The sequence below is a fragment of the Nuphar pumila genome, chromosome 8, assembly GCF_984573655.1.
Source record: "Nuphar pumila chromosome 8, dmNupPumi1.hap1.1, whole genome shotgun sequence".
NCBI classification, from domain to species: Eukaryota; Viridiplantae; Streptophyta; class Magnoliopsida; order Nymphaeales; family Nymphaeaceae; genus Nuphar; species Nuphar pumila.
In genome coordinates, this window is record NC_143256.1 from 45102859 (window position 1) to 45247037 (window position 144179).

Below are 144179 nucleotides of genomic sequence, written 5' to 3' on the forward strand. Positions count from 1 at the left end.
AGAAGGCTGCAGATGAACAGAGGAGTAATGCCGGATCTGCCGGACCCTCTCGACCAGCGCCACAACGTTCTCAGTTTCAACGACCTCCACCTAGAGTAGAACAAAGGCCTGCTGCAGGTCATGTATATGCTGTAACGACTGAACAAGTCGAAAATGGTGACCTGATTGAAGGCACCGTACCTGTTAATGGACATGCAGCTTACGTCTTGTTTGATTGTGGTGCTACTCATACGTTTATCTCTGACGATTTCACCGAACAACTCCACGCTTCGGTGCAACCGATTGATAAAATGATCGAAGTGTATAACCCGTTGGGTTCACGCACCAAATGTATCCGGTGTGTGAAAAAATTGGATATTGAGATAGCAGGGCAACACTTGCCTACTGACCCCATCCTGATCGATATGATACAGTACGATGTCATTCTGGGAATAAATTGGTTGGCTCAGAATAATGCCAAGATTCTGTGCCGCGAGGGCAGAGTAATTCTATCTCGACCCGGATTGCCTAAGATGGAATATCGGTTATCCAAACCTGTTCCACAGAAAAGGCTCATATCAGCACTTAAGGTACAAAAATAACTTAGGAAGGGTTGTGTGGCCTTCCTGTTGAGTCTCTCGGTGGAAAAATCCAACGACCAACCCCTTGAGAGTTTGGAAGTGGTACGGGAGTTTCCCAATGTATTTCTTGAGGAATTGCCAGGACTTCCGCCACTTCGTGAGGTTGAATTTGGAATTCAATCCTTACCTGGAACAGCGCCGATATCCAAAGCCCCGTATCGAATGGCGCCAGCTGAACTCAGTGAGTTGAAGTGTCAGTTGGAAGAACTGATAGAACAAGGGTTCATCCGTCCTAGTGTGTCACCGTGGGGAGCCCCAGTGCTGTTTGTAAAGAAGAAGGATGGATCCCTTCGGTTATGCATCGATTATCGGATGCTTAACCAGGCAACTGTTAAAAATAAGTACCCGTTGCCTCGGATTGAGGACTTATTCGATCAACTCAGAACAGCGAGGGTGTTCTCCAAGATCGACCTCAGGTCAGGATACCATCAACTCAGAGTAAAGGAAGAGGATATACCTAAGACCGCCTTCAGAACGAGATATGGCCATTATGAGTTCGTAGTAATGCCCTTCGGACTCACTAATGCGCCTGCTGCCTTTATGGATCTAATGAACCGGATATTCAGACCATATTTGGATAGATTTGTCATCGTCTTTATTGATGACATTCTCGTATATTCTGAGAACAAGGAACAGCACGTAGAGCACTTGAAAATCGTCTTGAAAACCCTTCAAGATAACCAACTTTATGCTAAGTTTTCAAAATGTGAATTCTGGCTAGACAAAGTGATGTTCCTTGGTCATGTGATCTCAAAAGATGGAATCGCAGTGGATCCTGCAAAGGTGGAAGCTGTGATGGACTGGAAGCAGCCAAAAAATATTACTGAGGTCCGTAGCTTCCTTGGACTTGCCGGATATTATCGGAAGTTCATACAAGACTTCTCCCGAATCGCCGTACCGATGACGAAATTACTTAAAAAGGGAGTCAAGTTTGAATGGACTGACCAGTGTAAGGAGTGCTTTGAGGTTCTCAAACAGAGGCTTACCACTGCCCCTGTCCTTACCTTACCTTCTGGTCAAGGAGGCTTCGTGGCATATACCGATGCCTCAGGAACAGGTCTGGGTTGTGTGTTGATGCAGCATGGCAAAGTAATCGCCTATGCGTCACGACAGTTGAGAGTCCATGAGAAAAATTATCCAACCCATGATCTTGAGCTTGCCGCGGTAGTGTTCGCACTTAAAATTTGGCGACACTACCTTTATGGAGAGAAATTTGAGGTCATGTCGGACCATAAAAGCCTAAAATACCTCTTTTCTCAAAAAGAACTCAATATGCGGCAACGGCGATGGCTGGAATTCCTCAAAGACTATGAATTCACGCTTTCCTATCACCCTGGAAAGGCGAATGTTGTAGCAGATGCCCTTAGTCGCAAGACTGTTGGCACTCTGGCCAGCCTAACCGGACAATGGAAGTTGATGGAGGATTTCGTCAACTGGAAGCCATTTTTGGCTGAATCTGGCAGAATCCAAATGTCATGTTTGACGATCCACATTGAGTTCCTCGATCGCATCGTAGCCGAACAGTTCAAGGATCCCCAGTACTTGGAATTGAAAGCTCGTGCTGAAAAAGATGACATTTTCTTCCATTTGAAAGAAGATGGAGGAATATGGATGGAAGAAAGGATTTGGGTTCCAAATAACCCTGAGCTAAGACAGGAAGTACTCCAGGAGGCTCATAATAGCAAGTACACCATTCACCCTGGAGGTACGAAGATGTTCCGAGATTTGCAGAGAAAGTACTGGTGGAAGGGTATGAAGCGTGATGTGGCTACGTTTGTCTCGAAGTGTTTGATCTGCCAGCAAGTTAAGATCGAACATCAGCGTCCTGGTGGAAAGATGCAACGGATCGAGATTCCAGAATGGAAATGGGAAGGCATTACGATGGATTTCATCGTTGGATTGCCTCGATCCAAGAGACAACATGACTCAATATGGGTGATCGTGGACAAACTCACCAAGTCTGCTCACTTTCTGTCAATCAACACTCGATACTCAACTGAACGATTGGCGGAGATCTACATTCGGGAAATCGTTAGACTCCATGGAGTGCCGATTTCGATCATATCCGATCGTGACCCGAAGTTCACCTCTCACTTTTGGGAGCAGCTTCAGAAAGCCCTGGGGACGAAACTCAAGTTCAGTACAGCATTCCATCCCCAAACAGATGGGCAATCAGAACGAACCATACAGACTCTTGAAGATATGCTAAGAGCCTGTATGCTGGAATGGAAAGGTGATTGGGATTCCCACCTAGCGTTGGCTGAATTTGCTTATAATAATAGCCACCACGCTAGCATTGGGATGGCGCCGTATGAAGCCTTGTACGGGCGACCCTGTCGATCACCAATCCATTCGGGTGAAGTGGGTGAGCGAACCTTGGACTCGCCCATTGTGTTGCAGCATTATACTGAGCAGGCCCACATGATCAGAAAGAAGCTACTGACTGCATAGAGTCGACAGAAGAGCTACGCCGATCAGCGGCGTAGGGAACTCACTTTTGCGGTTGGAGATAAGGTTTTTATCAAGGTCTCTCCAACCAAAAGTGTGTTTCATTTTGGAAAGAAGGGGAAGCTCAGCCCCAGATTCGTTGGTCCCTTCGCAGTTTTGAGCCGAATCGGAGAGACTGCCTACCGAGTAGCATTGCCACCACAATACGCGCAAATACATGATGTATTTCACGTATCAATGCTTCGTAAATACGTTCATGATCCTTCTCACGTCATTCAACATGAAGACATTGACATCCGAGAAGATTTGACGGTAGAAGAAAGGCCAGTGGAGATCATGGACCGACGGGAGCAAGTGCTAAGAACGAAGGTCATTCCACTTGTTAAAGTGAGGTGGCAGCACCATGGAATCAATGATTGCACTTGGGAGCCTGAATCGGATATGCGGGATAAATATCCTGAACTCTTCACCTTGTACTCTTAGCTGAATTTCGCGGACGAAATTCCTTTAAGGGGGTAATGATGTAAGACCCGCAATTCTTAGTTACGTCAATACGAAGGGAATGGCGTACTCAGAATTTTTCGGAAAAAAATCGCTGGAAACCCGAAATTCTTGCGGGACCCACGAAAATATTGGTGGGACCCACAGAAATATTCCTCAAAAAATATCTGGTGGGACCCACAAAATATCCCATGGAAATATCTAGGTGGGCCCCATACCAAGGAACCTCTTGGAATTAAAAAGAAGCCAAGGGGGTAGAAGGGGCATGGAAAAACCCAAGAGGAGGTGGGCTTGGGCTATAAATAGCCCTCCCCACTCTCTCTCTTCTCATAAAAATCGACCCCCCCTCTCTCTCTTGCCTTCTCTCTCTCTCCTAAACCTCCCCTACCTAGCCTAGCCCACCTGAGCCCACCTGACCTGGTCTGAGCCTGCCTGACTTAGCCTGAGCCTGCCTGACCTGGTCCTAACCCACCTGACCTGGGTCTGAACCCACTTGACCTGGTCCAAACCCAGTTGACTTGACTTGAAACTAGTTGGGTTTAAAGTCAAAGTCAAAGTCCTTTTTAGTCCTGATTCTGGTTTGGATTTCTGAACCCAGACTTAGCCTACTTGAGCTGAGTTCGAACCTGCTGAACCCAGTTGACTTGGATCGAACCCTGTTTGGTTCAAACCACTTAGGTTGAGTAGCTTGACCTGCTCTACCTCTTTCTCAACTAAGTCAGCTTCATCTGACTTAGCCTGGCCTCTCGAAGGAAGGCTCGAAGCCAAAGAAGCAACCCGGAGCCGTTTCTTCCACGATTTGAAGTAAGTTCGCTTCGTTGATCCATCTCTCTCAAGTATTTGATTGTTTGTATATAGAATATACTTTCTGAAGTAGTATCTTGCTTTAGTTCTTGATTGAGCCCTTTTTGGACACTTCGGTGTTCACCCGCTCGTCTCGTAACTATCGTCGGATATATCTATGTTCAAACATGCAGTATATGCGTTTTTAAAATGGTATCTCGCCCTAGTTCTTGGTTGAGCCCTTCAGAACACTTCGGTGTTCACCCGCTTGCCTCGTAACTATCGTTGGATACGGATCTAGGTGTATATCTGTTGATTCTGTCGACGCGTCTTATATCGCACAGGCTATGTAATTTACCTTTGCTGTCGCGTCGTATGATGCCAAGGCTCCCTGTTTTCTGCACTTCCGATTACTGCACTTCCGATTATGCATTTACTTACGCCGTCGCGTCGAACGATGCCAAGGCTCCTGCTTTCTGCAATGTATTTACTTACGCCATCGTGTCGAACGATGCCAAGGCTTCTGCTTTGTTATATATGTAGAATATTTAGTTCAGTTACACACCCTGAATAATAGTATATGCATTTCTTTACGCCGCCGCTGTATAAAGCACAGGCTTCTGCTTATACTACATATATAGCGCATAAATGAGCGTTCAAAAGGAGATCAACTCCAAATCGCCCATGCGATTCCTTGACCGCTCCTCGTTCAAGATTCTGCTTGACGAATGAAGCCCCTATTGGAAAGGCTTCACTTTTTGGCAAAATGCTCTTTACGTAAAAACTAAGTCAATTACGTATGGCCTGGCTATGGCCCAGGGTTCCTGCAACCTTGATGGATGCAAAGTACGCACAACGGTGCGCATCCATTTCCCGGATTAAGCGTGGCGATTTCCTACCAAAGAGGGGAGATGCCGCTGAAATGGATAAAAGAAACACACGCTTTCTCCGTAAAAGAGAGGAAGTGCTGCTGAAATTTCTGAAGAAGCTAAGAATAGCTCAGAAAGAACGTAGCAGGATACTCTGACATATAGCAGAGTGCTACCCAGTTCATGGATTGCCTTCTACAAACGTAGAAGGGTTCGTCGCACCACTGCCAGTAGAGCAGGGGAGGTGCTGACGAAATGGTTGGCAGAAGAGCTGCCAGAACCAATGGAACGGCATAATGATGTCCATTGATGGAACGATGCCAGATCGGCTCGTATCCTTGTGCCTGCAAGGGCACCTTGCTCGTAAGGGCCGCTGAGCCGGAGTAGAGGTTGCGCCTTGGCTAGGTTTGGACTCGTTGCGTAAAAATACGCCGAGTAGCCGATCTATTTAGATCGAGTCATATGCATGCTCATTGAGAACGGTTATACAACCAGACTCGTAAGGGCCGAAGAGCCAGAGTGTGTTGTTTCCACCCAAAGAGGTGTGATGCTCGTGGTGGCCGAAGTGCCAAAGAGCGGTGTTCTGCATGCATATGAATAAGACTTAAGGTCGCACATACCCCGCAGTTGAAAATCGTGTTAGGGGTACCCCCTCAGTAATGACTGTGTTGGGGCAGACTGAATGGGGTCGGGTACATACTCCCGTAGTGCTGAAAGCACGGGCTGCCTAAATGGCATGCAGATTCTGTCCAAGTAATTGTAAGACTGGCAGACCCCTTCAGGAATTATGCTCACTGTGGAATGACAGTGATGGTACAGCCTTGAGTGACATGTATTTTACTTTGGACCTGATAGAGTCCACGATGGCCTCAGTCACTCATGGGTTTTGGGGTCGTGGTTATCCTTAAGATCTAAGGATTGAACCCAACTACTGCAAGTAGAGGATGCATCCAAATATGGGCCTAGTAGGATTCTCCCAGTTGAAACACACTGCCCTACTATGGATAGGGTCAACAGGCCTCTGGGGTATCTAAAATACATAGAATAATCAACCCCCAGAACGTCGCGTTGATGCCCGGACAATAGCTCTACCTGCGTACCAAAGGCGGGAGCGGTTAATTATCAAACAATGCATTAGTTCTAGGTACAGCGATGCTTTGAATGTATGAGTGGATGACATGTTGAGTCAGTCCCGCATAACCTTTGTGAAGGTGTCATGTTCGGTATACTACTGGACCGACTGGGCAAAGACCCGTGTTGTATCCGCACAACTAAGCGAAGCTCGAGGAGTTGTCCTTAGATGTGTGGGATACAGATGTGCCAAGTATGAAGACTTGAGCTAGACATCACTTTGAGACCCGAAAGAGGTCATGGCTAAGTCGTGGAGACTTAAGCGGTTATTCAAATCACAGCCCTGAAAAGGCTTGCTCTAAGTCATAAAGACTTGAGCGGATGTTCAACTCATAGCCCTGAGGAGGCTCCTGCGATATACGCTAAGACTTGGAGGCTTGAGCGTCGTTATTGCGCATTGCGACCCTGAGTGGTCATTATTGTATTTGAGTTGAATGGATGTATGACTGCATGCTTACCAGACCATCAGTGGTTCTGACCCCGTTTTATGGGGATTTCAGGTGTTGAACCTGCGTGGCGATATGCGGAGCAAGGCGGCATCGAGTTCCAGGGTTTCTCTAGACAGAGTTGTACTGCTTCATTTTTATTGAACCTTCACTGCTTTTCTAAGCAGTAGTGTTGTAATAAACATATGTTTTCGATAAAATGGAACACTTTGGTGGTCAATGAGTTGCTTGGCCACATACCTGCAACGTGCTCAGAGTTTTCTAAAACCGACGACTCATTATCGTCTTATTCCGCTGCTAAAAGCTTTTCTAAGTTCCGCTGCAAAGAAAAAAAAAAGAAATTCATGAAAATTTTAACTTAGCTTTGTTTTGGAAATCCGGGGCGTTACATAATCAGCTGACTTATTGTAGTTGCTACTTCACTTACTCTGTGCTTCAGTTGCCTTTCTTGTTCAGTGGTTACTTTGGTTGCCTTGTTGTTCAACACTTGGTATAGTGTGTTGCTGCTTTGAGTGCCTGCCTTACAGTTGTTTCAGTTGTTACTATAGTTGCTTGCTGATTAGTGCCTGTTACCGTTCAGTTTGTTGTTTTAGTTACTTGTTGCGCGGTTGCTCTAGCTGCTTGTTCGTTTCCAGCACTTGTTATAGTTCAGTTGTTGTTTTAGTTACTTGTGTTTCTGTTACTTTGGTCACTTGACTGTTTTTAGCACTTGTGATAGTTACTGTACTTACCGGTCCTACATGGTATTGGTTATTTATGCTACTTGACGAATGCTATGTGGAGGGATATGAATAGTCATAGTTAATTGCACATGCTTTGCCTGATTCATTGACCCATGTTAGTTACATGCTCTTATAGATCCATATACAGCTTGTACACTCATTTTGGTGTTCCTATTCACTTACTACTATTAAGCATGCTATGTACTGTCATGAATAGCTCGGCTTCATTTTCCACACTTTGGTATTTTGAGTTGGTTTGTCTCACCAGCTCGAAAGAGTACTGACCCCGTTTTATGGGGATACAGGTTGCTTAGGCGTGCGATGGAGCTCGTTGTGCTGCAGCAGACTCTAAACCCACACTTCTGACACTTGTTGGACCTTGGCAGTTTTGGTTTTGTATAGGGGAAATGATTTGTACTATTTGTAAATGTATTTAATAAAAAGTTGTTTCCTTTTCTGTTGTTCTTTGTAGCCCGCCCAGAGTTTCCACTTGTTTTCCCTTTCAAGTTTTTCTTCACTTGTGCTCTCTGGTTTTCAAAAAAAAAAATCCCTAAAAATCCAAATGATTTTTCAAGTAGACATATTTTCAAAATTTCCCCTTTAAAATTCCAAGTGATTCTTTCTCTTCATTTCTCAGATCAAATCTTTATAAATTCAAATTCAATTCTATCTCATTTCAAGATTCAAAAATTCAATTTCAAAGTCCAATTTGACCTTGAAATTTCGAAATCATCTTATCCAAAACTCCAAAATTCCAATGCAATTTCAAAGTTCAATTTAACTTTAAAGTTTCTAATTCATTCTCAAAATCAAAATCAAGTTCTATCTTCTTACCTTCAAATTCAAAATCAAAGTTTGAGATTGACTCTGAATCTCAAAACTTGACCCTTCTTAAATTCTAAATTCAATTTGGGTTTTCAAAAACCCAGATCCATCTTCAAAAGTCCCATTTGGACTTTCATAATCCAAATCCAAAGTTAGATCTTAAACTCAACTTGGATCCAGATTTCCAAGTACAATCTCCACTTTGGATCACAGACTTCAGATCCAATTCCATTTTAGGATCCATAATTCAACTTCTACTTTGGATCTCAGACTCTAGATCCAAATTACATGTTGGATTCCAGACCTTGGACCCAATTCCATTTAGGATTCAGAATCCATCTCCACTTTTTGGATCTCAGACTTCATATCCAATTTCATTTTAGGATCCAGAATCCAACTTCCACTTTGGATCTCAGACTTCAGATCCAAATCCATTTTAGGATCCAGAACCCAGTTCCACTTTGGACCTCAGACTTTAGATCCAAAATCCATCTTAGGATCCAGAGTCCAACTCTATCTTGGATCTCAGATTTCAGATCCTAAACCCATTTTAAGATCCAAAATCCATTTTAGGATTCAGAATCCAATTTCATCTTGGATTCCAGATATTGGATCCAATTCTATTTAGGATCTAGAATCCAATTCCATTCCCAATTCTAGATTTCAAATCCAAATTCCACTTTCAGATCTCATCTGAACTTCCTAAATCCATTTCTATTTTTAATATCATTTGGACTTCTCAAGTGCATTCTGATTTCAAAATTAAAATTGAAATTCCATTTCAAATATTCATTTCCTTTCCTAAAATTCAAGTTTAAAATCCAAATTCAAAGTTCATTTCTAACTTTGAAACTTTATTTCCTTTCATTTCAAGCTTCAGATCATTCTTTCTCAAAATCAAGATTTATTCTTCCAATTCTGATTTACTTCAAGGACTTAAAACTTCTCTGATCTATCTTAAGTTCTAAGTTAAGATTTTACCATTCAGAAACCAACTCTTCACTCCATTATCAAGTCCGTCTCAGAATACTTGGAAATTTTCAAAACATCTTTCAAAAGAGCATACATCATTGCATTGCACAAGCATGATTCTTTGTGCATTTAGATTTAGGATAAAATTCTTAGATGATATTTAGGCAAAGCAAAAAGGCATAAATTTGATCCTTGGTTCGATTACCCCTGGTAAAGGCGCCAGGAACGGTCGAACCTCGTACCGACGAGCGAATCCCGTCTCTCCATTTTTTCCCGCAATATTTTCAAAACGGAGGCAAGTTATTTTCTAAATATTTTCAAATCAAGGTCAAGTGAGACCCCGCAAAAGAGTTCCTCTCTCTTTCTCTTCTTTTTCTGTCTTTTATTTTACTCCCTTCAAAAAGGAGGAAAATAGAGGTTAGAAAAGGAAAAGAGAAGGAAGAGAGAGAAACCACAAGAGAGGGAAAATTTTGCGATGATCACACCTATGAGCCTTTCTTTTGAATGCAAATGAGATGCAATTTGGCTTTTGAGGTTGTTGAAATACTCTACTCACGAATTCACTATATCTCAAAGGAATTTGAGTGAAAAACTGAAGTGAAAATATCACGTGAGTGAGAAAACAAATACTTGAATGAATAGGAGTGAAAAGCAAGAAGTAATTCAATTGGATTTGATATTTTTGAGTGTAGAATGCACTCATATTTATAATTGAAAGTTTCCATACGTTGAGGGTATTAAAGGGTGTCAAAACAGTCCATTTTGAACGATCAAAATGTTTGAAAAATGAAAAGACACGCCTTTTTGAAGTTTCAGGAAAAACGGCAAAATTAGTCGACTGGAACAGTAGTTAGTCGACTAATAGTTAGTTATTAGTAGACTGACAGTTATCGTCGGTCGACTATCTGTTTATCGAGCCATTTGAAAATCTGAACTTTTGAAACTTAGTCGACTAGTGATAAAATTAGTCGACTGATAATATCATCAGTAGACTGAAAAACCTTTCAGTCGACTGCTGCTAAAATCTTCTGAAAAACATACATTCTGTCCGGTCGACTGATAAAAGCATTAGTCAACTGCTGCTAAATTTTCAGAAAACACATGTTATGTCCAGTCGACTGATAAAACCATTAGTCGACTGCTGCGAATTTTCCAGAAAACAGACATTCTGTCTAGTTGACTGATAAAACTTTCGGTCGACTAATTTGACAAAAATGACTTTTTAGAAAATATGGCGCGAAAGGATTAGTCGACTGGTAAGTCTATTGGTCGACTAATAAACACAAAAATTTAAGAAAAGAGTTTTCTAAAAAGATTTTCATGAAAGGTTCTTTTAGAAAAGTTTTTCTAAAGACTTTTTACGTAAAATGCAACCTAAATATGCACTCTAAGTAAGGCTCTTACAAGAATCTAAGACTTTTAATGAATTTAACATTTGCACACTAGTCTTCAAAGATTCTTCATCGAATTCTTCAATGTCTTCATTGTCTTAGCTGAAATGTAGTTGATTTACTTGTTCGTCATCAAAACCTTGTACTTGAAGTATCATGTACGGCTTCAGTGTCGTAACATCATTATCTCTGCTTCATTTCTAACATTATGTTGATTTTGTTACCAACACTTTGAAACTTTGCTTCATCATTAGCAGGCGCACAGCATCACTTTACTATGTTTCAGTTGATACCCTCTGCATCATTGTTTTGTTTTGCTGACGATTTTCATGCATATGCTCGGTTATGGAGAATCATCCTTGTAATGTTTCTGAAATCACTTTTCATTAACATCCATCTTATTGCCTAAATTCATTATTTCTGCCTATATTATCAATACCATGGCTTCAATAGATATCCTGATGAATATACTATTGATTCAAAACCAGATGTACACTTGCTTTACCATGAAATTTTTTGGATTGATTGTGAAACGTATCATTTTTTTTTCTGTATCTGACCTGCCATGAGTTGGACCCGCTGTGAAATCTCTTTTGATTTCACCCTGAGTTAGTTGCTCCAAATTCCTTCTCGGCCCAAATTTTCTGTCAACAAAGTCTTTTGCTGTCAAAAACCTTCTCGTTGATAGGATGCCTCATTGTCTAAGCCCTTCATTAGTCGGTTGTCATCCTTTGAACCTTGTTACAACATAAGTTTATGTTTTACAATAGCATGAACACATGCCTCGATGTTGTGGGCCCTGTGTTTATACTTTATCTCTGCATTTATGCCCATCCACCATGTTTGGTCCAGTTCCCACAATCACTATTGTCCATCCCCTCACTTGATGTGTCCACTACACATCACGTGAGCCCTCATTGCGTATTGTTCATGCTTACAACATATCAACCGATATGCTTATAGCATATCAGTTGATATGTCCACAGTGTACCAATCGATAGGCTCACATTACAAAACCCCCTGCACTCACTCCACTGTGTATGCACTTATTCTATCATATTCCCTGTATTTTGATATACTGCAAAATGTTGTTGCTTATCTGATTCAAAATCAATTTCTGATTTAATGTGGAACATTCATTCTGCCACTAGGAGATTAAATTAGGCTGGAAAGCACATGATCCGCTGAGCTAAAACCAAGTGCCTTGATTGACTCAGACTTAGTTGTTGTAAAGCTCGGATTTTCTGAAATCAAGGTGCCTTACTGATTCGCCATCAAGTTGTGACTTGCTGCAAAATCAAGTTGAAATCGGATCTCGATTTGCAGTATTTCACTCTGCAGCACTCCACTATCACTTTGCACTTATATTCAGTACACCACAGCATTCGTCACTGCTGTAGGTCACCATACACTCAATTTCACCTTTTCACAGCACATTGCCTTTACACGGTCACTTTCTCTACCTCCCTTCATAGCAAGCACCAGCCATAACCTGCAGAGCACCTACCTTTTTCATTTTCTTGTGTTTACTATATGTTGTATAAAACTTTTTTTATTATACGTGTGTTTAGTCCAACCATATACTTTTCTATTACTGTAAAGTACCCATAATATCAAATTTGGTTTCAAATTCACCACAAAGACTTGTTGTTTCTCACTCACTGGAACACACACTACAGTATTTTGAGTCCATTTTTATGTTCATTTGAATTCATCCATGCCAGAAGTGGACAGTTCTATGTTGTTACTTGATTATGCCTGTTGTGAATTCTATACCAACCAGCTCGTCATCAGTAGGTGCATCAAGTCAAAACTTGTTGTTATGCAGCTTGTGTTGAACTTAGGTGTAACAATCGATCGATGTGTAGGTATTGGTGACCTGTCACAACATGTGACAAGTGATTTAGTTACCTGTTCTTCAGCAGATTTCCTCCGTGGCTGTGATCATCATGAAAATGCCTCATTTTTGCCCAGTGGGGTTTAATCACTTAATCTGGATGTATGCCCCAACTTGATTACACTGCAGCTCCAAGTATCATAAATGATGATGCTGGAGTTGAAAGGCTGTGATGTGCTGTCACAAACAGCGTTGAATAGTCTAAATTTGATATCCCTTGATACCTTTCTGTACAGTCAATTCCAAGATTGTTGCTCCTCAGCAACAATTGTTTCTTGTTCATGTATGGAGTCATTGATCTCGGTATCCCGCCATCCTGTTGATCATAAAGAGACTGTTATTTGTACATCAGCTCCCAAAGTTGACTTTGCTTAGTTTATTATAGACATTGCATTTGCATATGCAATTTTATCATGAGTAGTACAAATTCATCACACTCACAGCAGCACACCCCCTTTGCAATTCACACTTGCACTTCCAGCACCTATATTGCCCATATCTCTTCCAGCCACCAAATCCATTCAGCCACTGTGATTCCAGCCTTCATGACACCTTGCCCTGGGCATTCACAGTAGCTTGAAAAGCTACTGTGGCTCATGCCTCTATGGCACTTTATCTTGGGAATTCGCAGCAGCCAGCGGCTGCTGTGACTTCTTGCCTTCATAGCATCTTAGCATAAGCATTCACAGCAGCCACAGGCTGCTGTGACCTCATTCATAGCACTTTGTCATTTGCAGCTATCTACAAATTGTTGTGACTTCTGTATATTCCCATTAATCTAATGCATCTCACATGCATTCTCATATGCACATAGGCATAAGCATTTGCATATTGCATATGTATATGACATATGCAATGTTTGATCCTTATATGGGGTTTTGATTTCAGGAATATGTATGTATATACACCCCCACATCCACTTTTCTATACATGTTTCCACATGCACACACAAGTTTCCTCACATGTGTTTCCATTAAAAGCACGGGTATGTTAGCTCTAATCTCTTTTCATGTTTTGCAATTTTGCCTTATGCTAATTCATTTTCTTTGCAGGGAAATCATGAAAAGACTTAGCTTGTAGTTTAGGGGATTTGAATTTCAATTTCAATTAAAGGTTGTAATAATTAGATATTAATGAGAATTTTTATTTTCGTGTACTAGAATAGAAGATATGAGCATGTAAATCTCATAAATTACTTGTTTTATCGTATTTTTTTTTACTTTTATTTCAAAATTCACGAATGGCGAAACATGAATGGCATGTGCACCTTTCTAATAAGAGGTAAATAATTCTAAGTAAATGATTCACATTTATGGCCATAGTCAAAATGTGAACAATACTTAGGATTTTTATATTTTATGGAATAACATTTGACCTCCACTTAGGTCTCTTTTGGAAATCATCATATTTTTCCTCAAATATTCTTTTCTTCCTTTATCAGAATTTGATATGTGAATTAACTTACAATATATTTATGGTCATAGTCAGGATATATTGAAAGTTAATTTCATTTTAAATCTTATAAAGGCATAAAAATTTATTTTATTCTTTATTAGAATTTAAATATAGATTAGATTATAATATGTTTATGACCATAGTCATGAATGTATTATGATTTAATCTCATTTCAATTCTATTAAAGAATAAAATATGCTTTTAAATTCCAATCTTTAAATTCTTTCAAATCGTTCATCATTTAGGATAGAATTGCATTCTTTTTCATATTATTTCAAATCATCTTCCAAATTCCAAGTGATTTTTGAAATAAATTTTCAAAAATACAGTTTTCATTTCTAAATTCATTTTCAACTTCCATTTGTAAATTCAAATTCATCTTTTATTCTCAATTTTATCTTATTTCAAAATTCAACTTCAATTCCCAAATTCGATTCTAATTCTAGATTCAAAGTCTAAATTCAATTTCAATTTTCAAAATTCATTTCTAAGTTCAAGGTTAAAATTCAATTTCAAAATCAATTCAATATTCTAATTTTAAAGTTCAATTCAAACTTTGAAATTACATTCTGATTTTGAATTCTATCTCTAAATTCCAATTTCATTCCAAAGTTCAAATCTCAATTCCAGTATCAATTCTAAACTCAACTCTCATTTTCAAATTTCATTTCACTTCAAGTTCCAAATTTCATTTTCTTCAAATCTTCCTTCTTCAAATTCAAATTCTAATCTATTTCAAATCTTTGATTATTTCAACCTCAGAATTTCAAATCTCCTTTTTCAAATCTCAAATTCACTTCAACTTCAAGTTTGGATTCGAATTCTAGTTTTCCAAATCAAGTTCAACTTTTTGAATCATTTCTTCAAAGAAGTTTTCAAAACATATTTCAAATTCACTTGGAAAAGTCCCAAAATTTCTAAAGTATCTTCTCAAAAGCATACATCCTTACATTTTCATTACACAAGCATGATTCAATGTACATTTTAGGATTTCAAAATAAGTTTAGACAAATTTAGGCAAAGCAAAAGGCATTGATTCGATCCTAGGTTCAATTACCTCTGGTAAAGGCGCCAGGAACGGTTGAACCTCGTACCGATGAGCGAATCCCGTCTCTCCATCATTTTCCTACAAATATTTCAAAAATGAAGGCGAGTTAAATTTTCAAAATCTTTTTCAAATAAAGGTCAAGTGAGACCTTGCAAAAGAGTTTCTTTTCTTTCTTTCTTTTTCCCCTTCAAAAAAGAAAAAGGGGCAGAAAAAGAGAGAAAATAGAGAAAAAGAAAAAAGAAAAAAGTTTGCAACGATCACAGAAGTTGGCAACCGAGATGGGACTCGTCTTCGTCTGGTCGGATTTATGCCTTTGCTTTGCTTAAAATTGTCTAAGTCATTATTCTACAAATGTCAGTGTAACACACCAGATTTCCAAAATAAAGGTAAGTTAAAATTTTCATGAATTTCTTTTTTTTTCTTTGTAGCGGAACTTAGAAAAGCTTTTAGCAGCGGAATCAGACAATAATGAGTCGTCAGTTTTAGAAAACTCTGGGCATATTACAGGTATGTGGCCAAGCAACCCATTGACCACCAAAATGTTCAATTTTATGGAAAACCACATGTTTATTACAATATCACTGCTTGGAAAAGCAATGTAGGTTCAATAAAAGGAAGCAGTACAACTATTTCTAAAGAAACCTTGAAACTCGATGTCGCCTTACTCCGCATATCACAACGCAGATCCAACACCTAAAATCTCCATAAAATGGGGTCAGAACCACTGATGGTCTGGTAAGCAAGCAATCAGACATCCATTCAACTCAAGTAAATGTGTTGACCACTCAGGGTCGCAGTTCACAATAAGGACGCTCAAGTCTCCATGACTTAGCGTATATTGCAAGAACCTCTTCAGGGCTATGAGTGAACATCCGCTCAAGTCTTCATGACTTAGTGCAAGCCTCTTCAGAGCTGTAATTTAAATCTCTCACTCAAGTCTTCATGACTTAGCGCTAGCCTCTTCCAGGCTAAATGTCGTGCTCAAGTTTTATACTTGACACATCCGTATCTCATGCATCTAAGGACAGGTCCTCGAGCTTTGCTTAGTCGTACGGATACAACATGGGTCTTTGCCTAGTCGATCCAATCGTATACCCATCATGATACCTTCATAAAGGTTATGCCGGACTTGACTCAACAACGTTCATCCACTCATACATTCAAGTATCGATGAACCTAGAGCTAATGCATTGTTTCGATATTTAACCTCTTCTACCCTTGGTACGCAGGTGAAGCATTGTCTGGGCATCAACTCGATGTTCTGGAGGTTGATTATTTCATATATTTTAGATACCCCAAAGGCCTGTTGACCCTATCCATAGAAGAGTGGTGTATTTCAATTGAGAGAACCCTACTAGGCCCAATTCGGATGCATCCTCTACTTGCAGTAGTTGGGTTCAATCCTTAGATCTTAAAGATTACCACGACCTCAAAACCTATGAGTGACTGAGGTCATCGTGGACTTTATCAGATCCAAAGTCAATACGTGTCACTCAAGGTTGTACCATCACTGTCATTCCACAGTGAGCATAATTTCTGAAGGGGTCTGTCAGTCTTATGATTACTTGGTCAGATATTGCATGCCATTTTAGGCAGACCGTGCCTCAGCACTATGGAGATATGTACCCGACCCCATTCAGTATGCTCCAATCACGGTCATCAACCGAGGGGGATACCCCTAACACGATCATCAACTGCGGAGTATATGTGACCTTAAGTTTTATTCATATGCATGCTTAACTCTGCTCTCGATACTGCTGCCATCATGAGCATCTCACCTCTTCCGGGTGGAAACAATACACTCTGGCTCTGCGGCCCTGTCATCGTCGCAAAATTTTTCCCGTCTTCCCTTCCTTGTGGAAGAGAGGGGAAAATGCTTTCGCGATTCAAACTTGACCGGATTTTGAAAATTGCAGGAAAATCCATGGGATGGGGCTCGACCTGTCGGTACGAGGTTCGACCGTTCCTGCCGCCTTTAACAGGGGTAATCGAACCAAGGATCAAAATTGTGCTTGACTTAGTGAAATTATCGAAATTGTGTTCTATCCTAAATGCACAGAGAATTCAGGCATGTGCTATGAGATTTTTGGAAAATGGAAGTAGGAAAAACATGATGTATGCTTGGAAAATATTTGGAGTTGAAAGATATTTCTCAGGGAAAAGGATGGAAATCAATCTCTCAGGAAACCCAGATGAAAAAGATTGGAAATCTCGGAAAAGTTTATAAAGGTGTGGGAAAATCATGAATGTATGAAAATCCTGAGAAAATGGAAAGAATTCTTGAGAAAAGGGTAAACATTGGAAGGGAAAATGCTTGTCAAAAAAAGCTTCAAGTTTTGAAAAGCTTTCTTTGGAAAATGGTTGAGATTCATTGGAAAAATCTTTGGACAAGGAGAATTGAAACTCGGGAAACTGAAATCCTGAGAATCTTAGCCTTGAAACACTTGGAAATCGATTTTTGATTCTTGAGAAAGGTGAGAGACTTCTTTTGAAAATCTTGAGAAAATAACCTTTTCCATGGAAAACTGTGGAAAAACTTGACTTGGGAAAACCGATTTTGAAAAATTCTTAGAGTTTCTTGAGAATGAAATTTTCTTGAGAAAATCATGAGAAAACCAATGATTTCATGATGCAAATGAATGCACTTTGAAAAGATTTTCTGGGAAATTTGTTGGAAAAATGTGTATTAAGTCAAAATAAATCCTTCACATATCCTGACTGTGGCCATTAATATGTTCAGAGTTTAATTGATTTAATGCACAATACTTTGAAAATATTTGAAATATGATGTGCATTTTAAGATAGCCTAAGAGTGTAGGCTCAATGTGACTGGTAGAGAGATGATGGATCTGGGTCTCGTTCATATTCCGACTAGGGCCGTAAATATGGATTCCACCGAGTTCATCAACTCCCTAAGAGTTGGTGCACGTGCCATTCGTGTACATCCATAGTGCTTTTGAAATAAAATGCATGAATCACATAAACAGGATATTGTAGGAATTTAAACTATATGATATGCATCCTAGTCTAAGCAGAAAATTAAATCTCTTATTCCAAAATTTACATTATTACATCACTAAATAAATGAAATAAAAAGAAATTTCAGACTTCAACTCCTTCCTTTGAATGTCTCTGCGAAACTTGAAATGTGGTTAGCTCAAATATGTGGGTTTTTCCAATATTTTCCAATAATATTCTGAAATTATTGGACTTAATTGGATATAAACCCTATTTCCATGCTTTCTTGATATTTGAAATGATGTAAATGTAAGAAATTCAGTAGAAAATAGTTTGAAATTCGAAATTGTGGTCAAAATGACCAAAATACCCCTAATATTAAAGTTATACCTTTAAAATCAGGGTTTTTTAAGAAAATTTTGGTAAAAATTGAGATTTTAAAATTCGAATTGAAACAAATGATGCATGATGACATGTTGCTAAACACCTTAGGACTGTAAAATCAGAATTTGCCGTTTTGCAACTCATCCAAAATAACGAATTTCGCTTGATTTTCGCTTGGATCAGGGTCCCGCGAGGCCCTGTTTTGATGATATGGCTAAACCGAGCCTCAAATGAATTCCAAATCACACCAAATTCGGTATGAAGCATCTCTCTATCTTGATAAACAGCCTAGAATTCTAAAACTCACGAAATGACATGGTTTAGATACTAAAAGTTCAATAAAATCCTAAAAAGGGCGAATTTCGCCTACGGACCCGAACCAAATGCAACACTTAATGCAGTAATACAAGAATTCCACCATAGAAACATATGAGATTTTGCAGACTGCTAAATGACATGAAAATAATAAATTTTGTTTTTACAGCCCCGAAATTTGAACTACGGTGAGTTCGGTAACGAGAATTTGGTTCTGACGGAGGCAAAATCAACTCGATCCAATGTAAAATTGCATAAAAAATAATATTCTACCATAGAAATTTCTGATATTTAACAGAGGAACTAAAGACACACACAGAAACAACTTTCATTTTTATGATTTCGGTATTTGATCAACAGGAACAGAGATAAAAATGCGACATTACTTGCCTAAATCGACAGAACAGACAAATGTGACAAAACAGAAGACTGACAAGAAAAATCCGAAACTGATACCAAAACTGTTCTACAAATCATAAGCTTTCAGATGCAAACAAAGGACATCCCGAACATGACATTCACTTTTTACAGATTTGGATTTTGAGCAATACCCAAAAAGAACCCATCGCCTTAAGTCGATCCAAAATCTTAGAGACCCAAATCCGGCTCTGACACGTGTCCCGAACTCTCGGATTTTTTTTCAGACATCAAACAAATTCATAAAAAACTGAGAAAATCATATTAAATACTAGACATCATTACAAGTTCATGAATTTTTTCGGATCGAAAATTGGACCTCATATGAAAGAGATCTCGATTTTACAAATCGAAAGTAAATTTTCAAAATGTATCCCGGGTAACAAAACCCGACCTACCATTTCGAACATTTACTGCAGTAAATAAATTCAAATCATTCCAAATTTTTGGAAGATTTCTAGGGACACCTAGTGACGTGTACTGTGATTTTTGTGGCATTTTTAAAGAAAAATAAATGCATGAAATGATGAGTGGACTGACTGACAAAAACAGGAAATTACAGAAATGAAGCAGAATTGAAACAAAGGCTAAAAAAAATCTAATTAATTCCTAAAATATACTAAATCAACAAAATGAAATATGAATTAAATCTAATTAATGCATGAATGTTAAAATCATCAAGAAAGCATAATTTTACTTTTAATATATGTTGCTTTATGAGAATAGCTCGATCCATCATTCGGATGAGCTCTTTCTTCAAAACGAAAGTACAAATCAAGACAAAGGCATTATTTTGATAAAACCAATTAGAATAGAGGTGCACCTTGTGTTCTTTTGCAGCTTTGGAACTCCTAAAATGAACGGCTACCAACGGCTTCTTTCGTCCTTCGACCCGGGCTTCTGAAGGTTCACAAAAATCGATCCACGCGCCTAGATCGAGTTGGAATTGATGCGAGCAAGCTTGGTACTTCGATGCACCCTCTCAATTGAGCCCAAGGGGGGCGTGAATTCAGAACATCAAAATTGTGTAGTAGGGCACTCAGAGTGAAAATGCTAAATCCAAAAGGAGCTCCCCTAGGCTGGGCGTGGGCCTTGTATTTATAGAAATTTTTGGAAAAATTTGAAATTCAAAGAGGCTTAATCTGAGCCCTCCATGTGGCGCCATCTCAGGGCATGCCACTTGGATTTTTTTAGAATAAAAAAATGAGAATTTTGTGAGTGAGACACCTCAGCAGAGGAATTTGGAATTTTTCAAAAAGCTTGCTTGATTTTCTCTGCAGGAGGCTCCCAAATGACGCCACCTCAGAGGGTGTTGCTTGGGTTTGAAATTAGAAATTTGCCTTTTGCAGGGAGCCCTCATGTGGCGCCACCTCATGGGGCTATTTTTATTTTGAATAAAATAAAAAATGAAAATTGAAGCCAAGTGGGGCTCTGGAATGACGCCACCTCAAAAGGTGTTTGAGATTTGAATCTAGAAGCAGTAGGAGCATGCCATGTGGCGCCACATCAGAGTGGCTCTTGACACGTGTCAGAAGAACAGAGCAGTGGGCTTAGAAGGTGCCACCTTAGAGGAGTTTGAGTTCTACTTTTTCTGATGAAAGGAGATCTGGACATGTGGCAGTCCAGGATGGTTCCATACCTGACAAGTGTCAGCTTGCTGGAGGAGGTTCTTCAGATGGCGCCACCTCAAAGAAGAAATTTGAAATTCAAATGAGGTTGGCTCTGGAGGAATGGAGGGTGGACATGTGGCGCCTTCTCTGGGAGATCCTGCAGTGACATGTGGCAAGAGGGAGGAAAAGGAGGGAAAGGGACACGTGGCACCATCTCAAAAAATGAATTTAGGGAGGAGACTTCAGGATTTGCGTCACCTCAGCCTGGAGTTTGAATATTTGAATTGTTGCTTTTTCTGAAGGAGGCAGAGAGCGACACGTGTCTTCTACTTTTTCTGAAGGAGGCTAGAAATGACATGTGTCACCTACTTTTCTGAGAAAAGTAGGGGGAGACATGTGTCATCCTGCTTTTTCTGAAAGAAGCAGAGATTGACACATGGCAGAGGGAAGAGAAGGAGGGCCAAGTACATGTGGCGCCATCTCAGACAAAATAAAAAAGGTGAAGTTCAGGATTTGCGCCACCTCTGGAAGCATTTGAATGTTTGAATTCTAGCTTTTTCTGAAGAGAGCAGGAAATGACATGTGGCATTTGCTTTTTCTGAGAAGAGCAGAGAATGACACGTGTCACTTGCTTTTTCTGAGAAGAGTAGAGAATGACATGTGTTAGTCTGCTTTTTCTGAGGAAAGGAGAGAGTGACACGTGTCCTTTGCAGGAGACACACTTCCACTGGCGCCACCTCAGGGGAGACAAACCTTTACTTTTTCTGAACAGGACAACATATGACACTTGGCATCTCATGGTGACTTTGGAATGACACATGGCACAGGGTAAAGATGGTGGGCACTGACGCGTGGCATGAAATGAAGAGGATGTCTAATGACATGTGGCGGCTTCTTAAGGTGGCCCCACACTGACACGTGTCAAATGATGACAGAAGAGAGAAGGTGACATGTGGCGCCACCTCTAGGTGAACCCTATGCTGACACATGGCAGGTAAATGGGAGGAGAGAGAAAAGACAAGTGGCATCAATCCAGGGGACAAGGCTCCTATATTTTTGGGTTTTTCAAAGTTCAGGTTTTTTCAAAAGAAAAGCCTATGTGACACCACCTCAGTGTGGGTCCCACATTGCTTCTTTATTGAAATAAGGACAAGACAACAAAAACCTCTTTTTGAAATTTTCATAAAATCTGGACTAATTGGCAAAACAGAAATTTTTGAAAAGAGTTGGCCCCTGTAAGGCGATTTTGTAAAAGAATGATAGTTGAAATTGTTTGACAAAAGGGCAAAATCTGAGATGAAATTTATTGAAAATTATCCAGATTGTTTTCCTGATAAAATATTTTGAAATTCAAAGTCCTGGGGGTAAAATGGGAAGAATTGATAATTTTGAAGACCTAGGGTTTTGAAATTGATTTTAAAAAGAGTTGAAATTCGAATCTGGATTGAAGATTTTGAAATCGAGAGTTCTGGATCTCGAAATGACATGCTGTGCAGTGCAGTGATATGAAATGCTTATACAATGCCATGCAAAGACATGTTTCTTGAAATGCCCTTCTGAAGTAGGATTTTAAAATTTTGCAGTTTGAAGATGTTTCTGAACCTAAATATAGAAATTTTGAGGCTCAAAAATGAAATTTTAGACTTTCTGCAAGGTTCAATCTCAGAAAATAACCATTTTGCCCTTCGGCTGGTTGGTAGAGATATCAGAAAGGTGAATAAAAATTTGGGGTGTTTACAGGCCCTTACGAGTCTGGTTGTATAACAGTTCTCAATGAGCATGCATATGACTCTATTTCAATGGATCGGCCGCTCGACGTATTTTTATGCAACGAGCTTATAACCTAATCAAGGCGCAGCCACTACTCTGACGCAGCAGCCCTTACGAGTAAGGTGCCCTTACAGGTATCAGGAAGATGAGTCATTCTGGCATCGTTCCAACAACGGGCATTGGTGTGCCATTTAACCAGTTTTGGCAGCTCTTATGCCAACCATTTCGTCAGCACCTCCTCTGCTCCAACAGCAGGAGTGCGGCGATCCTTTCTACGTTATAGAAAGTGTTCAACGAACTGGGTAGCAACTCCTCTATATGATGGAGTAACCTGCTACGTTCTTTCTTGAGCTATTTCTAGCTTCTTCAAAAATTCCAGCAACACTTCCTCTCTTTAATAGAGAAAGCGTGTGTTTCTTTTAACCATTTCAGCGGCATCTCCCCTCTTTGGCGAGGAAATCACTACGCTTAACTCGGAGATGGATGCATACCGTCGTGCTTACCCCGCATCTATCAAGGTTGATTGAAACCTTGGGTCATAGTCAGGCCATACGCAAATGACTTGGTCTTTACAAAAAAACAATTTTGCGCAAAAGTGAAGTCTTTCCAATAGGGGCTTCATTCGTCAAGCAAAATCTTGATTGAGGAGCGGCAAATGAATCATATCAGCAATTTAGAGTTTATCTCCACTTGAACACTCACTTACGCGCCTATGTAGTATAAGCAGAAGCATGTGCTTTATATGGCGGCGGCATAAAGGAAATGCATATACTTATTGTTCAGGGTGTGTAACCGAATGAAATATTCTACATATATATTTGCAGAAAGCAGAAGTCTTGGCGTCATTCAATGCGACGACGTAATTTAAATGCATAATTGGAAGTACATAATCGAAAATTGCAGAAAGTAGGGAGCCTTGGCATCATACGACGCGACGGCAAATGGTAAATTACACGAGCCTGGGTGATATAAGATGTGACGGCCATTTCTAGATGATATACATCAAGTTTGATATCCAACAATAGTTATAAGGCGAGCGAATGAACACCGAAGTGTCTTGAATGGCTCATCAAAAACTAGAGCAAGATATCATTTTTAAGAACGCATATACTACGTATTCAACATATATATTTGATGACAGTTACGAGGAGAGCGGGTGAACACCGAAGTGTCCTAAAGGGCTCAACCAAGAACTAGGATCAGATACTACTTTAGAAATTATATGCTATATACAAATAAGCAAATACTTAAGAGAGAGAGATCAACGAAGCGAACTTCAAATCACGAAAGAGACAGCTCTGAGATGCTCTGTTTGCTTCGAAGGCTTTGATCCTCCTTTCGAATGGTCAAACTAGGTCAAATGAAGTCGACCTAGTTGAGAAAGAGGTAGAGCAGGTCAAGTTGCTCAACCCAAGTGGTTTGAACCAAACTGGGTTCAGTCCAAGTCAACTAGGTTCAGACTTAGCCCAAGTAGGCTGAATCTGGTTTCAGAAAATCAAACCAGAATCTAGGTTCAGACTTAGCCCAAGCAGGTTGAATCTGGTTTCAGAAAATCAAACCAGAATCTAGGACCAAAAAGGACCTTGACTTTGACTTCAAACCCAACTAGGTTTAATTCAAGTCAACTGGGTTTGGACCAGGTCAGGTGAGCTAGGACCAGGTCAGGCAGGTTCAGACCAAGTGGGCTAGGTAGGGGAGGTTTAGGAGAGAGAGGAGAGAGAGAGAGAAGACTAGAAAAGGGAGGGGGACAATTTTTCTAAAGGGGGGGCACCTTTATTTATAGAAAAGTTTACTTGGCCCCCAAGTAAACCATTTTACCCCAATGCCCTTGGCTTCTTTTTATTTTCAAGAGGTTCCTTTTGAGGTGGGGCCCACAAGATATTTCCATGGGATATTTTGTGGGTCCTACAAGATATTTTTTGAGGACTATTTTTGTAGATCCCACCAACATTTATGTGGGTCCCGCAAAAATTTTAAGTTTTCGATGATTTTTTTTCAAAAAATTCTAAGTGCGTCATTCTCTTCGTATTGACGTAGCTAAGAAAGTTGGCTCGTATAAATCTCTTGATTTTATTCAGAGAGAAAGTTATGATTCCCTGATGGTTTGAGCATATACTCAAGAAGATACGAATATCCTAAGCATAACTGGTTCGTACAAATCGATTTGATTCGTATTTCAGGTTCAGATGTTATTTTTACTTGGAAATGCCTCATGAATTTCTTCAGAAAGATACTGAAAAATTGTGGCTCTTACAATCAGCTTCATTTTCATGCCAACCTTAGGAGCCTAGACTATGTCTCAGCTGACATAATGCATATAGGATTTAAGTATGGTTTGGTAGGACCATATTGAGGAGATTTATGCATGCTCACTTAGACTTAGTTCTGAAATACAACATTCCTCAATCTAGGGATTGAATGCAAAAAATGTATGCAAGTGTATGCTTCTTCTGATTTTCAAAATTCTATCTCTTTAGAATTTGCATTAGAGTCATTTGATTTCTTGCATTTGGAGTATATTTTCAAAAACATCCCTACCTATATTGTTCTGGTCTTCACGTTGCTAGGTTGTCTCACTGAACCATAGTTCGGAAAGAGCCTCACAACTGGACCACTTATTTAGGTTAACACCCCCCTACCATGTACTAAGGGCCATAGTCCGAAGTATATCGGTAGGCGCTCAAGGATGTTGGGAAAACCTTGCTTTAGAACTAGAGAAATTTCTATGCCACGTACTTCAATCTTCGGCTTGAGTATATCAGCGTATCTCGATTGGAATCAGATGATTGAAACCCTAGAGTTAGGATTAAGGTCCTACAAGCCTTTTCAAATATTGCATTTAGGGTCAACTTTTAGGAAGTGTTGTTTGTGCATCCTTGTTTGTACAACTTTTGTGATGCTTGCTTATTTCTTATATTTCCTTATATTTTCCAGAAACCCTGAGTATCTTCTTTAAAATTTTCTCTCTATTTTCGAAACCCAGGTGTATATTTTCTTCTTTCTTCATCCTTCTCTTTCCAAAAACCCTGGAAAATCCTTTTTCTAAAAATTCCCTTGATCTTTCAAAAATTCCAAGTGTATATCTCCTCTTCTTTCTAGAATCTCAGAATTCTATCTTCTATTTCTCATCAAAGTCATGCATTTTTATCTAATCCTCTTCACACTTCTTTTGCCCCAGTATTCTTCCAATGGCATCCAGTTCACTTGATGTTATCTTTCCCAAGGATCATGTCTCCTATCAGATAAGGGAAGGATTCCCAGATCATCGAGACATTCAGACTCTTCCCTTCTTCCCTCGGTGGTATTATTCTTGGTTTGCCACCTTCTCGCGTATGTTCCCGGATCACTTGGATGACTGTGGATTGGAGATGGCATCGGCAGTAGGCAAGCAGACCATCAATGAAAATCTGATTCAAGCTATAGCAGAATGGTGGAATCCGCGTACCTGCACCTTTTGGTTTCCATGAGAAGAGGTGACTCTATTGATGGATGAATTCAATGACATCATGGGATTACCAGAGTCAGCTGGTCAGCCAGATGATCCCGTCGAGCAGCAATTTCTAATCAACATCAAAGGGGTAGATGTTTGAGATGCCTTAGCCAAAGCAATAGGGAGCAGATCTTGACCTCTCACTGAAATTGATGGAAATCAGTTCATAGATCTATTTGGACTCTATCGCAAGTATGGGGCATACGAGAAAGTCAATACCTTATCCCGAGCAGCCAAGGAAAGGATCCAACATGCTATGGTCCTATGCATCGTGGGACTAGCTTTCTTTCAAGAGGGTCAGAATTACACGGATATCAGAGTTGTCCAATTCCTTCGAAGATGGGGAAGTAAGCAGACTCGTCGTCTTTCAGTTTTCATGGCCGCCTTAGCTTTCCTCTACCAGGGATTAACTCGCTTTGCTTTCAAAGAGACCATCCTGGTAGAAGGATGCATCTATGCCCTTCAATCATGGTTTCTGCGACATGTGTCATCGAAGAACAGTTCATTCAGATTCAACAGCAAGAAGCCATAGTCCGCTCTTCAGTATCGAGCCTTGATCAAGAGTCTGCATCAGGAGGAGATCGTTTGGGATTACTTCAACTGACATGAAACAGTTTCTCGCTGCACTTATGCATGTGGCAAGCGCTACAGATTACTTGGTTCATTCTTTTGCGTAGACTACCAGCCAGAAAGATGTCTCAGGTAGTTTTCGCAGTGGCAGGTTCATGTCAACACCCATTTCTCGACGGGTATCATACCAGAATTTGATCTACAGTCAGATCAGTGGTCGGAGGCATACCATGCGGCCAAATACACTTGGGATTCTTTCATTCCTCTTTCCATATTTCCAGGACCCAATGTATCTTCTAAATATCAAGAGTGGTGGCAAACTATCTGCCCACCCTCTCTTTGTCTTTGATTTATTATCAATAAAGTTTACTTTGCGGTTCTCCCAAAAAGTTTCAGGCCAAATTTTATTGTTTCACTCATTAATAAATAATGCAATGGTCACAGTTCTTGTGACGACCTTATCCCTGGTAATGGGACATTTTCTCCAAATGTCAAGTACTTCTCTTGGTTTTTCTCCAATACCTTTTATCATGGCTGATGACCTCGCCTAGGTAACAAAGCACATTTTTCAGTTATCATGAAAATGATAACGCAATTGTTACAAGTTTTGTGATGACCCAATCCTTAGTAATGGGATAATCTCTCTGAATTGTCAACCAAAATCCTCAATTCCTCCTTTACTCAAAATTCATCATGAAAACTTCTTCCGTGTTCTGACCATTCTCTTTATTCTGTAGAAAACATTGGCATTTTAACATGGTTCAGATAAGGAGCATGAAGAAAATCATTTTGCCACAGCCAAGTGACAGTGAGATAGAAGAAATGAACTCTCCCAGGTCGTCCATGGAACAGAGTCAAGAAAAAGATGATGTGGATCCCGTCATATACAGCCTATTTCAGAAAATGATGGCAAAAATGGTATCAAAACAAGCCGAAGTCAGTTTAAAGAAAACCTCTTCCAAAAACAAACTCAAGAAAAAGTCTATGAAAAAGCAGGTCAGGATCAGTAGGAAGAAAATTCAACATAAAAGCACTTCTGAGGATACAGAGTCAGCGAAATAAGAATCTGAAGAAGAGCAACCCGTGTTCATCCAAAACTCTCTGCGACAGTCTATGAAAATAGCAGAAGAGCCAGAGTCAATGAACAGGCCCAAGTATGGGATCCCAGTAGAAGATCTGTTTCGCGAGCAATTGAGGAAAGCGACCCGCGTGGTCAAAGATATGCAAGCTAAGGGTAGGCAAGAAAACCTATTCCGGCAAGGACTTCTATGACGGCCTCGAAGGAGATGATAATCTGGAAAATCTTTCCCGAAAATTTATCAAGTTTGATGGAACTGGCAATCCTAAGGCTCATCTAGCCACATTCTACGCAGAATGCAGTCGTTTCAAAAGAGACAACAAAGCCCTATTCATTTGTTTTCTGCGCAGTCTAGAGGGTACAACGGCATGATGGTATGCTGAGCATATCAATCCTATCAAACTACGAGAGTTCGATAAAGTGGTCAATATGTTTATTGAGTGCTTCCTGTTCAATACTGAAGCATTGCTTACTCTCAATCATCTCTATAATTTAAGGCAGAAAGAAAGTGAAAAAGCTGGATAATTCATCTGAAGGTGGAGAAGCACCTGTAATAAGATGAAGACCCCCATTTCAGAAGAGCATGTGCTTTAGATAATTCTCAATAATTTCTCCCAACCCTTGAGGAGTCTCATATCCACCTCTCCCTCAAAATCTTTCATAAAACTGATTGAGCGAGCCGAATGGCTCGAGATGGGAATGGAGAATGGCATTTATGAGGGTATCACTCTTGTCAGAAATAACCCTGACTCGAAGAAGAAAGCACATTTCACCTTCTTCACAGACATCCCCAGTGGCAACGGTAGTACCAACAACAATGGTGGTAAGAAGAACCGCAGTAAACACTCGGGAGGTCCTAAGGCTGAAAGAAATAACTCTGTGACTCAAAAGGGAAAATTTGTCAAACAGCAGCCTTCCCAGTCAGTTTCACAACCAGAAGCAAGACCGCAAGGAAAACCAAAACATGAGGGCTAGAGTTATGAAAGAGAATTTACTCCTCTGGATCAATCCCGCGAGAATGTCCGCGAATATATGCTTGCAAAGGGTATGATCAAACTCCCAAAGGTTGGTGATTCACCTGTCATCATGGAAAAGATGAAAGAAAGATTCTGCAAATTCCATCAAATAGTGGGACATGATACAGAAAATTGTTTTGTCCTCAAAAATATTATCCAAGATTATATCGACAAAAACTTGCTGATAAAGCATGAAGAGGAGGAGCAACCAGATATCCTGTCAAAGCCTTTCCCAAATCACTCAGCCGCAGTCATTTTGGAGCAGTCGTTTTATCCCTAATGTCGTATTCGACCATGCTCCAACCAGAACATCCAGGATCAGCACCAAGTCCTAGTGTTGCATCAAACTCAGTCCTCCATCCAGAAAATGGATATCATATCAATTCTCAGCAAAATGAACTCAACTAGTGAACCGGCAAAGGCAGCAACAGAAGTTGCCAAATGGATTCCTGGGTTTCCTAAGCGCTTCATCAAATCTACTCTGAAGAAAGATGAGGCATCCAATGAAAATACCAATTTGGCTCAAAAGCCGATTACTGCTCTCTCAAACATTTTCATCCTTGAGTTAGCACATGCATCTCCCGAGCATCAACAGGTTCTGGATGATTTACTGAGGAAGATCAAGGTCAAACCAAGCACAGTTGAAAGCTATTTACATCCCGCAATAAAATATAAAAGTTATTTACATGTAGAAAGATAGGAAATTGAATCAGATTTTGATTCCTACTGGAATTACATCCAACCTAAAATATTGATATGAATCCACCTATATCTGAAAGTAACATGATTTAACAGATCAAGTCCAATTCCAATGTACATTTGGATCTTGATGATCCAAATCTGAAAATAATATGCCGGACTCCAAAAGGATATCGAACCATATTCAACCCATTTGCATACCTAAGACTATCAAAGATCGGATTGGCATCAATCGGTTTGGGTTGGGTGTGCCCAACCCAGTTACACCCTTAACCACAAGAATTACTTTAGAAGCCTAAGCGCCATTATCAATGGTAAAATTCTTCACAAGTAATAGATTACAAGTTGCAAACCTTGAAAATAACCACGTGCAAGGACTCCAAATGATTAAGACCATGTGCAAGGACTCCAAATAATCAACAGACCAAAAATTAATGACACCAGGGCAAACAAGTAAACATGGTAACTAATTTGTTCACATAATCCGATGCATTTCAAAATTATAATCATTTGTTACCTTACAAACTTAAAAAAAGAAAAATATATATAGAAGCAACACACTTTACAAAAGAGCAAGCGGGCAAACTGCATGGACATATAAGGAGGTACTGAGATTAGGCCTTTCTGCTTCGACTAGCACTCATGCCAACAGGACTCCTAACACTGGCAGCTGGGCCTGGTGAAGCACTCCTCTCCTGCACTGCTGAACTCCCCCGAATACCATAGCTTGTGAAATGTCCAGAAGGATTGAAACTAACACCACGATTAAGAGCTTCAATCTCCAATGCCTCAGCTTCCTCCTTGAGCAATGATAACTGTTTCACAGTGAACATCAGTTTCCCCTCACTATAACAAATCAATAACAAGGTTCAAACTGCAAATTACCCGAGTTTTGTTTCCTCTTAGCTGCTGTTGTAATGAAATAATAGCAGGGCTCAAACTGCAAACAGTTCAAATGCAGTCAGAACCTTGAGGAAACACTCAAGAACCATGTCATGCAACTAAAGGCAGTAACTAACCAGTACTCCATCAATTTGCACAATGAGGCATGGTAGGTTGAAGTATGGTGAATGAAGGCAAGGGGATGAATTTTCCCACCCCTAGATAGGAAGAAAGCTGCAATTAAAATGGAGGAACACAAAGATGCAAAACATGCATGAACAACCATGACAAACATTTAGGCGCATTTGATACTGATGAAATTTTTATCCAGTTGGGGATTTGTTCCCCCAAAATTGCCAAAAAAGACGGATAAAAAGTACAGCATTTGATATGCATGTGCAGGGCCCACTCAAGGAAGTAAAAGAAAAGTCTCCACAGATTTTTTTGCTTCCTTTCAAGCACACCCTAAAGGTCAGATTTTCTTCAGGTGTGCCAGCACTCATGTGCTTCAAGTCAAAATCAGACAAGGAAAAAAGAAAAGGGAAAGAAAGATAATGAAGAGCTGAACAAAATTCAAGTATGGACATCACCATTTGCACTGTGAAATTGCTTGATTATAAGCTGCCTCTTCTTCCTCAAACAACATAGTTTGCATGTCAATGAATGATGTCAAAGGAGAATCAAGCTTCAGAAGTGAAGTGCTTGGGACAACTTGAAGAGGAATTTCTTTCCTTACATACTCCGCCCAACTGACAGCAAAGGCATTCTTCATTTAGAAAGTACTTGAAGAGAACTTTCATTTCTATGGAAAAATAACAAGTAGCAAACTTATCTTCCCATTCCAATGTAAGATGCAGGAAACTCGAAGGAGTACTACCAACTTAAAAGAGACAATAGGTAACAGCACGCGAATACTGAATGGAAAATTGATAGATGGCACTGACATTCTTAATCCAGTGAAATGGAAAATTGATAGATGGCACTGACATTCTTAAGAGCACACATTATACATCTAACAAATAGATTATCGGGGCAAGTATGCTTCACATGTTGCAACCGTGTGCATAAAACTGAACTGTCTTCAACAGAAACAATGCAAACAAACTTAGGCTACAAAATACCAAAAGTGAATTACCTAAAAATGAAAAAGTGAGGAAAAGGAAACAAACCCAAACTTATAAAAGGGAAAAAGATATATTTATACCAGCTTTAATAGAGTCAAACAATATTAATATCTTAAATTGTTAGGTATTTAATTTTAACATATAAGGGTACCATTCCTGCAATTTGGACTGTGCATTTATGGCTACTAGTAGATAAAATGGGATCAACCATGGGGTTTAGTTATTTAGAGTGCACCGAAGAAATTTTCCAAGTTCAAATTCATCTAAGCCACTCCACTTTTATGTCACACAGACACTTCACTTAGCATGTGTATCCCGTATCAACACATGATACGACACTCGGACACTTCATGCACACGACACGACACTTCATGGGCACAATCAAACCAGTTTCACACAGTCAACATTGTGTCATTAACTTTATCTATTTTCTTTTATGATCGTATTTACTTATTTCATATTCACTTGAATTCTTTTTCTTTTAAAATTTATCATCAATTACATTACATTTTAATTTCAATTTACTATTATTGTTTGATGTACCTAATTATAGCAATTTAGAATTGTTGTTTCATACATACACACACATACATACATACATACATCTATGTATGTGTACATCTGTGTCTCCATGTCCTAATTATTGAAAATTATCAAATCGTACCAACTGAATCCTCATCATGTCCTACTCATGCATTCATATCCATGTGACATAGCTCCATTCAAATAGCAATTTCTGCCCAGCTTTCTAAACTTTGCTTGGTGATAAACTTGTAAGGGAAACCATGGTTGGATTTCTCAGAGAGTCAACTCAGAACTTGGCCGAGTCAACTTAGGATCGAAACACACCCGAGTCAAAAAACCGGCTGACTCGGCATACACCGAAACTCGCCCTATTCAACATCAAAACTTAGGTGACTCGGCCGAGTTGCGATTGTTTTGCATAATTGAGACTTGGCCGATTAGTGGGTTGAAACATCAGAAATCTCTGAGTCGCTATACCGATACGTATTGGCCGAGTCACTACGAAATGAAATAAAATAGACTTTTTTGTCAATGTTTTGTCTTTTGAATCATTTTTCATTTTTGAAACCCTAACTCCCTAAGCCCTCTTTCGATTTCGCTCTCGCAAATCAGAACCCCTTGCCCCCTTCATCCCATCCGGTCTCTCCTCCGATATTGGCGATCGAGATTCTGGCGACAAGGCTCGAGGTGATGGTGGCGATTCCGAACAATATGCTCGCCATAGTCACCGGAGACTACAATGCGGCAAAGCAATGGGTGAAGCAGAACGTTACGCGTTAAGACTTCAAGGGTGGGGCTACCATCAAGTGAGCATTCTTTTCTCTTCATATCCTTTTCTGAGTATTGCTTGATTTGGAGTGGTTTTGTGAGGTGGGTGCCGAGTTTTTGTGTATTAAAATGGGTCTCTTGCTGAAATCTTTTGTGGGTCAGTGAAAAAGTACACATAGCTCAGTTTAGCCGACATCAGCGGTTTAGTTTAGTTTGTCCTGTTTTCTGTGATGAAGTGGGTCTTGAGTTCTTATAAACATCATAGTCTTTTTCTCTTAATCATAGATTACAGAAGAAAAAAGAGAGTTCTGTTATTCTGCTGATTACTATTAGTACTTAATCATTTTCCACTTATAGTGATTTTAACTTTTTTTTAGCATTATCTTTCTTGGGGTGCTTTTGTTTTTGTGATTAACTGTTCTTTTCTTTTTTATAATTTTGAGTTTTTTATATTATGATTAATTTGGCCCTCATACTTTATAGGAACTTTAACTTTTGGATATTTAATGGAGTATTAGGGTCGTTCGATCAATTCCATAAATTTGTTTAGTTATTAGATTTTTTGTGTATGTTTTTCTTACCTTTTGAATCATTAGCATCTTTTTATTATGAATGCATATGCAATAAATATGTGATATTGCATTTTAGATGTTAAAATTAGTTAAGTATGAATCATATTTAGCAAAACTTGTTTTTTCTATCCTTTATGATTGATTTAGGAGCTTAGGTTATATGATTTTTTTTGGTATAAAATCATAATATATGATTTTGTTATATTTTTTTAATAAATTAAAAAAAAAACTTGACTTGTCCGGGTCACCAAATTGCAAACAGGCAATCCGATACCAAGTTCCGAGAAAGCCAACCATGAGGGGAACAAAAGATGGCCTTCACAAAATAGTATAGACCACATTTCCTCTAAAATGGAGGTACCATTTCCATATTCATTTATTATTAGCTTATTTTAATAGCCATGATTGGGGGATAGCCTTTACTAGGATTCAAACCTAAAACCCTGTCTGTGTAATCACATTTGAATCATCATCTACATTTGTTTTCCTTGAACTGTTAAAGGGTGCAAATATGTGAGGGATCACCCTACCCCCACAAAGTTAGGTCACTCGTAAAAATAATAGTTTCATGTGTGTATCACAGTTTACTCAGTAAAAAACATGTGTAGCTTAGGTATTTTTCATGTCTAAATGTGCTCTAGAGAGATAAAAGATCAATGGCTCATATTGCACTATAACTTGATAAGTAATTCAAGTCTTTTCATTAAACCAATTCCATCCAAACCATGTTTTTAGTAAATAAGCAATGATAAACACACCTATCAATGCAGATCAAGGAATTCTTTTTCTTTTAAAATTTGTCATCAATTACATTACATTTTAATTTCAATTTACTTTCATTATTTGATGAAACAAATTACAGCAATTTAGAATTGTTGTTTCATTAACGCACATGTTAAAATATGTGTATGTATATACTTGTATATATACGCACATTATATATATATATATGTTATGTTATATATATATATATATATATATATATATATAAATATATATTTCTTTTTAGAATGTACATTTTTTAGGTTTTTAGTCTTTTTACTTATTGTAAGGGGTATAATTGTCATTTTCCATTATAGCCGTTGGAGAGCTCCCAACGGCTATAATGGGACTCCTCCCTTGTTTTTTTGTATAAACAAGGGACCTCTAGTCCCTTATATCCTATGCATTTTATGTCCACTTGTTCATGAATAAAATAAGTATTTTTTAATACATACATATATATAATATATATATATAGCTATGTAAACCGATGGGTATTTCAGTCTTTTCACCAAATAGGCGGCAGTCCCTAATGGGCTGACATTTTATTTTGTCTTTTGTACTTTTACTTTTTTTGTTTTTTTCCTTTTGTCTTTTATGCAAAAAGAGCACTTTTTTTTGTGTTTTTTGTTTTGTCTTTTATGCAAAAGGATCAGCTCATATGACTGTTGGAGCTGCCCCAACGGTCACAAATGTGACCGTTGGGTGCAGCCCCAACAGTCACATGTTCAGCCCCTTATTCCCCCGTTGTATTATAAATAGCCCCAATGGGCCATGTATTCTCTACTACTCTTTTGAGTGTCTTTTATGCAATAACAATTTGTTATGACCCTTGTGTGGGTGATTTTGTTGATTCAATGAGTATTCTACTTGATTGAAAGTGTGTTCTTGCATGTGTATCGGATTCAATCCACTTCAATTCATGGTATTAGAGCTTTTGTGATCATCCAAAGGCATTTTTCTAAAAGAAAGATTGTGGGATTAGCGGATACAACAAATCAAGGATTGTTGCATCGAGAAACGTATCATTTCTCAAACAAGTCTTGTATCTCTATCTTTCTCTCTTCTTCTCGCTATCTTTTTCTCTACCTTTTCTCTTCGCATTGTAAAGTAATGGAGAATGAGAGAGAACTTATAATCTTCATTCCCGTACGCCTAAACGATACCAATTATGTGAAGTGGGCATCCATAGTAAAACACAAGATATGAAAAAAGGGGTTATGAGGTTTGGTGGATGGTACCGAAAAAGAGCCCAAGCTCATTCTTATGAAAATTGAGAATGGGAAGTAGGTTGCTCTTCAAGGTGAGAAAATGGGTAAAGTCGTTTCCGATTATGAGAAAAAATGAAAAGAATGGAGGATGGGTCATTCCAAAATTATTGGATGGCTCATCAATAGTGTAGATATTCATAAATGCTCTAGCTTAGCAAAATTTGATTTTGCTAGCGATGCTTGGAAATATCTTAAGGACATGTATAGTCTTAAAGATATTGCCCACATATGCAATGTCCAATATAAAGTAAGAACCATGACTCAAGGAGAGATGAATATTAGATAATATTACAATGGTCTCTCTCTCTCCTATGAGATGAATTGTCTCTTCTTGAGCCAAAATGGCATTGTCCTCAAGATGTAGAACTCCGTGAAATCCAAATTAAAAGAGAGCATTTCTACCAATTTGTGAATGGGTTAGGCCCGAATTTGAGAAAACAAAATCGGCTCTCATTCATAGAGGAGGTGTGTCATCCATAGTCGAAACTCTTGAAGAATTGACTATGAAAGAGAATAGATTAAAAGAACTATCTGCTTCAAAAGATGAAGAAACCGTTCTTGCTATGTCCAAGCCCGGTAATCACACTAGGAGTTACAAGCCTCCTCACTTTGAGAAGAACGAGAATGGGAAAAATCCCAATAATTATGAAAGAAACGATAAAAGAGGAGATCATGAGTACAAAAAAGGTTGCAAAATCATATGCTATCATTGCTATGAACCGGGACACATCAAGCATTTTTGTCCCAAAAGAAAAAAAGATCACTGTGATGATAAGAGAGTTGCGTCGATGGAAAGAAATGATGTAGACGACTTCAAATGCATTGGCTCATTGTCTTTAGCTCAATTAATGGAGGCGCTACAACTAATGTTCAAAGGTCAAGCTTCTTCCTTCTCGGGGGCGGCCGTATCTACAAGTGGTGACCCTGGTAAAACTTCTTGGATCTTAGATTTCGGTGCATCGTTTAATATGACTCCAAATGAGTCAATATTATTTGAATGTCATTCTAACCCAAATAATTCTTATGTTTCAACCGCCGATGGAACATCTTTAAATATCAAAAGTTTTAGAACCTTTCAAAAACAACCAAACTTTCACATACCAAATATTAGAGTTGTGCCAAAACTAAATTTAAACCGTTTATCAGTTTCACAAATTACGGATTATGGTTGCAAAGTTTTATTTTCTTCTAATAATTGTTCAATACAAGATTTCTAGTCCGGAAAACCGATTGGGCAAGGCCATAGAAGAGGAGATCTCTATGTAATGGACAGTCTTGAGTTATCAAAACAATCTTTTTGTAATTTTGTGGAAAAGAAAGATATAAAAAATTGGCACAAAAGACTAAGACATCCTACTCTGACTAAATTACATTTGTTTATATTTCTTAATAGTTATAAAGAAAAGAATTTGGTATGTGAAGATTGCATTCTTGGCAAAATGAAAGCTTTGCCTTTTGAACAAAGACATTTTATACCAAAAAATCCTTTTGAGTTAATACATTCAGATGTGTGGGGACCGGCTCCTATTATATCCAAAGGTGGGGTATCATACTATGTTGTGTTTATAGATGACTATAGTAGACATGCTTGAATCTTTTTTCTTAAGCAAAAATTAGAAGTATTTGAATGCTTTAAAAAAAATTATTTTTATGTAAAGACTCAATTCAAAACCAACATTCAAATTTTTAGATCCAATTCCGGGAGAGAATTTGTATCAAAAGAATTCAAAAAATTTCTTGACCTAAATAGGATTATACATAAAAAATCTTGCCCATACACTCTTCAACAAAATAGTCTAGCTAAAAGAAAGCATAGACATATTGTTGAAACCACTAGAATACTTCTTATATCAAGAAATGTTCCAAAAATGTTTTGGGCCAAAGTCGCTCTTACAAAAGTTTATTTGTAACACCCCAAAATTTCAAGCTTGCAAACCTTTCGAAAAAAAAACAGACAAGAGACTAAAAAGGAATCTCTTCATCTCAGAGATGGTTTACGAAATCAGCGGAAGACTATACTTTTATTAATTTCAAAAAGGCAAGCTGACAACTTTGAGCGCATTAGCTAAAAGAACCAAAACGCACAACACATGCTACTTGCAAACACTTGAAAAAGCCACTTTCATTTAAGAAGTTCTCCAAATAGTACAAAATTCGGATATCCCAAGGAAAATCCGTTACAAAACCCCAAACAACAGGACACGAGCTAAGAGCAGGAAGAAGAACGTCTTGGAGCCATCTTGCCATCGCGCCATCGCCTGTGGTGTACCTAATCATCACCTGTACCCATAGAATGGGTTAGTTTCGCGAAAAACTAGTAGGTGCACAAGAGAGACTACAAGGAACTGAATTATGTAATTTAATTCAGTAGGTTACGCAGTTTAAAGCAAATATGCAGTTAAACAGGTAAGCAATGCATGCAGATAGCTAGTGCAAGTGAATAAGTAGTGCAAGTGAATAAGTAGTGCAAGTGAATCAGTAGTGCAAGCGAGTCAGTAGTGCAGCGAATCAGTAGTGCAACGAATCAATAGTGCAGCGAATCAGTAGTGCAACGAATCAGTAGTGCAGCGAATCAGTAGTGCAGCGAATCAGTAGTGCAACGAATCAGTAGTGCAAGCGAGTCGGTGGTGCAAGCGAGTCTCACGGCCCAGCAACCAATGTGAACAGTCTTTATGTTCCGATATTACTGGCCTGCGGGTACGCGCAGGCAAAACATAGAAACAACTGAGACTAGTTTGGGCGTCTATTATTCTATGTATTTTCAATAACCCGAATAGCTAGTTGAGTCCGCTCCAAAGGGGACGGCTTTAGCCGAGAGAGGATTCCCCAGAGGCTGAAAAGCAGTGCCACGGATGCATCCAACTTCTGCAGAAGTGTTGAGCTAACTATTGTAGCCCCTTTCCCCTAACTCCAATGACTGGGGAGGCCAGATCTTTGCCTGAGGGGTGGTTGTTAACAACCTGTCCATTGGAGTTTTTGTACCGATCTGTCCTCTCCCTTGACAGACAACTAGAAGCGAACGGGTGCGTTAGGGGTTGCTTAACTAACGACTCATTCTATGTTGTGGTCTTTAAACCACTCGAGCATCTTGCCTGTGAAGGCGAATGTGAGGCCATTTATGTGATTACAACAGTTTGCATTTAGCGTTGTTCGAGGTCGCACGACCGTCTCATCCGATCATCGCAGTACTAGACGTGTCTTGCACGACTACAAGTACTCTAGGATAAAGGGGGTATAGCTCCTCAATAGAAGCCTCAACAGGAGTGTTTCACAAAGATGTAAAGTTTATCAACTTTACTCTATCTTTTGAAACAGCAGTACCTTGTGCCAACATGATGCATGTGATTATCTCGAATCACATCCGCTATTGGGGTATCTACATGTCTCGCGTGACTCGATACCGGCCTCGATAGACGGGATACGAGTTTCTCAACAGAACACCAGCTAAGAAGTTCGCTCGCTCCCGACTAAACTCTTGTCGCAAGAGGGAGAGTGGTAAATGCTCCTTGCATCCTCCACGAGGATGCCCTTAAGGCATCCGCAAAGAGCAAGAACCTGCACGTCATCTGCAATAACAAGGCAATACCAACACATATGCAAAAGCAAGAGCCTAGGCGCAGAGCGCGACGGCAAGGTAAAGGGCAAGGATTGCGAAACCGCATCCTTGAGTGAAGTGGATACTCGTATAAATATATATATATATATATATATATATATATATATATATATATATATATATATATATATATATATATATATATATATATTTGTATATATATATATATATATATATTCATTCAATGGTCGCTTTTAGTTTAATTGAACTTAATTCAATTATCCAAGTCTTCCGTGCAATCTTCCCCTACCTTGGAGGGTTACGAGCTTGCTGACGTCTGCAGACGTACACGATTGACGGCTCGGGTCGCGGAGCGCGAGTGGGATCCGTCGTAGCTGCAAATATGCGATATTAACAAGCAAACTCTGACAAAAGCAAAAGCAAGGCAAAGACTCGACTTTTCCGATACATAGGGTTGGGGCCAACCGTCCCAATTGACTCGAAAAGAAGATGGGGCAGGATCAAATGACTCTAGCTGCCAAAAGAGGGATGTAGCCCATGCGAGCAGATGACTCACGTTACTAGGAATTCCTCGTTGGAGACCAACAATTGTAATGATCTGTCCCCATCACGATGTAGCTTCCAAAGATTTCCCGGGCCTGTCGGCCAAGGGTATAGGCTCGCGCACAAAGGGCAGGGGGCCATCGGCCCCTGCTGGCAACAAAAAGAAAGGCAGGGGCGGATGGCCCCTGCTGGCAAAAAGAAAAATAGGGGCCCATCGGCCCCTGCTGGCAAGAAGGCAGGGGCCGATGGCCCCTGCTGGCTACAAGGCAGGGGCTGATGGCCCCTGCTGGCAAACAGAAAAGCAGGGGCCATAAGCCCCTGCTGGCTGGCAAAAAGAGAGGCAGGGGCCCATCGGCCCCTGCCGGCAACAAGGCAGGGGCCGATGGCCCCTGCTGGCAACAAGTAAGGCAGGGGCCATAAGCCCCTGCTGGCTCGCAAAAAGGAAGGCAGGGGCCCATCGGCCCCTGCTGGCACACGGAAAGGCAGGGGCCAATGGCCCCTGCTGGCGCAACTAAAAGGGGCAGGGAGGAGGGGCTCGGCCCCTCCCCTGCCATAGCAAAGAACAGGGAGGAGGGGCTCGGCCCCTCCCCTACCGTAACGGAAGCAAGGAGGGGGCTCAGCCCCTCCCCTGCCGTAACGGAAGAAGGGAGGAGGCTCAGCCCTCTCCCCCACCATAACGGAGAGCAGGGAGGGGTGTCGGGCCCCTCCCCTGCAAAAAAGGGGGCACAGGGAGGGGGTTTGACCCCTCCCATGGCCACACAGAGAAGTGAGGGAGAGAGAGAGAAGAGATGGCGCACCAGGGGGTTTTCGGAGGAAGCTCGCCGAAGAGGAACTCGCCGGAAGGAAAGGGGGGGTCGCCGATGTCAGTGGCGGCGGCTGTCGGGGGTCGCCGGCGTCGGTGACCGTGGACGAGCGAGAGAGAGAAACGGAGAGACAAAGAGCGAGTGGCGGTGAGGGGGGGTTTCGTAACCCTCCTCCCACCTGCCTCGCTGTCTTTTAATGACAGCGAGGGGCGGTGGCCCGGGTCGGATCCGGCCCAAACCAATTTTTTTTTTGTTTTTGATATTACATTATTTGATAGATAGAATGCCTTCAAAAACTATTGAAGATATATCTCCCATTGAAAAATTGTTTAAAATCTCCACCGATTATAAAATTGTTTAAAATCTCCCCCGATTATAAAAGGTTGAGAGTCTTTGGATGTAAATGTTTTGTTTTTACCCATAGAAATGACAAACTTTCTCCAAAAGCAATCCCTGGTGTTTTTTTAGGCTATGCTGAAAATCAAAAGGGATATAGATGCTATGACGTGGAAAAAAACAAGTTATATGTTTCACGAAATATTACATTTCTGAAAAATGAAGATGGTTTTAGCAAAGAAAAAATTCAAGAAAACTATGATTATTCGTTTCTTTTTTATCTTATTAATGAACATAATAGATGTGAAAACATTCGTAATGAGCATGAGGGTGAAAATGAAGACACTCATGATATAAGTGAAAATGGAGACAATGGTCTTGATAATATCGATCCACTTCATACAAACATACACTCGGCGGACCGAAGATCACCCACTATGTGCCTTAGAAAGATACTCACAAAATCAAGATGTAGACTCTGCTAGTATTAGAAAATCAATAAGAATTTTCAAGGCCCCTAGTAGATTTGTATCTTATGATTCCTTTGAACCAATGTATCGAGCATGTTTAATGGCTATACACTCATATACTGAACCATCATCATATTATGAAGCCAAAAACCATCAAGAATAGGTTAAAACAATGAATGATGAATTAGAAGCTTTAAAAAAAGCAAAAACTTAGAGAAATTCAAACATTACCCAAAGGATGGAAAACTATAGGGTGTAGATGGTTTATAAAATTAAAACCAAATGGGATGGGACATTGGAAAGATATAAAGCTCGATTAGTAGCTAAGGGATATAGTCAAGAATATGGACCTTTGCTCCAGTTGCTCGAATGACGATTGTCAGAACCCTTATATCTATAACATTAATTCAAAAATGGCCTATCTTTCAAATGGATGTAAAAAATGCCTTTTTGAACGGTAATTTAGATGAATAGGTCTACATGGATCCTCTACCATGCTTGAATTTAGCACATGTAAAAACTCTTAGGTTATGAAAAGTCTTGTATGGATTAAAGCAAGCTCCTAAAGCTTGGTATGATAGATTTAGTAATCTAATGACTCAACTTCATTTTAAATCTTGTTTTACTGACACTGCATTGTTTGTTAAGTCTTCTAATGTAGAGATGGTCATACTGCTACTTTATGTGGATGATATGATAATCACAGGAGGTGATAAGCAGGGAGTAAATCGTATCAAAGATGTGCTTAAAGACAACTTTGATATGACAAATCTTGGTTTTTTAAGATATTTTCTTGGTATTGAAGTGGCTTACAAACTATGTCACACGGACTCGGCTAAGGAGGTGTCGCACCCGAGTCGACACGCCCCGACACGGGTGCGGACTCGGGTGCGGCTTCGGACTCGGCCCGGACTCGGTCAACGCCGAGTCGGACTCGGTCAACAAGTCCAGGCCGAGTCCGTCCACATTTTGGACTCGGTCAAATTTGACCGAGTCCAAAAATGTCCCTAAAAAAACAATTTTTTATATTTTTTATTTAAAAAATATATATATAAAAAGAGTGACAGTGCTGCAGTCACAGACTGTGCACAGTCTGTGCAGTGTGCACAGTGCACAGTTTGTGACTGTGTGACTGTGCACAGTCACACAGACTGTGTTGTGGCATTTTAAAAATAAAATAAAATTATATATATATAATTATATATATATATATTTTTTGCCGAGTCCCCGTGTCCAAAAATTTTAAAATTGTGTCGCACCCGTGTCGCACCCGCACCCGCACCCATGTGACATAGCTTACAAACCTCGTGGTTATTTTTTGTCACAAACTAAGTATGCAGCAGAGATTATTGAGATATCAGGACTCTCTGATGAGAAACGGGTTGATACTCCAGATGTCATAAATGCAAAAATGAGGAAGAATGATGGAAAACCTTTGCAAGATCCAACCTCATACAGACAAATAATTGGAGCTTTGTCTTATCTTTCTATTACTCGTCCTGATATTTCTCATGCTATTCATTCAGTAAGTCAATTTCAGCATGCTCTCACTATAATACATATGAGTGTTATAATGAGAATTATTAGATATATTAAGAACTCTATAAGTCATGGACTGTTTTTGTCATACTCTTCCTCATTAGAAGTCATTGCATACTCAGATTCTGACTGGGGAGGGGATGTGAATGATAGACGTTCAACTATTGGTTTATGTGTTTTTGTAGGTGACTCTCTAATCTCATGGCGATGCAAAAAGCAACAGAAAGAGTCTTTCTCCTCAATTGAAGTTGAGTATTGCGTCATGGCAACAACCACGTCAGAGTTAGTATGGCTCCAACAATTACTGAAGGAATTAGGAATCCACATCAAAGAACCCTCTAAATTATGTTGTGATAATAAGAGCGATGTGTATATTGCAAGCAACCATACGTTCCATGAGAGGACAAAACACATTAAAATGGATTGGCATTATGTTCGTGAAGAATTTCTGCGAAAGACTATCACATTTCCCTATGTTCCGTCAGAGTATCAACTAGTGGATTTCTTCACCAAAGCGCTTTTGTCACCCAGATTTCACTTCCTACTTGGCAAACTCTTGGTTGTTCCACCATGAGTTTGAGGGAGGGTGTTAAGATATACGTAATACATACATATATATAGCTATGTAAACCGAAATACCCATTAGGGGTATTTCGGTCTTTTCACCAAATAAGCGTTAGTCCCTAATGGGCTGACATTTTATTTTGTCTTTTGTACTTTTACTTTTTTTGTTTTTTTTCTTGTCTTTTATGCAAAAGGAGCACTTTTTGTTTTTTTTTTTTCCTTTTGTCTTTTATGCAAAAGGAGCAGCTCATGTGACTCTTGGAGCTGCCCCAACGTGCAGCCCCAAGAGTCACATGTTCAGCCCCTTATTCCCCCATTGTATTATAAATAGCCCCAATGGGCCATGTATTCTCTACTACTATTTTGAGTGCCTTTTATGCAATAACAATTTGTTATGACCCTTGTGTGGGTGGTTTTGTTGATTCAATCAAGTATTCTACTTGATTGAAAGTATGTTCTTGCATGTGTATCGGATTCAATCCACTTCATTTCAGTGAGTTCTCTCTCTTTGACCCTTGGTAGCTCTTGTGTTACTGCCTCTTTTGTAAAGTGTGTAAGTCATTTCCCATTTCATTACATGGTATCAGACCCTTGGCCTCTTGAATCTAGTGGACAAAATGCTCATGTAGACGTGAGCTCGTGATGTTCAAAGGAGCGTTGTTGTTCATCTCTCTCTCTCCCATCTTGCTCATCATCATGGAGGAGAACCATGAGACCATCACCACCATTCCCGTGAAGCTCAGTGATACCAACTATGTGATATGGGCTTCTATTGTGAAGCAACATATTTGGAGCAAAAGGCTTTGGGGATTGGTGGATGGCACCGAAAATGAGCCAAAACTTGTTCTCACAAAGAATGACAACGGAAAAGAAGTTGCACTACAAGGAAATGATATGAACAAAGTTGTCGCAGACTATGAGAAGAGATGGAAAGATTGGAAGATGGGTCATTCCAACAAGCTTGGGGAAGTTTGGCTATGTAAGTGATGCATGGAAATACCTTCAATATATGTACTTTTTAAAAGATATTGCACATGTATGTAATCTTCAAAACAAGGTGCGGACTATGACCCAAAGAGATATGAGCATACGTGAATATTATAATGCTTTATCTCTTCTTTGGGATGAATTAACCATCCTTGAGTCCAAGTGGCATTGTCCTATGAACATAGAGCTCCGTGAAAAACAAGTTAAAGTGGAGCATTTTTATCAATTTTTCAATAGTCTTAGAACCGAATTTGAGGGTACTAAGTCCGCTCTTCTATATAGAGGTGGTGTTCCCTCTATTGTTGATACTCTTGAAGAATAAACTATGGAGGAAAATAGGCTAAAGAAACCTACCTCCAAAGATGAAGATTTCGTGTTAACCATGTCTAGGGTGGGAAACAATACACGGACCTACAAGCCTCCTCATTTTGGAAGATCCTCCAATGACCATGACACCAAAAAGAAGATAATTTGACACTTTTGCAATGAACCAAGCCACATCAAACTTTTTTATCCAAAGAAGAGAAGCTAAGAGAAAAGAGAAGGAAAGTGGCTTCAATGGGTCCCTCGTTCAAGAAAAGTGACAATGATGAAGGCTCCAAAAGCATTGGATTAATGTCACTTTCTCAATTAATAGAGGCTCTATGATCATGCATAATTTTATGCATAAGATATACATTTTAATTACCCTTGTTTAATCGATATTTGGCATGATCCTGCAGGGCACTTTTATTTTTTCAAAAAGAGAAAAAAATGAATAAAGTGAACCCATCTGAGTGTTTTTGAAAATTTAAATTTTTACTAAGTGTTTTTAGAAAGTAGTTTTTAAAACGTAGGTCTTTTGAATTTATTGAAAATTTGGAGGTGTTTTAGAAATTTTCTTAAAACACCCCAAAACCTAATCAAGCATTATAAATAATAAGAAAGGAGAAGAGGGGGGTGTCTTTTCCATCTGGGAATTCATGCCCCCCCTCTCTCTCTCTCTCTCTCTCTCTCTCTCTCTCTCTCTCTCTCTCTCTCTTCTTCTTCATTTTCCCCTTCTCATCGCCGGCTTGCTCTTCTTTTGTCGGAGGGCGACGCGACGCGCATTCAACGTGGAAGACCGCTCTTTCTCTCCCCAGTCCATCGAAGGCGAACTACAAGGTGATCCTCTTCTTCCCTGTTTCTTTATATTTTTTTTTTTTTTGCATATAGATTAGCTTTTCTTAATTTCTGCACACATATAAATCCGTTCTTATTTTCATAGATGATGCATATAGATTAGTTTGCATTTGCATTAGTTCGCTGCATATAGATTAACTTTGTTTTTTATTAGTTGTTTTAGTATCATAGCTAGATTTTTTTTTTAAAAACATAAAAAAATATTTTTGATCTTGCAGTAAGATCTGATTGCAATCTGATCTGCTCGGTCAGATCAGGCCAGCAGTCAGCCAGCCTAGATTTGACCGGTTGCTGAGCCATATCAGCCTGCTCTGCTGATAGATATGGTCAACAGATCCATCAGCCGAAAGGTAGACCCGATCTGAGTCCAGCCTGTGCAAGTCAGGTAGATCAGCCAGGGCGACCGTGGTCTGTTGTTTCAATTCAGTCAGTCCAGCCAAATCAGGCTGCATAATCAATCTGATCTGAATGGCAGCTTGATTGCCAGCCAAAGACCAGCAAATCAGACCAGTCGGCAAACTCGAAAGTTCAGCAGACCTGCCAGCCGATCTGCTAACCTAGCCAGATCAGGCCAGTAGGTGTGCTATCTGTCTGTCAAATGAGCTACACATCATGTGATAGCAGGGCACGGCTGACTGGTGCATGTGTGTGTTAATTGTTTTCTTTACAGTAGCTTAGAGATAGGTAATAGTTAGTAAATTCTAATTTTTAGAATTTTCTTTTCATTATAGTTAGGTACAGATAGGTTTTAGTTTTCTTAGATTTGATTTAGTTGTTATTTTATTACAACTAACCTTAGCTAGACTAGGTAGTCTAGTATTTAGTTTGCCTTGTTTGTTTTCGTGTTGCAGGTGGGTTCACAGGTGTTTATGAAAGTGCAATCGCAAGGGTCGTTCCCGTACGACAGGGGAAGCTAGTCTGCAAAAGAAAAGAGCCCTGCTGATTTTTTCCTTTCCTTATTTTTAATTTTTCTTTAGGGTCACTGGCCATTTTAATTATTTGGGTTGTAATAACTTTTGATTTTGGCTCGAACTCTTGTAATTGGGTATAACGATTTATTTTCTTAAGGCAATAAAGTTTGTTATTGTGTGGAGTACTAAAGTTTTAAGCATGTTCCCTATGTTCGACCCGGACTTCACCGCTAGTGTGAACCGGTAATTTAAGATTTGATGCACGGTTTATACAAACGATTTTTACTGAAAAATCTTTTTTAAAATACTTTCAAGAAAAGTTGCATCACTCTAAAACAACTCTTCAATAATTAATCATCTTCACTCCCCGATGTCGCGGTTTCCACGTATGTTGATCCCGGTAAGTTTTCTTGGATCCTTGATTATGGCGCATCAATTCATATGACTCTTAATGAATTCGTATTATCCGAATGTTATGTTAACCCTAATGATTCTTATGTTTCAATTGCCAATGAAACTTTTTTTAAAATCAAAAGTTTTGAAACTTTAAATGATTTTTCTAACAAACTAAAAGAAATTATGTTTCAAGCATTAGAGTAATGCCAAAATTAAATTTAAATCTTTTATTTGTTTCTCAAATTACCAACCATGGATGTATGATCACATTTTCATCTAGTGAATGATTGGTGCAGGATCTCCAGTTCGGGATGTCGATTGGGCAAGGCCATAGAAGTGGGGATTTCTACTTTATGGACAATCTAAATTTTTCAAAACAAAGATTTTGTAATTTTATTGAAAAAAAAGATATAAAAATTTGGCAATAGGAGATTAGGGCATCCGAGTATGTCTAAATTACATTTGTTTCCGTTTCTTGAAAATTGTAATGAAAAATATTTGGTTTGAAAAGATTGTATTTACAGAAAATTGAAATCCCTAACTTTTGGATCTAGCAATTTTATCTCTAAAGAACCATTTGAGTTAATAGATTCGGATGTATGGGGACGGACTAACACCGGTAATGTCTAAAAAAGTATCATATTATATTATATTTGTGGATGATTATAGTAGACATACATAGATATATTTTCTTAGACTCAACTCCAAAGTATTTGATTATTTCCAACAATTTCATAAACTTGTTAAAAATAAATACAAAGCAAACATTTAGATTTTTATATTCAATTTCAAGGGAGAATTTTTGTCAAATGATTTCAGAAACTATCTTGACCATCATGGAATCATACATCAAAGATCATGTCCCAATACTCCACAACAAAGTGGTTTAGCCCAAGGTTTTAAAACCCAGTGACTCAGGACTCGACTCGTTCTTTATTGACTCGTGACTCGGCGGGTCAACGCGGTGACTCGGACTGGGTTTTGTTAACTTTTGATTTTAAAAGAAAGACAATATATAAATTGTCATTTAAACATATAAAAGTTTGTAGAATGACTTAATTACTAGTTTAATTGATTAATAAGTAAAATAACATCAAGTAAAACTGCTCTTAATTCAAATCTCACATTTATTAAAGAAACTACACAAGCAGGAACAAGTCTTTCAAATTTTCTTACAAATAATCTTTAGCCGTTGGTGGCAATATCTGCAAATTGAAGGCTTATTCCCAGATAAATGAAAAGCCAAAATGAATATTTATTTATGACAATTAAGAATCGTAATCACATTACTTAGCAAAAAACTTAATAAAATATGCAAAGTGGATTGTTTGTATTATAAGTGGTACCATCATGAAATCGACGACTTAGAGAAGAAAACTATGACAAGAAACATAGAGTGAGGGAACTTAGATAGTTTTGGCATTTGTTACAGATGATTTGAAAATCAAAGATAGTGACAAAAGATGAATGCTTCCAAAACGTCACTTGCATTGTGACTGAATTTGTCAGCAACTTACTGATAAAGATCAATCAAAAGCCAATTTGTTGAGGATTTTGAGAAATCATTTTTTGGTGTGGAATCACATATAAAACACATTTTCACTGCAATCAGGTGTTCTATCTTTTATGGTGAATGTAACCGAACATGACCTTTTTTTTTATATGCTTTATTAGAACAAAGGTATTGCGCTCTAATCATTGTGTAGCAGCATGGCAGTTGGAAAAAATTGCCCATAGACTGTTACTAATTTTATGATTTTATATTAAGTTGGTAAGCCTATTGTTATTATGCTATTTGTTCTTTGAAAAATGAACACTTACAGGTTGTTAAATGTTATCAATGTACAGTAAGGTAGCTGACATTTACTAAAGAAACTACACAAGCAGGAACAAGTCTTTCAAATTTTCTTAAAGACGAAAGTGCCTAGAACTCGCCCGAGTCAGGCCGAGTCAAGCCGAGTCAGCAGTCAAGTCTTCGCAAACCGAGTTTGCCTTGCCGGGTTGACTCGCTAAAGGGCCGAGCCGAGTCAGCCGAGTCACCGAGTTGACTCGACGAGTTTTAAAACCTTGGTTTAGTTGAAAGAAAACATCGGCTTATTATTGAAACTACAAGGACATTACATATTTCAAAAAATGTTCAGAAGAATTTTTCGGCCAAAACTACAGTGGTTTACTTGATTAATAGAATGTCTTCAACTATTCCTAAAAACATTTCTCATATAGAAAATTTGTTTAAAATTCCTCTAAATTACAAAAGTTTAAGAGTTTTTTTTGTAAATGCTTTGCTCTTACAAAAAAATGATAAACTTTTCGCAAAAGTTATTCCTTGTGTGATTTTGGGATATGCTGAAAATAAAAAATGATATAGATGTTATGATATTAAAAAGGACAAACTTAATATTTCAAGAAATGTTACCTTTGTTGAAAATGGATTTAATAGAGTAGAGTTTAAGGAAGATTGTGAGTACTGTTTTCTTTTTTATCTAGTTAATAGGCATGATGTTAATGTTAATGATGATCTTGATAATGATATATTCATGATGAGCATGAGAGTGACAATGATGACTGCACATGAGAATGACAATGATGTCCATGATATTGTAGATGAATCTCATAATAACATACAAGTTTATACTCATCATATCCGTGATCATCTATCATGTGCCTTACAAAAATATTCTCAAAATCAAGACATAGATCAGCCTAGTATTAGAAAATCCATGAGAATAGTCAAAGCACTTAGTAGATTTTTGTCCTATGAATCTTTTGAACCCAAGTATAGGGCATGTCTTATGGTCATTCTTATATGTAGAATCATCCTCTTATAATGAATCTAAGAACCATCAAGAATAGATTGAAGCCATGAATAATGAATTAAAAGCTATAGAAAAGGCTAAAACTTGATAAATTAAATCATTACCCATAGGAAAGAAAATCATACGATGTAAATGAGTCTACAAAATTAAGACCAAATGTGATAGATCATTAGAAAAATACAAAGCTAAGCTAGTAGCTAAAGGATCAAGTCAAGATTATGAAATAGACTATGAAGAAACCTTTACCCCGGTAGCTAAAATGACTATTGTTAGAAGACTTATAGTTATAGCATCAACTAGGAAATGACCTATTTATCAAACATATGTAAAAAATGTTTTTCTAAATGAAAATCTTAATAAAGAAGTTTATATAAAACCTCTCCCAAGATTAGAGTTGGCACATGGAAAGGTCCTTCGCTTGCACAAGGCTTTATATGGCCTGAAACAAGCCCCTAAGGCCTGGTATGATCGTTTTAGTAGTGTGATGGTTCAGTTAGGTTTTAAATCATGTTATACTGACACAACTTTGTCAAGTCTTCTTATGCATGTATGGTGATTCTACTACTCTATGTTGATGACATGATTATCACAGGTGGTGACAAAAAGGGAGTTGGTCGTATTAAGGATATTCTTAAAGCTAATTTTGATATGACAGATCTTGGTTTTCTTCGTTATTTTTTTGGTATAAAAGTAGCCTATTCACATCGTGATTATCTCGTCACAGACTAAATATGCAGTTGAGATAATAGATCGATCAAGAATTACTAATGAAAAGAGAGTTGACACTCCAGAGGTCATAAATGCAAAAATGAAGAAAGACGACAGAGAACCTTTGAAGGATCCAACTGTTAAAAATGTATATACAATGTATATGTCTCATGTACATATATGTGTATATATATATATATATATACATATACATATATATATATATAACTAGGATTAGTAACTAGGTTAGTTTAATTTTTCTTTTTGGTTGGAATTAAACTAGTCAACAAATGTTTACTAGTCAAACCTAAGAGACGTTAGAAGGTCCAACGGCTCTATTTAGAGTCGTTGGGTCTCTCCCAACGTCTCTTTGGAGACCCCATTGCTTGTGTATATAAAACGGTGAAACCCCCTCCCAAATGTAATGCTTCTTGCATTGTTTAATTTTAATAAAATATTGTTTTTTATTCTTGTGTTGGCGACCTTTGGTGGGTTTTGTGTGTGAGCCTATTTGTGGCTTTTGTGTGTTCATTTTTGGTATTTTGGTAGAAATCTTTTGAGTTTCCACTTTGGTGATTTAGTGAACATCTTTGGAAGAACTCATTTCCTTTCACCAACTTCATACAGACACATGATTAGAGCATTAACTTATCTTTCTATTACTAGACCTGATATTGCACATGTGATTCATTTTGTTAGTTAATTTCAGCATTCTCCCAATACAGTATACATGAGTGTTGTAATAAAGATCATTAGATATATTAAAAATACTATTAATCATGAATTATTTTTATCATCTTCTCCATTAAAAGTAATTGCTTATTTTGACTCTGATTGGGGAGGGAATGTGAATGATAGACGCTCAACCACAGGTTTTTGTGTGTTTGTAAGTGACTCCTTGATATCATGGAAATGCAAGAAACAACAAAAGGTGCTCCTATCCTCTATAGAGGCAGAGTATCGGACTATGGCGACTACTACCTCTGAACTTGTGTAGTTGAGACTAGAGTTACTGAAAGCACCATAGGGAGTGGGGAAGCGTGCTTTCTCCTTTTTTCTATTTTTTTGTATTTTTATTTTTATTTTCTCTTTTTTTGCTTTCGGTTCACTTTCTAGGTCGCTTTTGGTTCGCTTCTAAGTTGTTACACGCTTCCCACTTCCTAAAATTTTGAAAGTGCCTTACTTCCCGCTTCCGCTTTCCGAATCGCTTCCTGCTCTCGCTTCCCCGACTGACAACTCTGGTTGAGACAACTACTAGAAGACTTGGGAGTTCACATCACAAAACCCTCAAGATTATGTTGTGATAACAAAAGTGCAGTGTACATTGCGAGCAATCGCATTTCATGAGAGAACCAAGCACATAGAAATAGATTGTCACTATGTTCGGGAAGAGTTTTTGAAGACATCTGAGTATCAACTGGTGGACTTCTTCACCAAGGCGCTTCTATCTCCTAGATTTTATTTTCTTCTTGGCAAATTCTCGGTTGTGACACCGTGAGTTTGAGGGAAGATGTACATATATACTTGTATATACACAGAAAATATATATATATATATATATATATATATTATTTCATTTTAGAATATACATTTATTAGGTTTTCGTATTTTTATTTATTGTAAAGGGCATAATGGCCATTTGCCATTATAGCCGTTGGGAGGTTCCAATGGCTAGATTTCTAACCGTTGGGAGTTCCCCAATGGTAATAATGGGACTCCTCCCTTGTTTTTGTGTATAAGGGACCTCTAATCCCTTATATCCTATGCATTTTATGTGCACTTGTTCATGAATAAAATAAGTATTTTTTAAGTGTTGTGAGTTCTCTTTCCTTGGCCCTTAGTGGCTCTTGTGTTTGTACCCATGGTTGGTTTTGTTCTTGCCTCTTGTGTGAGGTATGTGGGCCCTTTCTCATTTCATTACAACACACATACATACATCTATGTATGTCAACTGTTGTGTCTCCATGTCCTAATTATTAAAAATTATTAAATCGTACCAACTGAATCTGCATCATGTCCTACTCCCGCATTCGTATCCATGTGACATAGCTCCACTCATATAGCAATTTCTGCTCAGCTTTCTAAACTGTGTTAGGTGATAAACTTGTAAGTGGAACAATAGATGGCATCCACAACATAGTATACACCACATTTCCTTTAAAATGGAGGTAGCATTTCTATATTCATTTATTATTAGTTTATTTTAATAGCCATGATTGGGGGATAGCCTTTACTAGGTTTCAAACCTAAAACCCTGTCTGTGTAATCACATTTAAATCATCAACTACATTTGTTTTCCTTGAACTGTTAAAGGGTGCAAATATGTGAGGGATCACCCTAACTCCACAAAGTTAGGTCACTCATTAGGGCCCATAAAAAATAATAGTTTCATGTGTGTTCATCACAATTTACTCAGTAGAAAACATGTGTAGATTAGGTATTTTTTATGTCTAGATGTGCTCTAGAGAGATAAAAGATCAGTGGCGCATATTGCACTATAACTTGAAAAGTACTTCAAGTCTTCATTAAATAAGCAATTATAAATACACCTACCAATTCAGATCAAAGAAAACACACCTGAAACTATGATTTTCAAAGGGTCATAATGAATGACCTGACTTTTCGGGGGTTATATATATAGGGAGAGAGAGAGAGTAGAGCGTAGCTGCTTGATCAATTGGTGCTTGAGCACCTACTTGATCATGCTGGCCGTCCATCGCGCGCTTATGGACGTTTTGAGATTTTTCGAAAAATTGGCTATGGGAGAAAAATCGTTTGAACCTCGATTTTATATTGATGCTTTTGAATTTGGGCTTGGCCCAGGTCTCATCAACTAGATCCAAACGCGCCACTTAAAATGTGAAGAAAACTTTAATTTTTTACTTTTAAATTCAAGCAAAATTCGAGCGAAATTCGGGTTATTTTCGAGCGAAACTCGGAATTTAATATTCGTGTAATATGTCGTTGGATGAATCTCGAAATGCCGAGCCCAAAAGTATATTAATTTTTCGAAATCGAATTCTGGTTGGCCCGAAAATCACATTTTTTAAAAAAAAGAGCAGTTTGTCGAACTAGATCCGAATTTGGATCGGACTGAATCCAATAGTTTTGATCCGAATTAATATGGATCTGAACTCTATCAAAGACCCATATTAATCTGGATTTGGTTCAATCCAAATTTCATTTGAATTTTAGAAGATGGATTTAGATCTTGGATCTAGATCCAAATCCATGTTCAACGATTTTATAGCTTTAAATTCATTTAGGAGCTTTAAATTGGAGTTAATTAAGATTAAAAAGCCTCCCTAATTAATTTGGCTATTTTTGAAAACTTTTAAAAAATTATTAATTATTTAATACTAAATAATTAATTAAATAATTCTATTTAATTCTGAATTTTTATTTTAAGGTTGTTTAGGACTTCTTAAAGGAGTCTTTTTTCATGCCTAAGTAGGGTAAAGAAAGTTTAGAAAGACCATTTAAAAAAAATTTGAAACTTTCAAAATATAGTCAAAACATGAGTTGGAAAAATTTAGAAAGAGTTGAGAGAGAGTCCTAAGGAGGAAACTCTACTTCTCCAGCCCATTTAGAAAGGGCCGGAGAAGGGGGGGCTCACCTCCCCCTCACTTTATTTAATATCAAGAAAGAAAAAAAGAAAGGAAAGAAGGAAAGAGAAAGAAAAAGAAGAAAAAGGAGAGGAAAAGAGAGGAAGGAGGAAGAAGAGGAGGAGAAGCCATTTTCTCCAACCCACCCACGTTTTTCAACTTCCACCTCTATTTTTTCTTTATTGGATATTCAAGGTATGGGTTTCCTCTCTTGAATCAAGTGGGAAATTGATTATAGATTGGATCTCCATGCAATATTTTGATGGAAATCCATGAAAAAAAAAGAAAATATGGATGTTTCTCAAAAACACATGGAGGATGATTCATGGATCTTCCTCCATGGATGTATTTTAGATTCTTTTCATCCTTTCAAAGAAATAAATTACTATACATGGTATCTTTTAGCTAAAACAGAATTTTAACTTATGGTAGAGGTGTTTGTTTAGAGCTTCTTCTTGATGAATATCGATTTTCATGGATGTGTTTTGGTTTTATTCATCTTTTCACAAATAAGATTCTGTATGTGCTTATTTTACACGATAAAACAGAAATTTTAATCATGTTAAAAGTTGTTTATTTCGTGTTTGTTCCATGATAAATTGATTTTCATGATTTACTCCATGTAAAGGTTGTTGGATGTATATAAGTTTGTGGAAAATAAAAATCTATTTATGCTTGCATACTTAAGAAAAAGCACATATGCAAACACGTTGAGTGAGATTATGACCATGTATGCATTTTGCTGTATGAACCTGGACATGCATGCTAATGTGTATGGAAATAGGCATATGTGTGTACAGGTTTGACAGATAAACTTTTGCATGTACCTGCAACTTGATTTTTTTGTACACATCTATGAGTGCATATTAAATATGTTTAGCCTAGCACAGTCCAAGCCTATGTCACATGGGTGCGGGTGCGGGTGCGGGTGCGGGTGCGGGTGCGGGTGCGGGTGCGGGGATTCGGCACTTCCAAAAAACCCGGGTGCGGGGGTGCGGCAGGGGCAAAAATGTAATATATATATAAATGTAATATATATATATAAATGTAATATATATATATATATATAAATGTAATATATATATATATAAATGTAATATATATATCAAGGGGGTCTTGGGGTTCCCCTGACGCGGGTCCATTTCATAGGGCACCCGCACTCTTCCCACATTCCCCCACCAAACAATAATTCTTTGTCCAAGAATACTTTACTGATGTAATCTCCTCCCCACCCCTACTGCTTTACCTTACTACTATTATTATATTCTTTTTCCTTGTAATACTTTATACATAAAAGGTTAATGTTGGTCTTTCTATAACTACAGGAGAGGGCTAACTGGCTAAGGGCTAAGGGCTGTTCATGTTTTTACGACAGTCTGCATCAAGTTGTGGAGGCGAAAGTGACCTTACAATGTGCTTGGGATGCCCGTCAATCATGAATGCGCCCTTGGGTCTCGGACTGTTCAAGTCAAATCCCTCATCCATCCCACCTCCTCCTGGCCAACATAGAGCCCTTCACGGAAGGCCCTGGATTAAATGGTCACGTGAACAGGGGGCTTTCAGTTGCCCATGTGACTGGGGGCCCATACCTCTGCAGAAACCATTATTATAAAACTCCTTGGGGTTTCCCACGCACTTATTAGGTTGTCAGATTTATGTTGACGTATCTGCATTCGATTGAGAAGCTTGATGAAGAGTCGTCTTACGTGGCGCGCATTGGTTCCGTTAAGAAAAAAAAATTCGCAGCCCATTTCACAGGGCAAAATTTAAAAAAAAAATAAAAAATAGACCAAAATGACCCTAGGTGCGTTGACCGCACCCAGGGTCGGGTTGACCGCACCGGGTGCAGCACCCGCACCCGCGTCGCGTCGACGCGGGTGTGGCACATGTCTGGCCGAATCCCTGTGACATAGGTCCAAGCATGTTTACTCATGCTGGACTGGCTTGTAGCCTAGCCAGGCTGGGTGCGGCAGGGCATGAATCTAGCCCCTGCCGGGTCCAACCAGTCGGCTGGCCAGGGTGAGGTCTGCCAACACCTGTCAGGTGCTGACAAACCCTACCTGGCCTAACCGATTTGGTTGGGCATAGGTTCTTTAAAAAAAAAAAGAAACAGATAAGTTCTGTTTAGTCAGCAGTTTGGCCAGTGTGGGCCAGACTGGGACTCGAGGACAAGGGACCTGCTGGGCCAAACCAGGCTGGCAGAACTGAGCCCAGCAGGTTGGTTCTGCCAGGCCTGTGGGGCAGCAGGCTGCTTCTTTTAAAAAAAAAAAAACAGCAGGCTTATGTAGCCTGGCTGGGGTCTGCAAACCCCAAGTCGGCTACCATCTTTTGGATGGACAGCGGAGCGTTGCACCCTGCTGAGCACAGCGGATGCATCCTGCCCTGTTAAGTAAGGTGGGCAGCAGCTGCTGCACCTGTTTAGGTGCAGCAGGCTGGTTTAGGTGCAGCAGGCTGGGTTCAACCGAACCAGCCTGCATGCCAAAGACATTCTGAGTGCTGGCCTGTTTTTACAAAAAAACAAGGGGGTTCCTTGGGCTGGTTGGTAGCCATCCGAGCTCAGCCGACTGCCAGGCCTTGGTAGCCTGTGACGGGCGATGCGCAGGCCCAATCTGGGCCATGTGGCACCCTTTCAGGCCCAGCCGACTGGGTCGGCTGGGTGCTGGCCTGTTTGTTTTACAGAGTAACAAAAAAAAATGCAGAATATATATATATATATGCAATAAAATTTTCTAAAGCCGGATTTTTGTCGGGTGACAGGCGGGTGGTCTGTTGTACCCAGCTGATTGGGATCAGATGGATTGGGTTTTGAACCACAGTCGACGGGGTCGGCTAGGTACGGGTGCCTTTTTGCGAAACAAAAATATATGGATATTTTCTTTTACACTTTTGGGTTGGTTCAGATCTGAAATTGAATGTGTTATTGTAAGAATGGCCCACCTGATTCATCTACGCAGAAAGTAAGGGTGAGGAATGAGAGCGAGAGCTGCGGCAGCAAAGGGGGATTTCTTCTCATTAGAAGTCGTGCCCTATTTCATGTATATATATATATATATATATAAAACAGTAACTGGGTTGGATTAAGTATTTTGGATCCATACCCAGACACAAAGTAAAACTACATGTTACATTAGAAAACCCGACCCGGTTATGATACATTCTTAATACCCTCCCTCAAGTTGTGCATGGTCCTGTACCATGGACAACTTGCCTTTGAGATACCAAAACTGCGCACTCGTAAGTCCTTTAGTAAGTAGGTCAGCAACTTGGTTTCATGTTGGTACATAAAATGTGATAACTTCTTTGTCCTCTACCTTCTGTCGAACGAAATGTTGATCGATCTCTATGTGTTTCGTTCGACCATGGTGGATAGGATTGAAAGCAATTTGAATGGCACTTTGATTATCGCAAAACAGATTTGCAACCTTCACCTTTTCTCCTATCTCGGTTAATAAATGTCTTAACCATGTAACTTTGGCAGTAGCAGACGCCATGGATCGGTACTCAGCTTATGTACTGGAACGCGCAACAGCACGTTGCTTCCGGCTACTCCATGCTATTAAGTTTTCATCAACATACACACAATACCCAAAAATTGACCTTCTATCATCTGGATCTTCTGCCCAATCTGCATCTGCATACACTTATAGTTGTCTATGTTCTTCTTTTGCTTTTAATTGATGATAAACAAGTCCATCTCCAAGAGTACCCTTCAAGTACCGAAGAATTCTTTTAACTGCATTCATGTGTTCTGTACGTGGATCGTGCATGAACTGAGAGACTTGATTCACTGCATACACAATATCCGGCCTCGTAAAAGTAAGATATTGAAGCATTCCAACTAAGCGACGATAATACTTCGGATCCTCATAATTCTCCCCATCCTGAGCACTGAGTTTCTGGTTTAACACGCTAGGAGTATTCAATGGCTTGCAGCTCTTCATTCTTGACTTCTCCAAAAGATCCAGAGCATACTTGTGTTGGGTCAACAAGAGGCTAGTATTTTGTCGATCCACTTCAACCCCCAAGAAATATCGTAGGACACCTAGGTCCTTCATCTTGAACTTCTGACTCAATAGAATCTTTGTGGTCTCTATATGCTTACAAGAACTTCTTGTAATAATAATGTCATCTACATGTATGAGAAGTAAGGTGCTGACCTGGTGTTCTCGAAAAATGAACAATGATGTAATGAAATGGTGGTCTTCAACAAATGCACAAATAACTCACAAACAAGTGTCTATTGGAGACACTACAAGCATGACCCTTGAAAGGGTATAAAAGGAAGAACACTTGAAAAATAAATAATACTTTATTCATGAACAAAATGCTTAAGAAGCATGGATCATTTACATTGAAGGGGTTCACCCCTATATATACAAAAAAGTGGAAGAGAGAGGAGAGCTCATTTTGAGCTCTCCAAAAGAGACGTTGGATTCCAACGTCTCTTAATATAGCTGTTGGACTACAGTCCAACAGCATTTATTATTATAGCTGTTGGACTATAGTCCAACAACATTTATTATAGCTGTTGGACTACAGTCCAACAGCTATTTGCACAGTCAAGTTCCAACAGGAACTTGACTGGATCAAATATCTAGTTTCTATTAAACTAGATGCTAAAAAAGAAAAAAAAGAAAATAATAAAAGAAAATATAATAATATTAAATAATATATATATATATATTACAGTTTACATTTTAACACTCCCCCTCAAACTTACAGTACAATGAGCGAAAGTTTGTCTAAGAGGAAGTGAAATCTGGGAGCAGCGAGAGGCTTGGTGAAGAAGTCTGCTAATTGGTATTCTGATGTAACATATGGCAGATCAATGGTTCCATGTAAGTATTCCTCTCTGACATAGTGACAGTCCATCTCAATGTGTTTAGTACGCTCATGGAATGTCTGGTTGCTTGCAATGTAGATCACACTTTTGTTGTCACAGCACATCTTTGAAGCTTGCGTTGCTTTAGCTCCCATATCCGCTAGCAATCGTCTGAGCCAAACAACCTTCATAGTGGTGGTTGTCATGGCTCTGTATTCAGCTTCGGTGGAGGAAAGAGAGACTTTCTGTTGCTTCTTGCACCTCCACGAAATTAAGGTTTCACCTAGGAACACACAAAAACCAGTAGTTGAGTGTCTATTATTGGGATCACCTCCCCAGTCAGCATCAGTATATGCAATTAAATTTAATGAAGATGAAGCAGACAAGAAGAGTCCTCGTGAAAGAGAGGATTTTAAGTATCTAATAATATGCAAAATCGCTCCCATGTGCACAGAGGTGGGAGCATGCTGAAACTGAATGACTGTATGAACCGCATGAGTTATATCTGGCCTAGTAATGGAAAGATAAGAAAGAGCTCCAACAAGCTGTCTATAAAGAGTAGGATCATCAAGAAGTTCTCCATCATCAATTTTCATTTTAACATTGACAACTTCTGGAGTGTCTACTTTCTTATCATCTGTAATTCCAGACCTGAAAACGATATCAAGAGCAAATTTAGATTGAGATATCAAATACCCCCGAGGGGAATAAGCAACTTCAATGCCTAAAAAATATCTTAATAAACCTAAGTCAGTCATTTCAAAGTGAGTTTTAAGAAGAGATTTGATATTTGCAACTCCCTGTTTGTCGCCTCCGGTGATGATCATATCGTCCACATAGAGAAGAAGAATAATGATGCCTGCATCAAATTTCTTAACAAACAAAGCAGTGTCAGTTAAACAAGGTTGAAAACCAATATCAAGCATAACATGACTAAATCGGTCATACCAGGCTTTTGGAGCCTGTTTAAGACCATAAAGAGCTTTTTCTAGACGAAGAACTTTACCCTTAGGGATACTAATACCAGGTGGGGCTTCCATGTATACTTCTTCAACGAGATTCTCATTCAGGAAATCATTTTTGACATCTAATTGAAAGATAGGCCATGTTCTAATGGAGGCCAAGGCTATTAAAGTTCTAACAGTGGTCATACGGGCCACAGGAGCAAATGTTTCTTCATAATCGATGCCATACTCTTGGGCATATCCTTTTGCTACTAAACGGGCCTTATATCTTTCCAGGGTCCCATCACTTTTGGTTTTGACTTTGTATACCCACCTACAACCTATAGGTTTCTTACCCGGAGGAATATTTTGTATCGTCCAAGTATTGGCCTTTTCTAGTGCATCCAATTCTATTTTCATGGATTCTATCCATTCTATATGATTTTTTGCTTGAGAATAGGATGATGGTTCAACATATGATTGTATTAATGTAATGGCGGCCCTATACGTGGGTGAAAAAGATTCATAAGACACAAATTTTTCTGGAGGTTTAGAGATTCTAGACGTTCTTCTAGGTGAGACTTCAGAGTATTTTTGTAATGTACATGGAAGATTTTGCTCTCTACATCTTGAATATTGTAGACTAACATCCCTATGGATTTGCTCTTCATTATCATCATTTTCAACAACAATAGGACTTTGATCATTGTCAAGGTCACATCCAACATCACATTCATTGGATTTTGAAGTTGGATCAATTAAAAACGAGTATTCAGTGACATCCTTGGATTTTTCAAATTCAAAGAAGCTTTCTTTTTCCAAAAAAGATACATTTCTTGACACATATAATTTGTCATTTTGAAAATCGAAACACCTATAGCCTTTTTTATTATCAGCATATCCTAAAAAGGCACATGGGATTGCACGAGGAGAGAGTTTGTCATTTCTGTTGGTGAAAACAAAACATTTGCATCCAAAGACTCTTAATCTAGAATAATCTGGAGTTAAATTAACAAGCTTTTCTATTGGAGTTGTATTCTTTAATGAGGAAGATGGCATCCTATTAATGAGGTAGGTGGCAGTTAGGACCGCTTCAGCCCAAAAACTTTTTGGAACTTGATTTGCAATTAGCAATGTCCTAGTAGTTTCCATAATGTGCCGATGTTTGCGTTCGGCTAGGCCATTCTGTTGTGGAGTGTGTGGACATGATCTTTGATGTGTAATACCATGTAAATTGAGATAGTCTTTGAATTCGTTGGACATAAATTTTCCCCCTGAATCAGTGCGAAAAACAGAAATATCATTTTGAAACTTATTTTTAACCATTTTATGAAATATTTGGAAGTTAGCAAAGACATCAGATTTATGTTTAAGAAAATAAATTCAAGTGTGTCTAGAAAAGTCATCAACAAAAATGACATAATATGTATAACCACCTTTGGAAATAACTGGTGCGGGGCCCCAAACATCCGAATGTATTAACTCAAGTGGTCGTGAGGAAACAAAAGTTCTACTAAGAAATGGTAACCTTTTCATTTTGCCAAGAATGCAGTCTTTACAAGAAAAAATTTCAGAATTACAAAATTTTTCCAAACTTGGAAAATATTGAATTTTAGACATATGAGGATGGCCAAGCCTTTTGTGCCATAAATCCAATTCTAATTTCTGAATATTATAACAAAATGCATTCTTGGGTAATTCCAAAAAGTCCATGTAATAAAGTCCTCCTTCTCTATGGCCTTCCCCAATCAGCTTCCCTGACTGGCGATCCTGTACCCAACAACCATGAGAAGAGAAGGAGATATTACATCCATAATCAGATATTTGCGAGACAGATAAGAGATTCAAATTAAGTTTAGGGATATATCTAACTTCTGGGATAAAAAAATCTTTTGGATTTTTGAAAATTTTCAAAACATCCTATTCCTTTTACTTCAAGAGATGTGCCATCAGCTGTAAAAACCTTTGACACACTTGAGTTATTTTTAAGACATTCGGATAGACTATTAACATTTGGGGTCATATGAAAAGAAGCACCAGAATCTAAAAGCCAAGGAAAGTTACCTGGACCGGAGAAAGATGCAACTGCCGCTCCAGTTGAGGCTTCGGTTGAGGAGGATACCCCTTTGAGAAGAGGTTGAAGGATTTCCATCAGTTAAGCCATAGACACAGGTGCATCTTGATCTTTTGACTCAGATTCAACAGATGCAACTCTTTTTTCTTCTCTTTTTTTTTAACTTTGGACATTGATGCCTATAGTGCCCCGGTTCATGACAATGATGACAAATAACTTTTCTTTTATCAAAGTCGTTGTTTTGCCTTCCAAAATGAGGCGGCTTGTAAGTACGAGTATGATTCCCCGGTCTAGATACAGCTAAAACGGAGTCATCATCAACTTTTGGAGTAATTTTTCTAAGTCTATTTTCCTCCATAGTGAGTTCTTCTATAGTATCAACAATAGAAGGAATTTTTCCATGATGTAAAAGGGCCGATTTGGTGGATTCAAACTCCGGCCTTAGACCATTCACAAATTGATAAAAATGTTCCATATCGAGTTGCTTTTGGCGAAGCTCGATGTCTTCGGCACAATGCCATTTGGGCTCAAGAAGAGACAAGTCTTCCCAAAGTTCGGACAACTCATTATAATATTCTCGAATAGTTTTATCTTTTTGAGTCATTGTCCGAACTTTATCTTGTAAATTGCATACATGTGCAATATCTTTAAGGGAATACATGTTTTTGAGGTATTCCCAAGCCTTATCGGCATGCTCAAACTTAGCTAGACTAGAGCATTTTTTAATGTCTATGCTATTGATGAGCCATGACATAATTTTTGCATGCCCTAACGTCCATTTTTTCCATTTCTTTTCATAAGTGGCTAACGCCTTACTCTTCTCTTCTTCCGTTAGAGGAACCTCTTTATCACCCTCTTTCTTGGTAAGAGATAGTTTAGGTTCCAAATCGGAACCATCCACTATACTCCATAAACCTTTTCCCCAAATGTGGTGCTTCATAATCGAAGCCCACATTACATAGTTTGTATCATTTAGCTTCATAGGAATGATGGTGATCTTATCATTGTCATCCATCTTTTACAAGGGTAAGAGAGGAATAAATAAGAGGAGAGAGAGAGAGAGAGAAAAAAAAAAAGAAAAAAAAAAGAGTAGACAAAGGAATAAGAGAGGATACAAAACCAAAATTTTTTGTAGCACAAGTTCGCCTTTCTTCAAACAAATCTTTTTGAGCCAAGAACAAGGTGATGAAACACCTTTTGTAAATGTGGCATGAAAATCGAGGCGGAAGCAATTCAAGATCTAAGGATTTCGTAGCTCTGATACCATGTAATGAAATGGTGGTCTTCAACAAATGCACAAATAACTCACAAACAAGTGTCTATTGGAGACACTACAAGCATGACCCTTGAAAGGGTATAAAAGGAAGAACACTTGAAAAATAAATAATACTTTATTCATGAACAAAATGCTTAAGAAGCATGGATCATTTACATTGAAGGGGTTCACCCCTATATATACAAAAAAGTGGAAGAGAGAGGAGAGCTCATTTTGAGCTCTCCAAAAGAGACGTTGGATTCCAACGTCTCTTAATATAGCTGTTGGACTACAGTCCAACAGCATTTATTATTATAGCTGTTGGACTATAGTCCAACAGCATTTATTATAGCTGTTGGACTACAGTCCAACAGCTATTTGCACAGTCAAGTTCCAACAGGAACTTGACTGGATCAAATATCTAGTTTCTATTAAACTAGATGCTAAAAAAGAAAATAAAGAAAAAAAAGAAAATAATAAAAGAAAATATAATAATATTAAATAATATATATATATATTACAGTTTACATTTTAACAAATGAATGATCAAGTTGAGAACGGACGAATCCATATCGTTGTACTTCAATAGAGAAACTGTCAAACCATGAACAAGATGCTTGTTTTAGCCCATAAATAGCTCGTCGCAACCTGCAAACATGTGTCTCAGGATTATTTTCTACATAACCAAGGGGCTGCTCCATGTAAAGTTCCTCCTTTAGATCATCATGTAAGAATGCATTTTTAACATCAAGTTGACTTAGAGACCATTCACGTTGAACCGCTAAGGATAACACAAGTCAAATGGTTCCCATTTTTTCAACTGGACTAAAAGTCTCGTCATAGTCTTCTCTATATACTTGTGTGAAGCCTTTAGCGACTAGTCTTGCCTTATATCTTTCAATGAATTCGTCAAGTTTGTACTTGATTTTATATACCCACTTAGACCCTACAACATTCTTATCCGGAGATCTAGGAACTATTTCTCAGGTCCTACATTCATGCAAGGCTCCCATTTCTTCATTCATAGCATATCTGCCCATTTTGATGACAAGGAGACTTGGAAGAAATCGATGGGTTCTTCCTGTTTTTCAACTTGTGCAACAAATAACTGCATTTCTGTGAAAAAGTTCTCGTAGCTTACCCATCTTTCAATAGGGTGTCTGATCCTTTCTGAACGTCTGACTTGCTCAGTTATGTGGGGTGTATCTCTTCTCCTGGCATATACTGGCCATTTAAATCTTCTGTCATCTGAACAAACTGTACCAGATGTCAGGGTTTCTTCTACGATGGGAGACACAATAGATTCCTAAGCAACTGTCAACACGTTCCCACTAGGTTCTGCATTGGTTTCCATGGGCTCACACTCATCTATCACTGTATGACATGGAGCAGAGTTATCCATCTCTAGCTGGTCAAATAATTCATTTGCTAGCCACGGCTGATAGCTTTCTTCTTCCTTGGTAACCCTTGCTTCTTTGTTCAAGTCCTGAACATTGCTCTCATCAAAGACAACGTTTCGTGAGATTTTAATGTGTCGAGTGTCCGGATCATAGCATCGATATCCTTTATATTCATCAGCATACCCAACAAACCTGCATCTACAAGCTTTATCCTGAAATTTGTTACGTTGAAAACTGTCAATGTGAACATAGCATACACATCCAAACACTCGTAGTTGACTGTATTGAGGCTAGGTACCAATCAACACGAAATAAGGAGTCAAATTATTCAACAATCTCATCGGTAAGCGATTTATTACATAAACCGCAGAGTGGAAAGCTTTTGTCCAAAGACTTAAAGGAATATGGGTGTCATGCAACATATTTAGGGCACTTTCAACAATATGACGATGTTTTCTTTCCGCAACCCCATTTTGTTGTGGTGTGTGTGGGCAAGATCTTATCCCATTATTTTGAAGAAATTCAATCAATTCCTTTGATAGATACTCTCCCCGTCCGTCACACTGAAAATGTTGAATACTTGTCGAAAATTGATTGACAACAAGAGCATGAAATAAATGAAAGAATTTGAATACCTCAGATTTGTATTTCATAAAATAAATCCAAGTATATCTGGAATAACTATCAATGAATGTGACATAGTAACGACTACCAGATAAAGAGGGTTGTGGAGCAGGTCCCCAAACATCAGAATGAACAAGTTCAAAAGGAAAAGAAGCTCTTTCATTTATTGAATTAAAGGGAAGTACATGACTCTTACACAACTGACAACCAGAACAAAGGAAACCATCAACCTTATTATACGGACTTAACTTTGAAATAAGACCGCTCGACACAAGTTTCTCAAGAAAAGAGTTATTACAATGACCCAAACGACGATGCCAAATATTTGGCTTATTATACGAGGACAAACTCAAACAATCCTTAGATGAATCCAATTTGAATGACTGATCAATGGACGATTTTGATCCAGCTCTACGAACAGATGAAGAAGTTTCTTTGAGGATATACATGTTTCCCTTTCGCTCTCCCTCAACGAGCATCTTCTTCGTGAGTGGATCCTTGACACAGACAGAAGGAGTAAATTCGACGCAAGAGTGAATGTCATCAACTAGTTTAGAAACGAAAATGACATTTTTGATAATATTAGGAGAATAAAAAACATTGGACAATTTTAGGGAACCATCGGAAAGAGGAATATTCACATTTCCAGTGTAAGTTATTAGATGGAGAGCTCCATCTCCAGTTTTAATACTTGCATTTCCATGATAAGGGATAGGTTTCAAAATCTTACCAATATCACCTGTCACGTGGGTTGCAGCTCCAGAATCAATGTACCAAGTTCCCTGATCACCCTGTTTGAAATTCAATCCTGACAAAGCTGATATTAAAAGGCTCTTGACATTGTCTTCATCCCTTTGATTTCCTCCAGCTTTTTCCTTGCTTGACGACCCTGTGACATTCATTTTCCCTTTGTTTTGCGGGTTGTGCCAACAATTTGCCTTGATATGTCCCTTTTTGTTGCACAAATAGCATGTTGGAACATTTTTGAAATTGTGATTTGCCGAAAAACCACCTGACGATGTGCTAGGCGTGGGCAACAATTCACGCCCCCCTTGATTATTTCTTATTTGTCCATGTCCTCCTCGAAAGTGGCCACGTCCTCTCCCTGAATATGTCCCTGTAAACAATACTTCTTGGCTTCCTGAATTGTTGCCTACATCTTCTCCTTTAATGGGAATTTCATATTGTAGCAATTTTGCCCAAAGATCCTCAAAGTTATGAAGTGAAGGAAGGCACAAGAGAGATGTTACCAACATATGATAATCTGATCCAAGCCCGTTTAGCGCTTGTTGAACTTTATCCTTATCAGAAATCACACAGCCCACCATAGCCAATTGATCTATGATGATCACCTTGTTCATATACTCTGTAAGAGTCATGTTCTCTTTCTTTAGGAGTTGAAACTCCATCTTCAAATGCATAATTCTTGCTTCTAAAATTTGTGAATAGGTTTTCGCAAGTTGTTCCCACAACTCCATCGCTGAGCACTCATCTGGAATACCTACAAGAACCTCTTGTGAAAGAGTAGAGGTAATGTAGGCTACAATAGCTTGATCTTGTTTTCTCCAAGTAGTAAATTCAAGATTTCGAATCAACCTGTTAGAAGCCTCTCCTTTTATCATCTATAACATCTTGCACGATAAATTATGGTGGTGCAGAAATCGTTCCATCTAGGTGTCCATAGAGATCGAGACTCCTAATAAAAGGCAGTATCTGCCTCTTCCAGGTCAAATAGTTGGTGTTATTCAATTTGTCGGAGATAAGTTGACCTAGAAAACTAGATGGCAGGGTAGGAGAACCCATGAAAACAGAACTGAGACAAGAAAAATATATATAGCAAACCGAATGTATCAAATTCTTGTGCCAAATGTTAGAGTTGTTCCACAACTAAATTTAAACCTTCTTTCCCTTTCTCAAATTTTCAATCATGGATGTGAAATCTCCTTCTCAACTAAGGGTTGCTATGTGCAAGATCTACGGTCTGTGAAGCAGATTGGGCAAGGTCATAGGAAGGGGGATCTCTATTACATGAGCTACTTGAAACTCCCCACCAACTCTTTTTGTAATTATGTCTAAGATAAAAATATTGAAACTTGGCACAAAAGACTTGACATCCAAGTTTCTAAAAAATGTATCATTTTTCCTTTGAAAAAAAAAATGTAATGAGAAAAATTTTGTTTGTAGGGATTGTATTTTTGGAAAAATGAAATCCACTCCTTTTACAAATAGAACTTTTGTGTCTAAGAGGCCTTTTGAATTAATTCATTCGGATGTGTGGGGCCCTTCTCACATCATATCAAAAGGAGGATACTCATATTACGTTAATTTTATTAATGACTTTACTAGATATGTATGGATTTATTTCCTTAACTTAAAATCTGATGTCTTCTCATTTTTTAAGAAATTTCATATGATTGTCAAAAATCAATTTTTAGATTCGATTCGGGTGGAGAATATTTGTCAAAGGAGTTTCAAAATTATTTAGAAACCAATGGAATTTGCCATCAAAAATCTTATCCAAGAACTCCTCAACAAAATGGTTTAGCCGAAAGAAAACATATACACATTTTGGAAACTACTAGGACTCTTCTTCTTTCAAAAGAAATTCCAAAATATTTTTGGGCCGAAGCCGCTCTAACATCAATCTATTTGATAAATAGAATGATCTCATCATCTTCATCTTTACAAAATATATCTCCCTATGAAAAACTATTTGAAAGAATACCCGATTTCAATAGATTAAGAATTTTTTGTTGTAAATGCTTTGTTCTTTCACATAAAAGAGATAAATTATCACAAAAAGCGATTGAATGTGTATTCTTAGGTTATGGAGAAAATCAAATAGGATTTAGATGCTTCGACTCCAAAAATAACAAACTATATATACCTAAAGATGTAACCTTTTTGGAAAATGAAAATGGCTTTAAGAAAACTAAAGACATTAATGAAAGCGAATATGCTTTCTTGTTTGATCTTCTCCCTCAAGAAGAATTGATTCCTATGAAAATTCGTTGAATGACCAAGAGGACACTCCTCTTAACAATATTGAAAATGATAATGTTGATGAAATAATACATGAAAGCGATAACAATGATAGTAGACCAATTCAAACCTATATTCGGTGTGGTCAACAAGTTCTCATGAATGCCTTGGAAAAATACTCCCAAAATTCTAGCATAGAGGAAACCTCACTTAGAAGATCTGGTTGTATCACCAATCCTCCTAATAGGTTTGTTTCCTATGATTCACTAACACCAAAATATAGGTCATGCCTAATTGCGTTAGGCTCATTCCATGAACCATCCTACTATAATGAGGCTAAAGATCTTCCCCAATGAGTTGAAGCCATGAACTTAGAACTTAGTGCCCTTGAAAAAGCAAAAACTTGAGAAATAACTTCATTACCTATGGGAAAGAAATCTATAGGATGTAGATGGGTCTATAAAATCAAAACTAAGAGCGATGGGTACTCAGAACGCTGCAAAGCAAGATTAGTAGCTAAAGGATACTTTCAAGAATACGACATAGATTATGAGAAAATCTTCGACCCGGTTGCAAGAATGACTAGTGTTAAGACCCTTATTGTTGTTGCTTCTATTAAAAAATGGTTTATTTATCAATTAGATGTTAAAAATGCATTTTTGAATGGTGAACTAAATGAAGAGGTTTACATGGATCAACCGCCTAGGGTAAGAAAATTTGGACATGTTTGATCTTGGATTCTTAAGATATTTTTTAGGTATTGAAGTGGCGTTGTAACGCCCCAAAATTTCGACTTGTAATTTCGAAAACATTATCGAAAAAACCTTTCAAAGATTTAAAGTTTTAACTTTTAAAAATGACAGCAGAAGACATTTAGAAAGGAGCACAAGTCAACAATCCTGGGTACGTTAGCTGAATAACCATCATTCACATGAACAACAACTTAACGGAATTGAGGAAATAAGGCAATAGATTAAAAATCTGCAGTTTATTACAAAATGAGCATTTTTTCAAAGTTCAATAATCTAAAGAAAATTCAAAAAGACTCAGAGCCAAGCCGCCAGCAGAAAGAAGATAAATCTTGATCCATATTGCACCACGCCATCGGCCGCCTGTGAAGTCTTACTCCTCACCTGCCCATGAAATGGGTCAGTTTTATAACAAACCAGTAGGTACACAAACAGATAAGTAGAATAAAATAAAGCAGGACATTCATGAGAGAAACAATTTATTATATTAAAACAACAAATACAATTGTAATGTATTCTAACAAGTGTAACATATGCAAAGAGCTATTGTTTGAAGTAATTCACAGAGTGTGACTCCCAATCATCTACAACTATTTAAAAGATATTCTTTAAGTTCTGATATTAACTGGCCTGTGGGACAGACGTGAAACGTAGAAACAGCCGAGACCGATCTGTGGGTTTATTATGTCAGGTGTTTTCATTAACCCGGATGGCTGACTGAGTCCGCTCCTAAGGGGACGGTCAGTGACCAAGAGAGTAAATCCCCAAAGGCATTCGTGGCCCATGGATGCATCCAACTTCTGCAGAAGTACCTGGGAGTTACCACCTAGGATAATTTATGGTAATCCCAATTCTCCTAACTCCGATGACTCGGGAAACCGAGTCTTTTGCCCGTGGGGTGGTTGTTAACAACCTGTCCATCGAAGTTTTTGTACCATCCATCCTCTCCCTTGATGAACCGTGAAGGTCGAATGGGTACGACGGGAGTTTCTTAACCGCCGCCCCATCCTACATGCTCTGGTCTATTAGACCCACTCGAGCATCTTGCTTGTGAAGGTGAATGGTCACCATTTATGTGATCTCAGCATTGTGCTAAATGCACGCATCGAGGTTGCTACAACCTCATCATCCAACCATCGTAACCCACATGGGACGTACTTGTCCAAAAGTACGATCGTACCTTCCTAGAGATACAACTACGATGAGAGGGCAACATAATGTTTTATGATTGTTTTGGTTCATACATGACATGTATTGCTCTATGAGCAAATGGGCCTGTGGAGGCCGGTATTATCTCATTGAGATCAATAAGGAGTTGCTTGATCACTTCAAGGTACTCAATGACCTCCCGTACTATTTGTATCATACTTGTCTTCAGGTCTAATTACGAAAGTAAATTTGTGGGTTCTCGATAGATAACCCATCACAAAGTTTTATAAAAGTCTGCATTATACTTGGCATGCTCGAATACTAAGAACCAAGAAGTCGCATACAAGATTCATCAGACAATAACCAATAAGGCATTTATAGTAACTTATAACAGTGAGCAAGGCGAAAATACAGTAATAAGGTCTTTCTAGCAATGAGTCTACTCGTAGAGCTCACAATAAGCATGTAATTTCAAAAGAATACGGATGCAGAAACACAACACAGACAATCACCAGTTAAGAAATTCTAAGAGTGAGAATGCATGCCAAATAAACTATTCTATCACAGAATCCTTATAATTTTATTTCATTCATACAAACCCTTCGTGCGACTTTCCCCTACCTCGGGATGTCGTGCAGTTGCGTGTGTCTACGCGTGTAGATGATACGAGGCTCAGGCCGCGGAGCTAGAGCGGGGTTCGATACGATGTCTGCAAAAGTATGAGAATCCAGCGCTACTCTATTTATCATGCGGAGAAATAGAAAAAACAGGCCTGTCGATTGGAAAAGAGAGAGAGGCAGCAGGGGTGTGCCCCTGCTGGCCGAAAACAGACAAGCGACAGGGGAGCGAGCCCTTGCCTGCCGACAACAGCGGGGCGACAGGGGATGAGCCCCTGTCACAAAAAACAACGAGGCGGCAGGGGGGCTAGCCCCTGCCGACCGCAACGAAACAGCAGGGGTTGAGCCCCTGCCGACAGCAGCGAAGCAGCACGGGCTAAGCCCCTGCCGACAGCAGCGAAGCATCAGGGGCTGAGCCCCTGCCGACAACCACCAGGTGGCAGGGGCTGAGCCCCTGCCGACAGCACCGAAGTGGCAGGGGGCCAGCCCCTGCCGACAGCACGAGACGGCAGGAGGGGCCAGCCCCTGCCGACGGCCACGAAGTGGCAGAGGCTGAGCCCCTGCCGACGGCCACGAAGTGGCAGAGGCTGAGCCCCTGCCGACAACAACGAAGTGGCAGAGGCTGAGCCCCTGCCGACAACAACGAAGTGGCAGGGGCTGAGCCCCTGCCGACAGCACGAAGTGGCAGGGGGCCAGCCCCTGCCGAAAGCACAGGACGACAGGAAGCCAGTCCCTGCCGAAAGAACAGAACGACAGGGGTCAGCCCCTGCCGACGACCACGAAGCGGCAGGGGGCCAGCCCCTGCCGAAAGCACCAGACGGCAGGGGAGCCAGCCCCTGCCGACGGCCACGAGACGGTAGGGGAGGGGCCCCTGCCGACAGCACGAAGGTGGCAGAAAAAGGGGGGTGTCGCAGGGGCCATAGGTCCCCTGCCGGCACTCCGGCGAATCCCAGAAGGAGAAGGAAACGACAGGGGCCCCATAGGCCACCTGTCGGGCCCCCAATGGGCACAGGAGGTGGTGGGAGGCCGCGGCAGGGGCTGTGATCCGCCTGTCGGCCTCCCGACGAGGTGACAGAGAGGGGGTGAGGAAGAGAAGATGGAGGAGAAAAGGGTGCAGACGGCGTACCTGGGAGGCGGTGGCCGGCAGCGGCGGCATTGGAGGCACTGGAGGGGTGCGCAGGGAAGGAGGAGGTCGGTATAGGGGGGGCGAAGGGCTGCGAGAGGGAGGCGTGCCTCCCCTCGCCCTCCCATGAGGAACTTAAAGGCCCCAGGGGTGATGAAAGGGGAAACCCCAGTGGGTTTCCCTAATCCACCCGAAAACGAAGGGGGATAAAGGGGGGGGGGGGGTGCGGCGCTCGGGATCCTGAGTCTGGTTATGTTAAAACCCTAAAGAAAAGGGGCCCGGGTCGGGTCCGGACCCGACCCAGCCCGGCCCGGGTCCAAAACAAATTTTTTTTTTATTGTGGGTTTTACAGGCGTACTCCCCCAGAGGGTGGATTCTTTCTCAAATGAAACTTGTAGCGGACATTTGTTCAAAGTTTGATATTTCAGATGACAAGACAAAAACCCCTGAAGTTATTAATGCCAAATTGAGGTTGGAAGATGTGACACTTCTTGAAGATCCTACTCCGTACCGTTAACTTGTCGGGTCTCTGACATACTTATCCATCACTCGACTAAACATAGCTCATGCAATTCATTCAGTTAGTCACTTTCAACATGCACCTACAACCGTACACATGAGTGCAGTCTTAAGAATCATCAGATACATTAAAAACACTATAACAAAGGGAGTTTTTCTTTTCTCATCATCGTCACTTGATTTATTTGCTTATAGTGATGCTGATTAGGGAGGAAATCCCAATGATAGAGTCTCAACTACAGATTTCTGTGTGTTTTTAAGTGACTATGATTTCTTGAAGATGCAAGAAGCAGCAAAAAGTATCATTGTCCTCAACAGAAGTTGAATATCGTGCAATGGCCACTACAACCATGAAGCTTGTGTGGCTTCGAAGTCTTTTTATTGATATGAGCATAGTCATCTCTACACTGTCGAAGATGTGTTGTGAAAATAAAAGTGCAATTTATATCGCAAGCAACCACACATTCAACGAGCGTACGAAACACATTGAGATGGATTGTCACTTTGTATGTGATGAATATCTAAGAGGAACTATCACATTGCCATACGTTACATCCGAGTACCAGTTGGCGGGCTTCTTCACCAAAGCTCTTGCGCTCCTCGTTTTATATTTCTGCTCAACAAGCTTTCGGTCATCTCCCCGTAAAGCTTGAGGGAGGGTGTTAAAACATATGTACTTAAGTATATATATATATATATATATATATATATATATTACTTTATACCCGATAATAGGTATTTCTGTAAATCTACTCAATAGGGGTAGTATTGTCTTTTATTTTTTTGTTTTTTTGTTTTTTTCTTTTTTTCTTTTTTTCTTTTTTTTAGTTTTATCTTTTTTTTTTTTTTAAACATTGTAATGCATTGAGGGTCACAACTAAGAGTCGTTGAGACCCTCAACGGTCATTAATATGACCGTTAGGGGCCCAACAACTCCTAGTTGGGCCCCCCAATGTTGCCTCCTTTTATAGCCATCTGTCTCCCTTTTTCAGCTGTATAAATAAGGGTGTTCACCCCATTATAAAGTAGGCTTTTTCAAGCCCTTCTGATAACATCTTTTCTTTTGTAAGCCCTTGTTGGCTCTTTTGTATTTGTCCCTTGTGGACTTGTTCATTGCGATTGCACTTGTGGTTGTCCTTTATAGGACATTGGGTATGCTTTAGCATTCCTCGTATCTATTTCCGCATACATCATTACAATATATACATATATATGTCTATGTATCTATCTACCTATAAATATATATTGTAATACCCATTAGGGGTAATATAGTCTTTTCACATGTAACACGCATATTCATTTGAATATGCTTCTTTTTCTTTTTGTTTTTCTTTTTTTTTCTTTTTCTTTTATTTTTTATTTTTAATTTTAATTTTTTTTTAATATTATAGGAGGGGTCCACCATAGAGACGTTGGAATATGACCGTTGGAGGGGCTCCAACGTCCCTATGGGAGCCCCTCCTTGGACCCCATTTTGTCTATAAATAAGGGGCATTGCCCCATGTAATCTCCAAGCTTTTTGTAAAGCTCTCTCTCTCAATAATACTCTTTTTTATGCCTTTGTGCATTTGTACTTGTGAGTGTTATTTTGTGTCTTTGTACACATATTTTTCGTTGTGAATATAGTGGGTTAATCAAGTCATCTTTGAACTTGATCTTCTTGAAGATATTTTCACAAGGTTAAGTGGAGACAGGATAGTGGTGCGTTATGTGATAAAATAGTACCTCTACGATTGAAAAGACGTTTATACAAGACTGCTTTAAGACCAGCCCTAATATATGGGGATGAATGTTGCACAACTAAAAACGACAAGAAGATGGAGTGCATGTTGTAGAGATGCGTATGTTAAGATGGATGTTTGGGGTTACAAGAAAGGATAAAATTAGAAATGAATATATTAGAATGCATCTAAAAGACAGACCAATAAAGGATAAAATAAGTGAATGTTGTTTAAGATGGTTTGGACATGTTGCATAAAGACCTCAACAGCGCCTGTGAAAAAGATTGACATAATACAACTAAAGATTGACATAATACAAGTAGGACTTAGGAAAAGAGGAAGACCAATGAAGACTTGCAAGGAGGCAATTAGAGGTGACAAGAAAGATTGTAAGGCGACCGAAGTCTTTGCTCTAGATAGGAATGGAGAAACAAAACTCGTAAAGTCGACCCCATCTAGTTGGGATAAGGCTTGATGATGATGAGTTTTTTGCCTTCAATAGCACCAAATATTAACCCTATATATATAGAGAGAGAGAGAGAGAAAAAAAAAAAGTGGTAGATGCCTAACCACCTTTGTGCATGACGCAAATGGGCGCGCGTTGAGCGTCCATCGTGCATGTGATGGACGCTCAGTGTGAGCTCTGCATTAAAAGGACCTTTAGCAGCACTTTTGAAAATCCGCTAAAGTCCTTTATACACAAGGCATGTTGAGAGCTCAACAATGTGCCATGTATATAAAGGGCCTTTAGCAGTGCTTTTGAAGCGCCGCTAATGGTCAAAATGTCATCGAAACCTTTAAAGGTGCTTCAAAAGCGCAGCTAAAAGCCCTTTTTAATACAGTGCGTGTTAAGCGTCCATCACCTGCGTGCATCCGTTTGTGTCAAGAGCTTACAAACCTTCCCAAACACTTTTTAAAATCATATTGGAATGTGTTTTTTGTTTAATCTAAACTCATAGATGTGACCTCTATGTCGTATTTAGTAGAAAACATGTATTATTTTAAACAATTTTCATGTTTAGACGTGTTTTTAGCTCAACAAAAAAAATCAATGTTTCGTATTACACCAAAAAATTGATTAACTAAAAATCAGGAATTCTTGTCACATTGATTCGATCCAAAGCATGGTTTTTAGTGAATAAGTAATGATAAACACATCTACGGGTTTGGATTAAACAAAAAAACAAGCAAGTATGGTTTTTAAAATGGTCTGGGAGATAAGTGGTTTGAAAGCTACACATTACTCTCTCTCTCTCTCTCTCTCTCTCTCTCTCTCTCTCTCTCTCTCTCTCTCTCTCTCTCTCTCTCTCTATATATATATATATATATATATATATATCCTTTATGTCATTCTTATTTTCCTATAGAATGATACATCAGTAAAACAAAATATATATATATATCCTTTATGTCATTCTTATTTTCCTATAGAATGAAAAATCAGTTAAACAAGATTAGCATGATTATATGTTATTAAAAAGAGCATTTATTTATGCACGCATGTTGAGTAGCTTGAGGTAATCAGCAACTACAAAAGATCTCCCAAGAGACGAAATAAAACACAAATTAGAACACAATAGATCAATTACACATGAGCTACCTCATATCTAAATTTGAACGATGCATGGCCTCCTGCATACCAGCTGTCATATCCATAGGATTAATATCAATTGTTTGTTGCAAGATGTCATTATGGTGGTAAAATGCAAGAGGTTCTGATTTTGACTTCCCCCTCCCTACTTGGTTGACATCTGCATGAGCAAAAAATTCCTCCAAATCGGATGGAGAAATATTTCTCCCTATACCCTAACAAGATACAGTAAAGACGTTACAAAAGAAGTGGTAACTGAGTTGCCATAGAGCTACAAAAGCACAAATATCAAATGCAAAAGAGAGGGAAAAAAACCTTTACTTTTCTAAACAAGGAATAGTGCAACAAATATGAAGAATAGTTAAAATTTGCACATTAGGGGCATGTTTGCTTTCGTCACGGGTGAGAAAGTAGAAGCTGAGAAAGCAGAAGCTGTGATTGTTGGTCACAAGGTCAAACTTGTGAACAGCTTTCACAAGATTCAAGGCAAAAACAGGAAAATACAACCACAGTCACAACTAGTACATTTTTATGTTTCACTCACCTTGAGAAAGTATGGTGATTGTGATTTACAATCACAATATCCAAGAACAACAAGGCATTGCAAACATGCCCTGGATGAAGTGTGGTCCAAAGGATACACACTGAAAGCATGGAAGTAAATCTGGTATATTAAAATAAAATTTTAAATTTCTATAGCAAAAGAAAATTATGAAAATCACAAATTTCAGAAAACATTAAAATTATGATATATTGAAAAAGGCAATATTTTAAATTTATCAGGATTTTATCATATCAAATTGCATCAAGAAATATGCATGACATAGAGATTAAAACCAGCTACCTTATCAAATTTCCCTCAGAGCTACTGTGGCTAATATTAAAACAGATATGGGGCACTGTAGATATGAAGCTTGGCAAAAATTCTCTTAGAAAGACAATTTTGCAATTTTTTTATTTTTCCTGTTCGCCATGCAACCCACACCACTGAAACAAGAACCTTCCATTTAAAATGTCTTCTACTAATCCAGCTAAGTGGTAACACAAAAATATTAAATCAGATCAACAGTTTGTCCATGAGAAGATAGAAGACAAAAAGGTATTACTATTCAGTCAAGGTGAAAATCAAGTTGTTGATTCTGCTTATGAACCCTATAACTGCCACCCAGAATAGGTTTTTGAAAAATAAAATGGCCATTGTTGTTGCACATGTACAGTTTAAAGATAAGTATACAAGGGACATCTAACAATAAGAAAGATTAAGCATTTCTTTTGGTTGTATGTGTTCTTTTGTCTGTGCTTCTCCATACTTGTTTCACCTTTTTTCGTGCAGACCCATGCAGAGTGGGGTCCCATTTTTGACAATCAAGTCAACCAAAAAATATGTGATAGCATAGAAAAGAAAAAGAACTATTGGGAGTCCCTTTACCCTAGTTCAATGGAATTGATAGAACCAAATGTCAGTAAAAGAAAAAAGAAAAGATTCTATGCCAACAACTTGGTCTGAAAAATAAAGTCCAAAAAATTGATGCATAACTCAACCCACACATTATTTCCCTATTAAAAAAGGTTTTAAAGGAAAAAAATAACCACACAATAGAAAGCAACAAGGAAAACAACAAAACTATTTGTGCAATTTATTTTGTTTATTCATTACTACCAATCAAATAAACAACGAAGTAGCTAGATGGTCCCTGTCAACATCTCAAAGTGGGCATCTTTCTTGTGGCTTTTTGCTCTAGATAAGGTTCATCTGAAATCAGTACTAAACATAGAGGTTCCATTTGGTGTCCTGTGGTCTGATGTGCTAGAAAGATGAAAAATATAAATGGCATCTATACTGGGTGTGTCAATTTTAAAGGTTATTAGCCTTAGCCTGGTTAGAATGCAGTACTGCGCTTTCTTCTTCTATACTGGTCCTTCTTTTGCCTTGGGTGAGGAGACAACGGAAGAGATGAAAGCTGACAAGGAAATAGTGGTTATTCCTCATCTGGTGGCACATCTAGCTAGAAAGAAATAAAAGAAAACTTAGGGGTAAGGAGGATGATATTTATTAGATTCACAACTGTACCCAAAGCTCAATTTGTCTCTGTCAAGGAGAAATTGCTGGTTCAGATATCAGTCAGATTGGGGCTTCAGTAATAGGCTTTGATAGGATCAACTGATGGTGTTTTTCCCATATTCTTTTCTCTTTTTTTTGTACTTCACATGTCCTTTTTCCTCTTAAAAATTCATATACAAAACTTCAAAAGCTTTCAACTTTTTTCATTACCTACTTTAATATGTAATTTAGATTGTAAAATTGTGTGCCGGTGCAGTTAAAAGCACATTTAGATGCTCACGTAGCACCTAGCCAATGCCTAGGTGATAGATGAGTGCCCAGAATCGCAATTAAAAAGAACTATTAACTTTATTCATAATAGTAACAAAACATATCACCACAACATAGCATTTTTTTAAATTTTCATACTGTTCAATTTTTAGCTTTTTAAAATTTAATTTTTTTGTAAAATAATGTATTATTTGGGTTTCTAGATTTTCACCAACATGCCTGGGGAGCTGTTGTCCAGCCTCCACTTAGCGCTTTTGAGTGCATAGCTGTCTGCTAATTGTGTTTCATATCATAACTTTCAGATTGCACTATATAAACACATTATGCTCAGTATAGCCACAACGGCTTGAAAGAAGATATAAAATAAGCCATTACTTCAGTAAACACGTGCACTGGGTTTAGGGCCATAAAAAACATAGCAAACGATGCTCATAGATAAAAAGAAAAATACCCTTGCACTTTTAGGTGTAGTTTGTGAATCAGAAGTATCCTGGAGGATGCTTTCATCCCTGACAGATCCAGATGTTGATAGCACATTTTCTGATGAACTCCAGGAAGATTCAACATCTATAATCGAGACCCCACTGTTAGCATTAGGATGCTGAGGTCTTGAAAAGCTCTTTTGCTTCCCATCCAATGATTGGAAAGCAATCACCTGGATTCTTCCCACCTGCAACGGTCCCCAAATGAGAGCAAAGAAATGAAATATCAGATATCATACAATGTGTACGTACCTTCTGGGAATCCTCACTAAAACACGAAAATATCAAACCAATGAACCCAGAATCTAGAAGTTGATACATCCCCTGAGTTCGCACATCTGCAATAAGAGCTCTCACCTATAAGAACATGTTTCTGGAAAACTTCAAAATATATCTAGGACCTATAAATATGTTGCTGTAGACTTTTAACTAGCACAAAAAAACCATGCACTCATGCACCAACTCACAGAAAAAGTTAAAAAAATATATCCATCTCAAACATAGATTGCCCTCATCATGGAGGATGGTTAAGACAGGTAACTAGCTGAGTGATGCAGTTTCGTTCGGGAGATGGATGCAGATCACAAGTGAATGCTGAAAGTTTTTCATCTGTACCTATATTGAGAAAGAGAAGAGGGAGAGAGAGAGAGAGAGAAAGCAAAAAATCGATTGCGGCTGTCACGATTTCTTCATTACAGAAATCGTGACCTAATGCCTTTATTAATACACTTAAGTGTACAGAGTGGGTCGGGTCGGGTCTGGTGTAATATCCGAACCCGGATACAAATAAAAAAACAGGCTTATACACTTATACAAGAATGAACTCGGGTCTGGGCTAATGCATGAGTGAATTCGGGTCTGGTACAGGATCCAGACCCGAAACACTATTCACCTTTTTCACCCCCCCTCAAGTTTCATGGTTATGGACCATGCACAACTTGCCTTTAAGCGTCCAAAAACGATCCTTTGTTAACCCTTTCGTAAATAGGTCTGCAACTTGTCTTTCAGTATTGACGAACTCAGGCTCAATCTCTTTTTCTTCAACTTTCTGTCTCACAAAGTGTTGGTCAATCTCAATGTGCTTAGTACGACTGTGATGTACTGGATTGAATGACATGTTTATAGCACTTTGGTTGTCACATAGCACAATAGTGAGGGAGATCTTTTCTCCTACTTCAGTCAATAGATGTCTAATCCATGTGACTTCGGCAATAGCAGCAGCCATAGATCTATACTCAGCCTCAGTACTTGATCTAACGATAGCCTTTTGTTTTCTACTGCTCCAAGAGACTAAATTTCTTTCAATGAAGACACAATATCCTAATGTAGATCTTCGTTCATCAGGATCTCCTGCCCAGTCTGCATCACAATATCCAGTGAGTCTATGCTCATCTTTGCCATATGGCTGTGGTGAGTATGTCAATCCATCCCCAATAGTCCCTTTCAGATATCTAAGGATCCTCTTGACAGCTTTCATATGTCCCGTACATGGCGCATGAATAAATTGAGACACTTGATTGACTGAATAAACAATATCAGGTCTAGTGAATGTGAGGTACTGTAACATTCCTATTATGCTTCGATACCTGGTGGGGTCATCACACAGATCTCCATCATGAACGCTAAGTTTTTTATGAAGCACACTCGGAGTTCCCAGAGGTTTGCAGTCTTTCATGCCTGCCTTGCGGAGAACATCTACGGTGTACTTGTGCCGAGTGAGTGTCAAGCCATGAGCCTGATTATCTACTTCTACACCAAGAAAATAGTGCAGAGCTCCAAGATCTTTCATTTTGAACCTCTGACCTAGTAAGTCTTTTACTTCTTGGATGTGGGCCGCAGAGTTTCTTGTGATAACAATATCATCGACATAAATTAATAACAGAGTGGTCACAGTCTGACTTCTGAAAATAAACAATGAGTGATCCAGCATGGAACGTGAAAATCCGTGTTTCTGAATCTCTAGTGAGAAGCTATCAAACAAAGAGTGAGATGCTTGCTTCAGACCATAGATAGCTCTTTTTAACCTGCACACATGAGTTTTACAATTTTGTTCTTGATATCCAGGGGGGTGTTCCATGTACACTTCCTCCTTCAAGTCCCCATGCAAGAAAGCGTTTTTTACATCAAGCTGACTCAACTTCCATCCATGTTCAACAGCCAGAGAAATAATAATTCGAATTGTTCTCATTCTTACAACCGGACTAAAAGTCTCATCATAGTCTTGCCCTGCTTCTTGAGTGAATCCTTTTGCCACGAGCCTTGCCTTGTATTGTTCAATGGTTCCATCTGGCTTGTACTTTATCTTGTAGACCCATTTACATCCGACAACATTTTTGTCAGGCGGTCTAAGAACAACTTCCCAAGTTCCACATTCATGCAAAGCTTGCATTTCATCATTCATGGCCTCTACCCACTTGGTAGAAGTGGATGTCTGGTAGTACATAGTGGGCTCATCTTCCTTATTTAGAGCAGTTAAAAAAAGTTGAAGATCCAAGGAGAAGTTGTTATAACTTACCCACCTGTCAATGGGATGTCGTATGCGGCTCGATTTTTTCTGACCTCAAGAGTGTGAGAAGGAGTCGGATTGTTGACTGAGACATGATCTGAATGGATTGATGTTGTCGGTCTCTGTCTAGAATAGATAATGCCTTTGTATCTGCCCGGTACTTTTTCTGAATTCTGTGGCCCTGACGTCTCAGTGTTTTCAGACATCTCTTCTTCTTACTGCACGCAATCTGATGAACATGCTTCACTGGAGCTAGCAAAAAGTTCTGAACTCAACCAAGGATAGTAAACTTCAGTTGGTATATTCGTTGCATCAGCTTTGTCATCAAAATTTTGTTCATCAAAGACAACATTTCTTGAGATTCTGATACATTTGTTGGTGGGATCATAACACCTATATCCTTTGTAGTCATCTGTGTATCCCACAAACCTACACTTTTGGGCCTTGTCTTGAAACTTGTTTCTCAGGGACCGATCATTATGCACATAGCAAACACATCCAAAAACACGCAGATCATGATAACTAGGATGAGCTCCAAAGAGACAGTGATAAGGAGACTTATTTTCCAGAACGACCATCGGCAATCTATTTATCACATGCACGGCAGAATGAAAAGTTTTTGTCCATAGGTTGATGGGAAGATTGTTGTCATGAAGCATACTCATGGCACTTTCAACGATATGTCTATGTTTTCGTTCAGCAATCCTATTTTGTTGAGGAGTGTGAGGGCAGGACACCCTTCTTCCTATTCCGTTATTTCGAAGAAAATAAATAAAATCACGGGATGAAAATTCCCCACCTCCATCATATTGAAAAAACTGAATGGACTCAGAAAATTGGTTTTTGACCAAGGAAAGGAAATTTTGAAACAAAGAGAAGACTTCTGACTTATTTTTTATGAAATATATCCAAGTGTATCGAGAATAACTATCAACAAAGATTAGATAATATCTGCTTCCAGACCCAAAGACAATTAGGGCGGGTCCCCACACATCAGAACAAATAATCTCAAAAGGTTTTGAAGCTCTCTTATTAATGGAATGGAAAGGCAATACATGACTCTTGCATAAAAGACAATTGGAACATTTATGACTACTCTCATCCCCATTAAGACTTTCTTTTGGAATGAGATTATTAGAAACAAGTTTCTCAATAAAATGACTCCCACAATGTCCTAACCTACTATGTCATAAGAATGGCTTATTACATTCAGAGATACTAAAAACACTGGCAGAAGAGGATGAACATGACTCTGGTGAAGGCTTCGAAATCAGGTGAGAAGGGCGAACATCATGACATGGAGCTTCTTCAAAGACATATATGTTGCCTCGTCTCTTTCCTTCAGCGAATGTTTCCCTCGTGTGAATGTCCTTGACCTGCACAGAGAAGGGAGTGAATTCAACTGAAGCATTATTATCATCAATAAGTTTGGAGACAGAGACAATATTTTTCTTAATGTCAGGAGCATGAAGAACGTCAGAAAGAGTAAGAGTGGAATGTGACATGGGAATGACAGTCTTTCCAACATGAGAAACAGGATGGTGGGATCCGTCTCCAGTGACAATCTTATTTTTTCCGAAATAAGGAATAGGGTTTGAAATTTTACCTGCATTGCCGGTTACATGAGTTGCTGCCCCTGAATCGACAAACCAGGTGCCTTCATCACTCTGCTTTAATTTTAACTCTGACAATGCAGATATCAACAATTCTTTAATCTCTCCACTGTCTCTGGTATTTGAGAACTTTCTTTTGGTTTCTGTCTGTGGACCCTTTGCTTTATTCTCTGGATTATGCCAACAATTCGCCTTGATGTGCCCCTTCTTGTTACAAAGGAAGCAAGTAGGAATGGGTTTTGGTCCCTACGCATGAGTTAACATGTTTGGAGTGGGAAGCAAACCACGCCCTTCGTGTCCACTTCGCCCTTGTCCTCCTCGTCCCCGTCCTCTACCATAAGCCACTCATGTGGTCAAAACTTCTTGAGTATTTGGATGATTATGACTTTCTTCAGAGAATCCCTTCAAAGTCATTTCATACTGGATCAATTTGGCTCGTAGCTCATCGAAGGTAGGAAGAACAGGAAGGCACAATAGTGAAGTAACTATCATATTGTAGTCAGATCCCAATCCACTCAGAGTTTGTTGCACCATGTCATTATCACTAACGGCACACCCTATAACTGCAAGCTGGTCTGTGATGATCTTTATCTTGTTCAAATATTCCATGATGGTCATAGAATCTTTTCTTAGCAACTGAAATTCCCTTTTCAGAAAAACAACCCTTGCTTGAGAAACCTGTGAATACGTTTGAACCAGTCGTTCCCAGAGTTGTAGCGTTGTACAGTTGTCAGGAATGGCAACGAGAATCTCTTGAGACAAAGTTGATGTGATGTATGCAACAATTGATTGGTCTTCCGTTTCCCAATTAAGAAATTCAACATTTTTGACATACACGATTGAACTCGCCCCCTTTATCATCTTTTTCTTCTCTCGGGACAAATTCTGGTGGAACTGAAATGGTTCCATCCAGGTGACCTAAGAGACCTTGACTCCTTATGAAAGGAATAATTTGTCTCTTCCAAATCAAGAAATTTGAAGTGTTTAACTTTTCAGAAACAAGCTGGTTGAGAAAACTTGAAGAAAGGTTTGATTGAGTGTAATAAGGATCCATTGAGAATAAGAATCAACAGGAGTATCCACGAGTCAAACGAAAAAAATTTAATCCCCTCCCCCCCCCCTTTTTTTTGAACAGAGGGTCGTAAATTGATAGAATCAGAGGATGCAGGAACTGATGTTCAACTTGTGAAAACTGATATTCAACGACGTGTGAAAAAAAAAAAAACTTCACACGTTAAATATATATACCTCTCCCTTTTTGACAAACGTAGAAACGAGTAGTCAAAGGATAGATTGCACAGCGAAGCAATGAGAAATCATGGGAAAACTGAAAACTGTAGCATTCGAATATGAAATCATGGGAAAACTGCAAACTGTAGCATTCGAATATGTAGATAAAGATTTTGAAAGATAGGGCAACAAGCAAAAGATGATCGAACAACAGATAATAGTGATTCTCGTGAATGGGTTCACGTGAATCGGTTCACCTGGAATCCCTTTCACGTGAATCTATACACTTGGAATCATGTAGCCCCCTTTTTCACGATCTAGGTTCTCGTGAATGGATTTCACGTGAATCACAGATTGACAGAGGTAGTCCCACGCGAGATGTGAGAACGCGGGGGACTTCAGAAAAGGGGGGAAAAGAAAAGGTAGACAAGGAAGGGGAGTAAGAGAGGAACGAAGAACCTTGAATTTTCAGATCGTCGAAGCAACCGAAATTCCTTTTCAGCCTTTAGGGGATCTACGCTCTGATACCATGAAAGTTTTTCATCTGTACCTGCATTGAGAAAGAGAAGAGGGAGAGAGAGAGAAAGCAAAAAATCGATTGCGGCTGTCACGATTTCTTCATTACAGAAATCGTGACCTAATGCCTTTATTAATACACTTAAGTGTACACAGTGGGTCGGGTCGGGTCTGGTGTAATATCCGAACCCGGATACAAATAAAAAAACAGGCTTATACACTTATACAAGAATGAACTCGGGTCTGGAGTCTGGACTAATGCATGAGTGAATTCGGGTCTGGTACAGGATCCAGACCCGAAACACTATTCACCTTTTTCAAATGCTTTCAGAACAAATGTAGCTTAAACTGCACGAGTACCAAGATAAACCTTTGTTGCAAAGAAAAGAGGGTGGGGGGTTGTTGGGGGGAAGAGAGGAAAGAGAGAGTCAAGAAACAAACAGCTTGAAGTGTACAATGCACACGCACTTCCAAAGACAAACATAATCTAGAGTTTACACAAGAAATAACTACATTAAGAGGAAGATCTTCTAGACATCAAAAGTTGTTGGAGATCTAAAATTTCTCATAAGATATGAAACTGCTAAAATATCTCAAAAGTTATTAAATGCCTTAGCTTGGTATCATGAAAAAATAATGGATCATATACGTTAGCACAACATTATCATGTTGCTAAAGATTTCCTGAGCTCATAACACAACCATTAGCATCAAGATCTTCCCTTGTACAATATTGTTTTTCTTCTTTGAAAGTCAAAAAGGACAAATTTTAAAAAATGAGAGAAGCGAGTGGCGAGGTGACTCAGAAACAGCAGATCAAGTTACGAGGAAGAAAAACAATGTGACAAAGAAGTCTACCCAAATCAAGATTAAGAAGTCAGTATTTGGCCAAACTGCTCCTACAAACATTCAAATTTCTCATTTAGTTAATACATTTACAGCTTCATTAGCACACCTTGCTGCAAAACATCATAACATAACATTTTTGCTGAATGAACTTCAAAAGCCACCAATGACAAATAACATGAAGTGAGTAAGCCGCTTCATTTCCAAGAAAATATCATAAAAACAAAGATTTGTCATATCAAAGTTGGTTTTAAGCACATCTTTGATATGATCAACTCCCTACCTATCACCTCATGCAATTATCATATCATCTACGTAAAGTAATAAGATCATCATCCTTGCATTGGAAGACTTAACAAACAACGCAGTGCTAGTAAAACAAGATTTAAAATTAAGCTTCTTCATTACATTACTGAATCTATCATACCAAGCTTTGGGAGCTTGTTTTAAGCCATACAAGGCTTTGCGCAACCAAAGAGTTTTTTCATGTACTAATTCCAAGCCTGACAGAGGATCGATGTAAACTTCCTCATCCAAATTACCATTCAAAAACGCATTTTTTACATCCATTTGAAAGATAAGCCATTTTTTAATTGATGCTATGGAAAAGAAAGTTTTCACAGTAGTCATTCGAGCAACTGGAGCAAATGTTTCGTCGTAGTCTATTCCATATTCTTGACTATATCTCCTGGCTACTAACCTAGCTTTGTATCTTTCTAATGTTTCGTCCCATTTAGTTTTTACCTTGTAGACTCATTTATATCCTATGGTCTTTCTTCTTTTAGGCAATGTTTGGATTTTCGAGGTTTTTACTCTCCATGGCTTCTAATTCATCATTTATCGCTTTAATCCATTCTTGATAATTTTTAGCCTCATGATAAGATTTTGGTTTTGAATATGAGTGTATGGCCATGAGGCATGATCTATACCTTGGTTCAAAGGAATCATAAGATATAAATCTAGTGGGAGCTTTAGAAATTCTTATGGATTTTCTAAGACTAGACGAATCTATATCTTGGTTTTGAGAATACCTTTTCTAAAGGACATGGTGGATAATCTTCTATATGTCGAGCATAGGTTTGTATATCAATGTGAGATGGGTCTATATCATTAAGACCCCTATTCACAGTCTCACTTACATTATGCATGTCTTCATTTCTACTCTCATGTGTGTCATGAATATTTTTACACCTTTCATGTTCATTGACAAGGTCAAAAAGAAACGAATAGTCACAATTTTCTTCAATTTTTTCTTTGCAAAAACCAATTTCATTTTCAAGAAAAATAACATTTCGAGAAACATACAATTTGTCTCTTTCAATGTCATAACATCTATATCCCTTTTGGCTTTCGCCATAACCTAAAAAAACACAAGGGATTGCTTTTGAAGAAAGTTTGTCATTCTTATTGGTAAGGACAAAGCATTTGCATCCAAAGACCCTTAAGCTTTTATAATCGGGAGATGTTTTAAAAAGTTTTTCAATAGGAGAGATATTTTCAATGTTTTTGAAAGGCATTCTATATATCAAATAGATTGTCGTAAGGGCGGCTTCGGCTCAAAAAGCTTTTAGAACATTTCTAAACACAATAAGTGTTCTAGTGGTTTCAATAATGTGTCTATGTTTCCTCTCGGCTAATCCATTTTGTTGAGTGTATGGACACGATTTTTTATGAATAATCTCATTTAGGTCAAGATAATTTTTAAATTCTTTTGGCACAAATTTTCTCCCGTTATCGGTTCTAAAGATTTGAATATTAGTTTTAAATTGATTCTTAATATAACAATGAAATTTTTTAAAACACTCAAATACTTCCGATTTTGTTTTAAAAAAAATATCCAAGAATGTCTACTATAGTAATCTACAAACACAACATAATATGATAGCCCTCCTTTGGATACGACTGGAGTCGGTTTCCATACATCTGAATGTATTAACTCAAATGGGTTCTTAGTTATAAAATGTCTTTGTCCAAAGGGCAAAGACTTCATTTTGCCAAGAATGCAATCTTCACACAAAATCTCTTTCTTTATAATTTTAAAAAAATAAAAACAAGTATAATTTAGTCACGCTAGGATGTCCTAGTCTTTTGTGCTAAATTTTTATATCTTTCTTTTTTACAAAATTACAAAACTGTTGTTTTGGTAACTCAAGATTATCCACAACATAGAGATCTCCACTTCTATGGCCTCGCCCAATCGGCTTCCTAGACTGGAGATCTTGTATTAGACAGTCATTAGATGAAAATAATAATTTGCAACCGTGGTTCGTAATTTGAGAAACTGATAAAAGATTCAAATTTAATTTTGGTACTACTCTAATATTTGGTATGTGAAAGATTTGATGCATTTGAAAAATCTCAAAACTTTTGATTTCAAAGGTGTTCCGTCGGCAGTTGAAACATAAGAGTCATTTGGGTTAAACTTACATTCGGACAATATGAACTCATTTGGTATCATATGAAAGGAAGCACCGGAGTTAAGGATCCAAGAGGTCTTACCATGGTCACCACTTATAGATATTGCCGCTCCCAAAAAGGACGGAGCTTGAGCTTTAAGCATAGGTTATAGCGCCTCTATTAGTTGAGCCGATGAGAGCAAACCAATGCAGTTGGAGTCGTCTATCTCACTCCTTTCAACCGAAGCAACTCTTTTTTTATGATCATCCTTCTTTCTTTTGGGACAAAAAGGCTTGATATGTCCTAGTTCGTAATAATGATATCAAATTATCTTTCCACCTTTTTTTTATTCATGATCTCTCATAGTTGTTGGGGTTCCTTCCATTCTCATTTTTAACAAAATGAGGAGGTTTGTAACTTCTAGTATGATTTTGGGGCTTTGACATGGCAAGCACGGATTCTTTATCTTTTAAAACGGAAGGCTTCTTTAATCTATTCTCTTCCATAATCAATTCTTCAAGAGTTTCCACTATGGAAGGAATACCTCCTCTATGAAGGAAATTCGACTTGGTTCCCTCAAATTCGGGTCTAAGCCCGTTAATAAATTGGTAGAAAAGTTTTGTTTTAATTTGGCTTTCGCGGAGTTCTACGTCTTGTGAGCAATGCCACTTTGGCTCAAGAAGAGTCAACTCATCCCAAAGAAGAGAGAGTGCATTGTAGTATTCTCTTATGCTCATCTCTCCTTGAGTCATGGTTCTCACCTTATTTTGAACATTGCATATGTGTGCAATATATTTAAGACTATACATGTGTTTAAGATATTTTCACGCATCACTAGCGAAATCAAATTTCACCAAGCTAGAACATTTGTTGATGTCCACACTATTGATGAGTCGTCCAATTATTTTGGAATGGCCCATCCTCCACTCTTTCTATTTTTTTTCATAGACGGAAACGGCTTTACCCATTTCCTCTCCTTGAGGTGCAACCTCTTTCTCATTCTCAATTTTTGTAAGAATGAGCTTAGGTGCTTTTTCAGTACCGTCCACCAAACCCCATAGTCCTTTTTCCCATATTTTGTGTTTTACTATGGATGCCCACATCACGTAGTTAGTATCGTTTAGGCCTACGGGAATGAAGACAATTACCTCCCTCTCACTCTCCATTTCTTTACAATTCGAAGAGAAAGGGTAAAGAAAGAGAGAGTGGGGAAGAAGAAGAGAAAGAGAGAAAAAAAAAGTGTTGAGACTGTTTATAAGGGTCTTTTGGGGTTTTCGTATTATTGTCTATTTTGTGTGAGTCTTTTTGTAATTTGGTGCTCACGGTTAATCTCTATTTAAGAAGAGATTAACCCTAATATGAATAAGATCTTTTGTTTTAGCGTCTCTATGGGAGTCGACGTCAACATGGTATCAGAGCATGGTGAGGTCCTTCTCGCCTGAGGCATATTGACGTCACCTCATCTCCTTCTTCAACAGCAGCGGCAGATCTGGTAGATGCCTTAGCTTCTTCATCATCGATTAGATCTGCTTCCTTTGGGAGGAGGACGTCGGTTACAGAAGGGTCAGACCTGATGCTAGGTTTTTGTCAGCTGCAACACCATTAAAACAGGTATGGTGTCGTGACAGAAATCTGGATTAGGTCTAACCATTGGTGTTGATGTCGAAAAAAAAGTGAAGGTTGCCCTAGATCGAATAGCAGTCGAGTTTTTTTTTTGGCTGATCTGAAATCTAAGATCACGTCAGGTGTTGGATCAAGTCATGTGGACAGGTAGGTTTGTGTTGTAGATGAGTTTTTTTTTTAGAACGGCTTGGACGTGATTGCTGAAAGTTGTGACTGCCCAATTTGTTCTATCGAGCCTTATTAGTGCATCTGATCTAAAGTTTGAATATCAGATTGTGTGAAGGTCACTTGACTGCTATGATCTTTATAACTATTGATCGTAATGACTGATTCACAAAAAGGGGAGCAGAAAACAGACGCTTCGATAGACTATAAAGCCTTCGCAAATCCCTTTTCGTATGGAACGTCAGTAAAATTAGATGAGACCAATTATGCAAGATGGTCACGAACATTTATGATGTCCGTCTTTGGTCATCGCAGGAAGCATATTTTGTTGGAGTCTGAACCAATAGAAAAATCTGGAATATATGCAACGTGGGAAGAGGACAACGATATCGTTATGTCCTGGATTATGAACAGTGTGCAGCCGCATATTGCCGATGGTCTCATATATTATTCTTCAGCCAAACAGACGTGGGATAACTTGAGGGATACATACCCACAAGAAACTAATGTGAGTCGTATTCTTCAGGTATAACAGGAAATATATCAACTGCAGCAAGGGGATCAAACTTTGGCTCAATACTATGCATCTGTTAAGGTTGTGTTCGAGAGGCTGAATGCGCATAGACCTTTGTGCTGCAACAAACAAAAGTTTCACCAGGGTCAGACCATGGTGACTCGCTTTCTTACTGGACTATCTTCAGAGTACTCGGTGGCTAAAGTCCTGATGTTGACAGGAACAGACGTTCCTACTCTTGCTGATGCATATAATCGCCTGAGCAGGCTGGCTATGTCTCTTCCTAATTTTCAGTCGAAAGCCCAATCCTTTGCTTTATCTGTTTCATTTGGTCGTGATCGAGGAACTGTTACAAATTTCAGAGGAAGAGGTCGTGGTCATGGTACTGGAGGCAGAGGCAAGTTGCAGTGCTCCTTCTGTGGCCGATCTGGTCATTTAGAAGATAGATGCTTTGACAAACATGGCAAGCCTCCTTCAACGGCCAAAGTTGCTCCCTTAGCTCAAGTGGTCAAACCATATGCAAATTATTCCAATGATTTGTAACTCTTAGCAGGGCTGAATATGACGAGCTTCTAGCCTTACGCCCATCTACTTCAAATTCTCCGATCGCTGAGGTTGCATGCTCGGCAGGTGATGGCCTATCTGGCCAAGGTGGTAGGTGGATCATTGATTCAGAAGCATCTAGACACTTGTGTGGAAATTCGTGTAATTTTTTAAGTTTAAAACCTATGTCTGATCATAAAAGGATAGTTCTTGCTGATGGCAGTTCTTCCCCAATTGTAGGGCAAAGAAACATGTTTATTTCCCCTACTCTTCAATTGTCAAATGTTCTTCATGCTCCTTCTTTTCCACAGAATTTATTATCTGTCAGTCGAATGACAAAAGAGCTGAATTGTAGGGTGATTTTTGATCCTATGTGTTGCACTTTTCAGGACTTGCTGACAAGGAAGAGGATTGGTGGGCGGCTATGAAGAAGGTGGTGTGTATTATCTACATCAACCAGTGGGTTCGGTCTATTCTGTTGTTACATCATCCTCAAGTCCTTTGTTGTGGCATCATCGTCTGGGTCACCTTCTAGTGCCAAAACTTCGTCGTGTCATTCCTCATATACTTCCTTCAGTTTCTTTTCAATGTGAAACATGTCAATTGGGAAAACATTGTTGAAGCTCTTTTTCCTCTAGTCAGAGTCCGTCGAGTCAAAGATTGTTTGATCTTCTTCATGTCCATACGACTTTGCGAAGACTTATGTTTTTGGTAAACAGTCGCCCGGGCCTGGTCACTACAACCCCCTTTGTGAGGAGGCACCCCTTCTCCCGAAGTTACGGGGCTATTTTGCTGAGTTCCTTAGAGAGAGTTGTCTCGCGCCCCTAGGTATTCTCTACCTACCCACCTGTGTCGGTTTCGGGTACAGGTACGATGTATGGGGTCCGAGTAGGATTCCTAGTAGGTCTCAGTGTCGTTATTATTTGGTTATTGTTGATGATTTCTCAAGGTTATCATTGGTGTTCCTGTTAAAAGATCGGTCTCAAGTCCTTGTTATTCTTAAATCTTTAATTGCTGAAATAAAGACTCAATTTGACGTATGTTAAAATTGTTCGCACTGATAATGCTCTTAAGTTCAAATACAAAGACTTCAATTATATTCTGCTAATGGGATTCAACCTCAATTTACATGTCTCCATACATCCCAGCAAAATGGTGTGGCTGAGAGGAAACATAGACAAATCTTCAATGTTGCTCGATGCCGAATTATTCAATCCAATATGCCTGCATCATACTGGGGCGATGCGGTTTTGACTATCGACTTTCTCATAAATCGCATGCCTTCAAGTTTTGTAGAAGACCATATCCCAATTCAAATTCTTCATCCAGAGGTTCCTCTTTTTCCTATCCCCCTTAAAGTTTTTGGATGTGTGTGTTTTGTGCATAAGCTGGGTCCTAATCGAGATAAACTTGCTTCGCAGTCTATTAAATGTGTTTTTCTTGGGTATCCTAAGAATCAAAAAGGATATCGTTGCTATGACCCTACATCCCATAAAGAGTATCTCAATGCGGACATTACCTTGTTTGAGTCTATTCCATATTTTTTGAGTACTACTCCAAGGTTACAAGAGAGCCATAGCGACATCCTTCCTCTGTCGATTCCTCCTTTTTCGTTAGAGTCGTTTCCTCCACAGTCCGTGGCTCCATCCTTTGGTGTGTCTCGCTATCGAGACCCTCCGATAGTATACACTCACAGGTTACCACCTACCTCCGTGCCCCCATTATCCCCTTCTCCTGAGGTAAGTATCCCTGAGCATACTGAAGTTTCTGCTCTTGATGATGATCTTCCTATTGCTCTGCGCAAGGGAAAGAGACAGTGTACCCTTCATCCCATTTCTCAGTTTGTTTCAGAAGTTAATCTTGGAGCATTTATGAAGAATTTTATTTCGGCTCTGTCTGCCTCCTCTGTTCCGCTCCATCACAGTCAAGCTCTATTCGACCCCAAATGGATGCAGGTTATGCGGGATGAGATGGATGCCCTTTGCTCTTGGGGCACTTGAGACTTGGTTGATCCTCCTGCTGATGCAGATATTGTTGGCTGAAATGGGTATATACCATTAAATATAACTCGGATGGGTCAATTGAACGGTACAAAGCCCGGTTGGTTGCAGAAGGCTATACTTAAACTTATGGTGTTGACTTCTTTGAAACTTTTTCCCCAGTTGCTCAACTTGGCACTATTCGTCTCGTTCTTTCTGTTGTTGTGCACTATGGATGGCCCTTATTTCAGTTGGATGTCAAGAATACCTTTTTGTACGGGGATTTGCACGAAACAGTCTATATGCAACAACCCACAGGGTTTGAGGTTCAGGGAAGTGTCAGAAGGTGTGCAGGTTGAAGAAGGCTATTTATGGCCTGAAGCAGATCCCTCGAGCATGGTTTCATAAATTATTTGAGGTAATGTCAGTTTTTGGCTTTGTCAGATCAGCCTCCGACCACTCCTTGTTTATCAAGAAAATTAAGGCCGGAATTGTTGTTATGGTGGTATATGTCGATGACATCATATTGACAGGGAGCAGTGCCCAAGATATTTCTGCAACAAAGGATCATCTTCAGAAACATTTTGTTACTAAAGATCTTGATCCCCTCCGATATTTTCTAGGTATCAAGGTGGCAAGAAACAAAGAGGGCTTAGTTTTGTCGCAAAGAAAGTATGTTTTGGATTTATTAAAAGAGACTGGAATGCTAGGAGCGAAGCCAGCCAGCCAGCATTCCGATGGAATCCAAAATTCATATGTTCGATGAGAAGTCTGAATATGTGGATAGTGTCAGTTTTAGATCCTTGGTGGGTAAGTTGTTATATGTGACTGTTACTAGACCTGACATTTCATTAGCCGTTTAGTAAAATCAGTCAATTCATGGATAAACCTACCAAAGTTCACTGGGATAAAACTATGATGGTTCTCAAGTACTTAAAGTCATCTGACGCAGATTATGTGGGGTCTATTGAAGATAGAAAGTCAACAACTGGATTTTGTGTTTTTGTGGGAGGAAATCTCATTACCTGGAGGAGTAAGAAACAAACTGTTGTAGCCAGGTCGAGTGCTGAATCGGAATACCGAGTTATGGCTCAGACCGCATCTGAAATTATGTGAGTAAAATCAGTTTTGACCGACCTTCAGGTGAAAGTATCCCTACCTATATTGATGGTGTGTGACAATAGGGTTGCTACATATATTGCCAACAACCCAGTTTTTCATGAAAGGACTAAACATATTGAAGTTGACTGTCACTATGTACGTGACTTGGTTCAGGCTGGTTATATTTGCACACATCATATATCTTCCGAAGATCAAGTAGCTGATGTCTTCACCAAGGCTCTGGCGAGACCTAGTTTCTCTCATTGCTGTGACAAGCTGAGCATGATTGATATCTATGCTCCAGCTTGAGGGGGAGTGTTGAAACGTGTTTATAAGGGTCTTTTGGGGTTTTCGTATTATTATCTATTTTGTGTGGGTCTTTTTGTAATTTGGTGCTCACGGTTAATCTCTATTTAAGAAGAGATTAACCCTAATATGAATAAGATCTTTTGTTTTAGCGTCTCTATGGGAGTCGACGTCAACAAAAAGTAATACAAAACTTTCTTGAGATGTGGCATGCTTTCCGATGCAACAATCCACGATTTGTTGTATCCGCTAAGCTCACGATCCTCCTCTTGATATTGTCACAAACTTTTCTCTAAAAATTGCTTTTGGACCACCAAAGCTCTGATACCATGTAATGAAATGGATTGAATCATCAAACCACTCATACAAGGGTCTAACAAATTTGTTATTGCATAGAGTCACTCAAAAATGAGTTGAAAATACAAGGTCACAAAGGGCCTATTTATAATACAAATGGACCACTAGGGAGCAGCCCCAATATGACTGTTGGGCTGACTGTTGGGAGCAGCTCCAACAGCTATATTGGAGCTGCCCCAAAAACACAAAAACCGAAAAACAAAAGTACAAAATAAAAATAAAATTAAAAGATAAAAATAAAAGTACAAGATTGTCAGCCCCTAATGGGCTGACGCCTATTACAATAAAAGACCGAAATACCCTAGATGGGTATTTCGGTTTACAGCAAATGCATATATATATATATATATATATATATATATATATATATATATTAACAAACATAATTGCACAATTAGATATTGACATATGAGCCGAACTTTCTGACTGTGATCGGACTAAATGTGGACTGGTCCTTCAGTTGCCAGAAGAAAGATTTTGAATTAGGCTTGAATAGGAAAACTCCAATACAATTAAATCAGCTTCTAATCTATGTCACATGGATACAGATGCAGGAGCAGGACACAATGTAAATATACTTAATTCGATATGATAATTTTCAAAGATTACGACACGGGGACACAGCCATACAATACATAGATGTGTGTATGTGTGTATAAAACAATACTTAAATCACTACATTTAGGAACATCAAATAATGAAACTAAGCTGAAATTGAAATGTAATGTAATTGATGGCAAATTTTAAAAGAAAAATAACTCAAGTGAATATGAAGTAAATAAGATCATAAAAGAAAATAGATAAATTAATGACACAATGTTGACTGTGTAAAACTGGTGTGACTATGTCGATGAAGTGTCGTATCGTGTCTGTGAAGTGTCCGAGTGTTTTGTCGTGTCGCTACGGGATACACATGCTAAGTGAAGTGTCCATGTGACATAGCTTCTAATCCAAGCAATGTCAAGAATCTTATGCCATAAATTTTGAAACCACAAGCCAGTCAAAGTGTCCATGCATTGCATAATATAAAGCAGATTATGAAGTACATGTCAATATGTATGCAAGGAATAAAACTTTGACAATGACTGAAATTTATTTATATGGTGGAAGCCAGTCTAAGACACCTTAACAGGTCAGAGCATGAAGATCAAGGATGCATGTCACTGAAAAATTGCTGTGATTAATGTATGTCAGGTTCCACTCAATATTATTTAATACAAAAGTATTTATTGTCTTTAGTTCAGTAATACAAAGAGACTAGTGGAAAAGAGAAAAGCATGTGTCATGGTGAATATCCCCTATGAGCATGATAAGAACCTATAAGAAGGAAAAAAAAAGTCCATGAGAAAGATTATTACATTGAGGGTACGTTCGGCTGCTCCTTTCAAAAAACATGATTCAGAATCACTTTCTAATTTGCTTGAGATTCAGAATCACATGGGGTCTCATGTGATTTGAATCTCAAGCAAATTAGAAAGTGACTCATTTGCAAAGGCAAATGAGATTCACTTTCTCACATTGGCTGCTTATACAAATCAGATTCACTTTCTCATTCAAATGAAAAAGTAAATCAGAATGATCCAACCGAAAGTGCCCTGAGTGCACAGCCAGCCTATGGCATGGTAGTAACTGTTCTTGATCAGTAAAGGAAAAATAATAATATATCCTTTTTGAGGCAAATTTTTTAGACAAGAAAATAATAATAATAATAATAATATTATATCAATGAAATAAAACCATACCCCACAAATAAGGTACCTTTCTCAAGGTAATGCTTGAAACCTATCCATCACTTTCAGTATATCCACCAAAAATTTGCTTTAGGTAAAATTGAAATGAAATGTATAACAAGTATAACTTAGAAACAAAGGAAAGTAGCTGATAAAAAATGGGAAATGACAGAATGCCTAGCAAGTCATGGCTTACCAACATGGGATGGAAGAACTGTAATATGAGGATGTGAGTGGTACCATCCAATTACGCGTGTTGTTTTTCCTGTTTCCAGTGACATTCTGTGCTTATAAATTAAGGCAAAACCCTCAAATTGTATCGACGTGGGAATGAAAAATCAAATGAAGCAATAAAAACAAATTATCGTCAATCTATAATGGATATTTCAGCCTGAGCTGATGCGGCCGCCAACTGCTCAGGATTGGTCTCCACTCTATCTTTCCGACGATCAGATCGTGGCTGTGGTGAAGCTCCCCATATAAGAGCCGTAGCGCTACCATTTCTGGTATACTGCAATATTACCCATTATCATCAGGAAAAGGTGCACGTTATCCAAGTCACCACCACTCCACTCAAATCATGAATTCCACTAGGAACTATTCATAGGATCTCTACCCTAACCCAATTCCATCATCCAATTAAACAACAAAAATAACTCGGCCAACAAAACTATTTGCAGAATGCCCATAACCGAGAGAAACCAGTTCTTCAATCTCATTCTTAATGACCCAAACAAAAGGGAAAAAAATAGGATGGTTTGCATTTAGAAAGAAGAGCTAAGAGAGTATATTCTCAAAAAGAGAGCAACTCAGAGAGACCCACTTGACCAATTAAGTATAATTAGCAATTGGAACATGCAAGCCATAACAAACAAACACACACACAAACTACTCAAAAATCTGCTCAGAAGAGTTCCTGCCCCTCCCATTTGTTTCAACGCTAAGAAACATCCTCAATCAACGAATACCAACATTAGCAAATGAAAAGAATATTAATAATAACTCGGTCGATACGGAAGACACCAACAACGAATTGAGAAGATGGTAGAGAAAACAAAAGGAGGGTCATGCCTGGATGTCGCCAAGAAGAAGACCCATGACCTCCTCTGTCTCTGTAGACAACGCATGGGTGAGGCACGTCAGCCAAACCTCCTCAGACATTCTCACTCCAGTCAATGACATCTCTCTCTCTCTCTGTCTCTCTCAACCAAGATAGTCACACAAAAGAAACACCACCTCCTTCCTCTGTCCTTTTAACCTTCCCCCACTTCCACTAGAAATTATGGTAGAAAATGGAAAGCAATATGGTGTGAATTCCAACAGCAGGACAGCATCCCCCTTCCTTATCGGCCGTTCACCCACAAAGCGTGTCCCAAGAGAGAGAAAAGCGTATTTCCCTGATTCAGCACAAGAGAAAATTGAGAAGATCACGGCACCTTCTTCCTTTCTTCTTAGTGATCCCCCACTTCTTCAAATGACAGAAAGAGTCCTTTCATTCTAAAATTTGTTTGTAGGCCCAGAATCTATTAAACAAAAAGTAAGTGCAATATGCAGCAAACGCCCTTAGCTTTTCAACTTTCCATGAAAAAGAAACTTGAAATTCGTGAGGAGGTGGTGGAAATTGAAGAAATGCTGATGGACCATTTGGTAACTTACACAATCTTAAAAGAAGCAATTTAAGAAGAGTCACCTCATATTTGTGTTATGTTTGAGAGACGCACTTAATCCTAAGATCATTTTGTTGACTTCTGTTTAGTGCAACAAAGCTGTTAAAATTCCTCGTTATTGATTTGTGAAGCAAAATATCTTAAGATGAGTTGTTTTAAAAAAAATGATTAAAAAATATAATTTTGCAATAAAATATTTGAAATACATTCAAATGAAGTAGGCAATTGAATGTGAGAACTCAAACGATTGGGTGCTTTTTTTCTAAATAGCTAATAATTGCGTAGCTTTTTGTAAGTTACTCACCTTAAAATTTGCATTTTTTTGGTGCTTCATTTCTCTGTCACCGCCTCTCAAAATTGTAAATCAACCATCTTCATTGATTTCATTTATCCTCAAATACCCCTACACTAACAGTTTTAAAAAATTAATTGTTGTTTTATTGCGATAGCAAATATAAATGTTCAATATTTTGAAAATATCACGATATTTTATCTTTAATAATGCTTTTCTATTTAAAAGTTTTAATATCATGATATTTTCAAAATATCGGTGATATTTGTGACTGTGGTTTATCTTAAAAGCACTAAGTACCTCTAACTCAAATTTGAGAAAAAAAGGAATGTTAGATGACATTCTAACCAAAAAAGTTCTTGGTGTCATTTTTTAATTTATCACAAAGTAAATGAATTTTGTACCGAACTACACTTTGAATTTCAATAAATGTTAGATAGATTTATCTGCTTTTCAAGTTATGGTTATAATACCTATGAATTTTTTATAGTTGTTTAATAGATAAAGATGAATTTTATATCTCAAATTTAGGTTGAATTAGAATTGAATTTTAATGTCAATTTGAATTTGAATATCACATTAATTTGAATTTGGATTGAATCTGAATTTAAATTTGAGTTGCAATTTAATTTGGATTTGAGTTTAATGTGAATTTGAATCTGAGATTTAATTGAATTTGGATATGAATTTAATTTGAATGTAATTTGGAAAATTAAGTTGGATAAAGTTTGATTCAATTAAGTAATTGGATCCATAGGGTGTGATGCCCCCCATGTGGGGCCCTTCCTACTTTCCCTACTTTAATCAAAAGTCAAACAAATTAGTTAGTTTAGTAATTCTATTAAGAGTTCTAGTTTCTAATGGGTTTGTTTGTTTCCTATTTCATGTAGGAGTCCAAATTAACTTAGGATTTCATAAATTCACATAAAAATAAAGTAGAGGAGTTTTAGTATTGGCTTAGGAAACCCATGTAGAAACTATAAAATGAGAGGTTTTCTACCCCCTCTCTATTTTTCTATCTCATCTTGTTTCCTTCCACACGCCCTTTCTTTTAGATGGATATGGTCTTGGTGGTTCACATATATTGGAGGAAGTCATTCGGTATAAAGTTTTTGATAGATTCTTGCGAAAAAGGTATAAAAAATATATATCAAATGAGTTTAGATTTATATTTGAGTCACGTGAATCTAAATCTTAATTCAAGTTCATAGTTTCGAACCATCATTTAAGTTTATGAGTGAGTTTTGCATTGATTTTCTAATTGACTATATAAAACTACATCATAAAGGTATGTGATTTGGAGTTTCAGATTATCCAACTTTGAATCATGCATTCTCTTGTGTGTAGCATGTTATATGTGGAATTTATGATACTTAGATGTGTATCAGCCTAGATTCATCTAGGTATTGATATGGGTTTGATCATGAATGTAAACCTCGAGATTTTTTCTTTGAAAATTAAAATGACTAAATGATGAATTATTGGTGCATTTGTGACCATAATTGTGATTTCTTGATTTTCTTGATTTCGATTAATTATGAATTTTTGTCTCAAGTTATGAAGAATCTTGCAATAGTAATTGTAAAAGCTAAAGTATGAAGACTAAATGAGTTAAAGTGATTCTAGATCTTAGACTTTGGTTTTGCATCTAATTTCAACATTTGGATCCAATATGAATACGAGGTGATATTTGGATTGGATTCAATTTAAAATATTAATTGGATCCAATGGTTATGGATTGGACCCTCATTGGGGACGTCCTGTGTGGACCCCCATTAGGATCCAATAGTTCATATGGATTCAGTTTTATCTAGTTCTAATTTAGATAAATAATTAATTAAATGAATAAAAGTAATAATTAAGATTTTTAATTAGAAAATTTAATTAGATTAATAATAAAGAGATTAAAGAGGGTGGAACATCTCACACCTCTTGAATAGATAATATTAGTTAGAATTGTAAATGGCTAGTTGTTGAATAATCAAACCTAATAATCTTAATTAAATAAAATTTGAGAAAAAACAAATAGCATATGTGAAAGGAGTCTAGAAGATATTTTTTTCTAGAAAGGATTCCTCTCCCCCTCCACATGATTTTGGAGGGTAGAGTCCTATATCAAATAGGTTAAGGTTGGTGGAGAGGGCTATTTATCTTATATGGCCTGACAGATTTCAACCCCAAAATACTAGGAATTTTTTTTCAAGTTTATAAAAATATAAAGTTTTTTTTTCTTTTTTCTAAAATATAATAATGCAACGGTCTCATCAATAAACTCAGTCCAACCGTACAAAGTACTAGGTGACTTGCTTGAGCGCGAGCGTGTCTTAGCCTCTTAGTACCAGATCCAGTACAGAACCACCGTCAACGAATCTGATTGAACCATTACATAACAGAAATTATTAAACCAAGTATTTCTTCATTGGCATCGCTTTAACCGAATTAAGCTCTATGGAGTTAGCCTTTGCACGCACCGATGTTTAATAGCTCCATAGAACAAAATTCAAAATTAACGCATCCAAATGACAAAATCCTTATGTTATTTCTTATATGAGTAAACACAATGAAAAAATATTGATTTTGAAAATCAAATTCATAAACTAGTTTCTTGGTTAAATCTCCCAAACATATTACATTACAAGAACTGCTACCATCACATACCCCAAATAGGAATTAACTAAACATAAAATAATTGAATTTCGGAATTGAATCAACAAATCAATTGTTCAATTAAATTTTCATGTGAATAATAAAAAAATATTAAAATTTAAACGAAACAAGGAGCCCTTAGATTCATAAAAAACATCAGTGTGTACATCGGTATTATGCCATCGCTCTAGCCATCACATATTTCTTGAAAAACATTTTTATTTTGAAAGAATGAGACTTTGGAAAGTCTTAGTAAAATTCACACAGATTATGCAATATACCACACATAAAGCTTGCATGATATAAATATATGAGAATTTGCATCAACTATCAATAAGGAAGATATAAGATTTTCACAAACTATTCATGCATCCATAATTTATAAGCAAGTATGAAATAATAATCACAAGCATTTAACATCAATCCATAAGAAAACAAGATGTATATCAATAAGCAAGAATTTATCAACTTTCAGGAGCAAGAATAATATGCAGTAAAGTAAAGTGAGCAAGTATTTTATGTTTCACTTGATTGATTGGTCTACCTGGGTATGACGTAGACCAGCCTGAAACAACCCGACTAACTCGGTGTTTATTATGCTATGTATTTTATTATTTTTGAGTAGCCCTCTGAGTCGTACCCCTTAGGACGGAGCCTAAACTGTGAGAGGAAGCGACTGTTCTGAGAGAATTCTACTCAAAGGAGTGGCGTCATGCCACACGATGATCATGATCACTCGCTTCTTTAAAAGTACACTGGGATCTGTCCACCTAGGATAAAGTAGTTGTCTTGGTCCTTCTAAATTCTCTTGGTTGGGTGACCGTTGAGGCATTGCTCCTCGTAGCTAAAAAAACAAGGCCCAGAGAGTTCCATACGTACTACCTTCTCTAAGGTAAGCCAATTTCAGCTATCAAGTTCAACATACATTGTCAAAACAAAGCATACCTGGAAGGGCAACCACAGGGTTATCTTTAAGTTAGGTCATAGGTAAAATAAATACAACTACCATTTAGGCTATTGCATTGTTCTCTCTTATGAAATTATAAACTATTTCAATTTCATCAAGCACATCAAGTGCCCATCAAACCCAGTGGGATTTTTATCTATCCTGTATGCACTTTCAAATACCACATATCAAAGCATAACATGCATTCTCATAATCAAGAATCGTGTCAACATGTTGTTTAGCATTTCATTCATGCAGTATTGCATCATTTCAAGTATTCAGAAATAGACATTCAGTAATAACACATATACATCATTCTGCATCTGCATGTATGGCCAATATGCAACAACATTAACTTGCTCATATTCATTTTTCACATGCTTTGCATTTACAACCAACTGACAGTCAGTTTATCATAAAGTCATGTGATCAAACTGCCATAATGGAATAGATTCACAATCTCAATCAAAACATATGTAGGAGCAATCAATCTCACCATTATCTTTATCATAAATATTTATATCAGATCTAATATGATTCAAACTGAATTTATGAAAGGTTTAAATAAAATATCAAAACATAACTAAAGACATAAGCCCAACTTTTCTGATAGGAGCTCACATAAACCCTCGCCAAGCAAATCAATATGTCTATAACTAATATCTTGACCTTTCAGTTCTCAAATCATATCAGACCTAAATAACAATATCTATGGTAGTACGCACATTAATGATCTCACTACAACTGACCCATAACTAAAAACACATAAATCTTTTTTTCCGATTTAGGCTCCGATAAGCCCAAACCGAAAAGGCTCACATATTTCTAATTACATTTAATTATACTCATGCCTAAACAAGATGAATACACATTACTTAACTCAATTCATGTTGTACAAACCTGTAAACAATTCATATCTCATTTAAGTGTGTCTTTAAAATCAATCAAGATGATTTATTTGTAAGATATTGCGATTTGAGTCATATCTTACGCATACAAATTACATAAACCTTTATTCAGATCTTCTCACATGTCTAATATATTATTTGTGTTGTAATATGATTAATAAACACTAATAATGTGCAATACATGTCAGAAATATACTAAACTCATCAATCTCTAACATGTTATTAATCAAATACAAGCATAAGTTTTTAGGTAAAACTTCAGATCTTTGTTGACCCATTTTTATAAATTCTGTCGAGAAAAACAAAGCTAATATAAAATCATGGTATTTTCACCGTGGTTACCTGCCTCTCAAGAACACAACCCAATAAAAAAATCATAAAAGTAATAAATAAAAAAATAATTAAAATCTTTTGCGAAACCCTGTTCTGAGAGAGTTTTGATCCAGAATCGGTAATCTACAAGATTTTTATCAGAATGACATATTTCTTGAAATTTATATATAATGTTTTTGATAAAATCCCTTTTTACACAATCTGTTATTATATACTAAGATTCACCCAAAATTTTTATAAAATGTTTGGAGTCATTTTTCAAAGTTATTTACATCTTTTATCAAAGATGGGTCAAAATCATCCTATAACTAGAGTAAAAAACTAGGGCTCTATTAAAAATGGTATATCTTCATCAATACGGATACAAAACTGATGAAAAAAATTTTTAAATTCAAGATCAAGATGTGTATATCATTCTGGTGATTTTATCTAGATTTTTAGGACTGATATTTATAAAGCTATCAATTTATTTTCAAAACTGGTTAGGAATAAAATGTCAGACATTACAAAATTTGGTTTCTTAGAAAATGTTTTTGTAAAAACTCTTTTTAAAGTCATAAAACCTTTAGAATCTTATTATTTTCGATTTGATCAGACTTATTATGAATTAATATATGAATAACACCATAAAAATTATATTATGATTGAATCTAATACTTAAATACAATGAAACCCTAATTATGCCTGTTTCTCAAAATTGTTTTTAGGGAAAACTCATGATTTACCTTTTCCGAACCTAGGAAATGATTTCTTCAACCAAGAAAAATGTGTAGAACAGATCAAGAACATGATCATATGCTGCTGGAAACAAAATAATCTAATCATGCATGCTCCAAGTGCGTAAAAACATCGGTTATGTAAATCTTACCTGTCAAACAATAGTTTTTTAAGGTAGAATGGGAAAATGAGTGATCCGACTTCTATTCCACCACCACCAATCAAATAAGTTCAGGTTTAATGGCTGCACAAAAGTTCTCTAGACCTCCTAGATGTTTTAGATGAGAGAAGAAACAAAAACAAAAAGGAAAAGAGGAGAGAGAGAAGAGGATTTTTTTTTCTCAAAACAAGTGAGGGGCGTGTGGGAGGGGGGTGTTTATATCCCCTTCCCAACCCTAGACTTGATAAATCTGAACCCACCCTCTCCAAAATTGTGTGGAGGGGGGAGAGAAGTCTAATCTAGAAAGACCCTAATATTCTAGACTCCTAATTCTTAATCACTTTGAATTATATATATATATATATATATATATATATATATTCTTTTTAGAATTTTATTTTAGTGAGATAATTAAGTTTGACTTTTCAACATCTAATTCCAGCCATATAACTCATGTGGAATCTTCTAGATGTGTGGGACGTCCCCTTTATTTATAGCTTTAAAAATATTTAATTTAAAAGTCTTAATTATCTCCTTTTTATTTTATTTTATTTTTTTTAAGAATTTAAAACTAAAGGATAATTTAATCTATATGGACTCTTGGATCCAAATGGGAATCTATATTGGGCGTCCCCCATGAGCGTCCAAAAATATATCCAGTGGATCTAAATAACATTTTGAATTGGATCCAGATCGAACTACACCACATGTCCAATTTGGATCCAAATAGCGATTTTGGATCCAAAACCAAAATTCAAGATCCAAATAGCACCAACTTATAAAATCTTTATAATTTATCTATTTTGATTATTTTTGAAATATTATTTAGATCTTGAGACACAAATTCATAATTAATTGAAATCAAGAAAATCACGAATTCAAGAATTTCAAGAAAATAAAGAATGCATAGTTATGGTCATAGTCCCATCAATACTCCATCACATATTCATTTTAATTATAAAGAAAATCTCGGGTTTTACATATACCCCCTCTCACATGCCCCTCTTATTTTTTAGAAATTCTTCTGTCTCTCTCTCTTCTTTTTCCTTTTTGTTCTTCTTCTTCCTCTTCTCCTAAAAATGTCTAGGAGGTTTGGAGTAGTATGTGAAGCCATTAAACCTATACAAACTTTGGTGGTTGTGGTAGTTTAGAGATCAGACTACTCAAATTCTTTTTCGTTTAAAGGATTTATCGATTTTTAGGTAAGATTTACGTAGTACATGCTTTTTATGTATATTAAGCATGCATATATGAGTTATATTTATTTTTAGTAGCATATTTACATATCTGAATCTATTATACACATTTACCTTTATGAAGAAAGTATTATTTGGATTTGAAAAAGGTGAATCATGAGTTTTTCATAAAAATGATTTTAAAAAGTATGCCTAAATAGGGTTCTTTGTTGGTTCGTGTTAGATTCGGTCATAACTTGATTATTGTTGGTGTTATTCATAAGTTAACCCATCTTGTATATGATTAAATCTAAAATATTGAGATTTCAAAGGTTTTATGGTATCAAGTAGATTTTTAACAAAAACGTTTTCTAAGAACCCTAAGTTTGAGATGTTTGATAAGTTATTTCCAACTAGTTTCAGAAATAAATTGATATTTTTTTAATATTATTCCAAAAAATCTAAATAAAAATATTGAGTTAATCTACTCATCTTGGACTTCATTTTAAAATCTTGTTTTACCTGATTTGGATTCGTATTAAGGGTGAAACATCCATTCTAATAGTGCTCCAGTTTCAGGCTCTGGTTACAGGACTCTTTTGACCTATCTTTGATGAAAGGTATAAACGCACAAGCAAAATCACTTCGAATATTTTATAAAAATTTTGGGTGAAGTCTAACAAATAGTAAGAGACTTTGTAAAAAGGGTTTTGTCGAAAACATTTTTTATAAATTTCAATAAAATCATTAATATGATAAAAATCTTATAGTCTACAGATTCTAGTTTGAAACTTTGTCAAAATCGGGTCCTATAAAAGATTTTTAATTATTTCTGCACTCATTATTTTTAAGATAGGTTTGTTGGGTTTATTCTGGACAGGTACAGGAAGCCACAATAAAAGTATGATAATTTTATATGTGATCTATTATTTCTGTTTGATTTTGTAAAACCGGGTTATCAAGGATCTGAATTTTCCTGGCGACTTGTGTTTAGGATTAGATTGTACCGTGTTTGGATATTATTATTTTACTATTTTTTTATTATATTTCGCATATTATCAGTGTTAAGAAACCTTCTTGATGCATATATAAATGGCTAATCATTGAGAAAGAACTTAATTAGAATTTATGCAAGTTATAATTGAAAGATATTACCAAATCTTGATTGTCTTGTAAATTAACTATTTTGGTTGATTCCAACGAAGAGCATTTCTATTTATATGATTGTATTTAACATGTTTAGCTTGTTAAGTATATGTATTCATATTGGACTAAATGAAATTGGAATGGTTTGTATTTAAGAGAATCAAAACCCCCATTTCTCAGAAATCAATTTAAGGTTTTGATCTCTTTCTTGGATTTTGATTATTCCAAATGCATATGTTGTTGAGATATGATTTTTTTAAATTATATACATCATGAACTGATTTAAGTTATGTATATTTATATTGATTAAGCATGGCTACAACTAAACATAAATAAAAATATATAAGCCTTTTCCGATTTGGGCTTATGGGGGGGCCTGAATTAAGAAAATCAACTTATATGTTTTTGGTTATGGGTTAATTGTAATATCTTTATGGATTCAATATGTTATCATAGATATTTTAATTATGTTTGATATGATTTGAGTACTGTAAAATCAATGCATTAATTGGAGTCATGTCGATTTGCTCAATGAGGGTTTATGGGAGCTCTTATCGGGAAAGTCGAGTTTATGACTTTAATTATGTTTTGATGTTTTCTTTAAACTTTACATAAATTCAATTTTTAATTATATCAGATCTGATATAAATATTTATGATAGAGATAGAGGTTAGTTAGATCACAATTGGTAAGTTATGATTGTGGTATAAGGATGCCCTATTTTTGAGAAATAGGCTCCTACACAAAATTGTATTTGAGATTTATGAGTAAATTCACTTATGACAACTTAAATATATTTATTTTGATGATAAACTGAACATGAGCATGATTGTATTTGCAAAGCATGTGAAAAGATGAATATGAACATGTTGATTGCATTGTGATTTGGCAACACGTTTTAGTTATGCGGTTTTGGGCTACTCTAGCCACAAGACCTAACTAATTTGACAGTGATGTTAGAATTATAGTTCTCAAATTGATTCATGTTTATGATAATGATGCATGCTTATTTCTAATTATTAAAATTATGTGATACTGCATGACTAAATTATTGAATACCATGTTTATATAATTCATTATTTATGAGAATGCATGTAATGCTTTGAGATGCAGTATTTGTGAAAGGCATGCAAGATGATAAATTTTTTACAGGATTGCATGGGCATTTGGGTGCTCGATAAAATGCTAATTTATGATTCTAAAGAGAGAACATTGAGATGACAATGCACTAACCTAAATGGTAGATGCATTTACCTATGACCTAATTAATAAGATAACTCTGAGCAGGATTTCAGGGTATACCTTTACCGAGGTATGCAGAACTAGAATGATTTGTGGTCTACCTTGCAGAGGGTATACAATATGAAACTCTCTGAGCCTTTTCTTTCTTATTATGCTACAAGGAGCAGTGCCTCGACGGTTCCCCAACTCAGAGAATTTAGGGGGACTAGGACAATATCTTATATCTTAGGTGACCACGTCCCTGGGACTTCTGCAGAAGTGAGTGATCATGATCATTGTGTAGCATAAAGTCATGCCCCCAGGTAGATCCTTTCTGAGCACGTCGCTACTTCTCATGGCCTAACTCCCATCTTGGGGGAATGACTCAGTCAGTTACTCGAGAATTTAAAATACATAAAACAATAAACACCCGAGTAGTCTAGTTTGTTTCGTAGTGGTCCTACGCATACTTGATGTAATCAAGCGAAACTTAAAATACTTGCTCACTTTAATTTTTTATACTTTTATTTATGCACATATGATTATGTGGATTCATGCATATTATTGAATGTCTTGATTTGAATTTGATTGCAGTTATGCATGTTTGAAATTGTTATATCATGTTCATGTACATTTCTAGATCCTGAATGCATGAATTTTCTGTTAAATCATTTATCTGCCCATTAGATGTTGAATGCAGTTCTTTAGTGATTAATGCATACTATGCAAGCTTTATGTATTGTATCTTGCATTAGCGGTGTGAATCTTACTAAGACTCTTCAAAGTCTCATGCTTTCAAAATAAAATGTTTTCCAGGTAATATATGATCCATGGAGCGAGCGCATGATGCTGGAGGGGGCTGTGAGTGGTTGATATTTTCGAGATCTCAAGGGCTACTTGTCTTATTTGAATTTGATATTCATTGACTATTTAATTGTCTATTTTTAAACAATTGCTTGAACGGTTTAATATTTAAATGATACTATTTTATATTTTAATTAACTTTGCTTATGGGTGGTTGAATGACAATGTTTTTAAATGTAATGTGTCTAGATGGTTTAATAAAAAATCTAGCCTATTAAATTGATTTCAAATCAATATGTTTCACTGTGTTTACTCATATAAATAATAGTATAAAGATTTTGTCATTTGGATGCTTTATTCTCGAACTTTGTTCTAAAGAGATATTAAACGTCGGTGCATGCATAGGCTGACTTCTAAGAGCTTATTTCGGTTAAGGTAATGACAATGATGAAAGACTTAGATTAATAAATTTATTTTATATAGTGGATCAATCAAATTTGTTAATGGTAGTTTCATATTGGATCTGGTACTAGGAGGCTAAGACATGCTTGCGCTTGCGCTAAGGCGCATCTAGTACTTGGTATGGTTGGAACGTGTCTGTTGGTGAGACTGTTACATTATTACATATTAGAAAAGAAAAAGAAAATCAACAATATGTTAACTTTGAAAAAAAATGGTATTTTTGGGTTGAAATCTGTCAGGCCGTTATAATGAAGATTTTCTTAAAACCCAAAATCTTTTTCGAAAATTGGTTTTGAGAAAAATGTGTTTTCTTATATAAAAATATTGGATCTTGTATTTGATTTATGGTATGAATTTGAGCTTTGTATTTTCAACATGTTTAGATGTGTATATAAATAAATATGATGTATGTTTGATAAATCAAAATCGTTGAATGCATGTTTTTGGTATTTTTAATGAAAAACATAAAGTTCTTTATATATTTTCTTAAAAACTGCATAATGTCATGTTTATTTTTTTACCACTCTTAACGAAAAATCTGGTTCTCCAAAATGGTGCACTTATAAATCTTAAAAATTTAGAGGGGTGTTTAAGACATATAGAAGCAATCTCAGAAAAAAATAGGTTCCAATGAGTTTTGGGTTGAGAGATATGACATTTGCAAGTTGACATAATTATTGTCTAGACAAAAAATCTATATAGGATGCCCATTTTTGTAAAAATCATAATTCACAAAATGTTTTGGATTTATGACTAAGATTTTTATATATGTTAGTTTGTATATTGAAGAACACACGACAAAAATCTTGCAAGTTGATTATTTACAGTTTGAAAATTAAAAATCACGTAATATTGTTTCAGAACCTATAATTTTTGAAAAATAGTCTGTCAAAAAACAGAAAAAACTTGTATTGTTTGATTTTTAATTCTCTATTAGAAATGAGTTTAAACTCAAGGTTTTTTTTGAGCTTGTGTCAAACATATCAAGCTAGCCTCAGTAAAATTATCGAAATTTATTTCATTTTGTGTAATGCATAGCTGATGTTTCTTTGGAAAGACTAAACCGAACAAGACTGTTTTGTGAACAAAAAATAGGTTGCACTTGCAAAGTTTTTATTCTCTGATTTGGAATGAGTTTGGATTTAGGTTTTTTTTTTCTGTAGACACGTAACATGTGCATGAATCTATAATAAAAGTCTTAGAGCTAAAATCATTTGATACGAGTTATAGCAGATTTTCTACTAATTGAGAAATTCTGTCATAACAGTTTCGAATTGGGAACTTGAGATTGCATGCATGTCATGCTTCCAAAAGTGAAGCAGATGGACATAGCTTGGTTTCAGAGTTTAACCAGATGGACACACGACCTGTTAGGGTACATTGTGTGGGAGTTGTAAGAGAAAAAGAGAGTCGGGTAGTGTGGCATGCCTCCCTCTTTCATATTCCTTGTTTGATCTCATCAGTTATCGGTAGCACGATACCTCATTCAACAAGCGTTTGACACCGTTATTTGATGCACCAACACAATCGACTCCACAGGGTTTGAAAGTCTTTTTTGGTTGCTTGGCATTTCCATCATTTCTGGTATTCATTTTTTTTAGGACACTGAAAAAGTTTATAAAATTAATGAGGTTGTATGGTTATGCCATCACTTGTGAATATCATTGAATGTTTATGTTGTAATTTATATTTTAGCATATGATTCATGTAAGAACATGTAGGGATTTGGATTCATGTTGTATATGTTATTACATGTAATATCTTGCAAATTGAGTCTAGTTTTAAATTTAATAAATATATTTTTTATTAAATAAAAATATTTTTTTACTATTTGAAGTGATATAATATATATATAGTGGTTGGCATACTTTGGATCCAAATATGGATCATGGGCCTATTAGTCGAGACCCATAATCCATTCACGATAGGATAAACCAACTTCAAAACTAATAATTATGATAAGTATTGATCTGTCGGACCATAGAGGGGTACCATGACTTGCCGCGTCGATGGTAGCACTGCACCATCACATTGGTGCAGCAGGGTCGGGAAAGAAAGAATCCTTTTTGCAAGTACTTGTTGGGCCTGCTCACATATGTGGTAGGTGGACTCCTCAATGAGCGCTAGCATCGGTTAGCATGTCTCATTGACAGTGTCACTTGGTGGTGGTTGCCACATGGCCATGGGATGGGCGTGCTTAGGGCAACCCGCCGTAGTGTGTAAAGTCCATGTGACTTCAATCCGAGTACATATAAAGAAAGAAATGTGCACATACAAGATAAACAAAGCTTTCCATGAATATGGCACTGCTCATGGGTACGAAAGCATACACCATAGCTCAGAAAGTAAAGAAGTGGTGGGAGACCACCAGAGAGGTTAGGTTCCAGGACGACCCCATGTCTTGGGAGGACTTTGTGGAGGCTTTCAATGCCACTTACTTCCCCAAGCACGAATGAACAAAGAAGATGCAGAAATTTCTGGACCTGCAATAGAGCGAGTTGACACCGACTGACTATATTACCAAGTTCAATAGCTTGGAGTGATACTTTCTGAATGTGCACACTTCGAATGAGAACCGAGCTATGAAGTTCGCCTGCAGCTTAAAGACGGGTTTGAGGAACCGTCTGTACACTTGAGGGCCCAAGTTCCTATACGAAGCTATCCAGGTTGCGACTCTCCTCGACGATGACTGGAAGGAGGGACAGAGGTCCTAAAAGTACAGATTGGGGTTCAGAAACCTGAGTTCAAGAAGAGGTTTGGTGAGAAACGTTTCAACAATCAGGTAAAGAAATAGAGGCACAATAAAGGCACCAGACCCAGACTAGCGCAGAACTAGAGGTGCCAGAAGTGCAACCGCTTCCACTTAGGTCAGCCGTGTCCCCGAGAGACAGAAGGATGCCTCTACTATGGAAAAATGGGAGACTACATCAAGGAGTGTCGAAAGAAGCAAGCCTACGATGCAAGGCGTGAGACTGAGAGACAACAACCACAACAACACTGAGCACCACCATTACAGTCGCAAGCGGCTCAACTATGGGTAGCGGGTCAAGTCTACGCTACTTTGGCTGATCAATTGCAGAGAGGGGACTTGGTGTAAGGTACAATGTTTGTTTTTGGCCAAGCTACTCTAGTATTGTTTGATTGTGAAGCCTCTCATTCCTTCATTTTTGTACAATTTTCAAAACAACTTAGAATCCCCATAGAATCATTGAATCAAGAACTAGTATATAACCCTATAGGATTCAATGAAATTTGTGTGAACTACATGCCATAAGTAGAAGTTGTTTTAGGAGAATACAATTTACCAGCCAACCTAATACTACTTGATATGACCGAGTACGATGTCATATTGGGTATGAATTGACTTTTTAAACACTATGCTAGAGTTCTCTGTAGAGAAGGGAAAGTAATTCTGTCTAGACTAGATATGCCGGAGGTCGAATTCCGACTGGCAAGGCCTGAAATAAAGAAAAGGGTTATTTCGACCCTTAAGGCCCAGAAGTATCTCCGCCAGAGAGATATGGCTTTTCTCGTCAGTGTGATCATTGAAGAAATGAAACCATCACCAATTGAAGATCTGGAAATCATTCGCGACTTTGCCGATGTATTTCCAGAAGAACTTCCTAGATTACCTCTACAGTGGGAAGTGGAATTCAGAATTGAACTGATGCCAGGTACAAAGCCTATATCGAGAACACCTTATCAGATGACACCAACAAAGTTGGAGGAATTAGAGAAGCATCTGCAAGAGTTAATGGAGCGCGGTTTTGTGCAACCTAGCACATCTCCATAAGGAGCATCGGTCCTGTTCATGAAAAAGAAAGACGAGTCTATGAGGCTATGCATAGACTACCGAATGTTGAACCAGGCGACCGTGAAAAACAAGTATCTATTACCACGTATCGAGGACCAGTTTGACCAATTGAAAAGAGAAAAAGGTCTTCTCAAAGATTGGTTTAAGATCGAGATATCGCCAGCTATGGATAAAGGATGAAGATATCCCTAAGTCAGCATTCAAAACCAGATATGGGCATTATGAGTTTGTGGTGATGCCATTCGGACTCACGAATGCCCCAACTGCATTCATGAACCTGATAAATAGGGTATTCACGCCATATTTGGATACCTTTGTCATCATTTTCATCGATGACATACTAGTATATTCTGAGAACACAGAAGAACACAAGAAACACTTGAAGATTATTTCAGAGACCCTCTGAACACATCAGTTGTACGCCAAATTCTCAAAATGTAAATTTTGGCTTGAAGAAGTCATGTTCCTTGGGCATGTGATCTCGAAGGATGGAGTCTTAGTAGATCCAGCCAAGGTTGAGGCCGTGATGAATTGGGCATAACCAAAGAATGCCAGTGAGATTCGAAGCTTTCTGGGATTAGCAGGATATTACAAGCGATTCATTCAAGATTTCTCTCGAATCGCTATGCCCATGACAAGACTCCTAAAAAAGGGGGTGAAATTTGAGTGAAATGAGAAGAGCGAAGAGAGTTTCCAGATCCTTAAGGCAAAACTTACCACCGCTCCGGTGCTAGCCTTACCATCTGAAAGCGGAGGATTCGTGGTGTACACGGATGCTTCTGGTACTGGGTTGGGTTGTGTGTTGATGCAACATGGCAAAGTCATTGCCTATGCATCACGATAATTGAAGACTCATGAGAGAAACTATCTCACTCATGATCTGGAGCTGGCGGCCATGGTCTTCACCTTAAAGGTTTGGAGGCACTATCTGTATGGAGAACAATTCAAAGTTTTCATCGATCACAAAAGTCTGAAGTACCTGCTCTCTCAGAAGGAGCTCAATATGCGACAAAGGAGATGGCTTGAATTCATAAAGAATTATGAGTTCACGATCTCTTACCATCCTGTAAAAGCAAATGTGGTCATAGATGCCCTTAGTCGTAAGGTTGGGGGAAATTTGGCCAATTTGGTAAACATCGGATGAAAGATGATTTCTGAGTTCACATAGTGGAAGCCCTTCTCCGACGATCAAGGTATACTCAGGATGTCGAGCCTGATGGCACGATTGAAACTACAAAAGATGATCATTGTTAAACAAAAGGAGGACTCATAGTACGGAAAGATGAAGGCATTGGCACTGCAGGAGGACACAATAAACCAACACAAGGAGGATGGTAGCATATGGTTTAAGGATCGTTTGTGGGTGCCAAGCGATCTAGACCTCAAAGAAGAATTAATGATCGAGGCAGACAAGAGTAAGTACACCATTTGCCTGGGCAGTACCAAGATGTTTAAAGATCTACAACGTGGGTACTGGTGGAACAGAATGAAACATAAAATTGCTAGATTCGTCACGAAATGCTTAACGTGCCAACAAATCAAAATTGAACACTAGAGACCAGAAGGAACAATGCAATTGATGAAAATTCCTCAATGAAAATGGGAGCATATCACAATGGATTTCGTGATGGGGCTGCTGTGAACCCGCAAGAATCACAATGCTATTTGGATAGTGGTAGACTGACTCACTAAATCGACACACTTTCTACCGATGAGCAAGGGTCAATCATTGGAAAGCCGGACCAAATTGTACATCCAGAAGATAGTACGACTACACAAAGTACTAGTCTCAATCATTTCAGACAGAGACCCTCAATTCACTTCACGATTATGAGGGCAGTTACAGACGGCATTGGGTATCAAGTTGAAGTTCAATACTGCCTTTCACCCTCAGACCGATGATCAGTCAGAAAGAACCATACAGACACTAGAAGACATATTACGTGCTTGTATATTGGATTGGAAAGGACAAACACGTTGCAATGAGATAGAATGGCAATTGACGCTATGCTATGAGACTCCAGCAACTTGGATGCATATACTATGCGATGCAAGATGCTAACACAGAGCAACCGATGATGATACTGATGAGCATGAGACACCAATCAAATACAAAGGATATGATGCAAATGAACCATGATGCAGATGATGTTGTATTGCAGATACAACTATAACGATGCAGAAATGTATAGTGGAAATACAATAATAAATTGCAAAAGAAAAGTTGGAGCACGCCAGAAATGAAGATAAAAATGAAATCACTGTTTTATTGCATGATGTAGACCGATACTGCTATAGGCAGATCGATACTACATCAGAGGCTTCCGATGGATAATGGGAAAATAAAAGAAATAAAATAGCAATGCAAAACTAAAAAAAAAAAGGCAAAGAAATACTTAAGATATAAATCCACACAACAACAAAGAGAGATAGGAGAGGATTCTCACCGTGGCTTCTGCTGCAGAGCTGATCTCTTTCAATCAATCAGGAAGGGGGAAACTAGAGGAAAAAGATAAAGAGTGGGAAAAGGAAGAAGGAGAGGAAGAGAGAAAGGGGAGAGGGAAGGGGAAAGAAAAAGGGAGAAGGAGAAGAGCTTGACGGGGGATATGAGAGGTGGATGATTGATGAGAGGCTTCCCTTTCGATGGCTGTTTATAGGAAGATGTGGCGCCCCAAACCCCGACCTTGGAAAAATCCTTTGATTTTTGAGGATTTTTTTTTAAATTGGTTTTATGACAAACAACCGAAAGACAAAAGAAAGGGGTAAACAAGGGTAAAAAGGCCACAAGTCTGAGCGGGCCATAACAAGTGATACACATACATCAAAAAGTCCAAAATGTACAAAACTCAAGTGTTCTAAACTTACAAAATGAGACATTATACATCAATTCTCATAGTCTCTCAAAATGAGAGGAAAATCCCCACAAACCTCAAAAACCAAAAAGGAGCCAGAATTTGCAGTTAAGTGTGAGTCCCCACGCCTCCAGACTGTGCGCCGATGCATCGCAGCTGTGCCTACTCATCACCTGCATCCCCATAAAATGGGGTCAAAACTTTTGCGAGTTGGCGAAGAACAACAACATCATATATCCATTTCTCAAAGAAAAAACATGTAGCATGAAAACATGTGAAGCATCAGATATATGTGCATGCGTCGGGTAAGTGCACATGCTACAAGTCTAAGTAACAAGGAAGTAACAAGTGCAACAGACAGTAGTAACAGAACAAGGAACTAAACAACCACTGAATGACGAGTAACTAAGTAGCAACAAATAAGACAATACGAGAATGATAACAAAGTAAGCAAGTAAAGGAACTACTAAAGTAAGTTAGCTGTGATTGGTTAGTAATTATGTTCTTCTAATTACTCCTTCGGGTACGCGAAGGAACCTCGCATTCTGTGAGACATGCACCCGACGTCTGTTATTCGAATTTGTGTGTGGTAATCGGGGATGCTACAGACAGAGTCAAACCTCATGCGGGCAACCATAGCTGAGAGAAACCCACACATAGGTAAAGGATTGCAATCCATACTACTGCAGTAGTGAGGTACCTTAAAAGGTCACATCGACCTCCCTAACTCTGAGTGACTGGAGGTCAAAGGATGCCTCAGCTCCTATAAAAATATATGTTGTGGTAACGACTAGTCACTCAGAGCTGTACCATCCACCCTCTCTAAGGTAAACCATTTTGTGAATGGGGCACGACGGTTTATCTTTCTTAGGCTTGGTTTGGCAACATACCTCCTTTCAAGGTGTATATGCCTTGTGGTCCTCGCGGAGTATGCAAACGAGGACTTAGCCTGCCCATTCACGTGCTTGGTCTCACACGGCCAACAAAGAGGACATCGCCTGTTAAGGCGATACAACACCATTTTATCATTTTCATTCTAGGGTATAGACATATGTGAGCTCACTCACGAACATGGGGCCATCGCTCAAAGACTCCAGCCGAGTTGAAAAACCACAAGTTCTAAACACCCCAAATTTTCACTCACCTCCCCAACATCTCCACCAACCATTGTGAGCCATCCTTTAGGATCACCAGAGGGCAAAATGGTCATTCTCTGAGCTTGAATCCTGCAAAACTCCAGATTTTATCCCCGATTCTCAAAATTTTTCTATTGTTTTGCTCAAAATCATCTCCAGTCATAAAATCTCAAAGTCTTATTCATATCAAGAGATTGAAATCTCCAGTTCTTTATGCGGTATAAAATCCCCCGAGACATGTCATTGCATATCATCGCATGAGCATTTCATATCACTGCACGACACATGTCATTTTGAGGTCCAGAACTCCTGATTTTCAAAATTCTCAATCCAGATTTGAGTTTTTAACTTTTTCAAAATTGATTTCAAACCCCCTGGGTCTTCAAAATTGTCAATTCTTCCCATTTTACCCACAGGACTCTGAATTTCAAAAGATTTTCTCAGAAAAACGATCTGGATAGTTTTAATATGGATTTTCAAATCTTATCAACTGGATTGGCTCTGCCAAAAGAAGGGGATGAAGCCTTGAATTTCAAATCTCTATTTTTCTCTGCAAAAAGACTTTGAATTTCTTTACAAAATTTCTCTATTTGCCATGAAGGGCCACCTTTCTTTCAATTTTTTGCAAATTCCGCTTTGTATTTTCTAGTTAGTCTAATTTTCATAAAAATGTCAAAAAGAATTTTATATTTTACTTTAATTTTGTTTCCATTTTAAATAAAGAAATGATGTGAGACCCACTTTGAGGTGGCGTCACACTTCAATTTCCTTTTTATTTCCTTTTATTTAAATTTTTATTCGCATTGGGCCACCCAAAGATGGCACCACTTGGCACTTTCTCTCTCCTTCCATCCTTTGCCATGTGTCAGTGTGGGGTTCACCCAGAGGTGGTGCCACATGTCACTTTCTCTCACCTTACATTTTATTTCTCTGCCATGTGTCAGTGTGGGGTCACCCTGAGGTGACGCCACATGTCCTCCACCTTGCACCTCCATTAGTTGCCACTTGTCCTCCCTAGTTGCCACGTCTCTTCCTCCTTATATCTTCCTCTTTTTACCTTTTGACATGTGTCAATGTGAGGCCTCTTCAAGGAGACACCACGTGTCTTCAGTCCTCTTCTTTATCTCATGACATGTGTCACATGTCCACTCCCTTTGTTCTCTCTCACTTGCCACATGGCAATGTGGGGCCACCCTGAGGTGGCACCACATGGCCATCCCTCCTTCATCCACAACCAACCAAATTCAAATTTTAAATGCTCCTGAGGTACTTCCTCCTGCAGCTGACATGTGTCAATGTGGAGCCACCATGAGGCGGCGCCACATGTCCAACCCTCATTTCTTAAGAAAAAGTAGAATCCCCCCTCTGAGGTGGCGCCATTTCTGAAAAAGAACTCTCCTCAAAAATAGCTCTGCAGCTTGATTTTAGGAAAAAGCAAAAACCAAAATTCAAAAACCCCTGAGGTGGCACCATATGCTTCCTCTGCTCCTTCCTTCTGACACATGGCAGTGTAGAGCCACCCTGAGTTGATGCCACATGTCCATCTCTGCTTCCTCCAGAAAAAGCAAAAGTTCAAAATTTCAAACTCCACATTGAGGTGGCGCAAATATAGAATTTTCCTCTTTAATTTTCATTTTTATTTGCTTTACAAAATAACAAAGTGGGCCCACACATAGGTGGCGCCACACTAGAGCTCTTTGTAGAGAAAATCAAGCCAACTCCTTTTCAAAAGATTTCAAACTCTACTGAGGTGTCTTATTTACAAAATTTGCATTTATTTTATTTCAAAGAAAATCCAAAGTAGCACCCTCTGAGATAGCACCACATGGAAGGTCCAGATGATCTCCTATTTGAATTTCAAAACTCTCCAGAAATCTACAAATCCCCTAGCCCACGCCCAGTCCAGGGGGAGGACTTTTTCTTTTTGGACCTGGAACCCTGGATAGCTCTTTCTCTCTCTCATCTCACGCCCCCTAGAGAACCCCTCAATTCACGTTCATTCTTTGACTTCCTCTGCACCTCTCTGGAGTCCATTCTCAAGGAGCCATTCTGTAGCCGCCCGTCTCTAAAGCTTCAAAACATCAGAAGAACACAAGGTGGTCTCTCATTCAAGTTAATTTTATATATGATCATATTCACATATATAAAATAATATTCTCATATTCATTTATGTACTAAAAATCGTATATGATCATATGGATTTGTCGTTTAAAGAAAAGGGTTCGTCCGGATAATGGACCGAACCGTTCTTATAAAAATGACATATATCAAATGCAAATACGCTTCCTTGATGATTTTTTTTAGCATTCATGCATTAGTTTGATTTAGTTCATATTTTATTTTATTAATTTAGCATATTTTAGGAATTAGTTAGATTTTTTTTTTGCATTTATTTCAATTCTGTTTAGTTTCTGTAATTCTTTGTTTTTGTCAGTCAGTCCACTCATTATTTTATGTTTTTATTTTTCTCTAAAAATGCCAAAAAAATCACATTGTGGGAGTATAGCTGTCCCTGATAATCTGCAAAAAAAATTGGAATCGTTTGAATTCATTTGCTTTGTTCAAAATTCAAAATGCCAAGTCAGGTTTTATGACCGAGGAAACATTCAGAACATTGGGTCTCAACTTGTAAAATCAAGATCTCCCTCATGGGGATCTGATTCATGACTCCAAAAAATGTTATGAACTCAAAATTGAGTTTAGTATTTAATATGATTTTATCAGAGTTTTCTGATTTTTTTTATGCCTGACAAAAAACTGAGAGTTCAGGACATGTGTCAGAGTCTAATTCGAGTCTCTAAAATTCTGGATCGACTTAACTTAATTGATCCTCTCTGAATATAGCTTCAAATCTGGATTCATAAAAAAAAAACTTCGTGTTCTAATTGTCTTCTATTTGATTCTGAAATTTTGCAATTTTTAAAACATCTTTCATGCCAGTTTCGTATTTTTTATTTCGGTCTACTGTTTCGGTATTTATATCTGCTCTTCTGATTTATGCATGCATCATTGTATTTTTATTTCTCTGTCGGTTGCTCAAATGCCAAATTTATACAAATAAAAGTTATTCATATGCATGTCATTAGTGTCCCTTTTAATTTTCAAAAATTTTGGTGGTCGATTATTATTTGTATCTATTTTTATAGCAGATCTTATTAATTTCAGTCCCATCAAAATTAAATCTCTGCTACCGAACTTACCATAGGTCAAATCTCGGAGATGCAAAAGCCAAATATGTTCATTTTCATGTCCTTTAAAATGCTAAAAAATATCATACATTTTTATGGTGGATTTCTGCATTATTGTGTTAAATGCTATGTTTGGTTCGTACCCGTAGGCGAAATTTACTTATTTTAGGGTTTTCTTTGAGATTTTGCATTTAGACCATGGTATTCCATGCATTTTATCATTCTATAGTGTTCCTAAGGGTAGAGAGATGCTCTCTACCAAATTTGGCATGATTTGAAAACTGTTTGATGACCAGTTTAGTCGTATCATCTAATTAGGTTTCCTGCAAGACCCTGATCCAGGCGAAAACCAAGCGAAATTCTTTATTTTGGCGAAATTTCAAATGACCATTCTAATTTTTATAGTCCCATCATATTTAGTAGCATATCATCATGCATTTCATCATCGTTTGATTCCATTTGCATTTTAAAATCCCCAAATTTTGTTAAAACTCCTTCAAAAACCCTGATTTTAAAGATACAACCTCAATATTAGGGGTATTTTGGTCATTTTGACCACAATTCCGAATTTAAAACTATTTATTACCTGATTTTCATGCATTTTCATCATTCAAATATCAAGAAAGTATGAAAATCGGGTTTATATCCAACTCAATCCAATAATCTAAGGATATTATTGGAAAACCTTGGAAAAACCCACATATTTGAGCTAACCCCATTTCAAGCTTGGCAGGGACATTCAAAGGAAGGAGTTGGGATTTGCAATTTTCTTTCTTTCATTTTATTTAGTGATGTAATAATGTAACTTTGGAATAAGAGGTTTATCTTTCTGCTTAGATTAGGATGCATATCATATAGTTTGAATTTATGCAATATCCTGATTATATGATTCATGCATTGTATTTAGAAAATCACTGTGGATGAACATGAATGACACGTGCACCAACTCTTAGGGAGTTGATAAACTCGGTGGAGTCCATATTTACGGTCCTAGTCAGAATATGGACGAGACCCAGATTCAACATCTTTCTACTAGTCACACCGAGCCTACACTCTTAGGCTATCTTCCAAAATTCACTGCATATCTTCAATTTTTACAAATATTTTAGAATTAACTAAGTAAGTTACAAGCATATTTACGGCCATAGTCAGAATATGTAGTAATCTTACCTTAGTTTAATTTTAAAATTACATATTTTCTTGAAAAGATGTTTTCATAAAAAGACATTCATTCATTCAGGATAGTTTGCATCATGAAAGCACATGTTTTTCCTTTGATAAAATCACAAAAACTCCATTTTCAAAGAAATCGATTCCTCAAGGATATTCTGAAAATTTTTCAAAGTTTGATTTTCCCAAGCTACATTTCCCACGATTTTCTCAGAAAGTATTCCTTTCTTAGAATTCATTTTCAATTTTTTTAAATGAGGCCTCAAAAAAGTCAAAATCATTTTTCAAGTCTTTAAAGCTACAACTCTCGAGATTTCAATTTCCTAAGATTTGATGTCTTTTCTCAAAAGAGTTTTCCTATGGATCTTCAATCATTTTTCAAAGAAAATTTTCAAAGTTGGAGTTTTCCTGACAAGCATTTTCCCTTCAAGTGTTTGCCTTTTCTCAAGAATTCTTTCTATTTTCCCAAGATTCTCATTCCTTCATGATTTTCCCAAATCTTTATAAACTTTATTGAGATTTCAAATCCTTTTATCAGAGTTTTTTCTGAGAGACTGACTTCCATCTTTTGCCTTAGAAACATTTTCCAACTCCAAAGCATTTTCTAAGCATACATCATGTTTTCCAACCTACATTTTACAAAGTTTCATAGCACATGCCTGAATTCTCTGTGCATTTAGGATATAACACGATTTTGATAATTCAGCTAAGTCAAGCACACATTTGGTCCTTGGTTCGATTACCCCTGGTAAAGGCGCCAGGAACGGTCGAACCTCATACCGACAGGTCAAGTTCCATTCCACGGAATATTTCCCGATATTTTCAAAACGGAGGCGAGTATTTTAAAACAATTTTCAAAACTCTGGTCAAGTTTGACTCGCAGAAGCGTTTCCCTTCTCTCTCGCAGGGAAGGGAAAAATTTTGCGACGATAACAGGTTTGGCGATCGTGATGGGACTGTCTTTGTCTGATCAAAAGTGTGTTTGACTTAGTTCAATTATCGAAACTGTGTTCTCAAAATGTTAGCTCTTTTACTTTCTGATATCATGCGAACCTAGGAGCCTAGATTCTGTCCTAGCTGACATTGATTGCATATAGCTTAGGCATTGTTTGGTAGGACTATATTGAGGAGATACTTTCATGCTCATATAGACTTAGGTCTAAATACAACTCTCCTCAATTTAGGATCTGAATGCAAATAATGTATGCTTCTTCAAAAGTTTTCAAAAATCTATCTCTTTAGGACTTAGAGTCTTCTATTTCTTGCATGCGATCATTTTTCAAAACCCCCTTTACCTATATTTACCCGGTCTTTACATTGCTGGGCTCTCTTCTAGAACCCTAGTTCGGGACAGAGCCTCACAACTGGGCCACTTATTTGGGTTGACGCCCCCTACCACGTACTAAGGGTCATGGTCCGAAGTATATCGGTAGGTGCTCAAGGATGTTGGAAAACCTTACCTTAGAACTGGAGTTGAAATTCTATGTGACGTACTTCGGGTCTCAACTCGAGTATATTGGCATAACTGGATTGGACAAAGATGATCTAAACCTAGAGTTAGGATTAGGGTCCTACAACTGCTTTTCAAAGTGATGCATCTAGAGCCAGCCTTTTAGGGAGTGCTGTATGTGTTGGAAGTGATTGTACGTACCTTATTTTCTCAATTCCTCATATTTCCCATTTTCCAAAATATTAGACCATTTTTCAAATATCCTTATTTTTTTCATAAGATATTTCACTTATTTTATAAAAAATCTAGACGATTTTTAAAAATATCCCTTTTTATTTTCAAAACTCCAGGTTATTTTCCATTCTTCCGTTCTACTGGATATCGAATTTTCCACCTCATTTTTATCCTGCCTGCAATCTTCAAAAATTCTTGTATTTTTCCTTATTCTGATTCCGAGTCTGTCTTTGTTTTCCAGTTCAATGGCATACAGTCAAATCGATCCTATTTTTTCAGAAGGTCACATCTCCTAAGAGGTGCAACAAGGTCGTTTTGAACATCGAGCTCTGAGCACCAGATCTTTCATTCCTCGGTGGTATTACTCATGGCTCAAAAGCTTTTCTCGCATGTTCCCAGACCATTTGAGCGAGTGTGGATTAGAAGTGACATCAGCAGTCGAAAAGCAGTAAACGACAACCTGATCTGTGCAATGGCAGAGCGATATACGCGTACATGCACTTTCTGGTTCCCATGGGGAGAGATGACCCTTTTAATGGATGCATTTTCAGAGATTATGGGATTATCAGAACCAGCTGGTCAACCAGAAGATCCGTTGGAGCATCAATTTCTGATCAATGTCAAGGGTTTGGACCCTCAAGATGCCTTAGCTTGTATGACAAACCGCCGATCTTGGCCCTTGATTTAGATGGATGGAAATGAATATGTCAATCTGCTTGAGTTATACCATCAATACGGGACATTCGTCGAAGTCAGTTCACTATCAAGAATAGCCAGAGAAAGAATACAGAATGCAATAGTTTTATGCACTGTAGGATTAACCCTCTTCCCAGACGGACAAAACTACATGGATATCAGAATAATCCAGCTCATGAGAAGATGGGAAAGTCAACAGACCAACCATCTCTCCATAGCTATGGCAGCACTCGCCTTCCTGTACCGAGAATTGACCCGTTTTTCACTTGGAGAGTCTATCTTAGTTGAAGGATGCATTTACGCGCTTCAATTCTGGTTCTTCTAGCATATTCCAGCCCGAGCAAATTCTTTCAGATATAATGGCCAAGAACTCCTTCCGGTGGCACAATATCGGTCCATGATCGACAATATTCAAGAAGATGACATCGTTTGGGACTACTTTGATCGACAATTATCCCCTCCCAGATACACATATGCCTATGGCAAGCAGTTCAAGTTGCTGGGACCATTCTTTTGCACTTACTATCAGCCGGAGCGATATATTCGACAGTTCTCTCAGAGGCAACAGTACATCGAGACTCGACTACTATCAAGAGCTATGCCGAATTCGACTTCACCTCTGCACAATGGTCCGGGGCATATCATTCCGCCCGCTACGGATGGGATTCCTTTATTACTCTCAAGTTCTTTCTTGGTCCTAAAGTGTCTGCCGATTATCATGAATGGTGTCAAATTGTTTGTCTTCCACCTCTTCGTCAAGATCAATAAAATTACATTCTTTCTTCAATAAATTTTCCTTATCTCTTTCTCTTATGGCTTGACGACCTAGCCTAGGTAATAAGGCACATTTTCGTTGCTTATTTCTCTTGCGAAGAATAACAACACAATTGTCGTGATTTTCGCGACAACTCAATCCCTAGTAATGGGATAATCTTCCAATGGTCTACCATATCTTCCTCAATATTTCCTTCTAAAAATCCAAAAATTTTCCTCAAAATCTAATCATGTCTTTTCCCTGTAGAGTCCTGCAAAGAAAGGGAAAGAAAGAACACAAGGGTCCTGCAAAGAAAGGGAAAGAACACAAGAGTCCTGCAAAGAAAGGGAAAAGAACACAAGAGTCTTGCAAAGAAAGAGAAAGAAAGAGACACAAGAGAGCCTTCACAACATTTGATGGTTCAGACAAGGTCCGGAAGGAAAACATCATCACCGTGTATCAGCTACTCATCAGCATCAGAAGGAGAGATGAATTTGCCAAGGTCAGTCAGAGACCAAGAGCAGCCTGAAGATGACGGCATCGACCCTCAGATGTACGCAATGTTTCAGAAGATGATGAAAAAGATGATGAGTGAGCAAGCCAGTACCAGTACTGACAAGAATCCCTTCAGCCAGAAGCTCAAGAGCCATATAACCAAGAGGCCAAACAAGTCTTCCAAGAAACACATCCAGCTAAAGGATACATCCGACGAAGAAGAATCAGTAGATGATGCAGATGATGAATGTGAGATCATCCCAGAAGTGATCCGCAAACCAAATGCCCAGCCAACAGAAGATCCACTTCAAGCGCAACTAAAAGAGATGGATCGAGCAGTAAAAGATCTGCAAGCCCATGGCAAGGGCAAGAAAATCTTCACTAGTAAAGATTTCTACGATGGCCTAGAAGGGGATGAAAATCTGGAGAATCTTCCCCGAAAATTCATCAAATTCAACGATTCTGGCGACCCGAAAGCCCATCTCGCCATGTTCTTTGTAGAGTGCTCAAGGTTCAAGAGGGACAACATAGCACTATTTTTATGCTTTCCCTGTAGCTTGGTAGGAGTTGCAGATAAGTGGTATGCTGAGCATATCAACCCCATCGAGCTTAAGGAGTTTGATAAAGTTGTGAATCTTTTTGTTGAACACTTCTTGTTCAACACTAAGGCGCTTCCCACGTTGAACCACCTCTGCAGTTTGAAGCAGAAGGAGAAGGAGAAAGCAAGAGATTTCATTCGTAGATGGAGGAGAACCTGCAACAAGATGAGAAACCCCATTTCTGAGGAGCATGCGCTCCAAATCATTCTTAACAACTTCTCACAACCTTTGAGAAGTTTGATTTCGACTTCACCATCTCGTTCTTTCATTGAGCTCACAGAGAGAGCAGAATGGCTCGAGCTCAGTATGGAAAATGACGTGTACGAGGGCATCACCCTCACCAAAAGCAGCCATCCAAGTGAATCTAAGAAAAAGACTCATTTCACATACTCTGCCAATCATAAAAATAGCAAAAGTCGCAATCACTATAAAGAGCTGAAGAAAGACTATTGCTATGGTGCTAGCAATTCCAAGGGCGAGCCGAAAGGGAAGCCTGCTCCCCAATACAACAAGTCTCAACCAGAGTCAGAACCAAAACAAAAAGTTAGGCATGAAGGATGAATCTATAACAGAAAATTCACCCCTCTTGACCAATCACTCGAAGAGGTGCTCGAGTATATGCTATCAAAAGAGATGATCAAGTTACCTAAACTAGCTGATCCCCCTGTGCCCATGGGGAGAATGAAAGTCCAGTTCTGTAAATTCCACTGAACGGTGGGACACAACACTGAGAATTGCTTCGTTCTCAAAAATATTGTCTAGGACCACATTGACAAGAATCTCTTGGTGGAAGGAGCTGAAGATGAGAAGATGGACATTCTAAATCAACCATTTCCTCCGCACATCACGACAATGATCACTGAACAATTGTTCCAGCCTCAAGAACACATCAAACCGTGTTCCATTCAGGATCTGCAAATTCAACATCAGGTTTTGGTGCTACGGCAAGCACCCCCAACCACTAAGAAGACGGATATAATTTCAGCATTTGGCAAGCTGAAAGTATCTGAAGAACCTATAAGGACATCCCCTAAGAAAGTAAAAAGAATTCCCGAATTCCTTAATCAGTTCATCAAGCCCACGCCAGAAAAGGGAGAAATGTCAACTCAAAAGCCATTAACTGCTTTGTCCAATGTTTCAATTTTGGACTTAGCTAAAAACTCTTGCAAGCACCAACAAGTACTGGACGATTTACTTAGAAAGATTAAAGTTAAGCCCAGTACCACGCCTGAAGACATGGCTTAAATTGTAAATTCAGCCATGATAATTGCGCCAATCATCTTCTCAGATGAAGACCTTCCAAAGCCTCACATTTTCCATAACAATGCCTTGTACATCGTTGTTCAAGCAAGGGGAATGACAGTACCCTATGTGTTGATCGATGGAGGCAACAACATCAATATATGTCCCGAGATGACAGCGAAGGCGCTAGGCATCAAAGAAGAAGAGTACATACCAGATCCAATTACCATTTATGGATTTGACAACCATGGTCAAACGACAAAAGGAAAGATCTTCTTAGAAGTGTTTATCAATTACTCAGTGCATTCAATACTCTTTCATGTGGTCAATGTGCCATCCACCTATAATCTGCTTCTCGGAAGACCCTGGATCCACCATACAAATGCGGTGCCTTCCACTCTTCATCAGTGTATAAAGTGGTCCAAAGGTGGGATGATCACAACTGTGTTAGGAGAGGACCCAGAAGAAAGGCTCCCGCCGCCCATGATCCCTAGACCTGCATTCACTGCAGATATCCCTAGTATCAGGGAAAGAGAAGAAGTCACTCTCGGAGAGAGTCTAGAAATACTCCAGACACCAGAGCCATCCATGCATACCGTGGCCATGACCCGATGGAGAGGTTCTCAGTTCTTCAAGATCAAAGGACGACTCAACTACAACACTTTCAGGAACCATCCGTTGTTTCCCCAGTTCATGAAAGCGAAGAAAGGGTTTGATCTACTTCTGAAGCATGGCTACAAGCCTTTCAAAGGCTTGGGCAAAAATGAAAATGGTCGCATTGAACCAATGATTCCGAAGCATCATCATCACAGAGCAGGACTAGGATTTTCTGGCAAAAGCTCACCAAAGAAGACTGTTTTTTGTTAAGGGGGCACATTGAGAATCATTTTTTGTATTTCCTTTTTATTCTTTTCAAAATAAATGCCTCATTCTATCAATGTTTTTGATTAATTCAAAATCAATAAAATTCCAAGTTTCTTTGTCTATCTGGATGCTATCTATCTTCTTACTCTATCTCTTCATTTTATAATTTCATTCATGACTCTTTTCAAATGCTATTTATATTATGATGGGTGATTTCCCCTGAATCAAGTTTTTTCTCCAAATTTCAGAATGCATTCCCGAGCAATCAAGAAGCTCTTTCTCAATCTAAAGGCTTTCCAGAAATCAGCAACAATTCACTGAGTCAAAGCCAGCACAGAAGATGACAAATTTACAAAGCAGTCAGATGAGTATGCGAAATTCGACCAGTCTCTTCAAGAATTGCCAGAATTCGCCTCAGTTCAGAAGCAGGATGAACCATCCACTCTAGTCCAAGATCCGACTTAGGAAGTCAACATCGATTCAGAAGACAATCCCAAGATTCTCAAGATTGGCACCAGTTTGAGTTTGGACGAGAAGGGAAGGCTCACCAATTTTCTCAGACAACATGAGAAAGTATTTGCATGGACATACAAAGATATGCCAGGCTTAGATCCCAAATTGGTCGACTACCGCCTCATTTTGAAGGCAGGTGCTAAGCCAGTCCAGCAGAAACTGAGGAAAATGGATCCTAGAATCGAACAACAAGTCAAAGAAGGACTCGAGGATTTACTCAAAGCATTATTCATTCGAACTATTGACTACCCAGATTGGTTAGCCAATATTGTCGTCGTTCCAAAGAAAAATGGCAAAGTGAGGATTTGCATAGACTTCAGGGACCTCAGCAAAGCAACTACGAAGGATGATTATCCGCTTCCCAATATTGATCTTTTGATCGACAGCACGACAGAACATGCCATGTTCTCTTTCATGGACAAATATTCCGGCTATAATCAGATTAAGTTGGCCGCCCGCGACCAATCAAAGACTTCCTTCACTACGCCTTCAGGCACTTTTTGTTATACCGTTATGCCATTTGGGCTAAAAAATGCTAGAGCAACATATCAACGAGCAATGGTCGTCATTTTTCATGATCAAATGCGCAAAATCATGGATGCGTATGTCGATGATATCCTCGTAAAATCCAAAGAGGAAGAAAATCACATCGAAGCCCTTGATCAAGTTTTTAAGCAACTCATTCTTTACAAGTTAAGACTTAACCCTCAAAAGTGTGTTTTTGGAGTCGAATCAGGCAAACTATGGGGTTTTTGTTATCGTCGCAAAATTTTTCCCGTCTTCCCTTCCTTGCGGAATAGAGAGAAAAATGGTTTCGCGATTCAAACTTAACTGAATTTTAGAAATTGTTTTGAAATACTCGCCTCCGTTTTTGAAAATTGCAGGAAAATCCATGAGATGGGGCTCGACCTGTCGGTATGAGGTTCGACCGTTCCTGCCGCCTTTAACAAGGGTAATCGAACCAATGACCAAAAAATGTTCTTGACATAGTTAAATCATCGAAATTGTGTTCTATCCTAAATGCACAGAGAATTCAGGCATGTGCTATGAGGTTTTGTAAAATGCAAGTTGAAAAACATGATGTATGCTTAGAAAATATTTGGAGTTGAAAAACATTTCTCAGGAAAAAGATGGAAATCAATCTCTCAGGAAACTCAGATGAAGAAGTTTTGAAATCTCGAGAAAGTTTATAAAGATTTGGGAAAATCATGAATGGTTGAAAATCATGGGAAAATAGAAGTGATTCTTGAGAAAAAGGTGAACACCTTAGGACTGTAAAATCAGAATTTGACATTTTGCAATTCATCCAAAATAATGAATTTCGCTTGTTTTTCGCTTGGATTCGGGTCCCGCGGGGCCCTGTTTTGATGATACGGTTAAACCGAATATCAAACGAATTCCAAATGCTGTCAAATTCGGTATGGAGCATCTACCTATTCTGATAAACAGCCTAGAATACTAAAACTCACAAAATGACATGGTTTAGATACTAAAATTTAAAGAAAATCCTAAAAAGGGCGAATTTCGCCTACGGACCCGAACCAAATGCAACACTTAATGCAATAATACGAGAATTCCACCATAGAAACATCTGAGATTTTTCAGACTACTAAATGACATGAAAATAAACAATTTTTCTTTTTACAGCCCCGGGATTTGAACTACGGTGAGTTCGGTAAGAGGAATTTGGTTCTGACGGAGGTAAAATCAATCTGATCCGATGTAAAATTGCATAAAAAAATAACACCTGAACATAGAAATGTCTGATATTTAACTGAGAAACTAATGACACACACAGGAACAACTTTTATTTGTATGATTTCGGCATTTGATCAACAAGAACAGAGATAAAAATACGACTTTTCATGCCTAAATCAACAAAGCAGATAAATATCTCAAAACAGGAGACTGACAAGAAAAATCTGAAACATATATTAAAACTGTTCTAAAAATCATAAGCTTTCAAATGCAAACAGAGGACATCCCGAACATGACATTCACTTTTACAGACTCGGATTTGGAATAATACCCAAAGAGAACCCATCAACTTAAATCGATCCAAAGTCTTAGAGGCCCAAATCAGGCTCTGACACGTGTCCCAAACTCTCGGATTTTTGTCAGACATCAAAAAATTCAGAAAAATCTGAGAATTAAAAACTAGACATCATCCCGAGTTCACGACATTTTTCGGATCGAAAATTGGACCTCATATGAGAGAGATCTCGATTTTACAAGTCAGAAATAACTTTTCAAAATGTATCCCGGGTAACAAAACCCGACCTACCATTTCGAACATTTACTGCAGTAAATAAATTCAAATCATTCTGAATTTTTGGCAGATTGTTAGGGACACCTAAGAACGCGTAATGTGATTTTTTTGGCATTTTTAAAGAAAAATAAATACATGAAATGACGAGTGGACTGACTGACAAAAACAGAGAATCACTGAAATAACACAGGATACATAAAACATCAAATAAATTCCTGAACGATGCTATTTTAATGAAATAAGATATAAATCTACCTTATTTTAATGCATGAACATGATGAAATGCTAAAATTTGAATCAAGAAAGCATGAAAAAATTGTTTTCTATATGTCATTTTACGAGAATAGCTCGATCCATCCTTCAGATGAGCCCTTTTCTCAAAACGACAATACGAATTTAATAAAGATATTACTATAATGAAATCAATAGGGATAGAAGTGCACCTTGTGTTTTCCCGCAGCTTTGGAACTCCCGAAATGAGTGGGTATGAATAGTTTCTCTCATCCTTCGATTCGAGCCTCTGAGGGTTCACGAAAATCGGTCCACACCTCGAACGAATTGGAAGTGGTGCGAGCAAGCTTGGTGCTTCAATGCACCCTCTCAACTGAGCCCAAAGAAGGCGTGAACTCAGAAATCAAAATCGTGTTATGAAGAAGATCTAGGTTGAAATGCAAAATCAAAAAGAGCTCCCCTAGGCTGAGCGTGGGGCCTTGTATTTATAGAAATTTTTGGAAAATTTTGAAATTCAAAGAGGCTTAATCTGAGCCCTCCATGTGGCGCCATCTCATAGGGTGTTGTCTTGGAGTTTGAAATTCAAATTCTGCTTTATTCTGGAAGGAGGAGAGACTGCCATGTGGCGCCATCTCAGAGCATCCACATTGACATGTGTCACAAGGAAAGGCAGAGGATTCAGATGGTGCCACCTCAGAGAGAGTTTGAAATTTAAATTTAAACTTTTTCTAGAGGAAAGGAGAGACTGACATGTGGCGCCACCTCAGGGTGGCTCCACATTGACATGTGTCAGGAGGCAGGAGCTGAAGAAGCAGAAGACGCCACCTTAGAGGGGAGTTGTCCCTACTTTTTCTAATGCAGAGAGGTCTGGCCATGTGGCAGTTCAGGATGGCTCTGCTTTTGACAAGTGTCAGCTGGCTGAAGGAGTCTTCTCAAATGGCGCCACCTCAGAGGGAGATTTGAAATTCAAATGGGGTTGGCTCTGGAGGAATGGAGGGTGGACATGTGGTGCCTCCTCTAGGAGATCCTGCAGTGACATGTGGTGGTTGGGGGAGAGAGGAAGAACCATGTGGCGCCACCTCAAAAATAAAATAAAGGTGAGTTTATGCAGGAAAATCAGCATTTGCGCCACCTAGGCCTTGTCTGAAAATTTTTGAATGGTTGCTTTTTCTGAAGAAGGCCAAGAGTGACACGTGTCTTCTACTTTTTCTGAAAGAAGCTAGGAGTGACATGTGTCACTTACTTTTTCTGAGAAAAGTAAGGAGAGACATGTGTCATCCTGCTTTTTCTAAAGGAAGGAGAGAGTGACACGTGTCCTCTGCAGGAGACATACTTCAACTGGCGCCACCTCAGGGGAGACAAGCTTTACTTTTTTTGAACAGGACAACACATGACACGTGGCATCTCATGGTGACCTTGGAATGACACATGGCACAGGGTGAAGATGGTGGACACTAACACGTGGCATGAAATGAAGAGGATGTCTAATGACATGTGGCACCACCTCTAGGTGAACCCCACGCTGACACATGGCAAGGAAATGGGAGGAGAGAGAAAAAGACCCAGTGGCGCCAATCCAGGGACAAGGCTCCTATATTTTTGGGTTTTTCAGGTTTTTCAAAAGAAAAGCCTATGTGACACTACCTCAGTGTGGGTCCCATATTGCTTCTTTATTGAAATAAAGACAAGACAGTAAAACCACTTTTTTGGAATTTTCATAAAATCTGGACTAATTGGCAAGACAGAAATTTTGAAAAGAGTTGGCCTCTGTGGGGTGATTTTAGTTGAAATAGCTGTCAAAAGGGCAAAATCTGAGATAAGGTGGCTGAAATCCATATTGAAAACTATCCAGATTGTTTTCCTGAGAAAATATTTTGAAATTCAGAGTTCTGGGGGTAAAATGGGAAGAATTGACAATTTTGAAGACCTAGGGTTTTGAAATCGATTTTAAAAATAGTCGAAATTCTAATCTGGATTGAAAATTTTGAAATCAAGAGTTGTGGACCTCGAAATGACATGCTGTGCAGTGCAGTGATATGAAATGTTCATGCAATGCTATGCAAAGACATGTTTCCTGAAATGTCGCTCTGAATTCAAAATTGGAAATTCTAGATTCTTGTCAAGAATAGGATTTTGAGATTTTGCAGTTTGGAGATATTTCTGAGTCTAAATAGAGAGATTTCGAGACTCAAGCATGGAATTTAGGACTTTCTGCACGGTCCAATCTCAGAAAATGACCATTTTGCCCTTCGACAATTTCGGAAGCTGGATGATGATGCTTGGTGAAAATGTCGGGGAGGCGAGTGAAAATTTGGGGTGTTTACAATTTTCTGGTAAGCAAAAGGGGATAGAAGTAGACCCAGCCAAAGCAAAGGCCATCATTGATATGCCGCCCCCAACTAATCTTAAAGAATTGCATAGCCTTCAGGGACACATGCAATCAATCCGGCGATTTGTATCCAATTTGGCAATCAGATGCGAGCCTTTCAATCATTTTCTTAGAAAAGGAGTGAAGTTTGAATGGAGACCAGAATGTCAGCAATCGTTCGATCGAATCAAAAAATATCTTCTCAATCCTCCTATCTTGAAGCAGCCAGAATTGGGAAAACCTCTTTTGTTATACATCTCAGTTAATCAAGTCGCGTGCGGCGGATTCTTGGCACAATACAAAGAAGGCAGCTTGATAGAGCACACCATTTATTATGTGAGTAAGACTTTCATAGACTATGAAAAGAAATACTCCCAAATAGAAAAAACCTGCCTAGCTCTGGTATGGATGTGTCAGAAGTTAAGACACTACTTGCTGGCATCTGAAGTCAAAATCTTGTCCAAACTCAATCCTCTCAAGTAAATCTTAGAACAACCTTTTCTCAGTGGACGGATCTCCAAATGGCAAGTCTTGCTAATGCAGTATGACTTAGAATATGTCTTCCAATAATCAATCAAAGGTCAAGCAATTGTAGATCAATTGACAGATTTTCCTTTGACAGAAGAAGTAAAAGCCAAAGATGACTTCCCTGATGAGCAAATATGCAATATCCAGCAATCTCCAGTCTGGAATTTATTTTTCGATGGTTCCAAGAATATGGCAGAAATAGGCATTGGGATTTTATTAATCACTCCTGAGAAGAAGATGATTCTGTTTTCTCTTAAGCTTGATTTCCCATGCACCCATAATATGGCTGAGTATAAAGCTCTAATTCAAGGTCTAAAGATTCTACTAGACTTCAATGTCAAAAGAGTGCATGTCTATGGCGACTCACTTCTAGTTGCCAATCAAGTTCAGACCGAATGACAAGTCAAGGATCAGAAACTGCTTCCTTATTAGAAAATCGTCTCAGCTCTTGCCAGCAATTTTGAAGAATTTCAACTCTTCCATATCAAGAGAGATTTCAATCAAGTGGCTGATAGCCTAGCCAATTTAGGTTCTATTATGGCATTCAAAAATGGAGAATCTTGTCGCTCCTTTAAAATTGATAGACTTGACAACCTGCCTTCCTTCCAACAGAACAAGTAAACCAAGCTGAGCAAAAGAAGAAGCCTTGGTATTACAACATCAAGAACTTCATAGAAACCAGTGAATTTTCTCTGAAACTCTCAAAGAAAGAGCACTGAGCAATCCAGCGTATGTCTACCCGGTATTTCATTCTGGCAAACGTTCTCTATCGTCGTGGATTCAGTTCTGAGTATTCCAGATGCTTAGACAAAGATGAATCCAAAGAAGTCGTGCAGGAGGCACATGAAGGCATTTGTGGTGGCCATGTCGGCTATCAAACCCTTGTCAAGCAAATCATCCGAGCAGGTTACTACTGGAAGACTATGCAGCAAGACTGTTACCATTTTATGAAGAAGTGTGTTCAATGCCAGATACATGCACCCTCTATTCATGAGCCAACAACATATTTGCAATCTGTTGTCTCTCCATGGCCGTTCTCTATGTGGGCCTTTGATGTCGTAGGTCCCATCACTCCTTCTGCTTCAAATGGCCACAAATACTTTCTTGCCGCAATAGAATATTTCACCAAGTGGGTAGAAGCTATCACTCTCCGCATAGTAGAAGGACGACATGTGGTCTCATTTATCCACAAGAGCATCCTTTGCCATTTCGGCATACCACATGATATCGTGTCGGATAATGGCAGTCATTTCAAGAATGAAAGAATGAAGACATTCTGCTCAAAGTTCAAAATTTATCATCATTTCTCCGCTCCATATTATCCTCAAGGGAATGGTCAGGCAGAAGCTACCAACAAGATATTAATTCGTATCTTGGAGCGAACTGTGGAAACAGGCCATGACTGGCATGAGAAGAACCACGATGCACTATGGGCCTACCGGACCACCATTTGCACTCCAACAAATGCTACTCCATCAGAACTAGTTTATGAAACCGAAGTAGTATTGCCTCTACATATTCAGAAGCACGCTTTGAAATTTTCATCCCTTCTAGAATTACCTCTTGATCAATACCAGCAGAAATGACTGGTACGGTTAGACTTGCTCGACGAGAGAAGGCTAAAAGCAGCAGAGCATGCTCAATCCTATCGTCAAAGAATATCCAGGCAATACGCGAAGTCTGTCATCGAAAGGAGATTCAAAGTTAATGATTTAGTACTTCGATCCACAACTTATCTCAAGCATCATCCCGACGGAAAATGGTTGCCAAATTAGGAAGGTTCCTATGTCATCAAAGAAGCATTACCCTGCAACTCATATCGGCTCATCAATGCCGATGGTGTAGAATTACCAGATCCCATTAATGCTCAACACTTGAAAAAGTTCTATACTTGAAGTATTTATTCTTCCTTTGTAATCTTCCTATTTCCTTCAATAAGGATTAAACTTCCCTTTCCCAGTTACACTGGGGCATTTTTAAAATTTTATTATGTATGCAAGCAGGATAAACAAATCTCTCATTTTACACACTTGTGCACCCGTGTGTATCAATTTGCATTCATTTGCATTCAACGACATTAATGTTAATTTGGTCAGTCTTGAGATTTCGGCAACCAGTCCCATCACAATTCCCAATTGTTATTCAAAATTAAAAGATAGTCATTAGCACTGAATTAAAAATCCAGTGCTCGAACTGGTACATTTCCAAAATCCAGTGCTCGAACTGGTACATTTCCAAAATCCAATGCACAAACTGGTATATTTTTCAAAACCCAGTGCTAGAACTGGCATATTTTCAAAAATACAATGCTCATACTAGCACATTTCCAAAATCCACTGATTGTGTTGTTACATTTTGTGAAAGCCAATGCTTATACTGGTATCCTTCCAAAATCTAACCCCGTGTTTGTATCCCATCAGTCGCATTAGTCGATCTTCTAGGTTCAGTCCTCATACGAACCTCTCATCAAAATTAAATTTCCAATTTTCACCTCCGAGTCATCCAATTTCCAATCTTGACCTCCGGGTCATCCAATTTCCAATTTTGACCTCCGGGTCATCCAAGTTCTAATTTGGACCTCCAGGTCATTCAAGTTCCAATTTCGACCTTCGGGTCATTCAATTCTAAAATTTCGACCTTCGAGTCATTCAATTCTTTAATTTTGACTTGGGGTCATTCAATCCTCAATTTTGACCTTCAGGTCACCCAATTCCCAATTTTCAATTCTCAATTTCGACCGTTAGGTCATCCAATTTCAAACCTTCGGGTTACCAATTCTATCTCAATCATTTTTGACTTACGGGTCACATTTGCCAATCATGGTTGTATTCATTATGCTTATTGGCTCAATATCCAAATTTTAATCATTTTCTCTTGCGAGAGACCCTTTTTAGGGAGAGTTCGAGGGAGCTCGTTCTTCTTGCATGCTATCCAATTTGTTCACTTAGCCCTGTTTTAGAGAGAGTTTGAAGAGACTCATGTCTTCGTGAATCGTTTGCAAAACAATTTCCATTTCACACAAGGAACCCTTTTATAGAGAGAGGCTCGACGAAGACTCGCTTTCCTTATGCCCCCCCAATTTTCATACTAGGCCATTTCGTCATGGATCACCCTCTTTTTAGGGAGAGTGTGATGGACTCGTTCCTTCATGACCCAATTTACCCACCTCACTACTATCGACCCCCTTTCCATAAGAGAAGCCTAATGTTAGGGAGCTTTGACGAAAGCTCAATTTCTCTTCGAAGGTTCATTTTGCAAACACCTCCTCTTCAGAGAAGAGAGAAGTAATTCTTATTTCCCATTCAGGTAAGGGCTAAGCCTGAGTCTTCTTCTTTGGGGAAATGAGAGGATAATTTTCGTCATGGATGCATTAAGACGGATTTCAAATGCTCTCTTCCACCAAGGATTTCAAGAACATTTTGCTAATTTGCCAATTAATTACTTGTTGATTTCAAAATCTTCATTGCACAAATCTTTACTTCAGTTTACCTTCAGCATTACTTCCAAAAGAGCAAAGCTTTTGTGAAGAAGGATTTAAAATTCAAATTCTTTCCATTGGCTAACCAAAAAGATGAAGGATAAATCCTCGATATGGCCAGTAAGGAAAAGTCAATGTTATTGCAAAGCCATAAATGATCGATATTGATCGTGGTTATGGCACATCTTTAAAGACCATTCTTGCAAAAATGAGGCAGTGAAAATATCTTGAGCGATAGAAAAATAGAGAATTCACCTAAACCCTGTCTCCTCAAATCACCTAAGTTGTAATTAAATATCTGCAAAAGGGATCTCTCAACTGTCGTCAAGATGAAGACGAATTATGCGAGTCAGATCCTTGGGGCCAAAGAAGATTTAAATGATCTCCAAGATGAAGGAGTTTGTGATGGATCCTTCCAGGGAAAGTCCAAAGCACTGTCAAGTTGAAGGCGGATGCGATGAACCTCCCGCCAATCCCTAAAAGATATTTAATTTCTGCTATCATCCAGAGATCTCCAACCAATGAGCCAATATCGTCAATATAATCCCTAAGGCAAAGAAGGATCAGAACATCTCCAAGTTGAAGGAGTTTGTGATGTACCCTTCCAAAAAAAGAGAGAGAGAGGGAAAAGAAAAAGAAAGAGAGAAAGGGAAAAGAACAAGAGAAAAGCCAGGACATCTCCAAAATGAAGGATGATATAATAAACTCCCCCGAAGCCCAAGAGAGCCTAAAAGAGTGCAGAAAGACTATCATGAGAGAAACATCCAGGATATCAAACTGCCAAATCCATCAAGAATCTTCTTTAATTTTGTGAAATCCTATTATCAATATTCTTTCATCAATTGCTTTCATAATATTAAATTCTCTCTTTCCTGTTCATACCAAGGAAATTGATAGCTTCCTTGAAGAAGGTCAATCGCAAGCAATTTGGATTCCAAATCTTGATTCTATGAAGTTAATCTCATTTGGAGGTAAGAAGAAATATTTTTGCAACAATGTGTATCATCTTCAAATACTTTGAATCAACAACAAAATTTTCAATATTTTGGCAGTATTTTCTAGCTATCCTGACATGAAGTGAGAGCTTGATGTCCGTTTTTGATACATCCTGACACCATTTTCATCCCTTTTTAGGACTTGATTACGGGAGTTTTCAAGATTCCTTCCCTTCTTTTTATAACTTGAGAGCGTGAGCTCTCAGATTTGCACACTTCCTTGTGTCCCCATGTGATCATCACAAAAATTTTCCTCTCTTGTGGTTTCTCTCTCTTCCTTCTCTTTTCCCTTTCCAACCTCTATTCCCTCCTTTTTGAAGGAAGAAAATAGAAAAAAGAAAAGAAGAGAGAAGAGAAAAGAAAGAGAAAAGACGAGAAGAGGAATTCTTTTGCGGGGTCTCACTTGACCTTAATTTTGAAAATATTTAGAAAATAACTCGCCTTCGTTTTTGAAATATTTGCGGAAAAACTGGGAGACGGGATCCGCTCGTCAGTACAAGGTTCGACCGTTCCTGACGCCTTTACCAGGGGTAATCGAACCAAGAGTCAAATTTATGCCTTTTGCTTTGCTAAGAAATTATCCAAGAATTTATCCTAAGTCTAGATGCACAAAGAATCATGCTTGTGCAAATACAAGGATATATGCTCTTTTTGAAAATATTTTGAAGGATTCCCAAGTGATTCTGAGATGAATTTGATAATGGAGTGAAGAAATGTTTTCTAACTTAGAACTTTAAGATTAAAATTCTAAATTTTTAGAATAATCAGAGCTTAAGAAAATAAATTTGGATTTTGAGAGAAATGATTTTGAAACTGAGATAAAAAGAGAAGAAAGGAAGTTTCAAAGTCATAAATGGACTTTGAATTTTGAAATTTTGAACTTGGAAGAATAATTGGAATGGAATTGAATTCTAATTTTGAAATCAAAGTAAAATGTGGGAGATCTAAATAGAATTTTTGAGAAATAGAATTGATTTGAAAGTTGGAATTTTCAAGATGAAATCCGAATCCAAGATCTGGATTCCGAACAGAGTTCAAAGTTGAATTTTGGATTTAGGATCCGAAATGGGAACTTGATTTGAAATCTGGAAATGAAATGGAATTGATTTTAAGAATTGGAATCAAGATGGAATTTGGATCTGAAATTTTGAATGGAATCGGATTCAAGATTTGGAATCCAATATGAAATTTGGATCTGAAGTCTGAGACCCAAAGTAGAATGGGATTCTGGATCCTAAATGGAATTTGGATCTGTAATCTGAGATCCAAAGTAGAATTGGGTTTTGGATCCTAGAATGGATTTGGATCTAAAATCTGAGATCCAAAGTAGCATTGGGTTCTGGATCCTAAAATGGATTTGGATCTGAAATCTGAGATCCAATGTAGAATTGGGTTCTGGATCCTAAGATGGATTTGGATATGAAATCTGAGATCCAATGTAGAATTGGATTCTGGATCCTAGAATGGATTAGGATCTGAAGTCTGAGATCCAAAGTAGAAGTTGGATTCATACTTGGAAATCTGGATCCAAGTTTGAGATTTTAACTTTGGATTTGGGCTTTTGAAAGTCCAAATGAGACTTTTGAATATAGATCTGGGTTTTGAAAACCCAGATTGAATTTAAAATTTAGGAATGGTCAAGCTTTTGAGATTCAGGATCAATTTCAAACTGTGGTTTTTGAATTTTGAAGATAAGAAGATGGACTTGATTTTGAGAATGAATCAAGAATTTCAAAGTTTAAATGGAACTTTGAAATTGAATTTTTGAATTGAATTGCAATTTTGGAGTTTTAATAAAATGGTTTTGAAATTCCAAAGTCAAACTGGACTTTGAAATAGAATTGAAATAGGAAAGATGTTAAAAAATCACTTGTGTTTTTGAAAAGAGTTTTTGAAAATATGATGTAATTCTATTCTAAACGATGAATGAATTTAAACAACTTTGAAATTGGATTTGAAAAGCTATTCCATTCCTAAGATGAATTAAAATAAGATTGAAGATATAATACATCCTTGACTATGGTCATTGAATGTATTATATAGTAATCTATATTTAAATTCTAGTGAAGAATGAAACACATTTTTGTGCTTTTATAGAGTTTAAAATGAAACTAACTCTCAACATACCCTGACTATGGCCATTAGTATATATATTGAATTAATTCTAAGTTAAACTCTGATAAAAGGTGAAATATTTGAAAAATATGATGATTTTTGAAAAGGATCCAGTGTGGATCCAGTGTTATTTCATAAAAGGTAAAAATACTAAGTTTGTTTACATCCTGACTATGGCCATTGATGTAAATCATCAACTTAGGATTATTTACCTCTTACAAAATGATGCACGTGCCATTCGTGTTTCACCATTGTGAGAATTTGAGAAATAAAAGCAAAAATGCATGAAAACAAGCAATTCATGATATTTGCAATGCTCATTCATTCTACCTAAAGCAGGAAATGTAAATCTTCATTAAAATCTAAGTTATTACAATCTTTAAAATTGACAAAATCTTGATCCAAGAAGGGATTTGATATCTTTCTTGCAAAATAGGGTTAACTTAGAGCAAAATTGCAAAATATGGAGGATCAAGCAAAATCTAAATGTTATGCTTGGGTTAAAAAGAAAGAGCACATATGAATGCCTTGATATAGATAGATATGGAATTGTGTCATCTAATTGTCCATGGAAATGCAATGGAGATATACAAGGCTATACTTGTGTTTGAAAGAGTACACATGCCTATGTCGGGTCCTAATTTGGAGATGGATGCTCATGCTAATGAATGTGCCTATACCTAGCTGGGCTGAATATTCATGTTGATACCTAACTAGACTAAAAGTTTATGAATGATGCAGCAGAGTGTACTGGGATAAAGGTGATGAAGGTGTCATTTTGAAGAAAGCACCAAATGCCTAGATGCTACAGATGGGTGAGCTGGAAGGTGGTGTTGAAACTGCGATTGCAGCTACACCAATTCCTGTGGCTGGGCCCATGCTTATTGCTCAGCTTGGGACTGCTTTTGTGAGAAAGGAGCTGCAAGTTATGAAGATAGTGGCTGTTGATAGCAGTGGGAATTTATGAAGGTTCGTTGAAGCTAATAGGGGACTTGTGCAGCAGGAAATGGAAGATAGATGGAAAGTTACTGCTGCATGAGAAAGGAGATTCATGACATAGACTACACCAACGTGCTATAGTATCTTGAACATTGATGCCAAGGAGAGCCCAGTGCCTCTGGATATCGATGGTAGATTGATCATAATTATAATGATGAGCAGATATCCTATGCAACAGAGTTTCCCATTGCTAAACAGAGTATTAGCTATTGGACCTCACTGTAGCATATATCAAATATTTCTTAGCATGCTTTTGCTTTATGAACATATCTGTCACTCCTGGAACGGATCATATGTTCATGCTGGAGATGAGAAATGACAGGTAAATCATAGATTTAGGCTACATAGAGAATGAAATTCTACATATACTAAAACAAAATCCATAAGGGAAATCACGCATATGTATTTGTAATGAGTCTTTTGGGAATAAAACCTATATATATGCTGTAAGAGACAATAGAAAAAAAAATCTGTACTGTGGCAATGGTATGGTAAATAAAGAAGTGTGGAGAGATCTTTATATAATGTTTACAGTAAGTGTTATTTACATACAAAGAGTGTTTTTCAGTGAAGATACAAGTAAAGCATGGATCTGATGAGGTATAGATGAATCCAGTCTTCAACAGTTGGAATTCACAGAAAAAAAAAGTTGCAGCCCATTTTGCAGATTGCTACACCCCCCCCCCCCCCAAAAAAAAGGTCGTAGCAGTTGACTATGCAGGCTTAAAATCTCAACAAACGAATATCCAGATTGGTCATGAACTTGACTCTCAAAATTGATGTGCTTACGAGTTGCCTTGGGAATTCCTTTTAGCATTTAGCAGGTAACCGAGAGTCTATTTTCTGAGTTAGTCTTCAAGCTTGTTGAAGATTAATTCTTAGAAACGAGAACCTCAGTCAAATAGCAATATTTAACAGTAAAAGAAAAAGAATTTTCGGTAAAGTAAATCCATGAGAAGGCATAATGGAGTTTAATCTGACGAACATAATGAAGTTTCATTTTGAGGATTCAGTGGAACTCAGAGTGTAAAACTTGGAAAATTAAATAAACCATTATTGTAAAAACTTATTGGCCCTGATGACCGATCTCAATGTCAGTGGCTTTTAACAAGATGCCCCCTTAAATACCAGTTGCAGCATAGGGATATTTTCTGAGTTTAGTGTAACAGAAATCCCCAAATTGAATTAGCTAAAGATGATGAAAAGGATTTGCTAAGACATCTTCATGCTCATGATTCACCCTTCTATGACCTTGACAACACACTCAAATGGATTTTGTTCTATATATTTTTTTTATAACCTGTAAAATCAACCCTATAGCAAAATCTTGGTGGCATCTTTCACCACAAACTCAGTGAACAGCCATGGAACGTAAGTTATTCCCCAAATAGTGCACAATTCATTCACGAGACTCCTTGGCTTTCGTGTAACATTCTTAATGCTGATATTCTAAAAGAAAGATCAGAACCCAGAGTTACTCCAATAGTAGAACCACTTCTTCTTCAGATTCATCACCCCTTTCATATATCACAATAACACCTGGGGCATGTGAGTGATTTTATCAGCTAATTGACTACTGATTCCTTAGGAGATCGGTGTGGCCAATCTAAAAATAAAAAAAAACGAAGACTCATGTTCAGATGAATAGACTTTTGGCCTAGAACAGATGACGCTAAAAAGAAGAAAGAAAGAAAGCTCCATATCCTGAAAGAAGAAATATATACCAAATCCCCACGAAATAGTATATAGGCTCGAAAATAGGGCAAGAATTGATGAAGTTAAGATCCAGAGATAAGTGACTATCAACAATATTATGTCAAAATATATGAAACCAAAGAAATGGGTATGTTGCACGGTAGATACAGATACAGAGCAGATTAATAATGTTCATCGATCATTGAAAAGAAACATGAAGCATATGAAAATATTGAATCAACATGGCAGGCAAACAAATGATAGAAGCAAGAGAATGAGATATCAAAATACATGCAGGCCGATCTTACCTGCGGTAATGAGGATAAAATGCCATCCAGAGTTAATATGGTTAACCAGAATTCAACAAATGGAAACTAAAGGAAATCGCAGATCAAAAGGATGAAACCGCCCGATGTAAGTCAAGATGATTGTCAAAGAAATGCTTAATGTAAGTAAAGAATCATACGAGTCAAATAAAAAAAGAAACAGGATATAAATAATTCAAATCATGCGAAGATTGGTGAGATCCTAAAATAAATTAACGCAAGAGGAAAGGAGATGTGGGAATCGGTGGATTCCAATGATATTGCAATAGGTGGGTCAATATTTGCACAAGCAGTATCGACTCCACCAATGATGCATCAACGCCAGCCTTAAAACAGGAAAATAAAGAGAAAGAAGAAAAAAAATAAAAGGAAAAGAGAAAAGAACTTACCCGATTTGTGGGGATTCCGAAGGAGGAAAGAGGAAGGTGGATATTCGATCGATCGTCCTAGATCAGGGAGATGCTGGATGGGAGATGGATTGAAATCCTTCCTTCTGAAGGAAAACCAATGATCAATGGCTGCCCCAGCAAAAAAACCCGATGATGGATGCTCGATCGAGTGGGATGGAACGAAAAAATGGATCCCCCTCTTCCCCTATGTGCGCCCTCTTTAAAGAGGAAGAGGGGAAAGTTCGGGAGAAAAATCTGTTCAGGATTGAGGGTGGAGAGAAAGGGAGGTCGTTTGAAGATGGAGGGTAGAAATGAGAGGGAGGAGTGCGCTGGAGGGAGTTCGTTAGCATTTTTCCTTATTTCAAAAAGGTGGTCCTCTTTTAGAAAGATTTTTGAAAAGTGGTTTAAGATGAGGTTTTTGGTAAAAATGGCTTAAAAAGCTTGAAAATCATTCGTTTTCCTTGTAGCTTTTCTCAATTTTTTTGGTTTTTATGTTATTTTTCTATTTTTTTGTATTTTTGGAATAAACTCCTAAAGCTTGTGAGAAAACAAACATTAAAACTAATTTTTTTTGTGTTTTTGCAAAAATATTTACAAAAGAGAATTTTTCTGAGAATTTAAAAGCTATTTTGAGAAAATTTCTTTAGAAATGGGTTTGGATCCGGATTTTAAGGAAATATGGATTTAAAGTACTGGATTCGGATCCAGAATTAAGTTGGATACATTAATATGGAATTTATTTCAGAAAATCTGAAGAGTAACTGAATTTTGGCTTTGAAATCACTTTTATCTTCTCAGAGAATGAGGGCTAGGGGCAAAAGGGTTATTTTGCAAATCTTTGAAAAATTTGGGGTGTTCACAGATGCCCCTCTTTGCTACTAAGCCGGTTGAAAGCCGAGCTTGGTGGCAAGGATAACACTCCAAATTTTGAAAATGTCCCAGTCAGCAGATCTGAACTGGGTGTGGAAGAATTATTTTGAAAATAAGGCTTCTCAGGCTTTGAAACCTTATCCTGAATGGTTTTGGGGAGACAAAATCCTCGAAGATGGTGTAATCAAATAATAGAAATGAGGAAATCGTGATGGAACTTTGGGTTGAATATCCCGAAATGGTAGAATAAGAATTTTGATCAAGTCTCACGGGTGAGACAAGATACTCTCTTTGGAATGATTCAGGTTTAGCCCTTAACCTGGATGAGACGAAAATATATCAAGATGAATTTATAATGAGGAAAGGAATTCATGAGGACCTTGATGGGACATTTGGGAGAATGCCTCGTGAAATGAAGCTCAAGTAGGATCCTATCCTGGATGGATATACAAAGCATGGATTCCTTGTTGGGAAGAGCCATAATGGGACTGGAAGAAAATATCTCGTCAAAACAAGGAATCTCGCTGGAACGAGACTCAGGTTTAACCCAAACCTGAAAGAAGATATCTCGCGAAATGAGGTTCTGGGTTAACTCTTAACCTGGAATAGGAAATCTACCATACGGGTTTCTTGAATGAAGAAACCATAATAGGACCTTCGGAATTTGGACGAACAAATCCGATAGGGTTTTTTGCGAAAGGAGAAATATAGGGTTCTCTAAAGCTTTTGAAAAGGGGGAAGAAATTGGGCGTCTCATTGCTGAGACTGAAATAGCTTTTGAAATCAAAATGGCCTCTCGCTGAAGGTTCAAGTTTGACCCTTATCCTGAGTGGGGACACCATACGGAATCCTTGACTGAAGAAACCGCGATGGGACAGGAAGAGATAC

The 144179-nt window shown here is 38.1% G+C and overlaps 1 protein-coding gene across 2 annotated transcripts; it reads right to left on the reverse strand.

Moving 5' to 3' along the window:
- Positions 1–29862: 29862 nt before the first annotated feature.
- On the reverse strand, positions 29863–96906 carry LOC149829922 (uncharacterized). Of its 2 annotated transcripts, XM_090016166.1 has the most exons (10): positions 96616–96906; positions 95930–96055; positions 95741–95828; positions 78372–78457; positions 78089–78307; positions 75315–75520; positions 30888–31046; positions 30435–30515; positions 30301–30355; positions 29863–30230 (listed from the first exon to the last, which is right to left on the reverse strand). In XM_090016166.1, the coding sequence occupies exons 1-10, from the start codon at positions 96724–96726 to the stop codon at positions 30030–30032; spliced, it is 1332 nt and encodes a 443-aa protein (XP_089872292.1). In that variant the 5' UTR covers positions 96727–96906; the 3' UTR covers positions 29863–30029. The 2 variants fall into 2 exon arrangements, with proteins under 2 accessions (XP_089872292.1, XP_089872291.1); XM_090016165.1 differs by lacking the exons at positions 95930–96055; positions 96616–96906 and having other exon boundaries at positions 29863–30215; positions 95741–95847.
- Between the last annotated feature and the right edge of the window lie 47273 nt (positions 96907–144179).

What these genes read in the sequence shown, in the direction of transcription:
- LOC149829922 (XM_090016166.1), bottom strand. Translation starts at nt 96,726, where the DNA reads ATGTCATTGACTGGAGTGAGAATGTCTGAGGAGGTTTGGCTGACGTGC. An exon ending in CTACACCTAAAAGTGCAAGG is followed by an intron (nt 75,521 to 78,088) that starts GTATTTTTCTTT and finishes GTATCTTGTTAG; the next exon opens with GGTATAGGGAGAAATATTTC. An exon ending in GCAATTTCACAGTGCAAATG is followed by an intron (nt 30,516 to 30,887) that starts GTGATGTCCATA and finishes CTTCCTATCTAG; the next exon opens with GGGTGGGAAAATTCATCCCC.